Source organism: Taudactylus pleione, unplaced genomic scaffold (assembly GCF_031769625.1).
Source record: "Taudactylus pleione unplaced genomic scaffold, aTauple2 ptg000228l, whole genome shotgun sequence".
Lineage (NCBI taxonomy): Eukaryota > Metazoa > Chordata > Amphibia > Anura > Myobatrachidae > Taudactylus > Taudactylus pleione.
In genome coordinates, this window is record NW_028284630.1 from 2,526,309 (window position 1) to 2,670,487 (window position 144,179).

Consider the following 144,179-nt stretch of genomic DNA (forward strand, 5'->3'; position numbering starts at 1 on the left):
TAGTTGTTCACTTACCTCTGAACCTATGCAATGTGATACTGCTCATGTCCACCACAGGGGGGCTTTCTTTACACAGCCAGTACTCACTGTAGAAGGCAAATGACTAGAGGCTCTGTTAGATTCTGGTAGCCTGGTGACACTTATGAAAGCTGAGCTGGTGAACCCCTTGAAGCATAAGGGGAAAACTGTTGGTGTGACCTGTATACATGGGGATAATCTGTATTATATTACTGCAGAAGTGAACATTGAGACAACTTGTGGTTATGTGATAGTCTCTGTGGGTTTGGTACATGGCTTAATGTATGATGCAATATTGGGGAGAGACTTTGCTCACTTCTGGAAGTTGTGGGAAAGCCGATTTTGCACAGAGGTAAATCACCCTGACCCGTTTGAGAAGGTTACTGGTGTAGTAGCAGAGGAAATTTCTTTAGAGTCAGAGATGTTCCCTTTTTCTAGTATGATTGGTGAACTAGAGAATGCGGAGCGTGATGGTGGTTCGTCAAGTGATGTGCCTCCCACTAAGGAGGGAAGTGTTATTGAGCCAGTTGATCATCTGCCTGATTTAGAAATCAGAAGAGAGGGCTTTGCCATGGAGCAGTTAAATGACCCTACTCTGGTAAAAGCCAGGGAGAATGTCAAAGTGATCAATGGTAAACCCATAGACCCTGATAGTCCTTTGTCGTATCCTCATATGGCAGTATGTCAGATTTTTTGTATCAGGTGACTAAGAAAGGGGAAGATATTGTGGAACAATTAATAGTCCCCAAAGCATACAGAAGAAGAGTGTTAGATCTGGCTCATGGTCATATAATGGCAGGCCACCTGGGGGTAGAGTAAACCACTGGGCATATTTTGCAGAGGTTTTTCTGGCCCGGGGTCCATGAAGAGGTATCTGACTTTTGTGCGTCCTGCCCTGAATGTCAGTATCATGCTCCCAGACCACATTTTAAAAGTCCTCTAATCCCATTACCTATTATAGAGGTACCATTTGAAAGAAAAGTTATGGATTTGGTTGAACCCTTATTGAAGTCTGCCCGGGGCCATCAATAAATTCTGGTGATAATGGATTATGCTGCCAGGTACCCGGAAGCTATACCATTGCGCAATACGTCAACCAAGTCCATTGCTAGAGAGTTAGTCCATGTCTTTAGCAGGTTGATAATACCTAAAGAAATACTGACTGACCAGGGTACCCCATTTATGTCAAAAGTCATGAAAGAGTTATGCTGCCTGTTCAAAATTGAACAATTAAGAACTTCGGTCTATCACCCCCAAACCGATGGGTTGGTGGATAGGTTCAACAAGACATTAAAACATATGCTAAGAAAAGTAGTCGACAAGGATGGTAGAGATTGAGATTACTTGTTGCCTTATCTGTTGTTGGCCATAAAAGAGGTTCCCCAGTCCTCCACCAGGTTTTCACCTTTCGATTTGTTATATGGGAGACACCCAAGGGGGTTACTAGACATTGCCAAAGAGACATGGGTGGGTCTGTCCAGTCGTATAAAACAGTTATTGAGCATGTTCCCAAATGCAAGAAAGAATTGCTGCGGTGGTGCTGATAGTAATAGAGCATTGGAATAGGCCCAACAGGCACAGCAGAGGGTATACAACTGCAATGCTTGGTTACGCAACTTTGCTCCTGTGGACAGAGTCTTGGTGTTGGTTCCCACAGTAGAAAGTAAACTTTTGGCTAAATGGCAAGGACCCTTTGAAATCTTAGAAAAAGTGGGGCCGGTCAATTATAAAGTTTACCAGCCGGGTACAAGTAAGCCAGAACAGACATACCATGTAAATCTTATAAAACCCTGGAAGGATAGAGCAGCACTGTCAGCCATCCGAGTCACTCCAGTAAACCCAGGGCCCATGGTTTCCGAAGTGACAGTGGCAAAAACCCTGTCAGCCAGTCAACAGCAGGAAGTTTAGGAATTTCTGATCAGAAATAGGGTGCAATTTTCTGACATACCAGGAAAAACCATGTTCATTAAACATGACATAATCACTGACCCAGGGGTTAGGGTTAACCTAAAGCTCTATAGGTTACCAGTAGCCCAAAGAGAAACAGTATCGAAAGAAATTAAAAAAATGTTAGAGTTGGGTGTAATTGAGGAATCGCATAGTGAGTGGTCAAGTCCCATTGTGCTTATTCCAAAGCCTGACGGGAGTGTGCGTTTCTGCAATGACTTCAGGAAATTGAACAGTGTGTCAAAGTTCGATGCCTACCCAACGCCTAGGGTGGATGAACTAATTGAAAGGCTAGGGACAGCCAGATATTTAACCACTCATAACTTAACCAAAGGGTATTGGCAAGTGCCGTTAACTGAGAACGCCAAAGAAAAGACAGCTTTTTCTGCACCTGAGGGGTTGTTTCAATACAAGATGTTGCCCTTTGGGCTACATGGGGCACCTGCTACCTTTCAAAGAATGATGGATAGGATTCTAAGGCCCCATAGACAGTATGCTGCTGCTTATCTGGATGATGTGGTCATTCATAGTCCTGATTGGCAGTCTCACTTGCCCAGAGTACAACCAGTGTTGGACTCAATCTACTGTATAAGACAGGTTTGACAGGTAACCCAAAAAAGTGTTGTCTAGGGATGGAAGAAGTAAAGTATCTTATATACACCATTGGCAGATGTTTGATAAAGCCACAGCTCAATAAGATTGAGGCAATACAAAACTGGCCACAGCCTCTGAATAAGAAGCAGGTGAGAGCCTTATTAGGGATCACTGGGTATTATAAGATGTTTATACCCAATTTTGCCACCATTGCAGTCCCACTGACTGACCTTACCAAAGGCAAACAGAAAGTCATGGTGGAATGGAGTCCTGAAACAGAGAAGGCTTTTCAGGAGTTTAAAATAGCATTATGTAGCCAACCAGTTCTAATGACCCCTGATTTTGACAGACAGTTTGTTGTGCAAACTGATGCATCAGATGTAGGCATAGGAGTGATCCTGTCCCAAAGCAAAGAGGGTGAAGAACACCCAATTTTTTTCTTAAGCTGAAAATTAAATGTACATGAGAAACTATGCTACAGTCAAGAAAGAAGCATTGGCCATAAAGTGGGCGTTAGAAACTCTCAGGTACTACTTGGTGGGAAGGAAGTTCAGATTGATCACTGACCATGCCCCTTTGAAGTGGATGTCAGAAAACAAAGACTGCAATGCGAGAATAACAAGGTGGTTCTTGGCATTACAAACCTTTAAATTCACAGTAGAACACAGTCAAGGAAGCCAGCTGGCTAATTGAGATGCTTTGTCATGTGTCCATTGTTTGGGGGCTGCGTTTGTTCCGCCCCACAGGTCGAAACAAAGGGGGGGGATATGTGATAGAAGCACTGGAGAAGTGTGGAATGGCTTCTGTATCTGTCCCAGATTCCTGTCCTACTTGTTTTAAAACCCCCAGGAGAAGTCTGTTGGACAAAGCAGACTAGAAATGTCGGCTTTTGTGAAAAGCCGGAATGGTCCTGGAGGTGTGGATGTGAGGAGAGGGAGGGCTCCATCTACAGGCCACTCCGGTTGTTGGGCTTTTCAGCCTGGTAGCAGGTCATTAGGGCTTGCACCTGGAAATGGCTATGATAAGCTAGGTTTGCTTGTGGCTGAATTAGATAAATAAAAAGTACAGTGCACTACCACATAGCAGCCAGTAGGGGATTGTCAGTCCTTGAATATTCAGAAAGGATATATAAATTGGACTAGCACTAACCATATAATCTGACAAATAAATATAGCAGAGATACGGATGTGTAAAAAATTAGTACAATTTACTGTTAAACCATAAAATATGACCATAAAAATAGTATAAATTAATAGGCATATGACATCCTGTAGGTGGTATTGGACTTTTGGCGTGGAAGAATGATATTAGTACTTGCTCCCATTGACTGAATATGTGGACACAGCAATCATTTTTGGTTTGGATGTAGTGGTAGAACAGTCCTCTTGAGTGTACCAAGCGCAATATCCAGGGCTGTCAAAAAATCCAAAAGTCCAAAGTCCATGGGGGGGCTTGTTTGGGTCCAAAATCCACGGCACCTGCCACCATCTACCCCAGGAGCATTATATATATATATATAGAGAGAGAGAGAGAGAGAGAGAGAGATGTGCGCCAACCCTCATATTTTGGTTTTGGATCTCCCCTGGTTTTCGATCTGGATTGGTTTTGCCAAAACCTCACCACCATGTTTTGTTTTTGTTTTGGATCTAGATTTTTTCTTAAAAAATCATAAAAACAGCTAAAATCACATAAAATGGGCCTGTTTTTTGTTCCTACAATATTATTAACCTCAATAACATTTATTTCTACTTGTTTCCAGTCAATTTTGACCACATCACAGCTCACAATACTGATTTTTTCATCTAGTTAAGGACCAAAAGGTTACATCCAGCTAGCTGGCTCAAAACTGAGTGATCAATAGAGTTGAGGACTGTGCAAAGATGATGGTTGGGGTACCCTTTGAGGATTGAAGAATTGAAAGTTGATAGTTGGCGCAGCCACTAGCTGAAGTAAGAAGAGTTGATACTTGATGATTGGTGCAGCCAATGGCTGAATAATTGATAGTTGGCGCAGACACTTGCTGAAGTAAGAAGAGTTGATATTTGATAATTGGTGCAGCCACTGGCTGAAGTAAGAAGAGTTCATACTTGATAATTGGTGCCGCCACTGGCTGAAGAATTGATAGTTGATAGTTAATTGTTGATGCATCCTCCGGGCTGAGTAGTAGTGGAATACAGAGCTATGATTAGGAAGGAACCAGTCCTGCAACAGCCTTGATGGCTGGAACTCTTGGCAAGTTGCAGCCAGGACTGCCACTTGTGGCTGAAATGATTAGTTTGTTTGGACCCCCCACAAAACATGCTGCCAATGTGCAGTGGACATTGGTGGCAATGATCCCATACACAAAATGGCTTTACAATACATTAGATTAGATGTCGTCATCATCATCCCCATCAGTGTGTGCATCCTCCTCTTCTTCACACAATATTAATTCATCCCTGCTGGAATCCACCATTATAGATGCTTCTGTATTTTTTGGACGTAAGTGCTGGTAAAGTTCTTCCTCATGGAATTTGTAACTCATTTTGATGGACATCATCTTTTCCACAATTTGGGGAAGTAACCTCCTACGACGATCACAGACAAGGTTCCCGGCTGCGCAGAAAACTCTTTCAGAGTACACACTGGAGGGTGGGCAACTTAAGTACAGCAAAGCCAGTTTGTTTAAGGGACTCCAAATTGCCACTTTTTCCTGCCAGTAGTGAAATGGACTGAGTGACATGCCAGTTTGGATGTTATCCCTAAAATAATCATTCACTATTCTCTGAATGGTGACCATATCAGACAAAGTCACAGTAGACATGTCACTCATTGTAGCCAGTTCTTTCAGACCCAAACAGATGTCATGAGGTATTGCAGGCTGATCTGCAACACCACCAGCAGTGGGTTTCTTAGGAAAAGTTTGTTTTTTCCTGACAGCTGTAGAAAATGAAGGAGGAGATGCTGCCGTGTCACGTTCCGCTTGAGCTGACAATATTTTCATCACCAGCTCTTTGCATCTTTTCAGATTTATGTCCATCGGAAAGAAAGACAAATGGTATGACTTAAACCTAGGATCAAGTATGGTCGCCAAAATATAGTGATCTGATTTCAAGAGATTGACGACCCTTGGATCCTGTCAAAGCTAATAAAGGGCTTGATCTACAAGTCCAACATACTTAGCGGAATCACTCCATTTCAGCTCCACCTTCACTTTCTCTAGCTGTTTTTGCAAAAGTCTGATTAGAGGAATGACCTGACTCAAGCTGGCAGAGTCTGAACTAACTTCACACGTGGGAAATTCAAAGTGTTTAAGAACCTTGCACAACACGGAAATTATTCTCCACTGCGCTTGACTAAGGTGCATTTCCGCTCCTCTCCCTATGTCATAGGCCGCAGTCTAGCCATGGATGGCCTTTTTCTGCTCCTCCATCTGCTGAAAAATATAGAGGGTAGAATTCCACATAGTTACTTCCTCTTGCTTCAGCTGATAGCAGGGCAAATTCAACAGTTCTTGCTGGTGCTACAATCTTTGACACGCAGTTGCTGAATGTTGAAAATGTCCAGAAATCTTTTGGGCCAGTGAGAGCATGCCCCTGTCATTTATAAAAAAATGTTGCACCACCAAATTCATTGTGTGAGCAAAACATGGGATGTGTTTGAATTCGCCCAGATGTAATGCTTGCACAATATTGCTGGCATTGTCAGAAATTACAAATCCCAAGGAGAGTCCAAGTGGGGTAAGCCATTTTGCAATGATTTCCCTGAGTTTTTCTAAGAGGTTCTCAGCAGCATGCCTCTTAGTGAAACAGGTGATACACAGAGTAGCCTGCCCCTGAATGAGCTGGCATTTGTTAGATGCTGCTGCTGCTGTTTGCACTGTTGGAGGCAATACACCTACCCAGTGGGCTGTCACAGAACATGTAATCTTCAGTTTGCCCTCTCCCACTTGTGAACATATCTGTGGTTAAGTGGACAGTGGGCACAACGGTATATCGGAGGAGATTAATAAGGTTTTTTTTTTAACAGATTGGGAATTGCTATTCTAGAGAAGTGGAATCTAGAAAAGACACAGGACCTCCATTAACTGACTAAAACTCAATGCATTAATGGAGAATACTGGACGCACATCTAATACCAGCATAGCTGTTATAGTGTCAGCAATCCGCTGTGCAACTGGGTGTTTGCTGTCAAACTTGTTCACCAATGCAAAGGATTGTGTGACAGTCAATAGTTTGGTTGAACTTGAACTACTAAAAAGTAGTCTTCTTCCTGGTCCCCTTCTGGGATGAAAATACACTCATAGCAACAGTAGCAGCAGCAGGTGTAACACTCAAGGATCCTTCTGAGGAACAACAGATAGGAGAGGAGTCAGTCCTTATAATATTGGATGCAGGACTACTTTCGATCACGAATGAGGATGCTGATGATTATGCAGGTGTTGGTGGTGGAGATTGCAGGCACTTGGATCCAGATAGAAGGGAGCAACTGGACTGATTGTTGTTCGTTTTTTTGTCCACAAAGTTTCTATACCCTTTTAAATTTGATGAATGCGCTGCAAGTGATGTAACAGGAAGGAGGTTCCAAGATGGTTAAGGTCCTTACCTCTAATCAATGTTACATGGCAATGGTTACAAATGACTTGGCAAAGGTTGTCCGGATTTGGGTGGAAATGATTCCACACATGAGATGTGGATTTTTTGGTCCTTTGCCCAGGCATGGCAACAATGGGATTTTTCCCACCATGGGCATCAACTGTTGCCTGATTTACAGTTTTTACACGAACTTCCTTGCCATCAACATCCTCATCATCAACATCCTATCATTATCCTTGTTGTTATCGCCAACTACATAAATATCCTCCTCGTGCAATTCCACAGAAGCATCCTCGATTTCTATGTCAGCATGTTGACTTGTGCTGCTCATCCCCACATTTGCAGAAAGCACACAAATGGTGGAAGGAGGATCCTCTTCAAGTACAGTATTAGAAAGGTCAGGCTCACGCATGGCAACTGCTGACACACTTGGACTCTCCTCGGGATTTGTGATTTTTCAGAGCATACAGTTGGTTCCGGTGTCTTACTCAACTTAACAATTTACATTTTTTTTGTACCTCTGTACATGCAGAGGGGCTTAAATCATCACTAGAACCACCAGTCATAAATAATAAAGGCTAAGGTTTATCCTTTCCTTGCCACTTCGTGTAGTGAATGGCATATTGCCAATTTTTTGTTTCCCTAAAGATGACTTAGCTTTAGATTTTTTTTTCTTTAACGGTAAAAGTTGATTTTTTTTTAGCCTGACTTTTTGGCCTGACTTAAGCCCTGGTGCATCGGCCTTCATAGATGACGTTGACAGCCTTGCATCGTGACATCATGATTGCTGCCGGCAGCTGCAAGACTGGTATGTGGATCCTGCTCTCCTGTCATGTGACTGTCCACCATACTAACTGCAGTGTCACCAAGCAATTATAGCACAGCTAACGCACACAACCAACCACACACACCAAAAAAAATATTATTTTCACACTGGTGGTGTTTCAGGCTAACACGCACACACCAAAAAATAAGTTTTATTTTCACACTGGTGGTGTGGCAGGCTAACACACACGCACACCAAAGAATTGTTTTATTTTCACACTGGTGGTGTGGCAGACTAACATGCACACACCCAAAAAAAAAAAATTTCACACTGGTTGTGTGGCAGGCTAACATGCACACACCAAGAAATTGTTTTTATTTTCACACTGGTTGTGTGGCAGGCAAACATGCACACACCAAGAAATTGTTTTTATTTTCACACTGGTTGTGTGGCAGGCAAACATGCACACACCCAAAAAAAAAATTTCACACTGGTGGTGCGGCAGACTAACAAGCACACACAAAAAAATGTTTTTATTTTCACATTGGTGGTGTGGCAGGCTAAAACACACACACCAAAAATTTGTTTTTATTTTCACACTGGTGGTGTGGCTAATACGCACACACAAAAAATTGTTTTTATTTTTTCATTGGAGGTGTGGCTAACACGCACACACAAAAAATAGCTTTTATTTTTTTCTACACTGGGGGTGAAGAAGAGCACCCCTGATGGACAGAGCACCCCTGTACAACACAGCAGAACAGCCAACCAGCCCCTGTGGACAACAGCCAGCCAGCCCCTATGGACTACAGCCAGCGAGCCCCAATGGACAGGACTCCCTCAAAACAGCCAGCCCCTATGGACTACAGCCATCCAGCCCCTATGGACTACAGCCGACCAGCCCCTATGGAGAGGACAATAGCCAGCAACAGCCAGCCAGTTAACCCCAATGGATAATATCCAGCCTGCTCCTATGGACAGGACAACCTCAATTATGCAAAACTGCAGTGCAGCATAGCTCCCTGCACAACTCCACAAGTCACAATGCACAACAGCAACGCAGCACAGCTCCCAGCTCCCTCTTCACTCCCTACAGTGGATTGAAAAATGGCGGTGATTGGGGGACCTTTATAGAATCCAAAACCTGCGAGCATCCGACAGTGGGATGATGACATTTTGCCTTGTTTTGAGATCTGAGTCAAGGTGGCCACACACGATTTCCCTTGAAACTCTCCCCGCAGCTCTGCACACTATCTCCACATGATCTCCACACAATTTGGTGTCCAATCTTCAAACAATCTCTCCTGCATCCAGACTTTCACAGTGCATCATGTACTAGATTGTTAGATCTGCCCTACTGCATGGCAGATCTGAAGATGTGATGTGCGACCAGCGGGGATGCGTATAGCTTCATGATCGTGAGTGGGGACTCACGATTTACTGAGGATTTGTCCATATTTTACATGATCTGTGGTTGCAATGTGTCGGAATTGGCCATATCGGGTAAAATATCACTATGTGTGTGGCCAGCTTTAGGCCGGAAAACCGAGCCACTCGGATCTGACTCGGATCCCCTAAGTTTGGGTAGGTTCGGATCTCTGACATCCGAACCCGCTCATCTCTAATATATACGCGCACACACACACTACTGTATATATTAAAGCAGACACAATTGCAGGTATCAGTCTTATTGATTGTATCCTGTACTTCAGTGACAGTGCATGTGAAAGCATTATGGGGCCATTGCAGAGTTGAATGCAAGTTGGTAAGAATTGCATTACTGCAGCATTTCGCACATGGAACTAAGGCCCTCATTCAGAGCCGCTCGCTAGCGGCAGTACGCTCGTTCCGAGCGATGTTCGCACATCTGCGCATGCGTACGGTTTTTAGTACGCATGCGCGAACCAGTCAGTGCGGCCGAAAATCGTTTGTACGCTATATAGCGAGTGCCTGCTATTTTGAGTGACAGAATGAGGCGTATGTGGGTGGTAACAGGGGAAGGTGCTTGAAAACGGGGGAGTGGAATTCGAACGCAGGCGTGCTTAAAGGTCAAAACGGGCGTTTTAAGGGAGTGCATAATTAATACAGCAGCGTCATTGACCACGTCACTTGGTTTTTTTTAACTCAGAACTGCTCGCAAAATAGCGGTTGAAAAAAACCAACCACAAGAATAGCGAGCAGTTCATACGCTGTACGATGTACTCGATTAATCTAATAAATAGCGGACATGACGTATGGTGCGAGCGGCCAGGGGGCGTTTTTATCAAATAAACGACCGTATGTTTTGCTCGCTCGTTCAGACTTAGAGGTGTGAACAGACTGCAATGTGCGAACGGATCATTTGAATAGCCACCCCTTGTTTTTGAACGACGACCGCAAATAGCGAACAGCTCTGAATGAGGGCCTAAATGCAGATATTTTATCTCTATGGCCTCACCCTTCTTATCCATATGTCTGAGGCAATACCCATCACAGGGGCACCTTGGAGAGGGGTAAAATATACCAGAGACATTCTGTGGCCCTGAGAATGCAGGGTTGGCATAACCACTCCTGCAAGAAGGAGTGTCCATGCCACCGACAGCACGTGCCACCATTAAGCTGAATTCATATAGGGCCCCAAGTGGGGTACAACTCTTGAGGGCTGTTCGTGGAAATTGCACTAGCCCTATCTCTGGTGCAAATGTTTCATCTGTAAATAGGCATTACATGTAAGCACTCTCAGTATATTTTACAATTCCATGAACACAACATTGACATGTACCAGGTAAACTTTGTTTATGTGTGACTGTTCCCACCTAGTTTTGTACTTTCAGCTACAAATGGATTGGAGACAGAGTTGCATACAGGGAGATAACAAGGGTTTGGCGAGTGGTGCCACCACCTAAGGCACAGGGCATAGTTGTCATCACTGTTGTTGTCCTGTGGCTCCAGAATTTGGCTTGATGAGTGCCTTGTACAGCTATCTGCAACCTAGAGAGCTGCCAAAGTCCTTAGAACACTCTGGGGTCTATTTGCCAAGCAGTGTTAGGAGACAGAGTGAAAAGTGATAAGGTGCCAGCCAATCAGCTCCCAACTGTCATCTCACTGACTGTGTTTGAAAAATGACAGTTGGTAGCTGATTGGCTGACACCTTATCACTTTTCACTCTGTCTCCTAACACTGCTTAGTAAATAGACCCCTCTGGGTGCTAAGCTTCTTCCTGTCACAGCAGGCCCATCCCCTCATCATGACATCATGATGTTACCTGTTTGTGGGGTAGGGCTGCACAGGGGGGATTACTGCCCTCTTACAGCCCTGGTTGCATATGACGAAGCATCACACAGTGCAAGGATGTTCATGTAGCATGCACAGTGTTAAAACAGACAACATGCATCACCAAATTGACTGAATCAACTCTCCAGCTGATGTCTCTTTCATTTACCAGAAAATAGACTACAATTAACTTAGAGGATAGAGCCCATAATGTTTAGAGAGAGAGAGAAAGAGAGAGAGAACGAGAGAGAAAGTAATACAAGTAATAGAGATAGAGAGAGAAAGAGAGTGAGGGGTCTATTTACTAAGCAGTGTTAGGAGACAGAGTGAAAAGTGATAAGAAAGTGATAAGGTGCCAGCCAATCAGCTCCCAACTGTCATCTCACAGGCTGTGTTTGAAAAATTACAGTTGGGAGCTGATTGGCTGGCACCTTATCACTTTCTTATCACTTTTCATCTGTGTCCAAACACTGCTTAGTAAATAGACTCCTGAGAGAGAGAGGGAGAGGGAGAGAAAGAGGGAGAGGGAGACTTACTTAAAAGCAGGGCATAATATAACATACTGTAATGAAGTAATCTTCCTTAATAATAATATGTAACTTTGCCAGATTAAATTTGTTAAATATAATTGACAAGACTATAAATCTTTCAAATATACTGTACAGTGAGATCTTATTTTAGGAATAAAGTGGAATACAGACTTAAAAAAGATCATCCACACAGTCCTGCATTTATTTCAGATACTGAAATTTTGCAGAAATGTAGAGTATATTACAGAGAGAATCGTTAAAATGACAATTTAGCATGGAGCACATTGACTTTCCCTGTCACATTCTAACTGATATTTCACTTCTGCACCCAAGGTTTTTCCATACTCAGTATAGCATTAATCTTTGGCAGTTCAACAAAGCAATGAGTTCCAATAGCCATAGAGCTGCATTAAAAAGTCATCGAATTTAAAGGTACTGAAACTGGTTTGTGTTACCTAAGTAGGAGTAAAATGATGCATATAAAATTCCTATTTAGCTTTTTTTAATATACTTTATCTGTGCAATACTTGGGTGTGGTACTTTTTAAGTCTACTATAGGCATAATACTCTGAGGATGTAAGATGGATTAAAATAATTTTAGACTCCCGCCAACACAACAGTCAAAAGCAAGTTGTCAACAATATGCTAAAAGCTTTATCACATCAAAACTTCATTTTGTGCACCATTTCCTTTTCACTTTGCAGCATTTTTATATTTCTCTTATGCATTCATTAGAGTAAATGGACAAAGTTGATCACGCAAAACAAAATCTATTCAGAGCTGGATTTTGTTATTTTAATATGCATTTAGAAATGTTCTATTTGAAAAATACAGCAGTTGGCTTCAGTTTGCCTCAGTGTAATAAATAGTAGTGCAAAAAACTATTTCATGAAAAATTTCTTTATTGGAGCGATGGGGGGTTCCTACAAATTGCATTTAATAGAGTACATTAATTAAACTGTATTATTAAAAGTAATGGCTGTAATATTTTATTAGTGACCAAATTTTGGCCCTGATTCAGAGCCGGACGCTCTGACCAGAGCGCTCGCTCTGAATCAGGGCCCTCCTCCATTAATATGGAGCGTCCTCCTGGACGCTCATGTAGCTGTGGGTCACCACCCACAGCATATACGAGCGTGCAAAAAGATGGTCACGATGGTCTTGACCATCGCGACCATCGGACTTGCGAGGGAAACCCTGCGGTCGGGTTTCCCAGCCGCGAGGCCAGGAGTGATTTTGGCTCTATCAGAGCCAAAATCACTCCCACTGACATCACTAGTGATGTCAGTGGGGCCGGCTTGAGACAGAAGGCGTTCCCATGGGAACGCCTCCGTCTGGCAGGCACGCCCCCGGCACGCCCACCAAAGGGGGCGTGCTGTCAATCAACATCGACAGCACGCCCCCTTTGGTGCGAGACCCGGAGCGATGGAAAGTCCTTCGCTCGCCGGGTCTCGCCCATGCGCATGACGGAGCATGTAAGGATTGGCTTAATGCAATGCTCACAAGTAACACCAGTAGGACAGCTATGAAGCCAGGTTAGTCGTGTTCTTTGTCTGTTGTTGCCTCGTATTCTATAATGTGTTTACCGGTACTCACTGATACAATCAGATTATTATCGACATGTTGGTAAACACAGCTAGAAAATGACCATTTATTGACTTATGTTTGAGGTCATCTTCCAACTATTGTAATAGGTCTTTGTTATGCTCAAAGGGCCCAATTATTTGTCACACACAATTACAAATGCAGCATTCGGAAATTGTGAATGCGATTGGATTGCAAATGTAATGCCATTGCGACTAATGCATAAGCATCCATGCCATCACACTGCCCCACTTTTTAGCGACCATCATAATTTTCATCGGCATATACACCTTCCCCATTATAGGTGAAGGAGACCCATATGAATTTGGCATCCTGAATGTATACATACGAGTCAGAGTAGTGAGTAACTTTGGATACAGGCCCACAAAGCTCCCATAAGGTGGTTCTCTAGCATGTGTTTACACTGTTGCCAAACAGAAACACACATTTAATGTTGCAGAGAAAGGGCTGAGATCGGTATGGTATATATAATTGCAAAATTGTGCCTGCGCATTAAGCGATAAATCAATAGATGCACTGCATTAAAAAATGTATGTAAATTGGATCCAAAGAGACCCAGACAATCATCATGGGGACACAGGGGTGCAGCTAGAACTTTGTGGGCCCCATAGCAAAATACTGCTTTAAAAGAAACACTTCTCTATACAGCAGTTGTTCATTTTATGTCCTATAGTAGTTCCCTAATTAATGTTGTGCCCCATAGTAGTTCACATTATACCACATAGTGCCCCCTGTTCATAGTATGCCACTTATTAGAGCCCCGTTTCACATTATGCCACATTTTAGTGCTGCCAAATCACATTTTGCCACACAGTACCCCAGTTCACATTATAGTTTTAGTGTGCCCAGTACATACACCACATGTTTGTGCCACCAGGTCATATTATGATACATTGTAGTACCCTCAGTTCATATTATGCCCAGTTAATAATATGCCTCATTACAGTGCCCCCAGTTCATACTATGCCACACTATAGTGTCTCTAGTTCATATTGTGCCACATTACAGTTCCCTTCAGTTCATATTATGTCACATTTCCATGCCTCTAGTACATTATAACATTCACAACACACACCCCCCTTACCAGTATAACATTCTCTACACACACCACTCACTGAAAATGGATTGTCATTAGGCAGCCTTATCCTACTTGGAAGTCTGGTAGGATTCAGAGGTGGACAAAGTGCTGATATGAGTCCTGTTTTCAAATGATTTTTGTACTATGCATGCGTTCCGATTACAGGTGAGGGACGCAGTGAGAATTTAGAAGCTTAGAGAGTATTTGAATGGGCATTTCTGGGAGATAATGGGGGTGGCTATTCAGATGCAGAGTTGTCACTATCAGTGACTGTGGTTTCAGCAGCCATGTTTAGACAAACATGCTAAGCCACCATAGGGTTCTCTAATGTCTGATGGTGAGATGGATGTGTGACCAATGGTGCAACTTTTTACTCAAAGCATCAAATTAGAGACGCAGTTGGTGGGCGTCTCTGTGCGAATTCCATTGGCTGTGGCATTAGCATACATTTGTAGTTGAACTGCAAAAAAAAATAGTCATGTAGGGATTAGCGGCCACCTCTGCATCAAGCCCTATATCCCATTGACCTTTTATCTTATCTCACTTTAATTGCAATCTGCACATGCGTATGTATCACATGTGCGAACCACTGCGAAAGATCGGGAAGCGCTCACTCGCCCAGCATAGACAGCCCAGTTGAATGAGTGACAGGAAAGGCCATTTGTGGGTGGTAACAGAGGCAGGCCACTAGAAACGGGGGAGTGGAGGTACAAACGCAGGCGTGACTGAGTGTTTCAACACCGTTTCAGAGGCGTGCATAATTAACAGGAAGCATCATACTACACGTCACCTGGATGTACTGTATTTCACACTGAATTGATCACAGTGCTTGCAGCAAGGTATAGTCAACCTCAAGCGCTGCGAGCACATCCAAGGTGCTCAATGTACCAATGTTTTCATGTACTTCCAGGAGATGATGTGCACAGGTGGGCTGTCACAACGCGCCGGACTCCAGCTCCTGCTTACTGGGTCCGATGGTGCTGGGGGGGGGCAGCAGGGGGTGCGTCACCGGCATCCCCCGCTAGTCTCTGTCTCTCTTTCAGTCTGATGCAGGTGGCTGCGGTTCCCTACGGGCACGCGCGCCGACATGTGTTTAATTTAAAGGGCCATGCACACTAATTAAGTGACGTCACTGTAGGCGCCAAATTCTAGCTCTGCCTATTTAAGGAAGTTCCTGGCAGCAGTTCTGTGCCAGAGTATAGGCTCATTTAACATACTCCAGCGTGTCTGTGTTGTTCCATTACCTGTTTCTGACCTTGGCTTTGTTCTGTGACTCTGAGTTCGCCTGACCCCTGGTACTGCATCTGACATCTGGTTTTGACCTTGGCTATCCCCTGTGACCTGCTTACGTCTGCTCCCTGGTACCATCTAGTCAGTTTGGTTCTGATCTGGCCTGTCGACTAAGCAATATGTCTCCACCACTGCGTCCTGAGTTTACCAGCACCTGTATAAGGGAACCTATCCTGAGGGCCGCGACCTGTGTGTTGGATGCAGCAAAGTCCATACCTTCTTGTGAGGGTCCCTGGTGAATACCGCCGGCACATTAGACTCTGCGCCTCAGGCATAGATCTAGCCAACTCCCTAAATATGGGCTGCATCCATAATCCATCCGAGAGTTGTGACAGAATACTCTGGCCCAAAAAATGGATGCTACTGGTAATCCATTACCATGAGACCTGCTTGAGAATTTAGTTGCTAGAGTCGAGAAGCAAGAACAAGACCAGGCTCAGATTATGCAGTGTTTGCAGACCCTGATGCAGCAAGTTGGTGTCACTCAAGCACCTCCTGTACAACCGGGTCCATCTACTCCGGCACCATCCGCAGGGGCTTCCGCACCAATACAGATTCCGAATCCAACAAAGTATGATGGGGATCCGTCTGGCTGTCATGGATTCCTGAACCAGTGCTCGATCCAGTTTGAAGTCCATACAGCAAGTTTCCCTTCAGATAGGACAAAAGTGGCTTATATGATCTCACTGTTGTCAGGTCAAGCATTGGCTTGGGCATCTCCATTGTGGGAAAGGAATGATCCACTCATCAACAACATTGCCGAGTTCCTGAGAGCCTTTCAGAAGGTCTTTGATGAGCCTGGGTGAGTATCCTCCGCAGGTTCGGCCATCTTGCAGCTGAAGCAGGGAAACCAATCTGCGGGACAGTATGCTGTGCAGTTTTGAACCCTTGCTTCAGAGTTGGGGTGGAACAATGAAACCTTGATTGCCGCATTTATGCAGGGACTGTCGGATCAAATTAAATATGTCCTTGCATCTAGGGAGTTACCGACTTCCTTGGACAACTTGATTTCCTTGTGTATCTGAGTAGATCTGCACCACAGAGAAAGGGCACGAGAAAGGGAACAGTCTTGCCACTTCACTTTTAAGCTGGCTCCACGATTCACGGCATCTACTGAGTCTCCAAAAGAACCCATGCAGATTGGAAAATCTCAACTCCATGCCGCAGAAAGAGAAAGGAGGTTCAAAAATAAGCTCTGTCTGTACTGTGGTGAACTGGGTCATCTTCTTTCTGGCTGCCCAAAGCGTCCGGGAAACGGGAATGCCTAACTGATCAAGGGGTGGTCAGATTAGGTATGTTTCAACACACCCCAAAAGACTGTACTATTCCACAGTTTACCATCAATATATCTCTGGTACATGGGAATGCCTCCGAGATCTCTAAGGCTTTCTTAGATTCAGGTGCCGATGGTAACTTCATTTCCACTAAGAAGGTGCAAGAACTGGGAATTCTGAGTGTACCCCTGCAAACACCCTTATGCATCATTGGAGTGGAATAAACTTCCCACAGCTACCATCCATTCTCGAATGACAGAGATCTCCATGCAGGTGGGCACGATCCATCGAGAGCAGATTGCATTCTACATACTTCCATCAGCCGAGTATCTGGTCATTTTGGGTCTACCTTGGCTCCGCAAGCATTCTCCCATTCTGGACTGGAAAGAGCCTCAAATCCTGTCGTGGGGACCTCAATGCCATGGGTTATGTTTATCATCAGTCAAACTCCCACATCATGTTATCCTGAATTCAGTAACTTCTTCTGGAGATCCTCTTCCCATTCCATACAGGTCCTTGAGGGATGCATTCTGTAAGAAGGCTGCTGAAACGCTTCCTGCACACAGAGAGTGGGATTGTGCTATAGACTTCTTACCCGGGAAGATACCTCCTCGTGGAAGGGTCTTCCCTCTTTATCTTCCTGAGTCCCAAGCAATATCAGAATATGCCAGAGAGAATTTGGAACGAGGTTTTATCAGGGAGTCCAAATCATCCGCTGGAGCCGGTCTGTTCTTTGTCAAAAAGAAGGATGGTGGGTTAAGACCATGCATTGATTACAGGGGCCTGAATGCCATTACCATTAAAAACCGGTATCCTCTGCCCTTGATTTCTGAGCTCTTCGACTGAATCATAGGAGTGAGGATTTTCACTAAACTAGATCTTTGTGGGGGTCTACAATCTGATCAGAATCTGACCCGGGGACAAGTGGAAGACACTCATGATGACCACTATGAATATTTAGTCATGCCTTTTGGTTTAAGTAATGCCCCAGCTGTCTTTCAGAAATATATGAATCATATATTCTGGGACTTACTATACAAATGTGTGGTGGTATACTTGGATGACATCCTGATATTCTCTGAAGACAGAAAGACTCACCACCAACATGTATGTGAATTACTTTCCTGACTTAGGGCCAACCATCTTTTTTACAAGCTCGAGAAATAAGAACGTCAAGGCTGATGCACTATCACGAGCATTCAACACTGCTGAGGTAGAGGAGGTGAAAGAAGACAAACCAATTCTGGACCCTGCATGTTTTGTGGCGGTTACTAACCGGGTCAAAATCCCAAGGGGAAAGACTTTTATAGCTTCTGAGTTCCGGTCTAGGTTACTTCAGTGGGCGCATTCTTTGTGCTTCACAGGCCATGCAGGCGTAAGGAAAACTTTGGAGCTAATACTCAGGAATTATTGGTGGCTGACTGTCCCGCAGGATGTGAAGGACTTTGTGGCAGCTTGTCACATTTGTGCTCAGCATAAAGTTCCACCACACACGCCATCAGGACCCCTGCTTCCACTACCTCTGCCTGATCGTCCTTGGATCCACATTTCGGTGGACTTTGTGACAGATTTGCCTTCTTGTCAAGGATTTACTACCATCTGGGTAGTTGTGGACAGGTTTTCCAAAAGCTGCACATTTTGTTCCATTAAAAGGATTACATTCAGCTCCCAAGTTAGCAGAGACTTTTATAAGTGAGATTTTTCAATTGCATGGATTTCCAAAGGAATTTGTGTCAGATCGTGGGGTGCAATTTACTTCCAAATTTTGGAAAGCATTATGTAAAAGTTTTGGGGTCAAACTAAGCTTTTCATCAGCCTATCATACTCAGAGTAACAGTCAGACGGAACGAGTAAATCAAGATTTGGAAAAATTCATTTGCATGTATGTGTCGGCTAATCAGGATGATTGGGTTTCTTTACTTCCTTGGGCTGAATTTGCTCCTAACAACTTGTTTCATGAGTCAGTGGGTCATTCTCCATTCTTCATACAATATAGGTTACACCCTGCATTGCCAGAATTACCAGTCTTTTGGTCGATAGATCTTCCAGTTGTCCATGATACAGTTAAATGATTCCTCGATATCTAGAGGGACGTTAAGAAGAACTTGTGCATAGCATCTTTACAATACACGATGGTGGTGGACAGAAGGAGGAGGAAGGTTCCTTTACTGTGTGCGGGTGACAGAGTTTGGCTGTCAATGAAAAATTTATGTTTGTGGGTACCTACAAAGAAGTTTGCTCCCAGATTTATTGGGCCATTTCAGTTTCTCCAAGTGATAAATCCTATGGCTTATCATTTAAAACTTCCTGGCACGCTTAAAGTTCAGAATGTTTTTCACGCCTCCCTTTTGAAACCACTGGTTCTGAATAGATTTTCGAAATCCTGTGATCCTCCATCAGCTATTCAAGTAGATCATCAGGAGGAGTACGAGGTGAAGCAGATTTTAGACTCCAGGATGTCCCGTGGCATAGTCCAATTCTTGAGAAAAGAAGTGGTGATAGCGCAAGCTATATATAATGTTTGAAAAGGATGAAATAGACAGTGTATATAAAAATTTATGTTTTAAATAACCTATCACTAGGCAGATGTGTATAAAACATATATTTAATAGTAATATTAAATAAATCAACCTAATAAGCTCAGGATAATGGATAATAAATACATAACATGAACCTAAATCATGAATCGATATATGACTCATCATATAAAACATATAAGACAAATTACAGGTTTGAACATATGCAGACAATAAAATGAATAATAAACAATTATAAATCAGCATGAAATAATAAATAAATAAATGTATGAATGAATTGAGTGGATGGATCTCAATTTAAAAGAAAAAATAGAAAAAAAATAGAAAAAAGTATATGTGTGGAAATGCAGCAGCATGTCACTGTATGATAGTGGAGAATTAACCTAACCTGCAGGTTGGTATAGTTATGGATCCATGTCTCATGCTATATTAGAACTGTAATTTCTCCCCAGAATAAGCGGAGTGGCTGGACAGCAGGATGTAGTAATCCAAAGGAGGTCTGTGATCCTATGGATGATTTTGTCTACATTCCATGTCCCACGGATATGTGGAGATATTGTAAACAGGTGGTATCTCTCAATGGTGATAGCCGCTCAACACCGGGCAGTGTGGTGCATGGTACAGCAAGAGATCCTATATTCCTGTATGTGGGTATTGCCACAGTTCAGCTGAGTCGTCGGGAGTAAGCGGAGCAGGATGGTATCCAGTGAACAGTGTGTAAAATCTTAATCCAAAAATTGGTTAGTGGATTAAGATTTGGATTAAGATTTTGCAAATTAAAAACATGATGTGATGTATATAAAACATTAAATATATGTTTTATACACATCTGCCTAGTGATAGGTTATTTAAAATGTCAATTTTTATATAGACTGTCTATTTCATCCTTTTCAAACATTATATATAGCTTGCGCTTTCACCACTTCTTTTCTTTTGATACAATCACCAAGTGACCACCTGGTTATTGATAGCAGCACTCCTTTCCAGTTTATTTATAAACGTGCAGAATATATGACTTTACCAGCTTACGATCTTATCTAGACATTTACTCAGCGCAGTCTTTCTTGTTACATATAGTCCAGTTCTTGGTAGTCTGGATATGGTCCAGAAGAGCGCTGTTGGATTAAGGCCTCGGATATTCATGCACCCCGACTTCTTCAGAAATTCCATCAAAAGTTCCCGGGCAAACCATTTCAGGGGTGTTCGGTGCCCACCCCTAGAGGAGGGGGTAATGTCACAGCGCGCAGGACTCCGGCTCCTGCTTACCGGGTCCGACGGCGCTGGTCTGCGGGGCTGCAGCGGGGGGTGCGTCACTGGCATCCCCAGCTAGTCTCTGTCTCTCCTTCAGTCTGATGCAGGCAGCCTCGGCTCCCTACGGGTGCGCGCGCCGACCTGTGTTTAATTTAAAGGGCCATGCACACTAATTGGGTGACGTCACTATAGGCGCCAAATTCTAGCTCTGCCTAATTAAGGAAGTTCCTGACAGCAGTTCTGTGCCAGAGTATAGGCTCATTTAACATACTCCAGCATTCCTGTGTTGTTCCATTACCTATTTCTGACCTTGGCTTCGTTCTGTGACTCTGAGTTCGCCTGACCCCTGGTACTGCATCTGACATCTGGTTTTGACCTTGACTATCCCCTGTGACCTGCTTACGCCTGCTCCCTGGTACCGTCTAGTCCGTTCGGTTCTGATCCGGCCTGTCGACAAAACAATACGTCTCCTCCACTGCGTCCTGTGTTTACCAGCACCTGAATAAGGGAACCTATCCTGAGGGCCGCAACCTGTGTGTCGGACGCAGCCAAGTCCATTCCTTCTTGCGAGGGTCCCTGGTGAATACGGCCGGCACATTAGACTCCGCGCCTCAGGCATAGGTCTAGCCAACTCCCTAAATACGGGCCACATCCATAATCCATCCGAGAGTTGTGACATGGACGTCTGGTGGCCGTCTGCATACACAAAGACCTAGTGGGCGTGCTAATGCCTTGCCGTACGATCGCCTGCCTTGCTGGGCATGCGTTAGATTTGCATATGCTGGAAGCAAGCGAAAGCATCTAGCGAGCGGGTCTGACTGAGTTCCTTAATTCCCGCTCCAGAGCTCACTTCACAAAGGCTGTAATCAAAAAACCTACTCCCAAACTGTGCCAACTCACTGATTAGTTCAGCTATGAAAGAGAGGTTGAAACGGGAATGCAGGAGATGCATTTGTCAGGCTACAACGTAGATACCGTATGTGATGGCAGCAAAGATTACATGAAAATAGGGGATGCACTTGAAATTCCAGAATAAACGTCACAGGTGATTTTTTATAAAGTAATGTTAACATTGGAGAAGTCACTGTAATTCAGCCACCCAATTATGAACAATGAAAGGCAGTTTTTATATTGTAATGAGACAGAACTGCACCAGTGTAAAATGTATACAGAATATATGGAGATCACTGATCTTAATGCTGTTCAAATCAGGACAGAACAGGGGGTGTGGCTATGAAGCATTGATGCACTCCTGAGGCATACTTAATGATTAGAAAGCACTAGGCTCTCAACTGAATACACCAAATCATTGCTGGACACACCAGTAAGCATGGCACCCATTCATCAGTGCTCAGCTGTGTACAATTTTCACATTTGACAAAATAAGCCTCACCCCCCAATTTGCACAAACTCTGGACCTCATTCAGATGCGGTCGTTAGTTGCAAGCGGTCGCACTGAATCAGGGCGGCCGCTTGCATCCTGAACGGCCGTCTCCTTGTCGATCGTTAAGCTGTGGGTTACCACCCACAGCTTAACGACCGACCAGGTTGATTGTCATGATGGTGATCACCATCGCGACCATCGGGGCTTATGACCAGACCCTAAGGTTGGGTCTGGGCACTCGTAAGCCCCAGGGAGCTTTCTGCTCTGATGGAGCAGGAAGCTCCCTACTGACATCACTGATGATGTCAGTGCGGCTGCCCACAAAACGGTAGGCGTTCGTAAAGGAACGCCTCCGTTTTGGAAACCACACCCCCGGCCCGCCTACCAAATGGGGGCAGCTGTCGATCAACATCGACAGCCGCCCCTTTGGTAACGAGCTCCGGAGCGACAGAGTTTCTATGCGCTTGCGCAGGCCAAACCATTGAGTCGTTTACGAGCGAATCGGTGCTCACGACCGACTCTGAATGAGGTCCTCAGTGCCTCTCATTCCAGAAATGCACACTTTTGAAACCATGTATCAGAGGTACAGTTTGGCATCAGAAGTAGGATATGCTGTACGTGTGAGTCACATGCAGGGAAATAATGCTTCTGGGATGGATATTTATATCTTTTGACTATGCTCTATATTTTGCACAAAGTGGGTAATATAAACTATATTCTAGCTAACATAAATTACAGGTAGTAAACTACTGGAGGTAAATTATTGATAGGGAGGCAAATTTCATATTGTACAAGCACAGCCTGCCCTCTGATAATCAGGATGATCATTAGCTGGTATTTTTGGAGTGCTTTACACATATAGTACTTGGAAATGCAGCAGACGGCTTTAGGGGGTGGGGATGGACATTCACGTTATTATCCAATTCCTGTCATTTTAGTCCTGCTGAAATTACACAAATCTATGGACTGGCAGTTCCAGGTATTATCACCATATCCTGCCCATTTCACTAGGATGTGGGCAGGATGCAGGAGATTCGACCACTTTTCCGGCCAAAAAATTGGGAGTTCCCTGCACCTTCTAGCAGGATAGTCAAGTATAACTTTACACAACCCATCCTTTTAACTAATACCCCTTTTAAACCAGAGCTAAAACCCGGGTTATTGCAGGGTTAACCCAGGTAGCTCCTTGGTGTAAAAGGGTAAAGGGTTGGATTGCCAGGTCGAGTGATCCGGCAATCCAACCCAGTTAAGTTGCAGGGTTTAACATGGGAATAACCTGTGAAACCCTGCAGTGTGAACGGCGAGCTCCACTGCATGCTGGTCAATTGGTCCGGGTGCAGACCTAGCTCCGGTGTGAACGGCGCCAATTCAGGAATATCCTGGGTTGGCGCCGGGGAAATTCCAGGTTTGATCCGGGTTCCAACTCTGGGTCAGACCCAGAATTTTGGTGTAAAAGGGGTGAATTTACTAAGCCTTGGATGGAAATAATGTGGATGCAGATAAAGTACCAGCCAACTAGCTCCTAACTGTCATTTTTCAAACACAGCAAGTGACATGGCAGTTAGGAGATGATTGGCTGATACTTTATCTCTGTTCACTTTATAATCATCCAACACTTAGTAAATAGCATAGTATAGACTAGTTGTAATGAGATGACTGTAGACCAAAGCAGTGGTGACATGAGAGACAGCTCAAGATCAGACAATCAATCTAGTGCATTCACTAAAATGTTGGTGACATTATGCATCAGTAATGATTATGGGCCTGATTAACCCGCAATGCTGAATGATTATTCGCTACTGTGTGTGCACAAAAGTCTCAAAAATCTCACACGGGGCATGCGTCTGATGATGTGTATGCACAGAGGTGCAGTTGTGATTGAGATGCATAGTATAAACAATGTATTGGAAAGTGTTGGTAATTCCTGGGTGGTGACTGGGATGCGGGTATTCAGAGCCCTGAGATGGTGGATCTTATGGGTGTGTTATGGCAGTGTAGCTGGTGTGTTGTGTACTTAGATGTTTAGTTGCTCACATTGGAGACCATACTCGGACAGAAAATCTGCACCCACTATAGATCAGGTGCACGTTTCAATGGTGTGACTGATGGTGACAACAAAAGACACATTCAGTAGCATGTTTGTATAATATTAGTTTTCAGAAATCTATGATCTGAAAACTATCTTTGTTCTAGGGAATATAATTGCCACCTAGCAACAGCTGCTGGGTTAGGTACAAGCCTCCCAACTACACTGAGAAGGTAAAGTGAAAAACCTTCGCTTACCCTCTCAAACAGGCAGGGGGAGCACGCAGCGCTGGAGCCATGGGACGCATAAGCGCGGCAAATGCACATCACATGCACGGCTCTGACAGGTCGCGTGCGCAGGTCACATTAGCACTAAGCCTCGCCCCTGAATCAAATTTTTCGGAAGTTTACAGATGGCAATCCTGAGTAAAAATGAGACTGAGGTCAACCTGATTCCAGTACTGTACTAACTAAGGAGACAGGAGACTATGTATATGCAGAAAACCAATTTTACTCAAAACCTTTGTAAGTGCGAACATAGACATGATTAGGAGACCAACTGGGAATGGGTAGAAGGAGGGAACATCAGTTGCCTTGGACCAGGAATATAACTCAGGCCCCCATGAACTTGGGGGAACTTCGAAAAAGAAGGACTTGCTTATTTCTGTTCTTTAGGTGGTTGGGCCTTCTTCTTCTTCTGTCTTCTCAGAGTGCCTGAAACCAGAAATAGATCAGGTTAACAATACTGAAGCTTAGAGAAAACAGACAACAGACCTAGCAAGGTAAAAGGGATGTGTAGAGTGGGAGCCGTTGCTAGGTGACAATCCTATTCCCTAGAACAAAGAGAGTTTACAGATCTTAGATTCCTGCAAACTAGTGTTTGTTCATCTGGAAGCTTGCCACCTAGCTACAGCTGGTAGGCAGACTACCACATACCTGGTGGTTGCTCTAAGAAATTATAGAGTGTCTGAAGGCCTCCAATAATGTTTAACAAAAGTATGTGTGGAAGACCAATGTGCAGCCTACATTATGGAGTGCAAAGGAAGACCTCTAGTGGCAGCTGAATTAATGGGAGTAACCCTTGAAGAGAGAGGTGTGTACTCCTGAGCTCTAGATGGCAGAAACAATCCATCCCCTGATTATAGAAGGCCTAGCTGGGTATAAGGGCTTGTGGAATATGTAAGTTGATAGACACTTGACTATGCAGAGGTTAGGATCGGATTAGTCCTTGACAAGGTCGAATTCCACCAGGGGATTTTGAATAGAACTTGTCTTTGTGTGTCCTTTAAGAACAACATGAAAACCCTCTGAGGTGGGGGTCATCCATGGCTCTGAAGTGTGAATCAATATAAGCTGCGCGAATTTTGGCAGAGGAAGGGATAGTGGCTAAAAACTTTAGGAAAGGATTAATGTCCCACCTGGAAGAGTAGCAATGGCATGATGTCCTGGAAAGGAAAATGCCCTTGAGCAATCTAAGATATAGCTTATTTTCTGTAAACCCAGGGATTAAAACCATCAGGGCTGCACCGTATGAGAGTATCGTGGCAGAGGTTAGGCCTGTTTCAAATTTAGTGGTAAGAACATCTATTGCCAAGTTGAGTTCGGAATGAGAACCCAAGGTTGAAGCATGTGAGTTCTGCCAGGAAACAAACTTGTCTATTATAGACTTGTATCTAGACCCTTGTTCTTGGAGGGAAGCATTTATCAAAGCCGTGGAAGAGTCTGAGAGACTGGTGTGAGCTAGAAGCCGAGTAATGTTGCTATGCATTGAGGGAGCCCTTGCAGTAGATCTGGGGTCCCCTGAAAACAGTCCCTGGACAGTCCTAGGGGTTTGATTCCCTTATGGAGTTGGGTGACCAAAGGAAACCAGATTATGGAGGGCCAGACAGGATATACCAGAATGAGGTCAGACAATCTGTACACTTTGAACTTGTGGAGCACTTTGAGCAGCATGGCGGGAGGGGAAAAGGCATATGGAAGGATGAGATCGGTCCATGAAAAGGACATGGCATCCATATGAAGGGTTCTTTGAGTCCAAATTTTGGACACAAAGGCCAGGACCTGTGCGATGGATTGGGTTGCAAAGAGATCCACATCTGGTTGGCTGAATGCCTTTACTATACAAAGGAAGATCACTGGCCTGAGACTTATGCAATCCAATGTGAGTGTTTTCTGGACAAGGAATTGGCCAGCTCATTCAGCTCCCCTGGAACATATATGGTACACAGGAGTATGGATCAATGCACTGCACAGTTCCAGATGTCTACTGCCTCTTGACAAAGAGTGCGGGATCATGTGCCTCCCATTCTGTTGTGGTAAGAGACTGCAGTCCTGTATTCCAAGCAAAGCTGAACTGAGACCTCCCAAGTTTTTGGAGGAACTAGAAAGGATAGGGCTAATTTGGCAGCCTTTGACTCCAACAGGTTGATGTGGGCCATTGATTCCCATGCCAACCACCTTCCCCTTATTGCATTTTGATTTGTGAATGCTCCCCAGCCTGTGAGAGAAGCATCTGAGTTAATGACAATTCCCGGGGGAGGGGTTAAAAGAGGTTTGGGATGAGGTGGTGGAAGGGTTGACCAACTGAGAATCTCCCTGTGAACTGTGGGGGGTAGGGGGATGATGTCTGACCAAATGGACCCTTGTCAAAGGAGACAAGAAATAAAGTTTTGAAAGTGTCTGCATATGAGGGTTGTGTGGATAAACCCTGGATCCAGTGCTCTCATTTCCCTGTGACCTTGGCTAAATCTCTCAGAGAAGGCTGGTTGTGATGAACTTGGGTTACAAAGTTTTGAACATCTCTCTATTTGTCTGGAGGGACTGAAATTGAGAAAGAAGGGGAATCTATGAGGTACCTCAGAAAAATGATTGATTGGCAAGGTATCAATACTGAATTGTCTAGGTCATGGTGAAACCTAAATTCTGAAGGAGAGACAAAATGATGTCCCTGTGAGGAGGACTTCTCTGTCTGGGTGGACTACCAGGAGACTGTCCAAATAGATGACACAGCGGAATCCCCTCTGATGGAGGTGTGTCACTATGGCCCTCATGAGTTCGGTCAACATGTAAGGGGCATTGGACAGGCCAAACACCATCACTCTCCATTTATAGAAGGCATCATTCCAGTGGAATCTCAGGAGTTTTCTGTGATTTGGGTGGACTTGTATTGTATGAAAGGCCTCTTAGAGATCTATTTTGAAATAAAAAAGACACATCTGCAAGGCCCTCCATACATAAGGACCAAGGCTTTATATATAGGTTCAACCCCAACCCAACCCTTTTTGGACATGTCCGCTAGCTCGATCTTGCCTTGATGCAAGGCTAGGGATAGGTCCCTGTCAAGCAAAGTACTGGCATTTTTTGGGCAGGGAAATGTCTGTTGTGGAAACCGAAATAGGTAGAGGGACAGGGACAGGCCTTTTTCTATGATCTTTAGCAACTACCTGTCTGTGGTAATCTGCTTTCAGATATCTATTGCTAGAGAAAGTCAGGGAGAAGTGGTTGTACACAAGCGACTTACCGTATTCACTTTCTTTCCTGGAGGAGTTGGGGTTGCTAGATACTGCAACTCTTGCCACTCATGTCCAAGAGAAACCTCATCTTGGTGCTCTGGGGGCACTGCGCTGATCTCGGGTTGAACTGCTGGCTCTGTCAGAACAACCCTCCTGAAGAAAAGGCCATCTTGGAGGCTGGGGGCCCCGTAAATATGCAAAGAATTTAGGGGCTTTATAGTGGACCTTCACCTCATCTATAAAGTAAGGACCAAATAGGTCAGAGTCTGTCAGGCTGGGAATGTCCATATGCCTGGGATCTAGATTGGTCAGATCCGCACTAGCTAACCAGTGCATTCTGCGGGTATTGGATGTAAAGTCAAAAGTTTGGCAAATCATTAAAGTAGCCCTGCTAATAGCCTTTAACAGGACCATTTTAGAAGCTACCAGAGAATCTAGAATGCCACTAGAGACTCCTTCATTCTCCGCCTTGTCTAAGACAAATAAAAGTGGGCCGGTGGCATCTGAGACTTTAAATTGTATTTTCCTCAACTATTTATCTACAGTGTCACTCTGGGCCTTCTCCCCAACTAGTGATGCTAGAGCCGGATCGATATCTAAGCCGAAAAGGGCAGGAATGCCAGTATGGTTGCTGAGAACCATCTCGTCCTCCTTAATGAGGGCAGTTCTAAAGGACAGTTGGGAAAACTGATATACCTGGGAGCGCTCACTCAGAGCCCAATGGAACATATATAATTTAAAAGGTGGCATTCTGCCTGCTAAGGCTACTCGGGCCATCTGGAGGTCACTGTATTCACCTCTGCGAGAAGATGCACTGGTTCTCGTGACCTCCTCCGACTCCCAGTCCATGAAGCGGTGACTGTTATCTTTACATGAGTGAGCAGGGACAATGAACAGTGCTTACTAGCCCCCTTATGAGAATACTGTTGGCATAATACCTGTCAAAAGCAGGAAGGTGTGCCGGCCATGGGCAGGAGAAGGTGGTCTGCTGTGGACCTTAGAGGTATTCAAGCTATGGACAATAACTGGGAAAGAGATGTTTTTCCTGAACAGGCATATCTTGAAGAAACACTTATGTGCTTATTTATGGAAGTGCATTCTCTTACCACTCTGTGAGAAAAATGGGGAAGGGGAAGGAGACTCCACAACCTGACTGACTCCTTCCTCTTCAGAGGTATCCCTGCTCTCTTCCGACCTGACATGGTTTATAATCTTTCTTCTTTTAAACAATATCTCCTCCTCAGAAGAGTAGTCTGCTGCCTGAGCCAAGCCCTGAGAGGGCTGTCTCACTCTCATGCTGTGGGATGGAAGCTACACCAAAATGTCTGTGGTAGACACAGGCACTGTGTCCTCCATCTACCACGCTGAAGAAAAATCTGATTCAGGGGTGGGGCTTAGCGCTAATGTGACCTGCATGCATGACCTGTCTGAGCCATGCAAAGGATGTGCACATGACACCTGTGGCGGTGCCGCGCATGCACGTCCTGCGGCTACAACGCTACATGCTCTCCCAGCCTGTATGAGAAGGTAAGTGAAAGTTTTTTTCATTTAACCTTCTCAGCGTAGTTCCAAGTGATTGACAGGAAGTTAAATTTTTGTGGGAAGTGATGGGGAGTGATGGCTAAAACAGAGGCATGTTATGGTCATTATTGGGGCATGTTTTTGGCAGTGTCTATGATCCTGTATGCATAGAACATGGCTCTTGCATCTTAGATACGCTTTGCGGCCACAGACTCACTCATGTAGTCAATGTTTACCTAATCTGCCTCTGATGTTACATGCTGTAGGTATATGCAGATGTGGATAACCACGAAGGCTCTAGTGGTCGTCTCAATATAAGTTTCTGTGGCTGTTGCTTTAGCGTACTTTCACACACCCACAGCTGCAGCATCAATAGCATGCAACTCCAAATCAGGCCCATAGGTGTTTTGACAGCAATTTAAAGTAAGTATTGGGGTTAGGGGGAGGGTTAGAGTTAGATTGCAGGGAGGAGGGTTAGGTTTAGACTATGGGGGGATGGGTTTAGGCTGCGGGGAGGTAGGGTTAGGGGTAGAAGTAGGGAAAGGGCAGTATACTTAACCCCTACTGTTGGGATTGTAACCCACTCGGGATGCTGGTGTTGGGATTCTGACCGCCAGGATCCTGAGCGCTGGCATCCCGTACCCAACCCCTATACATATACTTAAAATATACACACAACCTATTACCAGTAGGATAAATAGACTATCATTACCCCATGTAACTATATCAATTAGGATTTATTTTTGATGTAAAAGCATAACAAAAGGTAGAAAAATTAAACACAATAAAAGCAAAATGTATTCACAATATAAAATAAAAAATCTGGTTACAGCACCTGGTATTTCCAGGTTGACTCCCATCCAAGTACTAATCAGACCAAATACTGCATAGCTTCCAAGATCATATGAGTTTGGGCTTGTCCAGTGTGGTATGGCTGTGTATAATATATATTAATCAGATATTTTGAGACAACCCATAGACACATTGTTTGTTCTGGTTCAATTATTTGAGTAGTTAAATTCATAGGCAGCTCCTGTCTTGATCACTTCGTGGTGTAAACCTACACGCAGCTGTGCTGAAAAGCTTAATAGTTGCGTGTGTCTCATATGGGTTATGAGTTTCAGTTTTTCTGTATAACTGTAACAAGATCACAAATGCAGTCTCTTAAGTGAGTGGCATGTCAGTATTTAAAGTATTTAAAGCAAGCGGTGACCTGCTTCTTAGTTACCTTACCGGTGCTCGATCCTCTTACCCTTTCTACACTCAGCAGATGATTTGCTGGTATTTCTGTGGCACTCATGCTGTTGGTTCCTCCTCTCTCCCATGAAGTATTGCCCAGCTGATTGGCTGGTTTGGTCTGATTGACTAAATCTATATTTGGCTCATTAAAATATTACCTACTTTTTCATTAGTATGGTGCAAAACAAAAACTAAACTACCTACACCAGTGGTTTCTCCTGAATAGTCACTTATCTAGTCTTACTTTATTCCATGTTCACAAAGTTTACCAAGAAGTGAAAATTGACTTTACTTCCAAAACGTTATATCAGAAAATGGGAGACTGCACTTTAGAAAAAAATATGGGATTTGATTCTACACATAATTTGATGTAAATTAAGCCTAATTTATTCTTATGTATATTTTCCAGAAATGTGGATTAATTTAATGAAATGTAAATGAACCACATTATCCATTATCAGCATACTTTAGCGTAATAATGCACACATATTTGTCTACTTAAATATAATACTAGACAAAATTGCTTAATTTACTTCACCTTTTATGCTGAGAAAACTATAATCATGGTTTTCTCTTCTTTACATACAATTGAGAGATAAAAAAAGTATAATAAAAACCCCCATTCTAAGGATTTGCATCTCATTGTCTTTTATAATTGGTTAATTCTGCCACCCAGCAGGAGAATCATCTAATTATTTTGACACTCAGCAAAAAATGTTAATAGAAATTTAAAAATGTTTTACAGTCATATTTTCACAATTTTAGTTACCACTACAGCTTTTCTGCACATATTGCAAAATTATATATTACAGAGGTCAGTATTTCATATGACCATAGAAGGACATTTCAATTTGCGTATATTTAAACACTTCATGTTGGACTTAAATTAGGCATACAGCAAGAAACATGCAGTAAAAGACAGTTTAAACTCCAGAGCCAATAAATAAATAAATATATAATAAATGGAAGAGCCATACATGCATTTCAATGTTTCATTGCATGGTTTATATGTGGAATCTGTATAATGCTGGGCATACACTATACAATTATCTGTCAGATATTTGTCCAATCTGGCTGGTTGGAGTGAAACCCTGGTAATGTATGGGAGCAAATAACAATAGAAATTTGCTCCCAAACAATAGAAAATGGACAAGATTTTCCTTCCCACCAGACAGATTGGACAGATATCTGACAGATAATTGTATAGTGTATGTCCAGCATATGGCTGGATACACACCTAAAGATTTTCTGTCCAACCATCCAATTAGTTGATTGGTTGGAATGAAAATCTGGTAACGTATGGGAGTAACTGATGATCAACAATTTGCTCCTAAATGCCAGAAAACAGATGAAAATGGCGTCAGACAAGTTTGTTAAATGTTTGATCTAAACAATTTGTTCAAACAACAGTTTTTGTCCATTTTCTGGCATTTGGGAGCAAATTGCTGATTGTCATTTGCTTTAATACCTTACCAGATTTTCATTCCAACCAATCAACTAGTTGGATGGTTGGACAGAAAATCTTTAGGTGTGTATGCAGCTTAAGGGTACAGTATTATTGGGAGATAATTGAGCTGCTCATTGTGCTTTGCTACATTCTACATGAGACTTAAGGGTCGATTTACTAAGCCTTGGATAGAGATAATGTGAATGAAGATAAAGTACCAGACGATCAGCTCCTAACTGCCATGTCACAGGCTGTGTTTGAAAAATGACAGCAGCTGGTTGGCTGGAATTATCTCCGTCCACTTTATCTCCATCCAAGGCTTAATAAATAGACCCCATAGAGCCTGTTTCAGAGATGTACGCAAAGCTGATGATTTAGGCACATCCCCAATGTTTTTAGATCTGCCATGCGTAGAAGTCGCACTGCGCATGTGCAGATCCAGGGCTGCGATACCGCTCGCAGTGCCCCAAATGCTGCAGCATGATTGATATGCAGATGGTGTTTGGGGGCAGCAACGGTGTGGCGACAGGCAGTATCTCAGAAAATGGACGCATGTTGGCCCTGTTTTCTGGGTGCGCTGAAGCCAGTGGTTGCGTCCTTGGATGCAGCTTTACTGGCTTCAGCAGGATCAATTTCCCAGCCATCCTGAGTAACCTGAGGGTAACTCAGATGACTGATGTTCACATAGATGATTTGATGCTGCGTCCTCAGATGCGTCCGCTTATCAGTGAAGCCAGCAGACAGTGTCTATTTACAGCAGCCGACTTTTGTGGTATTATCTCACAGCCGCTGCGTACATCTCTGAATCAAACCCAAAATGAATGATAACAATTTACTCATGGTACTGACATTAAACGCAGGACAGACCAATTATGCTAGATAGCAGGCTGACAAGCCAATATCAGTAAAAGCTTGTACCCATATCATGGATGGCCTATAGTGTAGTTTGTGACTATATAAAATGTATATTGAATATACAAGTGGCCAGAGGAATTTTTGAATCCATGACCACAGTATGGGATCCAATCTACAAATTCCATGGAAATGTGGGTCAGAAAGACCAACTTACAGTATAGATATAAAAATTGCTACATTTCTGTTTGACTTTTGCTTAAGTGAGAACAGTGATTGGGACTTCGGACCTCATTCAGAGTCGGTCGTTGTGGCCGCACGGTCGTAAGGGAAAAGGGGCCAGATATGCAAATGATGCACTCGCAAGTTGCGTCCTTAAGATCAGATCGTTAGCTGGCCGACCAAGGGGAGGATGCGGCCGTAAGACAAAAAATACGCCCCCTTCTCGTACGCAGTACACGTCATCTCCGGCCATATAAGGATTAATCGAGACCATCGGTAACCATCGGAGCTGGTCGTAGAGCTTAAGGTTGACCATACCCTCTCTTAAGCACTACGATCAGGTCAGTGTACAAACCACCCATGTCACGTGTGCCATGACGCTACTTTGTTAATTATGCACTCCCATAAAATGCCGTTCGCATAATTAGGCATGCCTGCTTTCGGATCTCCACTCCCCGTTTTCAAGCACCTTCCCCTGTTACCATCCACAAACGCCTCATTCTGTCACTCAAACTACCGACCTGGCTGTGTTCAAGGAGAGAGAAATTTCTGATCGTAGCAGCTAGTTTGCGCACGCCCATTGCGAACTTTACGCATGCGCAGTTTAGCGAACATCGGTGGTGTACGACCGTGCGGCCGCAGCGACCGACTCTGAATGAGGTCCTTAATACCGTGCTTAACCATTTAACTGGTTAATATTTTTTCAAAAAAATGCTTAGAAATTGTGGGTGTTTTTTATGATTGAATTAAGGGGGCGATTCAGACCCGGTCGCAAGCGGGCATTCGCTCGCTAGCCGCTGATGTTTAAGTACTGCGCATGCGTAAAGTACTTAGTGCGCATGCGCAAACCTATCACAGCGATCGAGAAGTGATCGCTTGTAGCACACCAAATGCCCGCCAGCTTGAGTGACATTAGATGCCATTAAGGGGAGTTGATAGGGGTGTGGTTGTGTGAATGTAGACTTGTGAGAGTGTCTGAACGCTATTTCGTGGACGTCCATAATTAACAGGAGTCATCAACATTCACATCACGGGGCTGGATTAAAGTCAGCAGCACTCGCAGTGCTTGCTGTAGCCTCAGGTCTACCTTAGCAGTGTGAATGGGACCAATGGTGCACGATGGTACCAATGTTCCCCTTATGTAGCGGCGTCTCACCGTTCGCTCGTGGACAGAAGTTGGTGGACTTTAGTAGCGGATGGGCATATGCATGTTTGTACAGCGAGTGCCTCTGCGATTGTATATTTGCATACACATGCTACGTCACGCACCGAGCAATCACTTGTTAGCGAGTGGGTCTGATTCGCCCCCTAAGTCAAGAACATCTGTTCAAAACCTTTCCAACCCGACTTTATTAAAAACATATTTTTTAAAAACACATAACATTAATTTATATTTTCATCGGAATATTGCGTCATCGCGACTAGATATTCCCGGCGGCTGCTCCTCTCTGCCGCTGCCGGGTATACACTGGTGTTCTGAGGGCTGGTTCATTTACTTTTCATTGGTGGCTGCTCCGCTCTGCAGTCGCCAGGTGGGTGGTACTGCCGGGCTGCCCAATCAGCAGTGATAGGCAGCATAGCAGACACTGGGTGGGGGTTCAGGGATGCAGAGTTCCATCTGTAATTGGCAGCTGATAGAAGATTACCTCTCAGCAGTGACCCAGTGGTTGTTTCTGACTGGTCACATTGTTTGCGACCATTTCAGGTAATGCACAGCCTGGCATGGTTGCAAACAATGCAACCATGTAAGGCAAGTGGTTAAACAAATCAATAAAACCCATGGCCACTAGCATCATATGTATGGAAGAACAGTACAGTGGGTAAACCACAGTGCATAGAGATACTGTATGACTTTACAATGTTGGCTATAAATGCAAATGTCATATGGCCCCATTCTTGTGCAGTATAATATGATAAAGTGTCGTACATACAAGAGAAAATAGTGTCTTGACAGTGTTGTTAATATATGCAAAGGTTGCATTTTACATATAAAATGTAATAAAGTACAAACACTCCTACATAAGTCAATTACTGCTTTAAAAAGACAATGGAATTTTTGCTTCCTGAGTAGTCTATATAGTAGGGAATAATAAATCCAGATAGATGGTATGAACATAATAGTTGGCAAGATAATGAATGAAGTCTTATAAGCTGGAAGGATTGGGTATGCAAAAGATTAAGCATAAGCAGTTCAATAGTGCTGCTAGCATTGACATTATTATTACATGCCTCCACATCAGACATCAAGGGGTCTATTTACTAAGCTTTGGTAGGAGATAAAGTGAACGGAGGGAAGGTACAAGCCAATCAGCTCCAAACTGTCATTTTTCAAAAACAAAGCCTATGAGATTGTATTTAGGAGTTGATTGGCTGGTAATTTATCTCACTTCACTTTTTATCCTAGCAAAGCTTAGTAAATAGATCGTCAGGTATCTTCAAAAGATATGCTTCCCTAAAGCAAGGTGCGTTTTATAGGCCAGGTGGCTGGAAAGGTTGGCCAGAGGTCCCCACAGGCTCACAATTTGTTATGGGCACCTAAGGAGACACATGTTTACTGACCAACAATGCTGCCTTCAGTGGGTCCCAGGCCCAGCAGCTTCACAGACAAAATATGATTAGGAAGCAATGATACCGTCATTGGGCACTGCAGGGAGGAGTGGACGGGCTGCTGATATAAGTTTGATTCAGGGGGCAGGACAGAGGGCAGGAAGAGGGTTCTGCTTAAAAGCACAATTTTTATTGGTGGAGATCCCCACAAGCTAGTTGCCCAGGTGCTACCAAACTCCGCAATCCCGCCTTGCCTAAAAACAGATTTGGGGATGTCTCATTACAGATGAGTCCTCATTCACCCTTTCTTTTTGTGCCTCCAAGTGCAAGACACATGGCATGACTTAGAAGCTCTGCCACAGGTAGCGATTCTCAGATATACCTATATTTTAATTTAGCATCTGTGACACATTGTAGCTGCATCCAAAGTCACTTAGAGTGCACTAGGTGCTTATAATTAGCATTTTTGTCACAGTGGAGTTGGTATAAAGATGCAGATTAATCCCAATGTTGTCTGGCGGGATGTGTGGCGTGGCACCCTTGTATGGGTCCTCTGTCTTTTGAAATCTTTCTCAGGTTAGAATCTGAGTCACACTCCGCTGTTGCAAGCAAAGCCAATGGCAGCTTCCAGGATACTCCTGCATTACATACATACCAACGTTCTACTACACTACTACAAGCCTGCTAAGCCATGCCCTTTGGTGTGTAACATTTTAGGGGTGTGCTCATGAGCAGGACTACAGGACAGTGTCTGAAAAGTGGGACTGTCATGGCAAAATCGGGATGGCTGGGTGGTATGCATTATACATTTGTTGCCTTAGTGATGTCACTAGGATATATTTGGTACAAAACTTTGTGGCGCGCCAAATGTATACACAAGTTTTGGTCCACACACGTTATGGTACACATGAGCAGTACGGAAATGCATATTTATTTTAGAGTTGTGCTCGGACCCCCGTGTTTTGATTTTGGCTCTAAATATTCATTGTGTTTTGGTATTAGTTATGGAAAAACCACCCTCAAATGTTTTGGTTGTCGATTTCTTTAAGAATTTATAAAAACAGCTAAAATCATGGAAATTGGAACTGTTTTTTTTTGTTCCTACAGTAGTCTTAATATCAATAACATTAATTTACAGTCAGTTTTGACCACCTCACAGCTCACAGTATTGTTTTTACCAATATTGGCCAAAGGCGGCAGCAAACTCGCTGGCTAAAATAGGCGTCAGAGCAGTGGCACAAATACATGGCAGTTTAAAAGAAAATAGAACATCCATGAAACATATTGGTACAGCAGTGGCAGACAGGATAGCAATTTAATAAACTATATGACCTTATGGAATGCTTTCATTAATCAATAACTAATAACCTAAAAGTAAAAAAAATATATAATATGTAACCAACATATTTCTCCAACCAGCAAATCAGAAATCACATGCCTCAGGCCAATACAGGTGAATCAAGCCAGATTAACAGCAGAGTAATAGGCTAGTACAAGAAATTGGTAATTAATTAATATTAATTATCAATTAAAATAAGCAACTGAACAAAGGCACAAACACATGGCAGTTTAAAAGTATATAGCACAGCTATGAAAGGATGGCAGTTTAATAAACTATAAAAAACCTATAGAATGTTTTCATTAATCAAGAGGTAATAGCCTGAAATTAAAAGTCTGGTAGAAAATGCAATATATTATTAACTAGAGATGAGCGGGTCCTGTTCTCTGAGAACCTGACCCACTCGAACATATCTGATCCGAGGGGAATCAGAGTCCGGCTCGGGGTTTCCCACCTAACTCCCAAAATTAGGCCAAACGTAATCAATCCTTGGTCAGATTCTTCCAGGTTTTGGATTGCATATAAGTCCCTTCCTGTGGTGATTGGCGTCATTTGCTTTACTTTGACTGTGCTGTACTCTGCTGTATGGCTGAACTGTGGGCTATGCTGAGTCCGTCCACGGGCTGTCCTATCCAGGGGTTGTGCTGTTTGTCCAGGGGTTGTGGTGTCCATCCAGGGGCTGTGCTAAGTCCATCCAGGGGCTGTGCTATGTCCATCCAGGGGCTTTGTTGTATCTCTCCAGGGGCTGTGCTGTCCATCCAGGGGCTGTGCTGTGTCCGTCCAGGGGCTGTGCTGTGCTCCGTCCATACACTCCAGTGGCTGCTCCTGTGCTCAGTGCTGTGCTGTGTCCATCCACTCCTGTGCTGCTGACGCACCTGTCCTGTGTCCATCTGCTCTGGTGTTGTCTGACGTACCTCTCTGGTGTCCATCCGCTCCAGTGGTGCCAACACACCTGTCTGATGTCCATCCACTCCAGTGCTGCGGACACACCTGTCTAGTGTCCATCCGCTCCAGTGCTGCCGATGCACCTTTCTAGTGTCCATATGCTCCAGGTGTTAAAAAAAGTAACAAAAAGTAAAAAATAATAAAATAAAAATGTTAAAAAAAGTAAGAAAAAAGTAAAAAAAAGTCAAGAAAAGTTTTTTAAAAAGTTAAAAATATAATAAGTTAAAAAATAATTGTTTTTTTGTGCTGTACCCCAGTGTATCCCTAACACAAGTACTGTGATGCTGCAGGCCATACCCCAGTGTATCCATATAAGTACTGTGATGCTGCAGGCTGTACCCCAGTGTATCCATATAAGTATTGTGACGCTGCAGGCCATACCCCAGTATATCCATACAAGTACTGTGAACACTGCAGGCCATACCCCAGTGTATCCATACAAGTACTGTGATGCCTCAAGCCATACTCTTAGTGTGTATCCATAACGCAAGTACTGTGACGCCTCAGGCCATACCCCAGTGTGTATCCATAAAACATGTACTGTGACGCTGCAGGCCATACCCTTAGTGTGTTTTAGTAGTTTATTAAATTTCCATACTGTCTGCCACTGCAGTACCTCTCTGTTTTCTAGATATGCCATTTTGGAAGCTGAACTGCCATATGTTTGTGACGCTAACTGCTGTCGCTTAGCTTAGTCAGCCAGCTAGCTCAGTGCAACCTTTTGGCCTAAACTGGATGAAATCAATATTGTAAGTGGTGAGATGGTCAAAACTAACTGAAAATGAATGCTGTTGAGGTTAATAATACCGTAGGAACAAAAACAGGCCCAAATTATGTGATTTAATTTTAATGATTTATTAGAAAAAAATTCAGATCCAAAACCAAAACACCCGAGGGCGGTTTTGGCCAAACTAAATCCAGATCCAAAACATAAAGGAGGTGCAGATCCAAAATCAAAACCAAAACATAAGGGTTGGCACACATCTCTATTATCAACAAAATTCTCCAAAGCCGCTAGTTTAGATGATGCTTATAGCAGCAAAATAGTTACATTTAAAAAAAAATAGTAATTAGTAACCAGTCTGGACCTCTCAGGCTGGTCTTGATTGGGAAATAGAGAAGAGGGGAAGGGGAAAATGGTTTTGGATTCTTCCAAGCAGCCCCTGGGCTTTGGGTACATGTGTAATAGTAAAATAATAGTTAATAATTTTGTTCTCTACAGGCAGACTACAAGTCCCAGTAAACCCAATATAGTGCCTTAACCGAAATAACTGGTCACTCTCATTGATGTGGATTTGGATGCACTGATTGCTTGAGAATGTGGGAGCACATCTCTCAGCCAATCTGTACTTCCTTATTCATGTCAATGGGAGTGACCAGTCATTTTGGTTTAAGCACTGTACAGAGTGCAGTGTGTGTCAGTGGGGATCTGGATAGCATTTTTTTTAATTTTACCAAGATCCATGGATGCGTACATGCACCAAATGGGCCATCCAAGGGTTTGGTAAGTATGTAATTGGTGTTTATTAAAAAAGACCACCTTTGTGGTCTGTGTACTGTGGTTAGTTTAATATTTTCTTCACAGGCTGGCATGCTGGGGCTTGCTTTCCAGGACCTGTAGTCCACCTATAAAGGAAAATATGAACTATTATTTTATCATTACCCATGTACTCAAAGCTCAGGTGGTGCATGGAAGAGCCCTGGGCTTTCAACCAAAGGCTGGTTGTTCAAAATAAGAAAGAGTCCATAAATAGTACTCTGTCCATAAATGATGTGCAGTTCTTGCATCTACTTGAAATTCAACACTGGATCCTTGCTTTTTTTAAAATCTGTTTTACTGAGGATTTGGGGGTCCTAACTTCCACGGATGGCTGCAAGAGTGATGGTTGCACCTTGGGCACAAATCATTGTTGTTTTTTAGGTTAAAGGCTGGTTGTTCTCCATGAGGGGGGCCCCATTTTATTTTTGGGATCCCCACTTTATGAGAGATTCCAGCCCTGGGTTGATCAGTTTGGGGCTGTTTGCTGTTATGCATGGGGACCCCATCCTGTGTGTCTCCCTGTTATAACATCAGCCCCATTGCTGTTTCATAAATACAATATATCAGGCGCCAAACAGTCACTTATCAGGTGAAAATATATAGGTGATATATGCTGCCACTTGCCACCTGGGAATAATTGCCAATCTTCCCAACAGTAAAAAAAAAAAAAATGTAGGTGGAAAGCGCTGCACAAACACACAAGGAATCAAAAGAAGTTTAATAAATCACTATTTAATAAACAGTAATACACAATAATATACCTCCAGTCTACTAATACTAAAAGGTTAATATCTGGAATAACGTGGTACACTGCTAGCATAAATACTTAATGTAACAATGCTAATGGATACAATAAAAGATATCAAATATGTCATGGATAAAATTGACTGAATAGTATCTCCTACATAAAAAGAAAGTCACTAGTGGGACCGTAATGTTTGCCCGTGGAAAGAAGATATTTTTATGCGCTTAGGAGCCACACTCTAAATAAAGCAGTGGTGGCTTTGCTAGATGAATGAGGCAGGAAAATGATGGCTGTTGTTAGCTGATGAAATGTCCACATATATTGCACATACCCACAGCGTTTCCTCAGGTAGACAGATCTGTCCCTGCCGCAATGGATATATCCTCCTGCAGCACAGTGGGATCGCTGTTCCTACCAGCTGTATAATAGCCCTGCGGTCAGTGCCAGGACCCGTCCCCTCCTGTGGATATGTCCGTGCTGCACCAGTGTGAGCTGCGTCCTCACAGCCAAAGTCTGCTGTGTTGTAGAGAGGAAGTCCTACACCGCACAGGGTGAGTGGATCACATCAGAAGTGTCAGCTAACCGACAATGTGGAGTAGCGATGCCGGTGTGAGCGGCTCCATGGGACAGCCAGCAACAGCTCTAGAAATGTGAGAGTGCACAAATTGAATGGACGTGTTCCCTTTAACGCGTTTCACCACTAGCAGCGGCTTTATCAAAAAAGCAGGATAACTTGTCCATGTCCACAATGGGGTTTAAATAGCCTTAAGTTGAGCTCAAACACTTGTCGTAGTTAATTAATTCCCAGGCTTAAAATAGCATACCAGGTGCAGCTAATTCCTAATCCACCATTAGCATCAATAGTTCCAGCAGCAAGCACATACTATATTTTATTATTCAAAAAATGATGGATAATAGAAACTAAAGTAAGAGGGAATACATAACAGAATATAAAAAAATATATATATATAAAAAATAAATATAAAAAACATTCACATTGAGATGACCATATGCATAAATACACATTCCCGTAAAATACAATATGTGTATAAATATGTATATACATATGTCAATTCCCAAAAACATATATCCAGATATAAAATAAATAGTAAATTAAATAATTTGACGTGTTATACTATAGTGAGAGAGTTTAGAATTATGAATTTATATTCAGGACCTAATCAACTACACTCATTTAATACAAACCAAATATATATTTAAATTATTGCAAAGATGATATGGAAATTATATTTGTAGGAGAGTGAGGAAACCACAAGGACAATAAATAAAAGGAATTATTAATTCCTCTCAAGCCATTTATATAGAGCAGAGAGATACAGATACAAGACTAGATCTATTAATGTTAAACGTATGTTTCTATAATACACATATAAGCGCATATAGACAATGCCCAACGATTAAATCTAGACTAAGAGATATTTAATAATGATCAAAATATCATAAAGAATAACACACACATTTATGCAAAAATATGAAGAAAACCAAAAAAGAATAATAATCTAGCTAGAGTTTTAGTTAAATAATGTAAATAAAAGTACATACATGGACATAAAAATAGAGAAAAAGGGTACATATATATACTAAAGCTAATCCACAAAGCAGATCTAAACATTACCCAGCAGTAGAGTCTGAATGGAAAATTAATAAATTGTACAAGCAGACCATATATATGGAAGAAAGTGAAGAGAGACTAGAGGAAAATAATAAGGAGAATAGCTAACCACCTTTCTGATCAATACTACATTAGATGGTAGATGTGGGTAGCTAGAATAAATTTAAGTATTCAGATTAGCTATCCCTAGAAAATCCACAACCCAAATGTATCTAGGGTGAACACCTTGAATTGCAGAAATGCGTATGACAGGAATAGTAGAGTATATATTTAGATGAATTCAAGATCTATTGTCTCATTAAGACCCTGCGGACTTAGTGTCTGCATTTTAAGGATCCATGCAGCCTCTTGTCTACATAAATGTCTAAACCTGTCACCGCCCCTTGGCATCTGTGGGATCTGCTCTACCCCCACCACCTTAAGGCCGTTAGGGTTACTGTAGTGATGTTCCAAAAAGTGTCTAGGTACACTATGGTTGACACATTTCTTAATAATATTCCGTCTGTGCTCAAGGTATCTTTGTTTAAGTGTCCTAATTGTACAACCAATGTAGTATAAATTACATGGGCATATTAGCAGATATATCACAAATTGTGAGTTACAGTTGATGAATGACCTAATCTCAAATTTAGTAGGAGCCACCGAAGCTGACACATATTTAGTTTTATTTAGAATATGAGAACTCGTGATACATTTGTTGTGGTTACATTTAAAACACCCAAGTACTTTAGGGCCCATAATAGTTTTCTGCACTGGAGCAACATTTGGATCATGTTTGCTACTAAAGAAACTAGGAGCTAAGATGTTTCTTAAATTAGTGGCGTTTTTGAATACTAGAGATGGTTTGTGTTCAAGGGTGATCTTCAGGATAGGATCTGTTAACAATAGTTTATAGTTGTTTCTCATGATACCACATATTTTATTTGCAGCTACATTGTATTTAGAGATAAATGTTGGTCTCAAGGTATTACGGTTATATTTATATATATCTATATTTTTCTTATTTTTCCAATCTTTCTTGATATTCTTATTGGTACCTTCCTTATCATGACCCAAAATATGTGCTCTCTCTAAGGATAGTGAAAAATCAAATGCTTCATCTAAAACTGCTTGTGGATATTCTTTCCTAGAGAAGTCTTTCATCATTTCATCTGCATGCTCACGGAATTTATTTACCGATGTACAATTTCTACAAATTCTGTAAAGCTGGCTTTTCGGAACATGGTTAAGCCATTTCTTTTTATGATTACTAGTATAAGGTATAAAGCTAGAAATATCTAATGTTTTTCTAAATGTAGAAACCGAAATCTTATTCTCAATCACTTCCAATGTGATGTCCAAAAATAATAATTAGTGAAGGATGACAAACATGTGTAAATGATAAACCAAAAGTATTAGTATTCAAATAACTAATAAAATTAGTGATAGAAGAAACATCCCCATCCCAAATAATAAACAAATCATCAATATATCGGCAGAAGAGGACCAGGTTCACGGCGAACTCCCCACCCACACAAGCTCATCCTCAAGGCGGCCCATGTATAGATTCGCGAAGCTCGGTGCGAACCTGGTCCCCATCGCTGTGCCGAGTGTCTGTAGATAGTGACGGTGATCAAACAAAAAATAATTGTGACTTAAAATAAATAAAATAGATGACAAAATGAATTTACGCTGTCCCTCTGAGATCCCACTATCACGACTCAAATACCAATCGGTTGCTTCTACTACCTTTCCATGGGGGATATTGGCGTACAGAGCTTGTACATCACAAGTCACAAACAGGTAATTAGATTTCCAGGGTTTCCCCTCCACCAAGTTAATGAATTGTGTGCTGTCACAGATGTAGGATCTCAGAGAGGCAGCATGTGGCTGAAGAAAATGGACAACAAAAAATGATGAATTGGATGTCAAACCCCCAATCCCTGAAATAATAGGTCGCCCCGGTGGATGGTGAAGGGATTTGTGAATTTTGGGGAGGTGATAATAGATAGGAGTGACAGGATGTGAGGGAAAAAGAAAGTGAAATTGTTCCTTTGCAATAACATTATCATCCATTGCAGAGGTGAGAAGAGATTTCAGTTCTTTTTGAAACTGTATTGTTGGATCTGAGGAAAGGCTCCTATAAAAAGATGTATCCAACAGCTGTCTATGGGCTTCCTTAACATAATCTATGGTATCCTGAATGACCACACCTCCACCCTTATCAGCCATTTTTTTTGTTATTGATGAGTCTTCAGTTAATACTTTAAGGGCACATCTTTCTTGAGCAGTAAGATTGTGACAGCTGGGGTGTATATTATTTTAACACAGTTTTCTAAATTGTTCAAGGGTGGTATAGTAAACGGTTTCAATAGCACTAGTTTTGTGTTGTATAGGAAAAAAATTAGATTTAGCTTTAAATTTATACTCAGTATGAGAAGTTATATCAAACAAGAAGATTTCCTCTGAGTTCCTGTCCGTACGCAACTCACTGCTCTCAAAAAGCAAGTCATTTAAGATCTCAACTCCAGTTTGATCTGTCTCATCTAGAACAATAATCTGGCCATCTTCTTTAATTCTATTCATCTTCTGAGGGGCAAAGTATCTGGCTCTGCAAAGGCTTCTAATATATCTATTAAGTTCTATGAAAAGTTCAAAAAAATTGGGTGATGATGTAGGTGCAAAATTGAGACCTCTTGCTAAAATCCGAGTCTCATCATCACTCAATACTTTTGAAGACAAATTGAATACTCCTTTGGTGTTTAGTGGGACCTGTAATTTTTCCTTTTTGTTGATCTTTCTCCCTCCTCTTCTACCTCTAGCTCTTGTTCTCTGTTTCTTTTGGGTGATTGATAGAGGGGTTCGAATCTGTTTCGGTTGTGAAACTGTTCTAAGTTGGGGTTCGGAGGATCCCATCTGTCCATCCTTTTTCTCTCTAAAAAATGTAGTTTAGGGGAAGTTCTCAGTGCCATACTAGACTCACCAGTCTTATTGTGATGATAATATTTAGTCACTACAGGTGATCTATTATTAAATCTCCCAAAATTCTCTCTGTCTATCCATATTTTAGGCTTAGAGATCCTAGATGGATTTCTGGATCTAAAGCGATCTGATGTATCATATATATCTCGGGGTTTCTCTGGATATCTCCTATTCTCTGATGATATCCTTCCCCGAAACCTCGGTTTTTTTTATGATACATTCTCACTGTATCTGTACTGTAGTCACCAAGATCCCTGTTGAACTTTTTCTCTTTTCTCTCTATTATTTCTTTTTCATATTTATCTAAACGAGTGTTTGTGAGTAATTTTCTCTCCTTATAGTGTGCTTCGTCTTTAAATTTTAAAAGTTGTTCCTGTATACTTTTAATCTCCATGTCTAGTTTTTTCAATTTATTCTATCTATAGTCAATTAGCAATTGCATTAATGCAAAAGAGCATTTATGTAAAATTAAGTCCCATTGCTTTTGTAAATTGGGGTCTTCATTAAACAAGCATTTTGAAAATCCTGAGGCCACGTGGGATTTTAGAATGTTCAATATATTTAAGTAAAGAAGTTTTATCCCACCAATGACGTGCCTCAGCTTTCAAAAGATTCTCTAACTGATTGAAACCATCAAAAATATCATCATGTTGACTTGGCTTCCCAACCAACTGATTGATTTCATAATTTTTCAAAACATCATGTCTCCTTTGTAATCTATCTGTATAACACGTCAAATTCATCTTTCATTTATTTAACATTTCTTGTTCCTTTTTTTGCCATATTGGGCAGCCGCCAGCACTTATCTTGGTAAAGATGAATTTGACGTGTTATACAGATAGATTACAAAGGAGACATGATGTTTTGAAAAATTATGAAATCAATCAGTTGGCAGGGAAGCCAAGTCAACATGATGATATTTTTGATGGTTTTTTAGAGAGAAAAAGGATGGACAGATGGGATCCTCCGAACCCCAACTTAGAACAGTTTCACAACCGAAACAGATTCGAACCCCTCTATCAATCACCCAAAAGAAACAGAGAACAAGAGCTAGAGGTAGAAGAGGAGGGAGAAAGATCAACAAAAAGGAAAAATTACAGGTCCTACTAAACACCAAAGGAGTATTCAATTTGTCTTCAAAAGTATTGAGTGATGATGAGACTCGGATTTTAGCAAGTGGTCTCAATTTTGCACCTACATCATCACCCTATTTTTTTGAACTATTCATAGAACTTAATAGATATATTAGAAAGCCTTTGCAGAGCCAGATACTTTGCCTCTCAGAAGATGAATAGAATTAAAGAAGATGGCCAGATTATTGTTCTAGATGAGACAGATCAAATTGGAGTTGAGATCTTAAATGACTTGCTTTTTGAGAGCAGTGAGTTGCGTATGGACAGGAACTCAGAGTAAATCTTCTTGTTTGATATAACTTCTCATACTGAGTATAAATTTAAAGCTAAATCTAATTTTTTTCCTATACAACACAAAACTAGTGCTATTGAAACCTTTTACTATACCACCCTTGAACAATTTAGAATACTGTGTGAAAATAAGATACACCCCAGCTGTCACAACCTTACTGCTCAAGAAAGATGTGCCCTTAAAGTATTAACTGAAGACTCATCAATAACAATAAAAATGGCTGAAAAGGGTGGAGGTGTGGTCATTCAGGATACCATAGATTATGTTAAGGAAGCCCATAGACAGCTGTCGGATACATCTTTTTATAGGAGCCTTTCCTCAGATCCAAAAATACAGTTTCAAAAAGAACTGAAATCTCTTCTCACCTCTGCAATGGATGATAATGTTATTGCAAAGGAACAATTTCACTTTCTTTTTCCTTCACATCCTGTCACTCCTATCCAACTTATCATTTTTTGTTGACCATTTTCTTCAGCCACATGCTGCCTCTCTGAGATCCTACATCTGTGACCGCACACAATTCACTAAATTGGGAAACCCTGGAGATCTAATTACCTGTTTGTGACTTGTGATGTACAAGCTCTATACACCAAAATATCCTCCATGGTAAGGGAGTAGAAGCAACTGATTGGTATTTGAGTCGTGATAGTGGGATCTCGGAGGGACAGCGTAAATTCATTTTGTCATCTATTTTATTTATTTTAAGTCACAATTATTTTTTGTTTGATCACCGTCACTATCTACAGACACTCGGCACAGCGATGGGGACCAGGTTCGCGCCGAGCTTCGCAAATCTATACATGGGCCACCTTGAGGATCAGCTTGTGCGGGGTGGGGAGTTCGCTGCGAACCTGGTCTTCTTCTGCCGATATATTGATGATTTGTTTATTATTTGGGATGGGGATGTTTCTTCTATCACGAATTTTATTAGTTATTTGAATACTAACACTTTCGGTTTATCATTTACACACGTTTGTCATCCTTCACTAATTAATTATTTGGACATCACATTGGAAGTGATTGAGAATAAGATTTCGGTTTCTACATTTAGAAAAACAGTAGATGTTTCTAGCTTTATTCCTTATACTAGTAATCATAAATGGAAATGGCTTAACATCGTTCCGAAAAGCCAGCTTTACAGAATTCGAAGAAATTGTACATTGGTAAATAAATTTCGTGAGCATGCGGATGAAATGATGAAAGACTTCTCCAGGAAAGAATATCCACAAGCAGTTTTAGATGAAGCATTTGATTTTTCACTATCCTTAGAGAGAGCACATATTTTGGGTCATGATAAGGAAGGTACCAATAAGAATATCAAGAAAGATAGGAAAAATAAGAAAAATATAGATACTAACCGTAATACCTTGAGACCAACATTTATCTCTAAATACAATGTAGCCGCAAATAAAATATGTGGTATCACGAGAAACAACTATAAACTATTGTTAACAGATCCTATCCTGAAGATCACCCTTGAACACAAACCATCTCTAGTAATCAAAAAAGCCACTAATTTAAGAAACATCTTAGCTCCTAGTTTCTTTAGTAGCAAACATGATCCAAATGTTGCTCCAGTGCAGAAAACTATTATGGGCCCTAAAGTACTTGGGTGTTTTAAATGTAACCACAACAAATGTATCACGAGTTCTCATATTCTAAATAAAACTAAATATGTGTCAGCTTCGGTGGCTCCTACTAAATTTGAGATTAGGTCATTCATCAACTGTAACTCACAATTTGTGATATATCTGCTAATATGCCCATGTAATTTATACTACATTGGTTGTACAATTATTACACTTAAACAAAGATTCCTTGTGCACAGATGGAATATTATTAAGAAATGTGTCAACCATAGTGTACCTAGACACTTTTTGGAACATCACTACAGTAACCCTAATGGCCTTAAAGTGGTGGGGGTAGAGCAGATTCCTCAGATGCCAAGGGGCGGTGACAGGTTCAGACATTTATGTAGACAAGAGGCTGCATGGATCCTTAAAATGCAGACACTAAGTCCGCAGGGTCTTAATGAGACAATAGATCTTGAATTCATCTAAATATATACTCTACTATTCCTGTCATACGCATTTCTGCAATTCAAGATGTTCACTCTAGATACATTTGGGTTGTGGATTTTCTAGGGATAGCTAATCTGAATACTTAAATTTATATTCTGTTATGTATTCCCTCTTACTTTAGTTTCTATTATCCATCATTTTTTGAATAATAAAATATAGTATGTGCTTGCTGCTGGAACTATTGATGCTAATGGTGGATTAGGAATTAGCTGCACCTGGTATGCTATTTTAAGTCTGGGAATTAATCAACTACCGACAGGTGTTTGAGCCCAGCTACAGGCTATTTAAACCCCATTGTGGACATGGACAAGTTATCCTGCTTTGTTGATAAAGCCGCTGCTAGCGGTGAAATGCGTTAAAGGGAACACGTCCATTCAATTTGTGCACTCCCACATTTCTGGAGCTGTTGCTAGCTGTCCCATGGAGCCGCTCACACCACCGCCACTACTCCGCATTGTCAGTTAGCTGACACTCCTGATGTGATCCACTCGCCCTGTGCGGTGTAGGACTTCCTCTCTACATCACAGCAGACTTTGGCTGTGAGGACGCAGCTCACACTGGTGCAGCACGGACGTATCCACAGGAGGGGACGGGTCCTGGCACTGACCGCAGGGCTATTATACAGCTGGTAGGAACAGCGATCCCACTGTGATGCAGGAGGATATATCCATTGTGGCAGGGACAGATCTGTCTACCTGAGGAAACGCTGTGGGTATGTGCAATATATGTGGACATTTCATCAGCTAACAACAGCCATCATTTTCCTGCCTCATTCATCTAGCAAAGCCACCACTGCTTTATTTAGAGTGTGGCTCCTAAGCATATAAAAATATCTACTTTCCATGGGCAAACATTACGGTCCTACTAGTGACTTTATTTTTATGTAGGAGGGACTATTCAGTCATTTTTATCCATGACATATTTGATATCTTTTATTGTATCCATTGGTATTGTTATATTGTGTATTTATGCTAGCAGTGTACCACGTTATTCCAGATATTAACCTTTTAGTATTAGTAGACTGGAGGTATATTATTGTGTATTACTGTTTATTAAATAGTGATTTATTAAACTTCTTTTGATTCCTTGTGTGTTTGTGCAGCGCTTTCCACCTATATTTATTCCATTGCTGTTTCAGCCTGTTGCTGTCTTTTGGAGAATCAGGTGAACTCTATGCCATTTCCTCCCTATTTTTGAATACCAGAACAGGCTCAGATGTCCAGGGCTATTTATTGATTTGGTGGGGGGAGGGACACACTTTTTTATTAAAATTAACCATTGAATCTATATTTTTGCACAAACCTAAGCCTGCACAAATCATACTGATCTGTGCAGTACTTTCAGCCCAACCACAAGGTTGATCTGCTTCCGGGAAGAATAGGAAGTAGGAACTAAACAGGGAGGGATTTATATGCAATCCAAAACACACACGGTATGACATTTCCAGGATTATGATGTTTTGCCTCAATTTGAGACCCAAATTTGACTGGGGGAACCATGGCCATGCCTTGTTTCAACTCAGAACCCCCAAGTATGTGTGAAATCGGTTTTCAACAAAACTTAACTGCTCATCTCTAATTTATTGATGCCCCACAAATGGACTTGTGCCTAACTCTAAATGAGGTAAATTGTTTGAACAAGCTCTAATATTTTATATAAGAGGCACATGGACATCAAATTTGCAAAGTATATATTAAATAAATGCAAATAAAACCTATGTATACATTGGTATGCCAATATGGTCTTGATTCTAATAAAAGCTAAATACATTTTTCTTTTCCAAAACAAATATACAGTATGTTCTTGAAACTCACGCAATCATTTCTGTTGAAAAAGAAACAGAAAATGGAACCCCACTGTACTTAAAAATGTATGAATCTAATTTGTAATTTCACATTTAGAAATAAATAATAAATTGCCTGCCTGTTGTTAAGCAAGTTCCAGGCTCATGATAATTGTAATAGTTGATAAATCAGGAGAATTTTGGAGAACCAAGCAGCAAGATGTGTTTGTTATTGCTTCCCTTGACAAACCATGCCCTTGGAGTATATTTTTTCACACAAGTTTCCATGGAGATTTCAATTTCTTTACATAAGAAGGATTTCCTGGGCTACCAACTGATGTCGCTTGAAGCCTTAGTCAATATAAATGAAGACTTGCCTTTGATTTTCACTTCCAATGCAATGCTAAATAATTTGGTGGTAACCTGGGATGGTAACATTTTATACTAATATTGAAAACCTGAGGAACACTTGTTTTTTCTTTCTTGCATACTGCACTTTTTTAATAAGAAGATTTTACATTGATAATATAAAAGAATAAATAAATTTAGATGCAAAATATATTTTGTAATTACAAGGGCATATTTAGGAACATTTAAAATTACTACTCAAATTCCTTTGCAAAAAAGGTGTATGAGAAAGAACAGTACTGGATGAAAAAAATTGCCTAAAACATGAAAATAAAATACAAAATATTAAGAGCAATAATTATTACTAGAGATGTGCAGTTTAGTTCTCCAGAAATCTGAATACACCCGAATTTCATGAATCCGGACAGATGCGAGTCGCGATTTTTAATATCCTGAAGATATCCAGATAAATCTGAGTTGCGGTTCTGATCTTCCAGCGGTTCGGAATTAGGATTTTAAATCCGAATTTTGGGTTTTGGATTGCAAAAATTACATGATTTTAGCTGTCTTTAACAATTTTTTATCATTTTGAAAAAACCAAAACACTAGAGGGTGGTTTTGCAATACAAAAGCCAGAACCAAAACACAAAGATTAATCCAGATCCAAAACCAAAGCACATATTTAGTTATTATAAATTATTACTTTTGCAAATGAAGTAAAAATTTAAAAATATATATTTTTCAAAAACATCAATCTAAGCGGCAGCTGTGTTCTGAAATAATTAAACTTTTCAATTTGACCTTCGCAAATTAGTTTGTAGCTGAGAAACACTGGTATTTGTGGAAACCTTTTCTCCCCTCTAGTAAGCACCATGTAGTCCTACGAGTCACAGGCATAGGACAGGAGGATTTAGATGAAGGAAGATAAATTGTTTTATGTTAATTTGTTTTTTCTCTTCTCATTTGCTCGTGCTGTTTACAAATGAGTGGATCTCCTGGGGTTCCATTCACGGAACAAATTATCAGTATTTAGCCAATAGCTCTACTTATGGTAAATAAATTCACAAATATGTTTAAATCTCTTAACGGCTGATGATGGCTTCAGGCTTCTATCATGCATACAATAAAACCCCTAGATACCTTAAAACTTAATTACAAAAAAATAAGGAGACCAGACAATAGAAATGCATCTGTAGCAGGTCAACTTTATTGATAAGAAAATATCTATCGATAGACAAAATATTATCTAAAGAAACAGTGACCAGAACCAGAGCTGATTGTAGGGAAATTGGGTATCAATGCATCTATTACATGCATTGCACTTTGAACCCCAAACGCAACTATCACATGAACTGGAGGAAAATAAATTAAATGGGGATTTAACTGAGGTGAAGAAACAGCTGTTACCCTATAGAGCTTATCTAACTATCACATACAAAAAATTGGGCGCAAAAAGGGTGGTTAAAAGGGTGAGGTAACAGTTAGCCCAAAGGTGCCAGTCATCATCAGGGTTTCAATTATGTCTTCATATCACACCTACTGTTGTCTATTGGAAAGGGTGATGTAACCGACTTGGCAGTGTGGTATGAGCCAATCCCTTGCTTGAAGGAGAGTGTATCCAATTATTGCACCAGTAAGCACTGGTCGGCCACTCTTTCCTGACCGAAGAACCTATAAATAAAAAGCAAAAAGAAAATCAACAGTATGGGGAAGGGAGGGTGAGATTATAAATAGCAAAATAGGCTGAAATACTGTAAGAATTAGGTATTAATAAAAAACTAAGTACTCCAATACAAGAAAACACATCATCCAAAAACAAATTCCCATAACCTAACAACAAATGGAACACTCCCTTGTAATGTCATCAGACCAAGCCCATTTCAGCCTCAGGGTTTAATCCCCTTCAGGGTTACTGTATGTACAGCCTTCTGACAGCAGTAACTGTTCAAATAAAAACTTTTATATTCAAATATCTTATATTTCTTTGTGTTTCCTGTTGTCACCAATCCACTGGGTACCCAAGGATGATTTAAAGAACATATTTGCCTAAAACAAATGGTATATTAGTATACTTTAAACTCTGCAGTATTCTGTGATGAGCTGTAATAAGTGTTGCTGAGAAAGAAATGGCCTTTGTTCATGAGTATTGAGATACTGGTACAAGGTCAAGCTCAAGTTAAAAAAATTGACTAATTAAGATAAATGACATTCCTGGCTTTAGATAAGGGGTAAGGTACCCCAGTGCTATTCTTGCCTCATTAACAAGACCAACACTGCAGCATATTAAGAATGTTCATCATTATTAGGCTTCATACCTTTGTAAACCGGTCCCTTAATTGTATCAAACTGATGTATTGCATCACAATTTAACAAATTGCAATGTAAGCTAGATATATTCCTTTTAGACTAAAACCTGCCAGTTTCAATATTTAACAAAAAATACAAATGCAGTTTAGGCTGTGATACAGATGAGATGCACAGTACTCCTTACAGTTTAAACTTACCAAAAGGCCATCTTTTTCGCCAGCATTTGAATACTGATGGTACAGTACTGTATGTTGCTTTTTATATATTGTTTTTCAAAAATTCTGTTACAAGACAATTACGAACAAATATGTGAAAAGGGATCAAAATGCAAAAAATTGCAGACAGCCATGTCTGTTTTAAATGGTATATTTTTACATATATTAAAGTTCTCTACTTCCCTTGATTCCCTGCTCATGATCTCCACTAGCAATACACTAGAGTAAAACACAGCTCATACAGGTGCATAGAATACATGAATACAGATACAGTGGGCCTTATTCAAAGTTGGACACGAACATAAAATGTGTCCAGGAAAAAAAAAGGTGCATTTTTCTATCTATTCTGAGTTAATAACAAACTTGATATGCAACTAGAGATGTGAGCGGACCCCTGTGTTTTAGTTTTTGGTTTTGGTTCTAATTCATTATCGTATTTTGGTTTTGACAAAACCATCCTCGAGTATTTTGGTTCATATTCAGTTTTGGTTTGGTTTTGGATTCCTTAAAAATCAATAAATAAAACTGATAAAAACAGTTAAAATCATGTCATTTGAACCTGTTTACATGCAAACCAAAACCCAAGTTCAGTCTTTAAATCCAAGTTCCGAACTGACAGCAGAGCCGAGCTTGGACTCTGTTTTACTCAGAACCCCAAAGTGATTCAGAACCGTGACTCGATTCCACTGGGGGCTCCTAAGTTTGGGTGTGTAAGTATTTCAGAAAAACCATACCGCACATCTCTATATGCGACCATACACACAGGGGAGCCCAGAGGGGGAGGAGTGGGTACTAATTACACAGGCCCAGGCTTGTTGGAGGGACCTGGTGGGGGCCCAGGGCCAGTGATGCCTCCCCTACCTCTTACCTCACAGCAGCCCAGCACACACTGCTTTGTGCTGGGCTGCTGTGGGAGACTGCTCGTGGCTGCCTGCAGCAGTCTCCTATGCCTGTGGGGGGAGCGATCACATTGATTACGCCCCCCACTGGCTTTGCGCCAGGCTGAGGGGCTTACACCACCCCCTCCTAGCTCTGCAAAAATTATTATTTTTTTTATCCTAAGGAAAATTCACTACATAGTAATCTACTGTAGCTTTTGAATTACAGCAGCAGCATATTATTTAGATGTGTCTTACATGTACTGGGCAAATCAGATGCAGCCTGTTGCTGACATTATCATCAGATCGCAACTTGCACCAGGTTCAAGTACTGGCGCATTTGTGCATTTTCAGCTGCCACTTTATTCGCAATTTACATCAATATGCTCTTACTGTAAGTTAGACATATCTACTACTGTTCCAGTCCCCTTGTCGTAGGATTTGCAAGTGCCCGATGACTTGAAAAAATGACGTGCATCTCAATAATAGGTGCAAGAGCAGTAAAAAAAGAGAGCAAGTTGTGGCCAAGTAAAGCCTCAACTTGTGTTTACTTACAACTCTGAATGAGGTCCCCTATGTACATTACTTTGCAAACAGCACTTTCTTGCTATTTATAATGTTACTGTAATCTATTAAAAAATATTTATTTTTCATTTATTACACTAAGAAGACCCATTTTTTCATGTTTATTTCACACCATAAGGCTCTTTCTTTTATTTATTTATTTTTGTTTCCATCAATTATACTCTATATAATATGGGCCTGATTCAGAGATGGGTGCAATGCCCATGTTTGCACAGTTGAGTGATTATTTGCTACAGGCCATGCATGGAAAGTATTGAAAACCCCTATGGTGCATGCATTACCCTGAGTGTATGCAGAGTCTGCTCTTGAGTATGTAGGTGTAAGCATTAGAACCAGCAAGGCAAAAAAGTGGGCGCTCCTTGCTGGTGACTGGAAGGTGACCTGAAGTGTGTGCAAAAAAAAGTCTGTCTAGTGAGTGTGTTATGGGAGTATGACAGGTATTTAATTGAATGCGGCTGTGTTCCTAAACGCAGAGCAGCACCCACAGAAGCCATGTTTAGAGCAATTTCAAAAGGAGACACTGCGCCAGCCATTGGCTAGTTAAAGGGTTGATAGTGAATGGGACAGTGTGCCATTGGTGGAGTGTTTTAAACCACCTTCATGCAGGTACTATGTGCACCTTTTCTAATTTGCTAGACTAGGTCTAAAAAACACCAAGTGTTATATATTTACTATTGTGTGGGTTTTTAGAAGTGGAGATGATGCCTACAGCAACCAATCAGATTCTACTTAATATTTATCTAGCACCATCTAGACGATTATAGCTATAATCTGATTAGTTGCTATGGGCAACAACTCCACTTCTAAAAACCTTCACTTTAGTAAATATACCCCCAAGTGAGATATACCAAAATAAATATAGTGAGAGCCCATATTTTACACATCACAAGATGTGCCCAGACCTGCACTATATAACAGGTGGCAGATATATGTTAGATGCACATCAGATATGGACTCAGTATGTAATGCCGGCTGTCAAGATGCCTCCTGTCACAATACCGACAGCGCCATCCCAATGGTTGGTATCCCAACAGGGGTCGGGTAAGTATACTTTCCCTCCCCCCCTTATCCCCCTAACCGTCCCTTCTTGTAGCCTAACCCTAACCCTCCCAACCTCGCACCCTATCCCTAACCCTCCCTGTTAGTGCCTACACCTAACCCTCCCCCTTTAGTGCCTAACCCTACCCCCCCAGTGGTGCCTAACCCTAACTCTCCCCCCTAGGGGTACCTAACCTTAACCTCCCCCCCAAAACCTAACGCTAACCCCGCTATGTAGCCTAAACCAAACCCTACCCCCTGCAGGCTTTCACTAAGGACGCTCTGGACTTACCTCTTTTGGGCAGGTGTCTTTCTGATTTCCGGCATTGGGATTAAGATAGGCGTCAGTATTTTGACGCCTATACTAAGTCCCATGTTGGGCTTCAGCCCATCAGATGCACTTACACCCAATCAAATGAAAGTCAAAATGAAAGTTTTTGATAACATTGATTTTTATAGTGAACAACGTATTTGCTAATAGGTTTGATTTCAATAAAAAATCTAATATTCTACAATGTAATATTCCTTACTATATACGAATTAAAGTAATAAAAATTTTATTTTATAATACACCCACAAAATAATATAATATAGGCTTTGTCAGCGAAGAAACCACCTCTCAGCTTCTTAGATCAATCCGCATTCAGCCAATCACAGGCAGCTAGTCAGTGGTGGCAACTGTCATCATCATCATCACCACCATCATCATCAGTGCATATTGGCACCATCCGTCAGGCACCCACAATGGCTACTAACAGGCATATCTGTGTCTCTGTACAGGGCTGCCTTTGTCTCATTTATTGTGCTCAGTCTGTGTTGGACCACCCCATGACTCTCCAAGCCTAAAGAGGCAAAGTATCAAATCTGCATACAGTCATACAGATACGCATTTGTTTGTGGCCATGCAGGGAACTCAGCATGAGCCCCAATACTGTTGGCTAACTAGACAAAAAGGATTTTTTTTTTTTAGTGTGGGTGCACTATCAATTGATTGTAGGTCTAGAGAGGACTCTGAAGTGAATTGATAAGCTACAAATAGACAACAGATGATCTGTTTTTTTTGTATGGTGAGTACTGTGTGTTTCCTTCTCCTATGAAAATCAAATGTTTTTCTTTGGATATCAAATTTAGTGCATCTAAAAGATGCAACATATGTTTCCATACTGTATATTATGTATCAGTTACACATTCCTGTGATCTGTTTTTACTGCTGCTATAAGATAAAGTAGACATATTAAAAAATTAGGTGATAATGCCATACAATCCTTACAGCTAATCGGTATTTGCACATATCCTATCCGATAGGCTTGTATCATGTTACATAGTACCCTTTCCTTGATTGAGATAACAAAGGGCCTTATTCAGAGATCTCCGCAATGCTGATATTTACAGATGGAGCGATTGCTTGCCATTGTACATGCGTATAAGCCGCACGGCGTATTTGCAGCGATCACTTTGCAATTACAGATGCACGGAGTAATTCATTGCAAAGTGAGTGACAGGTTGTCAGCATTTGGGAGTGGTAACAGGGGGCTGGTCAGAAAAACGCAGGCGTGTCTGACCGTTTAGAGGCCGTTTAATGGGTGTGTGTAAATTACATATGCAGCATATGCATATCAGGAGAGCTGCCGAGTCTGCTGCTGGTCAGTCCTGCCGCAAGGGCAAGATGGCTGCTCGATGTGCGTCAATGTTTCCGTTATTTACGCAGATAAGCAACATCATAAGCAGATAAGAAGGCAGCAGTGGACGTCCCTATGCTCGGGTGATCTTTGGGACCATTAGCATATTTTCGCTGCTGCGTTCCGTTTGAAATCGCAGCTGTGATCGCATTACCGTCCATCTCTGGATCTGACCCAAAGTCCACACAAAGCTATTTTTTTGTATGACCTATAAAAAATAAGGTGCAGGTTCACATTGCATTAAAACAGAATTCAAACTCCAAATAATGAATCATCTGGAAATCATCCTACTGGCACCTAATATTCATATAGATAAACACTTTTCCTATTCCAAGAATTCCTCTTTGCAGCTGCCAAGGAACAGATTTTTAACTGGGTGAGCCTTTAGCTTTAATCACCAATTATTTTATTTATTTAATGTATCATAGATACTATTAAAATTTAAGCTACAAGTAATAATTCAGACTTCAACTTATTATTAAGGACACTTTATAAAGTACAATATGCCTACTTCTATGTACTAATTATCTTCACCTGAGATTTATTAAGGTTCCTGTGCACTGCTGTCCCTGAACAGGCCTTATCCATTATGGATCGCAAATGCAATCGCTTCTGCAATTACGCACACAGGGCCTATTTCAGACCCGCTCGCAAGCGCTGAGCACTCGCAAGCGGGTCGATGTTGGGCCAGTGCACATGCGCGAGACCTGGATAGCGATGGGCAAGCAGTCGCTCCGGGTCTCGCTACAAAGGGGGCGTGCTGTCAATGGTGAGTGACAGCACACCCCCTTTGGTGGGCATGCTGGGGGCGTGGCTGCCCAGACGGAAGTGTTCCCATGGGAACGCCTACCGTCTGGGGCCGGCCCCACTGACATCACAAGTGATGTCAGTGGGAGTGCTCTCGGCTCTGATAGAGCCAAAAGAACTCCAGGGCTTGAGGCCACGAGACTGTACCACAAGGGTCTCATTGCAAGCCCGTTGGTCGCGATGGTCTTGACCATCGCGACCATCTTTTTTCCGCTCGCTATAGCTGTGGGTGGTCACTCACAGCTATGCGAGTGGCCAGGAGGCCGCTCTAAAAAAAGAGAAGGACAGCCCTGATTCAGAGCGAGCGCTCTGTCAGAGCGTCCGGCTCTGAATCAGCGCCACAGTCCCGCTGCAAAAATATGCTAATGTCTGTGCTTGCTCTGCCATTGCAGCCGAATATAAGGACACCCACTACCCCTTACTCACATCCATAATACCTTGCAAGTCTGTGAAACCTTCAGTAACATTGAGTAGCATCGGAGCCTAACGCACAATTACAACAGGTCTGACCTTATTCTGAATTTGCTAACCTCATTCCACACAGTGAAAGCTCAAGCTGCATATGCCATCGCAGTGACTAATTTATGCATGCCCCTGTAATGGCGTTCATACGCACTGGCATGCATGTGTTTCGCCAACCAACCCCTCCCCGTCACACAAATGGTAACATCCTGTCAATCATTCTGCCATGGGTCTGCGCAATCTCTATGAGCATAGTGCGATCGCAGTGGAGCCTTTGCGCACGCGCACTGCGATGTATAAGCATGCACTGTATGAAACAATCAGCCGTCTGTGCATGTAATCGCACTTGTGATCCATAATGAATCACGTCCATGGCACGCTGTGATGCTTTGGACTGAGAAGTAGAACCCTGTCCATGGTATTTGGACATGTATTTTGAGTGGATGTTAACTTATAGATTTAAAAAAATGAAGCTGTTCCGTGTTGGCATTCTGGAGAAGGTTAATCTAAGTATCCAAGTGTGTTGTTGCTTTGCTGACTGTGGGCCTGATGCAGAGTTGAACACATGTCAGCAGTAACTGCAGTAACTGCTCCAGTATGCATGCACAGAGGCCCTGATTCAGTGCCGGACGCTCTGACAGAATGCTCGCTCTGAATCAGGGCCATCCCTCCTACCTTTTGGAGCGGCCTCCTGACAGCCACGCCCCCAACACGCCCACCAAAGGGGGCATGCTGTCAATCACCATCGACAGCACGCCCCCTTTGGTGCGAGACCCTTAATGACAGCTTGGCCGTCGTTATTCGGGTCTCACGCATGCGCCCGACGGAGCTGCCTCCGTCGTGTGCATGCGCACTTGGTCACCGTCAACCCACTGGCAAGCGCTCTGCGCTCGCGAGTGGGTCTGAATCAGACCCAGAGTTAGATGTGTATATTCGCACATGTGCAGAGTTGTGTGGATGCACCTCCTTGAACCAAGCCTACACAGGTGTGGTATGACTGGTTCACAGTCTGAAGGTCAACATTCAGAAGGTCATCAGATTCTGAATGTCGACAGTCAAAAGGTCGACATGGTCATTAGATCAACCACTAATATGTAGGCATGTATTTATGTCTACAGTTAAATAGTTGACAAATTCAAAAGGTCGACATTTAACATGTCAACACAAACATGATTACATATGGTTTTTTTTGTTATTTAACCTAATCCTATTCCTTACCCTAAAAATCATCAAAAAACATACATTGACATTTTAGTGTTGATATGTTACCCTTTTGAATGTGTCAACCATTTAACCACAATGCCAAAAATACATGTCTACAAATTGGTGGTCGACCTAATGACCATATTAACCTTTTGACTGTCGACATTCAGACTGTGTCAACCTTCTGAATGTTGACATTTTTGTAGTTCACCAGTCGACCAGCAAGTAGGGATGCATCTGAGATGCATACAACTCTCCCTTTCCCATACAGTTGTTGTGTACGCTAGGATCAAGAGCATGCACAGAGTGAAAACACATAAGATATGCTTTGCAAATGGACTTGCATTCAACCCTGTATAGGCAACTCTGTGATCTTTTCTGAGTAGCATAGTTGTTGTCTCCACTGGACACCTACCAGAAAGAGATTGATAAAGAATCATTTCAGTGGCCCAGGGAAGGGAAGGGCCCAATGACTGTAAATATTTTAATGAGATGAATATATTTGCTGCTTTCACTTTATACACCATAATATACAGTAGCTGGTTGTCAAATATAACCACACTATCTGTATGTGACTATGTATTATCTAGTGAGCAATTTACCTACAATAACTTTTTAGTTATTCCAGCACTATTGCAGTATTCATCTCATCTGTATTGCAATGTGCTTAGCTGTCCCCCCAAACCATGAAAAAAATAGTTTCATTTTCCTGTACTTACATTTTTAATTGCCCTTTACACATCCTTATTACATTTTGCTGCATAACTTGGTAGGAGTGGGAGCAGACAGAGAGACCTTCCAGCACTTCTGGCTGTATCCCTTGTTCCATCTCCTTGCTCTTGCAGCCTATTAAGCACAATGAAAGATTTGTTTAACCCAGACTGTAAGTGCTCAGTGCTGTCTCAACATGCTGTGGGCCCTGAGGCAAACTCAAGATCTGAGGCAACCACAGTGCACTGAAATGATAAAATATAGGTCTGTGAGCAAACAGGATGCTTGTATTGTTTTTATTTTCTCTCTTATTTATTTTATTTTCTGTCTACATTTATATATACATACAGTAGTTGGGTTTGCCATCTCTCATCATCTGTGTGTGATGTAATAAAAGTGTGCATTTTACTGAGCCAATGTATGTGACTATACCAAGGTTGAATATGTTGACTTTGCCGGTCCCCATATGTTGTTCTAAGCTGCCAGTGAAACACCATAAAACAATAAGGTTTGTGACCAGTGGCGGCTCCAGAGGTGGGGCTGCAGTGAAGTCCAAACTTTAAATAGGGGAACCACACCAACTGTCCTTAAACACTGCCAAACATAGATGGCTGGGACTCACTGGAAGTCGGTGTGGCTCCCCTATTTGAATTTTGGTCTGCGCTGCAGCCCCACCTGGAGCCGTCACTGTTTGTGACTCAATCTCAGAATCTGAAATAGCGGAACTGCTGAATTTCTGACTTCACAGGAAACCTAGCTATTATACCCTACTTTATGTATTTATATTCACTACATTGTTGTGCCCTTTTTACTGTATTATTTTTGTCTTTAGTCTCTATGGTGTCACAAAGGAGGATTCCGTAGGACCATACATAGTGGAGGGACATGCAGGAAAATGACATGGGTGATCACACAAGACAGCTGAAAGCTACAGACAAGTATACTGTACATCTTTACAACAACAGAGGCAGAGAGGGATTTGCTTCCAAGAGCTTACATATTAGAAAGGCTATATGTGGAAACATAAAGGGATAATAGAGCAGAGCTGGGTACTACAGTGACTGGAGGAATTGTGGAAAGCTTGAGTAATTTGATTGGATTTGAATGTGTGTTTGAAAGCTAGGAGGCTGGTTGAGTGTCTGACAGATTGTGAAAGGGAAGTCCAGAGGATGAGAAGTACTGGAAGGAAGTGGTTAAGGAGGAAAATAGGTGGCAGGCTTTGGAAGAGAGGAAATTAGTGTGTTGGAATAAGGCTGGAGACGAAGGGAGAGGAGTAGTGGTTTTGGGCTTTAGAGATGGGTGAGAGGAGTTTGAAATTGATTCTAAAAAGGACAGGGAGTCATTCCAACAATTTTCAGAGGGGGGTCAGCAGAGCTGGATTGGTGAGAGACAGGAAAATGAGGTAGGCAGTAGAGTTAAAGACAGGCTCAGGGGGTGAGGTTTGAGATTGGCCAGTGAAGAGTAGATCATAATAATCAAGGTGAGAAATCATTGGGTAAACCTTGGATTTGGTAGAGGAGGCATTGATGCTCTTGGTAAGGACAGTTTTGGTTAAATTTAGAGGTTGAAAACCAGATTGTAGCGTAAAAAGTTAGGGGTGAGAGGAGAGGAAAGAGGCAAGCCAGTTGTAAACTACCTATTTAAGGAACTTAGAGGCATAGCAGGAAAGGGTGATGGGGCAGTACCCAGAGAATGAAGAAAGGTTAAGGGAAGTTGTCTTAGAAATGGTGGAGACCATGGCATGTTTGCAAGGAGGAGAATAAAGTACCTGACAAGAGGGATATATTGAGCAGGAGGGTAATGTGGGAGCATGCACCAATGATGCTGTGTACATCATTAAGTGGTCATCTGTACTATATGCAATATACAGTACATCGTTGCTGTGTACTCCATGCTGATACATATATAGTGGACAAATAAACTGCGGCATTCCAAGACTAGTCGCATAAAAGACAAGTTGTATTACAAATAGAATCCATGTAAAAAATTACATTTCAAAGCCTCCGGGCTTTTTTATCAAGGTTCATAGAAATAGTATACAAGATTACAAGAAAAAACCTTCTTACCTTAAGTAGGCAGTGAGGCACACTGATCTGCTGCAGACCGGGGAGTCCCATGATGACATCATCACAGCACTGCCAGGTTGTCAAGGCAACTTGCTGGTTGCCGGAAAAGTCTCCCCAGTCTGCAAAAGAAGAATGTAGGACTGGTTAATTACAAAATAATACAAAATATAGCTAAACACAGTGATAACTGTATCAGTAAATGTGATTAACGGTTCAAATCGTCACATGTTAAATAATAATATATGTTATATTCAACAAGGATACCATGAGTATATCAAGCACATAATTCAGGTCTAAGTGGGTGAGGGAAAAAGGAAAAAAAGACAGCCTGGAAAACTGACAAAACTTACAGAACTCAGGTTAACACCCAGGGTACATAAACCATGTTGTATAGATGACTAAGCAGGAATATGCACAATGGTTAAATTATATAGACATAAATCTTACTCAAATGCTAGGTGACCAAAGATGCCCCCTGGCACAAACTGATCAATACATATTTAAGAAATGAACGAGTTCTAATTGATTTTTTCATTCAATCCCTGAGGGGAAATCGTGCCAAGTTGGTGAATCCATCTAGTCTCACGAAGCAAAAGTCTCCCCGCTCGCTCTGCACCACGAAGGGTAGCCAGAATGTGGTCAATGACCATATGTCGCAATGAGGCAAGTGTGTGACCCTGTTCCAAAAGTGTCATTCTACCGGGTGGTCTGAAGATTTCTTCGATAGTGCCGATTTAATTGAGGATCGGTGTACTGCCATGCACTCTGTTATTGTACGTGTAGTTTGGCCCACGTAATACAGTTCACATGGGCAAATAATAATGTATATGACAAAAGATGACAGACAATTAAGGACATAGTTGATGTTAAAACACTTGTCCTTATGAGGGTGTTTAAAGGAGTCTCCGATGATCATATGAAAACAAGTGGTACAGTGGAGACATTTATAACATCCAGGAGCCCTACTTAAAAAAGATGATACAGATTATGATTTTTGAGCAAGTTCAGTTATATCAGTACGAACTACAAGGTCACGGATGTTCCGGCCCCCGGTATAGCATGCCCTATAGGGACTTTGTTTTTCAAACACGAGAGATCTTTATCCATTTTGATTATAGGCCACAAGGCCTTGGTAACTCTTTGAACCACAGGACTAGTAGATTGGAACTCCATTTTCCAAGGAATTATGTTCTTCTTATCCTTGGTTACAGGACACAATAACATGTCTCTGGACACTGTCAAAACTTCTTCTTTAGCTTTTTTGAGAGAAGCCAAATCCTACCCCCTCACAAGAAACTTGTCGATAATTTTGTCCACCTCTGTAGCAGTTTGATTCAGATCACTCGTAATATGGGCTACCCGCATCATTTAAGATTTGTGTAACCCATTCTTAAGGGGTTTAGGGAGGTGGCTTCTGGCAAGGAGAAGGGTATTTTTATCTGTTGGTTTACAAAACACCCCCGTGGAGGTTTTACCGTCAATAATCGACACTTGGCAAGGAGAATGGTATTTAGCAGACAAAGCTGGAGCGATTGTGTGTACAAGGCCTAGACCAATATCGCCAAGAACTGGAGAGACATATTACGAGTGATCTGAATCAAACTGCTACAGAGGTGGACAAAATTATCGACAAGTTTCTTGTGAGGGGGTATGATTTGGTTTCTCTCAAAAAGCTAAAGAAGAAGTTTTGACAGTGTCCAGAGACATGTTATTGCGTCCTGTAACCAAGGACAAGAAGAACATAATTCCTTGGAAAATGGAGTTCCAAAATACTAGTCCTATGGTTCAAAGAGCTACCAAGGCCTTGTGGCCTATAATCAAAACGGATAAAGATCTCTCATGTTTGAAAAACAAAGTCCCTATAGGGCATGATATACCAGGGGCTGGAACATCTGTGACCTTGTAGTTCCTACTGATATAACTGAACTTGCTCAAAAATCACCATCTGTATCATCTTTTTTAAGTAGGGCTCCTGGATGTTATAAATGTCTCCACTGTACCACTTGTTCTCATATGATCATCAGAGACTCCTTTAAACACCCTCATAAGGACAAGTGTTTTAACATCAATTATGTCCTTAATTGTCTGTCATCTTTTGTCATATACATTATTATTTGCCAATGTGGACTTTATTACATGGGCCAAACTACACGTACAATAAGAGAGCGGATGGCAGTACACCGATCCTCAATTAAATCGGCACTATCAAAGAAATCTTCAGACCAGCCGGTTGCGCGACACTTTTTGGAACAGGGTCACACACTTGTCTCATTGCGACATATGGTCATTGACCACATTCTGGCTACCCTTCATGGTGGAGACCGAGCGGGGAGACTTTTGCATTGTGAGACTAGATGGATTCACTAACTTGGCAAGATTTCCCCTCAGGGATTGAATGAAAAAATCAATTGGAACTCGTTAATTTCTGAAATATGTATTGATCAGTTTGTGCCACGCGGTGTCTTTGGTCACCTAGGATTTATGTTACATTTATGTCTATATAATTTAACCATTGTGCATATTCCTGCTTAGTCATCTATACAACATGGTTTATGTACCCTGGGTGTTAACCTGAGTTCTGTAAGTTTTGTCAGTTTTCCAGGCTGTCTTTTTTTCCTTTTTCCCTCACCCACTTAGACCTGCATTATGTGCTTGATATACTCATGGTATCCTTGATGAATAAAGCATATATTATTGTTTAACATGTGATGATTTGAACTGTTAATCACATTTACTGATACAGTTATCACAGTGTTTAGCTATATTTTGTATTCTTTTGCAATTAACCAGTCCTACATTCTGCTTTTGCAGACCGGGGAGACTTTTCCGGTAACCAGCCGGTTGCCTTGACAACCTGGCAGCGCTGTGATGATGTCATCATGGGACAACCCGGAGCTCGTGGTGCGTCCCCTCTCCCCGGTCTGCAGCAGATCAGTGTGCCTCACTGCCTACTTAAGGTAAGAAGGTTTTTTCTTGTATTCTTGTATGCTATTTCTGTGAACCTTGATAAAAAAGCCTGGAGACTTTGAAACGTCAGTTTTTATATGGATTCTATTTGTAATACAACTTGTCTTTTATGCAACTAGTCTTGGAGTGCCGCAGTGTATTTGTCCACTATCCTTACATTACTGAAGGCAACCAAGCAGCTGTTTATTTATTTGAAGTGCCAGTCAATATTGCTATTGTATGTATGTATGTGTATATATATATATATATATATATATATATATTTGACCATATGGACTCAACAATAAAAGTTTTAATTTATTTTTATTTTATTTTTTAAATACTTGTAGTAAAACAAAATATTTTTATAGTCATTTTGGATAAAAATGGGTTTTGTGCCAAACCCTTATTGTAGCTCAGGTCTCAGGTGTTGGTAGATATCCACAAAAGTTGCTATTGCTTGGGTAGTTCTTGTCTTTAGAAACTTTGTGAAGGTAAGGACCAATCCAGTTAAAAAGTATTGAAAAATGCGTAATATGTAGTGAAGGTATGGACAAAGTTTAGTTTTACATTAATTTGGTGGACATTTTATTAGGTAAACTTGTACACCAGTTTGTTAGTGCAAATATAAGTCAATAATATGGCAGCAACTCAATTCATAAGAGCATGCAAGCATGGTCAATAAGTTTAGTTGTTGTCCTGCTCAAATACCAAAATAAATATGATCTGCGGTAATTGATTTTGACCATGGAATTATTATTGGTGCCATGCAGGAAGGTTCTAGTATCTCAGAAGCAGCTACTCCCTTCTGATTTTCATACACAACAGTCTCTAGAGTTTACAGAGAATGGTGAACTATACAAAAAAACAATTGCGCAAGCTGCTGTTCTATGACCAAAAGCATCTTGCAAATAATGAGAAGGGTCAGAGCAGGATGGTGAGATTGATTCAAGTTGACAGTAATGCAAAACTTACTTTAATAACTTCGAATTACAACAATGGTATGTAAAAGAGCACCCCTGACCACACATTGAAGTATATTTACTAAAGTGTTTTTGGAAGTGGAGATTTTTCCAATAGCAACCGATTAGATTCCAGCTATGATCTTTTAGAAGGTGCTAGATAAATGTTAAGTAGAATCTGATTGGTTGCTATGGGCAACATCTCCACTTTTAAAAACCTGCACTTTAGTAAATAATAATATACCCCAATGTCTCAAATTGGATCAGCTACAGCATCAAAAGACCACATCAGGTTTCACTCCTGTCAGCTACAAACAGGATATTCAGGCTACAGTGGGTACAAGCTCTGTAAAACTGGACAGTTAGCGATTGGAAAAAGTCTGTCTGATCTCACAAATCTCAATTTTCCACTTTAATATGCAAATGCTCAAGTTAGAATTTTTGTTTATAATTTAGGATTGATCCCAATCCTATTGCACACCAGTTTTCATTTATTTTGTTTCCATTTCTTGAAATACATATGGCAGCATACAATATTACATAGATTTAGAATTGCATATACTTTTATTTTTATACTTTTCCCAAAATATCAGTAAACTATATATTTGGGACATAAATTATAGTGCATATCATGGTTAGAACATTGGAAGACAGTACTTTATTTTACTTTCTTTGTCTGATTTTATTTATGCATTGAAAAAATTAAGAGACTACGGTATTTGACAACTTTACCATAAATATAAAATTCACTTAGATGTCAAAAAGTTGAGTTCCTTATTTTCTGAAGCTACGTAGTTAAACTCCAGGGTGGATGATAAAGAAAGGTAAAGGATCTTCCCATGTTATGCGCTTTTGATTTGTTATTGTGCATAAACATTTTAGCAGCAAGTTGCCGTAAGTTTACATAAGCACGATACTTATATACCATGATACCATGAGCCACAAAAAGAAAAAAAAATCTTTCTTTACAGGGCACCTTCCACAATTCTTAGTATTTAGTTAATGCACCAGCCTTACCTGTAAGTTGTTGATGCTTAAAGAGGGAGGATTGCTTGAAATTGGAAGAAATGTACTAAATTCCTATATTCCTAAAATTAATATTAACTTTACTTATTCACTGGTCCATACCAGCTTGCAGCCTAAATTATTTTTGTCCAATGCCAATTACTGTAGCATTAAAATTAACATATTGGAAACTGGAGCATCTGGATGAACCCATGGGTATACAGGGAGAACATACACAACCAGTGATATAAGACAGCAATGCTTACTATTGTGTCACCATGCCACCTTTACTAGTTCCCTTTTTGCCTAATCATTTAAAAAATATTGCTTTTATTCAGAGAATCCAAATGGCTGAATTTTGTAGACTCCATAAAATTACTGTAATGAAGTTATCATAATGTAATGTATTCTACACAAAACCCTTTTAAACAACTTCTAGTACATTTTCTTAACCATATACAGTATAAGCTTCAAAACATACCTCTCAAGCCACAATTGGCTTATAAGGCATATAAAGTTATGAAAGAATCAATTGAACATGTTTTTTTTATTTTTATTTTTTACCAAAATACATTATACCTTCAATGATCTGTAAGTTTTTCTTTTTTTATTACAGTTCATTTTATGTTATATCAGCAAGGTCTGCCAGTTAAAGCTCTACTCATTGCTGACCTACTAGCCCGGAATGTCTTCCTGTGTAGCTGGAATATATATTGAATACTTTACCTTGTTCTAAAAAAATATGTGGATATCAAAGGTCAATAAGGCATTCTGTTACCTTAAATTGTACAAGGCTTGTGTATATTTCAAATATTCTTTTTCAATCACAGTGTGTAGAGGATGTATTGTATTCTTTAAAATATTATGTGTAAAATGCTATCATTATACAGGATACCATTTGGGCACATCTGTAAAATTTGATTTACATACAAGAAAGCGGGACAGTTACACACAGCAGCCAATCAGATGTTACTTTCATTTTTACATTCAAAATGGCAATATCTGGTTAGTTACTATTAGCTACAGCATCTTATTCATGTATATCATCTTTTATAGTTGTTTCCTATTACTTCAATGTGACTTGTCGCTTGTTTATCAACTTAATATAATGACACCGTTTTTTTTTCAGCATCATCTTTTAATTTTAATCTTATTTAATAATTGTTATATGTCAATTGATATTTATCTTGAAATAAATGACAGTTCTGTCATTTACATTAATTTTAAATAGTATTTAATAAATCATTACTGAAATGACATTCATGTGTTTAGTTTTGCATGATTAATATTTTAGCTGAACACAGTTCTCATTTAGGGGCATCTTTTTTATTATTAGGACTTGGTCCCGATAATTTTAATTTCTTATTGCCGCTTATCATGACAATAACAAAATTAAGTATAGTATCGCAGGCATACATGCAGGGAATGAGGCATTGGACCTGATTCAGAGCCGTTCGCTATTTGCGGTCGTTCGTTCAAAAACAAGGGGTGGCTATTCAAATGATCCGTTCGCAAATTGCAGTCTGTTCACACCTCTAAGTCTGAATGAGCGAGCAAAACATACGCTCGTTTATTTGATAAAAACGCCCCCTGGCCGCTCGCACCATACGTCATGTCCGCTATTTATTAGATTAATCGAGTACATCGTACAGCGTATGAACTGCTCGCTATTCTTGTGGTTGGTTTTTTCAACCGCTATTTTGCGAGCAGTTCTGAGTTAAAAAAAAACAAGTGACGTGGTCAATGACGCTGCTGTATTAATTATGCACTCCCTTAAAACGCCCGTTTTGACCTTTAAGCACGCCTGCGTTCGAATTCCACTCCCCCGTTTTCAAACACCTTCCCCTGTTACCACCCACATACGCCTCATTCTGTCACTCAAAATAGCAGGCACTCGCTATATAGCGTACAAACGATTTTCGGCCGCACTGACTGGTTCGCGCATGCGTACTAAAAACCGTACGCATGGGCAGATGTGCGAACATCGCTCAGAACGAGCGTACGGCCGCTAGCGAGCGGCTCTGAATGAGGGCCATTGATAGGTAAATTTGGATTATTTGCCATTTTTACAGTCCCTATAGAAGCCTATGGGTACTGCTTTTGGAATAAAAAAATGGGGGACTGTAGATCTCTCTGATACTGTATCTGTCTTGGTCCCCGATACATAAATTCAGAAGAGACTTAATATTTTCAGATATCTCCTGAAAACATGTTTTTTGGGAATATCCCACAATATTTTTTTTTTACAAATGTGTCCCTTAGACTACTACTACTACTACTACTACTACTACTACTACTACTACTAATAATAATAATAATAATAATAAGTGAATAATAAATGAGTTGGTGGTAAGGGGTCAAACAAGTAGCAATGACTCCATAAGAGAAAAGTATTTCAAATGACAAAATTATAATTATAATGATATCATGCCTCCTGCATGAAAATGGCTATTATTTTTAATTACTAGTGATACATTTAAAATAAGGATTTTGATAGCACTAATCATTATGTAGCCATACTGATGAACTGATGAGGTCAAAATATAATATAAGACTATGTATAAACAATTTCCCTTTTTTATTTAACCAAAAATGTTATATATTCTAACTAACATACCTAAACCAAGTCATCAAAACAGCTTACTCAGTACATGCCAGGAATAGAGTCCCTCCTTTTCAATAATCAGCAATCATGATGTACAGTGTTACAGGATGTCATGATAGAGATTGAGGTAATGAGCTGTCTGTGGGATTAAACCATACTGATTATGTCAATCTAAACCATGCATAGAATCATGCACTGGGAATTATTTTCCCTAACTAGTATTAATTTAAGATCCATATCTTCAGTTATTAGCAGTAATCAGAAAGTGTACATGTGGTAATAATTCTCATCAGAGATTTGTTTCATGGCCTGATTAATCCACACTATTATCCTGCCCACACATGAACAGTCAGAAATACAATAATAAAATCTGCTACCATCTGTGTAATTTCACTTGTACAGTACCAACACTTTTATTTAATAGAAAATGATTAACATGCATTAAATGTATGCGAACACAGCATGGAAAAGTGTTTTAAAACTGAAATCTATCAATTATGTGACCCTTTAAATGTTAGTGAAGTAATGCAGGAAGGTATTTAGTATGATCAGTTTGCCACAGTTTTACAAATTACTACTTTATATTAGGGATGTGCGCCGACCCCCATGTTTTGGTTTTGGATCTGGATTTGGTTTTGCAAAACCGCCCTTGCATGTTTTGGCTAGCTGGCTGGTTAAGCTAAGCGGCAGCAGTGGGTGGCACAAATATGTGGCAGTTCAACCCCCAATATGGCACATAAGGAAACATATGTTTTCATTAATCAAGAGGCCTGAGGGAGATGGAGTATGTATGTAATTAGAGGAAGAGAATGGAAGGGTTGATTCATAGTAAATTTAATTTAATTTTTTAATTCCGAAGCAAATATATGAGGGAGGAGAGGAGAGCATGGGTGAACAATATGTCCCATGTTTTACTCACAAAATCAACTTGGTGGCTCAGAATATTTTTTAAACTTAAAGGGGCATGCAGGAAATGCTATCTATGGCCATAAACATTTCGTTATTCAGCAACCGCATGTCAAAGATTGCTGCAGCTGTGGCAGTTCAACTTCCAACATGGCACATCAAGAAACAAATATTTTTATTATTAAAGAGACCTGATGGAGTTGGAGAATGTATGTAGTTGAAGGCAGGGAAAGGAAGGGTTGATTAGTAGTAAATTTTATTTAATTTTTTGATTCCAAAGCAAATTTATGAGGGAGGAAGGAGGCATTTACAAAAAATATTTTACTCATTCACATCATTCCTTGCCCCAGTGGAGCTTCAAGGTGGTTCCAAATTTTTAAAAAGAATCAAAGGGGCATGCAGGAGATGATGTCTGTGGCAGCTCACAAAATGGAAGCTCTGAACAGGAAGGGGGCAGAGGGATTTTAAAGTCTGGTATTAAACATCTCTTATCATTGTGCTTCTGGGATTATGTATGGGAAGGCTGGGAGGAGAGGATGGAGAACATCTCCAGATACCATCACATAATAGCCTCTCCAATTGGTGTTTGAGTTGCATCTGACCAAACATAGATGTTATGATCAAGGAAAGCCAAGCCCACCAGGTTGGTATCTAAAATCAAGGTTGAAAAATGGCATAAGAGTATTCTACAAGTATGCCTATTTGTGATTTATTTTAGTTGAAATAAATACAGTATGAAACTTTTTAAAAAAAGAAGCATCAGAGTAGCGGTACAAAACTACGGCAGTTTAAAAAAATATAGGACATCTATGAAACATTTGCCACACAGCAGTGGCAGACAGGATGGCAGTTTAATAAACTATAAAAACTATAAAATTAAAAATGTCCGGCAGCAATGCCCCAAACAGCACATAATGCAAAGAAAGGAGGTGCAAGATGGAATTGTCCTTGGGCCCTTCCACCCACTCTTATGTTGTAATAATAATAAACAGGACATGCACAGTTTAACATACCAACCACTTCAGTGACAGGGACTGCCAATTTTGGCTGAAACGATTGGTTAGTTTGGTCCCCCACAAAACAAGCTACCAACATGCAGCTGACATTGCAGGTAATGATATCTTCATGCACAAACTGGCTTTACAGAGGCAAGATGTTGTCGCTATCATCATCCGATTATTCACCCTCATCAGTATGTACATCATCTCCATACAATATTAATTTGTCCCTGCTGGAATCCACCGTTACTGCCTCAGGTGCCTCTGTAATTTTTGGATGTAATTAGCGGTAAATATCTTCCTCGTGAAATTTGTAGTTCAATTTGATGAACATCATCTTTTCCACATTTTGAGGAAGTAGCATCCTATGCAAATTGCTGACAAGGTTCCCCGCTGTGCTGAAAACTCTTTCTGAGTACACACTGGAGGGGGGGGGGCAGCTCAAGTAAAGCAATGCCAGTTTGTGCAAGGGCCTCCAAATTGCCTTTTTTTCTGCCAGTAGTGTAATGAACTATCTGGCATGTCTATTTGGATGCTATCATTAAAAAAGTCCTCAACAATTATTTGAATGATGACCATATCAGATGGAATCACTGTAGAGGTCCCATTATTTGTAGGCAATTCTTTTAGGCCCAACCAGATGTCAAAACCTGGTTGTGTTGACTCATCTGCATCACCAGTGGGTCTTTGTTTGTTAAAGTTTAGTTTTTTCCTGGTAGCAGTACTTGCTGGAGAAAATGAAGTTCTTTTTAACGTCCCTATACAGGCTTGGAATTGCTTTTCTAGTGAGGGTGGAACCTAGATGGGATTTGGTAGTGGGCACACAGGACATCAATTAACTGTCTAAAACCCATAGCACTAATGGAGGATATCGGACGCACATCTAATACCAGCATAGATGTTATGGCGTCAGTGATCCACTGTGCAACTGGGTGACTGCTGTCATTCTTTCTCCTGCTTGCAATGGATTGTTTAACAGTCAATTGTTTTTTAGAACTACTACTAGTAGTCTTCCTGGTCCCCTTCTGGGATAAAGATCCACTCCCAGCAGCAGCAGGCATAGCACTCAAGGATTCTTCTGAGAAATCCAGGATAGGGGAGGGCTGAGTTAGCCTTCTCAAAGTGGATGCAGGACTATTTCTGATTATTATTGAGGATATTGTTGATGAAGGTGTTGGTGGTGAAGATGTCAGGTGCTTGGATCTAGCAGAGAGAAGGGAGCTAGCTGATGCTGGACTGCTTGTTGTTACTTTTTTAGCCAAAGTTTCTGAATTTTGCACACACTTTTGATAGATTCACTGTAGATGATGAAACAGGGAGGAGGTTCCTAGATGGTTAGGGTCCCTACCTCTACTTACTCTGGCATGACAAGGGGTACAGATGGCTTGACAATTGTTGTTCAGATTTGAGTAGAAATGATTCCACACATAAGAAGTGGATTTTTTTGTTTTATGCCCAGGCATGACAATGGGCTTTTCCTTATCATGGTCAACAACTTTTTCCACTGGGGCCTGATTTACATAAACAACATCCTCATCAGCAACATCCTTATCATCAGCATCCTCATCATCAACATCCTTATTAGCATCAGCTAAACAAACATCCTCCTCATCCTGGTGCACTTCCACAGAAGCATCCTCAATTTCTATGTCAGCATCTTGATTTGCACTGCTCATCTTCACATTTGCAGAAGATGCACAAGTTGTGGAAGGAGCTCCTCTTCGAGTAGAGTTTTGGAAAGGTCAGGCTCACACATCACACCCGCCGACACACTTAGACTTTCCTTGGGGATTTGTGACATTTCTTAGCGCACAGTTGATTCCTGTGCCTTAACAATTTTCAAATGTCTACAGGGAGGGCTTACATCATCATAAGAGGCAGAGCCACTAGTCATAAATAAAGGCCAAGGCCAAGGCCTTTCCTTGCCACTTCGTGTGGTGAAAGGCATATTGCCAATTTTATGTATTTCTGCAGCTAACTTTCCCTTTGATGTTTTTTTCTTTACCAATCCACAGTAAAAGATTGGTTCTTTGATTTTAGTTACCCTAACTTAAGCCCTGTATGCCCTTAGGCATTGGATTTAGTAGATGCCATAGATGGACCTGTATTGTCATGACTGGTGGCACTGGCAGCATCTCCAGCCCTAGTATGTGGTTCCTGCTCTCCTCTCAACTGATCATTCTCAATATCAAGAAACACGAATGAAGTGGGTTACACGCATGTCAATTTGTTCCAATTTTAAATATTACACTGTGGTATCAATGACCTATAGTGTCACAATATTTGTTATGAACAAGAAAATAATAACACATTTCGCTACCACTTACAGTGTCAGAAGATTTTTTATGAGTAAAACACTGCACTACCACTTACAGTGTCACAAGATTTTATAAGAGTGAAACAGCACTACCACTTGCAGTGTCACAATAATTTTTATGAATAAGAAAAGAATAACACACTGCGCTACCACTTAGTGTCAAAAGATTTTTTATGAGCAAAACACTGCGCTATCACTTACAGTGTCACAAGCTTTTTATGAATGAGAAAAGAATAACACACTGCGCTACCACTTACACTGTCACAAGATTTTTTACGAATAAGAAAAGAATAATACACTGCACTGCCACTTACAGTGATGTCATTATGTTTTATATATTACGCATGTTATTTAGCACTTTGTTGTGGTCTAGTAGTCAGTGTTTAGACTAATCATTTATTCACAATTGAGGAAAGAATTGAATAGTTGAATATTGCACTGCGCTACCACTTACAGTGTCACAAGATTTTTATGAGTAAACACTGCACTACCACGTACAGTGTCTCAAGATGTTTTATGAATAAGAATAACACACTGCACTACAACTTATAGTGTCACAATATGTGGATGAAAATACTGCGGTCTGGCTGGCAGTTTCACTGAACAATAACAGCGCACCTAAGTTGCTAACACACACAAAAAAGATCTTTTTTTTTTTTGAGCAATGATAATTTTGTTTCACTTTAAAACTTTTAAAACTGGGGAAAAGCACCCCTGGACAAGACAGCAGCCCCTTGATGAACAATACAGCACCCCTTTATGGACAACAAAGCACCACTACAGAGTGTGGATGGACCACCTGCAGAGTCACAAATACATGGATGATAAACTGTGGTCTGCCCGGTAGTGTCACCGAACAATAAGAGCATAACTAGTTACTCACTAGTGACTACCTAGCACACACAAAAAAAGAAACAAAAAAGAAAAAAACAGATTTTAATTTTAACTTTTATTTTTTTTTACACTGGGGAAGAGCACCCCTGGATTGACAGAGCACCCATGGACGACACAGCAACCCTTTAAGTACAGCATCCCTATCCCCTTGATGTATAAGACAACACAGCAGCACCCTTTTATGTACTGCGGCCCTCCTTTATGTACTGCAGCCCCAGCCGCTTTATGGACAACAGAGCAGCATCCCTTTATATACTGCAGCCCATCTTTATGTACTGCATCCCCAGACCAACAAAACTGCACCCTTGAACAACAGCAGCACAGACTCCCAGCCCAACAGTGCACCCTTGTACAATAGCAGCACAGACCCCAACCCAACAACACTGCACCTTTGAACAACAGCAGCACAGACAGAGCACATCTGTTCTGCACACTCTCCACAACCGGAAAGAAAATGGCGCCAATCACCGGGACCTTTATAGAATCCAACACCTGCGAAAATCCAACAGGAGGATGACATTTTACCTCTTTTCGGATCTGAGTTAGGCGGGAAAACCCGGGCCATGCTCGGATCTCAGCTCGGATAACGAAGTTCGGGTGGTGTCGGTTCTCGGAGAACCGGACCAACTTATCTCTACTTTATATTACCCACATATGCTAATATTACTCATATATGTGTACAAAATGCAGTATTTGAGACATTATCCAAGTATGCTTTATAAAGCTAATGCTTCGAGTTTAAATTTAATGTTTTTGATTTTTTCTTTTTAGTCTCAGATCTGCACTGAACCATTATAACCAATCAAACATTTGCTTTCATAATCTAATTTGCTTCTAACAAAAAATGACTACTAATAGTTTATATATAGTGCTAAAATAATAATAATAATAATAATAATAATAATAATAATAATAATAATAATAATAATAATAATAAGTAATATAATGCTCTTAAGATTTTATTTCCAACCTGTCATATAAAGTATACCGGTAAAGTTTGTTTTCCTCATACAAAATATCTATAAACATTGCTTTCTGATTGGTTACTCAATAAATTCTTCTTCCTCATTTTACCAATATTTCACATTTTGAAGTTCCACAAAAAGGTTTTTATTTGTGAGCGCCGCCTTTTTTGTGTTTTATTGTTTGGATCAATTATCACAGGAGGGCAACTGAGCAAATACCTTTTCAATGTGCAGTACCAGTCTTTATATATAATACTTTGGCTGGCGTTAACAGCCATTTTTTTAAAATGATTGAATATTTTTATTTTATTTTTTAACAACTACATCATTCATCATCATTGATGGCGTTCATATCAAATTGATGATCATGATGAATGGTGTCTCAAATATGCCATTCAATTATGGTACGCATGTACTCGTGCAAATGTATTTATGTGTTTACCTTAAGTTGCACAGATAAGATTTGTGCATATCAAAATATATATGGAAATTTTCTTTTTTTATGCCTCTGCTTTTGACTCATATGAGTCCAACTCTAAATGAGCCTCCATGTTTGTGCATATAGTTGGAAGGATCAGCTTAATTTTAGGCAATGAATATCCCCATTTTTCTTATGTTATTTCTACACAAGAAAAGAAAAAATACCAGAAGATGAATGAAACAATAAATTGTGTGGATTTAAAGCATGGAAATTTTTTCATTTGATATTGAGAGAACTACATACAGTATGAAATATTACTTAACTGAAAAAGGATAGCATCAATACATTTTACATTTAGACAGGACTGCCAGTTTGAGTGCCTAGTGAATGGTTTACAACTTTGGGTCACCAAATTTTCAGGTCAAGATGCATCATTCATTGCACTTGCCCCCTTTCTGTATGCTTAGTTTGAAACTCATCATCATCATCATTATTAATAAACACTTCCACAAGCTCTATACTAAGTGCAAAATAGAGGTCAGAAAACAGGGTTGGGTACGGGATGCCGGTGCTCGGTATCCCAGTGGTTAGAATCCTGATTTAACCGGCATGCCAACAGGTTTAGTATCCTGACCCTCCCCCTTCCCTTCCCTAACCCTCTCCGGTGCCTAAACCTAACCTCTTCCCTAGTGCCTAAGCCTAACCTCCCCGCACCATAAATCTAACCCTTCCCCCTTAGTGCATAACTCTAATACTCCCACTAGTGCCTAACCCTAACGCTCCCCCTAAGCCCAGTACCGGCAGTGGCATTCTGACAGGTGTCAGGATTCTGGTGCAGGCATTCTAAGCGCCTGCATCATGACTGTCTGGATATTGACCAGATCCAAGGGAACATGTGTATTGATGCTTATGTATGACACTGCATAGTCCGAGTTGCGTTAATACTGCATCCTTGCTGAACTTTGCCCACGTGCAGTTACTGTTCAGTTACGCCTCTTCATTCATAAGATGTGACTTCAATTTTATACATATGTTTCTGTATCTCCACTACTTGCATACTTTCATTGCTAAACATGAGTATAAGATAATGTACAAGATACACTCTGCAGACAAGCACACAGTTTAGCCTCCTTGTATTGGTTTTTGCTAAGAGACTCAAACTAACAAAGTATCTTTTAAAAGACTCTTTTACCAACATTTTAAGGAACAAAACCTCACAGCATCCACTCATATATTACAGATATTTTTTATTCTATTTTAATGAAGATAACAGCTTGGGCCATCATAAAATGTGAGGAAGTGCTATCCATATTTCATTTACATAAGATCAGTTTGTTTTTAATCTAAAATGAATACCAATTTTTAGGTCTAGAAAATGCAACCAATGATTTAATAAAGTAAACAAAAAATACCAGATGGGATGATAATTAGCTCTGTAGGTGTTAAGATTATGTAACATTGTATCTTTATAGTGGTTAAAATATTTCTCCAGAATAAAGCTTAATAAATCCTTCCAATTACAACTTAACTTACAATCAAAATTCCATGAGCTGAAATTAATTTGCTCTATGACTACTGAGTATTTGATGTTAGCATCAATTATAATCAGAGAATCCTGGAAGTTAGCCTTCCTGGTTTAAAGGAAAAGCAATTGTTCAGAGATCCGAAGGAGGCGATATTGATACTGAGGCATATTGTCTGCATTTAAACATCGAACAAGAAACCTGCTGTGGTGGACAATGTAGTGCCAATGTGGGCAGATATTTTGTTACCTGGCACTCAGTTCATGTGGCAGTTTTAGAACAGGGCCAGATTGAGAATAGTGCAGATTCAATAAGGCACTATAATCAGAGAACTATAGTACCTGCATTGTGCAGAGTGTAATCTCTCTCTCTCTCTCTCTCTCTCTCTCTCTCTCTTTCTCTGTCTATCTTATTGTGGCTATGTATGTAGATTTCTCCTAGTAACCTCATTCAAAATCCAAATAATAAAATTCCTGACCCAGCACCCAACATATAACATAAAAGGCAAAAAATAAAAATTGTATCTAAATATTACAAACGGTTTCCCAAGATGACAAAGAAGAGGATAGTGTCAATACAGGAAACTGTTAATTAGTATATGGTCACGCAAGCTCAAGGGGCTAACCGTTTGAAGCTTGTGTATCCATTTTGCCTCCTTTTGTAGGAGAAAATCTCCCTCTGTCTTCTCCTATCCAAGGACGAGAAATATGATCTATAATGGTATATTTCAGACTTGCCAATTTGTGATCCCATTGTGCAAAATGTCTTGCTAAGGTTTATCTAAAGTTCCAGCTGTTAGTGCTGCTCTGATGGATGATCTGTGGTTGGCAATGAGTTATCCATAGGATGCTTCAGATGGTCACACCACTGTCCTTACAGCTCCCTTGAGCATCCTCAGGATGCTGTTGGCATTGCTGTAACCACAGGCGATTGAGATCCTGCCTCCATGTGACATCACACAGAGTAGGCGTGACCTGGACTGGGCCCGCTAATAATGTTATATATATCAAAATGGCCCTCGCCAGAAAAAAGGTTCCCCACCCCTGGATTAAAGCCTATTGTTTATAACAAATGTTTGTGGTCACACTTCCTCTTGCACACATTTTCCTATATGTAATCCAATTCTTACCAGCACCACATATGACAATAATCTGCAGTCACGTTCACACATATCTAACTCACAACCAATACTCTACATGCACCACACAACACCTCAAACACCATCCCAATCAACATAACCCACAGTAACCTAACTTGCACCAATGTCTCCCAGCTCACCCTTGTCAGCAGCCACATCCATAAACCCCCTGCCCATCCTATACACATATTGTTTATTTACACACAAACACCTCAAAACTAACTTCACCGAAATAAACCTCAGGACCAACCCTTGGCTCCCTATACTTGCTGTTCCTATCCTATGCCCAGGTTTGAGAGCCACTCCCTTTGGCCATGGCACCAACAATTTAAATACAAGACACATGGATCCGCACTACACACCTTCTTGAAAAAGGCTCTCCAGAGCCGAAATGCATTGGACGCATACACACCTGTCGACAGCACATGCCCCCACCTCTGCAATAAATCATCCCCACCAGGGGATGATGTTTATTGCAACACCTGATTTACCCAATATTTACTGACTGTCACCTGTTAGCACCACCGGTTAGCACCACCAGCCACTGGGTGAGCCAATCAATCATATGGGAAACCTTTTTACTGCCAAGAGTAAGGTGAGGATGCCCCCAGAGGAGGAGCTATACTCAAAGCAAGGAAGCTCTGGGAGCACTATAGAACCTAGCAGCAGCTGCAACCACACCAACGCTCACCAACCGGTAGGATTTTTTCTTTTGTTAATTTAACCCAGATGCTGCTACTCTTTCAATTTACCTTGAAGTCCTTGACACACATTTACTGCATGCTACAGACCACAGGTATTGTATGATTGGGTACATGTGCCGGTCATTGAACAGCACCCACATCTGGGATTTAGTAACTACACCTTCACATGTCACATACCAATCCTGTACACCACCAACATTTACACTGAACCTGCGTTCACATCACACACCTGTCACACGCAATTTCTGTTCACCACCACAACATACCAGCATACAGAAGACATACAGAAGTACCCCCACTATCCCCAACACCCCCCACAACACACTCATATACTGTAACACACACCACAACATTTCCCATTGCATCACTCACACAATAGCCCACTTATCATATACATATTCCCTTGACCACACCTCACCAATACTTGCCTTCCACCTTTCATTGTTCCCGGCCCTATTTTCCTCGATTCTCTCCCAATCACTTCACTAACACCGCACCACACCCACCAACACAGGTGAGTGCTTTGTACATTTTTTATCTTGAAAGGCAATACTGAAATGCATTGTCAATTTGTGTTTTGATCAGCTACTTTTATTATTATTACTGTTAATATTATTAGTAGTAAGAATAGTAGTGGTAACAGTAGTGATATGGTTATCATCTAATTATTTACATAAAATGGAGACATTGGCATGCTATTACATCCTTTATAAAAATGTTATTATTTAAAAACAGAAAAGCAAAAATCTTCAATATAATCTAATAAATCTGGCAACAATAAATGTGTCTTTTATGGCTTGGGGATTAAAGAGAAGAAAATATATTTTCTAAAAAATAAAATGGAAATTGAAATATTTCTTTTGTAAATTAGAATACAGGATTGTAAATTGTCTTTTGAAGATTTTTGTAATCTGAAGCTTAAGCAAGTCTTATGGAAATTTAGTTATATAACTCAAAAGTACAAAACAGATCTACAATTTTCAGCTTTCCACATACAGTACATCTAAAAATGCTGATAAAATATGAATTTCCCTTTTTTCACACTGAAAATACTGTAAAAGGGAAGAGCCGGTGTCAGATAACAAATGTGTCTCCCTTTTTATAAATCAAGATTTATGTTGGAAAGTGTAAATAATATTTAAACTAATTAGTATACTGTATTTTATTTTAATATGTAGTATTGTTAACAATGACTGCTTTAGTGTCGGTTGTGATAATTTATGTTATGTAATAAATACCCTTTCTAGCCTTGTATCACTGTATTTCTAATGGTCATTGTTGTTAACAGCATGAAAACTGTAATCTTTTAGTACAATAGGTTGATGATGTAAAGAGATTTGGAACCAATCAGCACACAATTTTCCATGTGTCAATATAATGAGTCTAAGCTTAGTGTCAAAGTTAGTGGACTACATACACTAAACCTGTTTAAAGAGCCGGAACTAGACTTTTTGGTGCCCTGTGCCAGAAAGAGCATTGACACCCCCCTACATTTCAAATAGGAACATAAATCACCCGAAAAATGGGCATAGCCTCATTGGGAAGGACCAGGGAAGAGACAGGGGAAGCCAGAAGATGCTGGGGATAAAATAAGAGGAAGCTACAAATGAGAATGACAATAAATAGAAAATTGACAAGTCCAAACAGCGCCCCATGTCCTGCGGTGCCCTGTGCCATTGCACAGGACGCACTACCCTAGTTAAGGCCTTGCCTGTTTATTCATTGTTGCATGAAGTATGTGCCTTATACTTTCATGAAAATAAATTAGATGAATTTAATAATTATCACTTTTTAATATTAGGCTATGGGCATTGGAGAGAAATTTAGACATCCTCCTCAATGAATGGCTTGTCTGCTCTAAATATGTGCCACATTGTGAAAAGCAACACACCTTGTTCAACAAATCTGCCTTTATGAATCTGGTTGCAGAAGAACTTGCATTAAAATTCTAAATATGTGAAAGTGGAATATATTAGGCAGCATATGAACAGTCAGTTCGTGAAATTGATTTGTTGTAAGCAGGAAAAACGGGTAAGCATAAAGACCTAAGTGACTTTGATAAGGGCCAAATTGTGATGGGTAGACAACTGCAGTGGCAAACGCAGGATTTCTAGAGGGGGGTTTCCAAATGCTTGATTTTAGAGCGAATGTCGCCAGTCCATGAAGAGGGCAGAATTAGAACTTATCCATTTTATTATGCGTCATGCAAAGTGTATTGTGTGTCATAATTCCAACATATACAGGACCAGCGATCACAATTATTATTATCCTTTATTTATATGGCGCCACAAGTGTTCCGCAGCGCCTTCCAGAGTTCATAGAACTAATAAGTGAACAAGAAACAAGTAACTTACAGTACATTACAGTGCAGGACAAGGACACGATTTATATACATTGCTGCAAAAGCGATTAACAATCAGCCATTAGATGCAGCAGCAGGACCATCCTTCCTGAGCTGGATGTTTTTATTTTAGATGTGGGCACCATTCCAGAGTACTGGAGCAAGCCCGGGAGCCTGGAGGAGCAGCAGAAGAACCTAGCACTGCCCTGGACATATATGTACATATTGGGCTCTATAGCAGTGCATCCCTAATAGTGCATGTTTTCCAGATCTCCTAGTTGGTGCACAGGTTATTTGTTACTGTCTGATACATGTTAAAAGATCCACAGGTTGTGCAAATTGTTTAATTTGTGATACAGAGAAGAACATGCAACACTAGCAGAATTCTATTCTATTACTATTTCTACTGTGGTCATGTGTGTGCTGGGGAGGGGGGTTTCCAGGCAGACGGAAAACCCCCCTGCGTTTGCCTATGGACTGGGTCAGAGCATCTCAGGTCTTGTGGGGTGTACCTGGCATGCAGTGGTTAGTACCTACCAAAATTCATCCATAGAAGGACTATCAGTTGACCGGCATCAGAGTCATGGACGCCCAAGGGATTGAAGGCTAGCCCATCTGGTCCAATCCCACAGAAGAGAAGAGCTACTGTAGCGCAAGTTCCTGAAAAAGTTAATGCTGACTATGATAGAAAGATATCAGAACACACAAAGCATTGCAGCTTGCTGTGTATGGGGCTGCATAGCAGCAGACCAGTCAGAGTCACCATGCTAACTCCTGTCCACTGTTGAAAGTGCCTACAATGAGCATGTGAGCATCAGAACTGGATCATGGAGCAATGGAAGAAAGTGGCCTGGTCTGATGACTCATGATTTATTTTGCATTATGTGGACAGCTGGGTGCATTTGTATTGTTTACTTAGGGAAGAGCTGGCACCAGAAAGCATTATGGGAAGAAGGAAAGCCGGCAGAGGCAATGTTCTGCTGGAAAACCTTGGATTCTGGCATTCATGTGGATTTTACTTTGACACATACCACCTACCTAAACATTGTTGCAGACCAATTACACCCCTTCATGGCAATGGTATTGTGGAGAGCTGTTTTGGCAACCTGAGGGGGACCTACATAATATTAGGCAGGTGGTTTTAATATTATGCTGATTGCTGAGTATAAGGCCTGATCTACTTCCCAATGTTATCAAAACCTCATCACAAAGCCAAAGCTCTATCACTCCACAAGTGTAACATCTCTCACAGAGACACTGCTCACAGAAAAGCAGCACATCACTGCCTCAATGAAATGCACATTTCTGATGGAAAAATTTTAACAAATGCAAAAATTACTTCATAACTCAAAGGATCTTACACCAATCCTCACCAAAGATTGGCTGATACAAATTGTTTTATTCAATTAACTTGAACAGGACTTATCTGAACAGCTACTTCAGAATCCAGCACAACAAACAGTGAGTAGACATACCAGCCTTGACCCTGAAGCATGGTCGGATTGGCCCACAGGGAGTAAAGGGGAAATCCCCAGTGGGCCCCAGTGCCTGAGGGCCCCACCTCCTCTTCTAATGTCAGGTTTTAGACAGTGCACTTGAATTATACATAGTAATCCTATTACAGAGGCAGTTACCTGGCAGAGCAGGAACATGGATGATTGCAGGCTATGTCCTCTATAATTGTTAGCCAAGCCTCTGTGGTGGCTGGCCACACCCCTATGGAGGTTGGTCATACCCTTTCAGCATGGGACCCTACCACTGCCTTCCTCCGGTGGGCCCTTCATGCCCCAGTCTGACACTGCCCTGAAGAAGCATTTAGTACTTCCTGTCAGTACAATTCACTGTTCAACACGTTTTCTTTCCACAATGAACCACTCTTAAAGTGACAGTAGTCATTAATGTTCAACTGTTCAAGCAGCCTATTCTGAATGTTCAACTGATTTATTCACTTACAATGTTATCCATACAATTGTTTATTCATTAAAAATAATTCAAATTAAACAGACTATTCTGAACCATTTTCTATCTCCTATTCTGTTTCACCCTTCATCATTCTCTATGTAGAACTATTTTGTCACAACAGGGAACATTTTATAAGATAGATGTACCACTCCTGGGTGTGTGGTCCTGCTCTGATATATGCACGCCATAACAGGGCGTAACTGGTCTCCTGTTTACATTTTTGCAATGAGTGCCACCCGTTCTGCTGTTACATATCGTAATTCATCCTTTTGGAAGGTTCATGTGAAGGCACCTGCACTTTTGAGTTTATTGACTGGAGAGGAGTGCTGCTAGAGTGACTTGTTTATATATATATATATATATATATATATATATATATATATATATAGATATATATATATATATAGATATATATATATATATATATATATATATGCACACACACACATAAAAGGGCCTGATTCCAATATTTGCGCAAAAGCCATTGCAATTGAAAACTCTCATAGTTCGCAATAGCAAAATTATGCTAAAGTCTTCCAAAGCTTACCAGAGCATAGGGATACCTACTTCTCATATCCGTCCGACAACGTGCAACAGCGTAAACATATTGAACCTCAACGCAAGACCAGGCAGCCACACAGCCTCTAAGTCAAGACTGACCTGTCTCAAATATTGTGTCTCGTCTGACACGCTGGGAGCTCTCATGCTGTGAAGGAGATCGCAATGGCCTATTTCTGTATGCCTATGAAATGGCGTAAATGGTCAGACTTGCCTGCATTTCCTAATCCACCCCCTGTTAATTTCCCTAAACGCTGACTACCTGTCACTTACTTTGTGAGTATATCCTATGTGCAAGTGTAATCGCAAACCATTTGCTGTGCGTGTGCAGCACGGCTTTCGTGCATGCAAAATGACTACAAATCGCTCAATCTTCGTAAATATCAGCATTGCGTAAATGTTAGAATTAGGCCCAAGTACTTAACTCTATTGCACAGCCAAATTATTTTAATAACTATTCTTGCTACGCAGAATATGACACTCATGGGTGTTGTAAAAGAATGTAAAATGGTTGTGAGAGAACGTAAAATGGTTGTAAAAGAATGTAAAAAGGTTGTGAGAGAATGTACAATGGTTGTGTGAGAATGTAAAAAGGTTTTAAAAGAATGTAAAAGGTTGTGAGAGAATGTATAATGGTTGTGTGAGAATGTAAAAAGGTTTTAAAAGAATGTAAAAAGGTTGTGAGAGAATGTACAATGGTTGTGTGAGAATGTAAAATGGTTATGAGAGAATGTAAAATGGTTGTAAAAGAATGTAAAATGGTTGTGAGAGAATGTACAATGGTTGTGTGAGAATGTAAAATGGTTGTGAGAGAATGTACAACGGTTGTGTGAGAATGTTAAAAGGTTGTAAAAGAATGTAAAAAGGTTGTGAGAGAATGTACAATGGTTGTGTGAGAATGTAAAAAGGTTGTAAAAGAATGTAAAAAGGTTGTGAGAGAATGTACAATGGTTGTGTGAGAATGTACAATGGTTGTGTGAGAATGTAAAATGGTTGTGTGAGAATGTAAAATGGTTGTGTGAGAATGTAAAATGGTTGTGAGAGAATGTAAAATGGTTGTAATAGAAAGTAAAAAGGAAAGTTTTGCTTCTCCATAGAACCTTTTTCAAGACCTTGAAAGAAACAATAATGGTGTTAAATCAAACCTTTTATGTAAATATTTTGTACACATTTGCATAAGTGCTAAACATACAATGGTTCAGCTCTCAAAGAGTAATATAGTGGGCATGTGTACTGTACATTTTGCTCACCTCTCCCTGCTTTACAGTTGTCCCTTCCTTCCTTAGTCTCCCTCTGAGGAAAAAGACTGAAGCTTGGCATTGACTGTCATTGAGTTATTTGTATTCATTAACCTCTGCACTTAATGCTTTTCCCTTGCTCACTGTGCTTCACTTGCTGTCACCCTTTTCAGAGACGTGCACAAACTATACTGTAAAATTCAGATTGCTGCTTTGTACAGCAATCATTGGGAGAAGTTTGAAAGGGGAGGGAATATTCACTGCAGTATGTGATTAATTGTAAGAAGCCCTCTAGGGCACTAAACACCCCACGTAATCCATGTTCTCTCGCCAATCACTGTCACTAGTTATAGCGACATAGTGTTTAGTCATCAAATAAATTCCCCATATTCTATACCTTAATACGTATTATTTAATTACATAAACTTGTTTACTTTTAATATGGTGAAAGAGATGCTATTTATTGCAACATTCAAAAACGTTTAGAGTTGACTGTTGTTTAAAGAAATGTGAGTTATTAATCTAAAAACAGAATTTACAGAAATAAGTTGTATTATATTTTTCTTAACTTCAGTTGCCTATTGTTTTATATTATAAATTACATTTAGGAAAAATTAGTTTTGTTGAAAAACATTTGTCTTCATTCTGTCATGTCATTTAGAAGAAAGTGAGTATAGAACAAAGGACCTGATTCAGAGACGCATGCAAAACCCCTTTGGGCTGCGATTCCGTACACATCGGTTATTCTAATGTTGCAGCTGCAGGAATTTGTACTGGGATGCCCACTAGTGTCATCTCACATCCACCACCTGCGCGCAAAGACACACCATAGATTGCGCATCGGTTTTGCCATCGATCTTCTGAGCAATCCTATGGTCTCTCAGAATATCTGTCGCAAGTAAGTTGCTGGAGTCTTTACCACTGCATACAAATTTGCATTCACATGCTAAGACAAGCCTCTAAAACATCTTGACATGCCTGCATTTTCTGCGCCCAAGTCCTCACTGCAACCACCATCGGTAATCTAACTTGGCGCATCCACAGTGCGACTCATACGCATGTGCAATAGAAAGGAAACTCTCTGATCTGCAAACATCGGCTTTGTGTGCACTTTTGAATCAGACCCAAAGTGTGTAGTGTGTCATTATAACAATCATAATTGACATCTGGAGTGTTTTGGAGGTGCCCTGTCAGAAAACGGGGGAGGCACAATTAACTAAATTATCGGAGCTATACCTAATTTTGGATAATCCCCAGATGGATGCAGCTGCAGGGTATATGTGCCCCTAGGGTCTATTTACTAAGCAGTGTTAGGAGACAGTGAAAATATAATAAGGTGCCAGCCAATCAGCTACCAACTGTCATCTCACAGGCTGTGCTTGAAAAATGACAGTTGGGAGCTGATTTGCTGGCACCTTATCACTTTCTTATCACTTTTCACTCTGTCTCCTAACACTGCTTAGTAAATAGACCCCTCAGTATGGATTGTAGGTATAAAAATAAAGGGCTTTTAGTCACTTTCTGATGTAAAGTCTAAAATGAGATGCTCTTCCAAATAAGATACCTAAGTGTGGTCATATTTCAGCAAATGAGCTATTGTTGAGCTATTGTTGAGCTATTGTTATGTTATATTATATACATAATATGTCTGGCTCAAACTTAAATAAAATATATTAAATCTATATTTATCAATTGTGTTAATTGATACATGTGTATACAATGGTAAAAAATTTATACTTTATTAGAGTACGTTAAAAATGTTGCTTATGTTTTATATGAATGCATGCTAGAACTTGTGTTCTAAGATAATCATTTTGGTTAGCTAGGGACACATAACAATTTTTATTTCATATAAACAAGCATTTACTGTAACACTATACGTTTCCAGAATCAGTTTGACAGGAGCCTCACATCACTAATCTGTGCTGTTAGAGGATCCTGTTCCTTTCCTTCAGCTTTCAGTGTGTTTCATGATTAGCTCCAGATCTCCCTCTTCACACCATGACACTGACCCTGTCATCTACAACCCTATCCTGAATAATCACACAAGCAGATAAGTCGCAAGATCATCACTTTCCATTCCTGAAATTATCTATGCTACTATGAGCATTCTGATTATCAGAGACAACATAACCCTAATAATTGTCAAAATACATAAAAACATTCAAAAGAACTATAGACAAAGGTGCAATTGTTGCATTTCAAAAAGTCTTTTTTCCAGCAAGATGCCATTTTTTATACGTCATTGATTAGTGTATATGATCAGGTACACTTATGTTTGGCCCAATTTGTTATTTCAGGAACCAATTACCATAAATCTACATTTTATAACTCAGTTGTATTCCCAAAAATCATGCTTTGTCTTTTATTTAAAACTTTTTTAGATCTATAAGGAAATACTTACTAAAGGTCGATATTAATTGATTTAGATCAATTTTAATTTTTAATCAATTTTTAATCAATCACATTTACTAACACTTAAAAAAAAAATTATGTTAGCCAATGCGTGATTTAGCCCCAGAAACACAACATTGATTTAGGGCCTGATTCAGAGATGATTATAAGAAAGAGCCTGACGCTAATGATGTATTAAAATAAAAGATTAAATCATCATAAGAGTAAAACAATCAAGTGAGCAGCAAAGGATCAGTGTGCTTGTGGTTGCACATAGACAAACACCTATAGACCAGGTGTTATACAATAACAACAGAAAGACCACCATTGCGCTAAATTAAAAAGTATAAGCTAGTATAGGAAATATCATAGATTCAAAATTATAAACACATTTATTTTCACATGTACATTAAAATATATTTAATTGACCGGTCAACAAACAGCAAAATTTAGTACTAAAATAGCACATACAAAACCATCTCTAAATAGTATCGCTAACAATTAATATGTTAGAAAACAACTTAAACTCTGGATCCAAATGTTATTAATATAGTTGTAGGAGGTGGATAATTATAAAAAAATTGATTAAATAAAATAATAATAATAACGGATGTTTGCTGTGTCCTCACTGAAAAACTTGTGGCAATTTATAGAAAGTGTCCTTCTCTTTGATTGGTATAGAGAATATTTTATCTTCATTCTAAATAGACTATAGCCACAATCAATTGAGGACAAGTGTCTGGTATATATTTCCGAGCAGTCCGTATTAAGGGACCTGTGCCGATATGTTAGTAGGTCTCCTCTTTGAGGGATCCGCTTATTCCCTCTGAGTTAATCGAAGGAAAAAAAGGATGGGGGAGGGAGATGTAGTTACTTCAGACAGGTCTTCCAAGCTCGTACCTGTCAGGTCAGAGTGTCCTTATTAGGCAGCAGTGTTGTCTCTGCCTCAACCCCGCTTTTGGCAGATCCCGTTAAGCAGTAGAGTGAGCGTCCTTAACTCCAGAGCTCCCAGCACCAGCGGCACACAAGTAGCTGTCACAGACTTAGTCCTAGGGTCCACAGAAAACCCAGACGCGTTTTGCACCATCAGTGGGGGCTTTTTCAATTGATTGCGGCTATAGTCTGTTTAGACTGAAGATAAAATACTCTCTATACCATTCACAGAGAAGGACACTTTCTATAAATTGCCACAAGTTTTTCAAGTGGACACAGCAAACATCCGTTATTATTATTGTTTTATTTATACCATTTTTTTATAATTATCCACCTCCTACAACTATATTGACCACTCGCCTGGCATAGACGTAAGCTTCTGTCCACACCAGGCCGTTCTTTATCTATACTGGACGTAAAATTTTGTCCAGACAGATAAACATGAGGGCGGCTGCAGGAAGAGAATCTTCACGAAGCTGCTGCTCTCAGAAGGACCTTCCGGTCCCTCTGCTTGCCAGAACCCTCTCCCCCTCTGTCTGCTGTGCTTCCGATCACTGCTGATTGGTCAGCAAAGCAGTACCCCCTACCCAGCGCCTGCAAAACTGAGAAGCCGCTGGGAAAAGGTAAATTAACTTCACCCCTCACTTCCCTTACGTACCTGACTACCTGGTGCCTGGATCTGGCCTCAAATTGAATGTCATGATGGTCACGATGTTTCTGATATTTCCGATGTTCTGATGGTGGTTCCGATGTTCTGGTATTTGAAAAAAAACATTTTTTTTTTTAAATCTTAAAAAAAATAATCTTTTTTTTTTTTGATGAAACCATTTTGGATAAGTTAAAATGGATGTTCCTCACCTAATGCACTAAAAAATAAAACCCGACAATATTGGAGCGGTTTTTAGAAAAAAAAATTGTCAGTTAAGTGGTTAACAACATTTGGATCCAGAGTATAAATTGGTTTTCTAACATATTAATTGCTATCCATACTATTTAGAGATGGTTTTGTATGTGCTATTTTAGTACTAAATTTTGTTGTTTGTTAACCGGCCAATGAAATATATTTTAATGTACATATGATAATAAATGTGTTTATAATTTTGAATCTATGATATTTCCTATACTAGCTTATATTTTTTTATTTAGTGCAAGGGTGTTCTTTCTGATTCAGAGATGGACAGAATTGCAGAGCTGCACACAAGCAGCTGTGCTATCCCGTCCATCTCACATGCAAATGCAGCAGGAGGTGTCTTTAGGAAACAGACAACTCCTTGAGGTCGCAGCCTGGGACCACCATTGGATGAATTGTGACCATCAGTCGTGATTGCTGTCCCTTTGGCCAGGCTGTAGTAGCTGAAGCTTGCTGCAGCATGACCGGGTTCTGGTGGCTTGTGAGGCCAGGAAGTCTACATCCATGGCTGTAGACCATGGCCTTAACATTCCCAGAAAACAGGGGCGACATGACCCCGCCCCCACACTGCCCCCCAAACATGACTGCCTGTCAGTCAGACAGATGCTTGCGGGAACTCCATGTAGTAATGCAGGACCTATTCTGTACATAAACAGAATGGGTCCTGCGCACGGGCACAGTAGAAAACATTGGAGATGTGTGCTAACCATCGGCTTAGCATACATCTCTGAATCAGGCCCCTAGATCTATTTGAAATCGATAAAAATCGTCTGACATCAAAATTTAGCAAATTAACCACTTGGTTTTTGATCCATTAGGAAAAAGTATGTACTACTCACAATATGAATAGACAATTAACAAAAAACAACTGCTCTCTAACCTACACTGGGCCTGATTCAGAGATGCATGCTATGCCGATATTTATGTAAATTGAGCGATTGTTTGCCAATGTGCATGCATGTAATTTGCACTGAGCATGTGCTACTATTGTTTTGCGAATATGCTCCCATAGAGGATTCATCTGCAAAGTGAGTGACAGGTAGCCAGTGTTCATGGGAGGTAACATCGGGTGGTAAGGCAAACTCAGACATGTCTGACTGTTTAAACACCATTTCATGAGCGGCCACAAATTACGATCTCCTTCGCAGCATGAGAGCTCTCTGCGTGTAGAGAGAGACGCTCTGTTACTCCCCAATCTGCATTGATGTTACCTATGTTTATGCTGGTGCGTGACATCGGACAAATATGAGAAGGCAGCAGTGAGAGTTTATATGCTCGGGTAAGCTTTGGAGACATTAGCATATTTTTACAGATTAGCGTATGTCTCTGAAGCAGGGCCACTGTCTAGTTTATACCTTCAGCTCACAGGCCCCAATGATACCTTAAGGGCCACAAGCCCAATCCACAGCTTATCATCTTCCTTCCACGGTCACTAGTTTCCATGCTCTTTCTACAACAAAACACTCACTTCAGCACTAGACAATGAAGCACTGACCACCACATATACTGAAGCTTATTCAACACTTAACAGTTGTACATTACACAGACCTGTCGCAAAAAAAAGTGCTCCCATAGTTTTGAGTTCCACTGTAGAAAGTTTATTTCCAATGCAGACTTTGGCCCTCATTCAGAGCCACTCGCTAGCGGCAGTACGCTCGTTCCGAGCGATGTTCGCACATCTGCGCATGCGTACGGTTTTTAGTACGCATGCGCGAACCAGTCAGTGCGGCCGAAAATCATTTGTATGCAATATAGCGAGTGCCTGCTATTTTGAGTGACAGAATGAGGCGTATGTGGGTGGTAACAGGGGAAGGTGCTTGAAAACGGGGAGTGGAGATCCGTTCGCAGGCGTGCTTAAAGGTCAAAACGGGCGTTTTAAGGGAGTGCATAATTAATACAGCAGCGTCATTGACCACGTCACTTGTTTTTTTTTAACTCAGAACTGCTCGCAAAATAGCGGTTGAAAACACCAACCACAAGAATAGCGAGCAGTTCATACGCTGTACGATGTACTCGATTAATCTAATAAATAGCGGACATGACGTATGGTGCGTGCGGCCAGGGGGCGTTTTTATCAAATAAACGAGCGTATGTTTTGCTCGCTCGTTCAGACTTAGAGGTGTGAACAGACTGCAATTTGCGAACGGATCATTTGAATAGCCACCCCTTGTTTTTGAACGAACGACCGCAAATAGCGAACGGCTCTGAATCAGGCCCTTTCTCCACTATAAATTCATCCTTTCATCTTACAATACTGCCACTTCACTTCTCTAATATCCACACTGTCTTCTACCCCCAAACCTCTATGTCACCTTCAGCTCACAGGCCCCAATGATACCTTGAGGGCCACATGTCCAATCCACAGCTTATCATCTTCCTTCCAAGGTCACTAGTTTCCTCATTTCTAACACCACTATTTTCTTAGGCTCTTAAACCCAGTGCCCTGGTAACACACTTGACTCTGCCCTCCGCCTAATTCTTTAAACACTTTTATTAGTCCGCCATCACTAGAAATATATCTACAATTTGCCCTCTTATCTCCAAAAATGCTACAAAAACTCTTATCCATTCTCTCTTAGATGTCTATGTGTTAAGCCTTGGATAGAGATAAAGTCAACGAAGATAAATTGACAGCCAATCAGCTCCTAACTGCTATGTCACAGGCTGTGTTTTAAAAATGATAGTTAGCAGTTGGTTGGCTGGTACCTTATCTCTGTTGACTTTATCTCCATCCAAGGCTTAGTAAATAGACCCCATAATCTCCAGCCTTGACTACTGCAACCTTCTTCTATCTAGTATTCCCGGCACTCACAAACCCCCCTTTATTTCATGTTATATGCTGCTGTAGTAAACTTTCTCTCTTGTTGCTCCACATCTGGTACACCAATCTGCAAATCCCTGCTTTCACTCCATGGCTTTCCAAAATCCATTTGAATTTATTCACTGCTATTTACAAAGTCTTCGATAACACTGACACTTCATCCTTTTAAAATCTCATCTGATTCTCACCTTGTTAGATCTACCTCTCACCAGTGCCTCCCTTCATCTCTGGTATCCAACTTTCCCTCCTGCCTATGACAGTTATCCTGTGACACTACTTCAAACCTTTCAACTGTCTCTGAAAAACAATCTCTGTATTAAAGCTTAACCTCCTCCCACCTTTACTACTGACACGAATGCACTGATACAATTGTCCTAATCTCCCCTGTGAGCTATACTTGCTCCTCTTGTTTCAGCGTTCCAAAAAGAATGAAAGCTCTCTCATAAAATTGACCCTTTCTTTTCATATCTGCATTGATTTTGTCTACCTTTGTATGTCTCTATTTTAGGTATATACTGTTTTCCACACAGTCCGGTAGAGTGGAGCACTGGGTTATCTTATAACAAAAAATTAAAATAATAATGATACATTTTTCTCCCTCTCTACATTATGGTGTTTTACTAGATCCATAGGCAAATACATGGGGGGGGGGGGTTCTGGTTGCCTGGATCCCCCCCTCCCCAGCCCACACCATGACCACAATAGAAATAGTAATATAATAGAATTTTACTAGTGATGCATGTTCTTCTCAGTATCATAAATGAAATGATTAGCACCACCTGTGGATCTTTTAACACGTGTCAGCCAGTCAGAAAATACACCTGTGCACCAACCAAATAGGAGATCTGAAAAACATGCACTGTTAGGGGTGCACTGCTATAGACCATCAATAGGGTTAATTATTAATACTGTATAAGAATACACTATACAGTGCATTAGGAGACTAATATGTACATATATGTCCAGAGCAGTGCTAGGTTCTTCTGCTGCTCTCCCGGACATGCTCCAATGCTCTGGAATGGAGCCCACATCTGAAATAAAGAACCTTCATCTCAGACAAGATGGCCCTACTGCTGCATCTACTGGCTTACTGTGATCACTGGTCCTGTATATGCTGGAATTATGACACACAATACACTCTTCATGATGCATATTAAAGCTGGATAAGTGCTAATTATGCCCTCTTCATGAACTGGCCACACTCACTGTAAAAGCAAGAATTTGGAAACCCCCCTCTAGAAATCCTGTGTTTGCCACTGAGATCAACCATAATCCTTCAGGAACAGCAGTGCACCTCTTGCTGGAGTATTATTATTCAGTGACCATTTATCTTGTTGTTGGTGAGAATCCATCTACTAACAGTAAAAGCAAAGTATACAATAATTGACTATATTTCGAACTCTGTATTGCTCTATTTGTGACATTATGGACAGGATGCACTATTCTCAAAAATGCAGTCAAACCTCAGAATCATGCAGTTTTCATTCTCAATATACCTAAAACTGGTGCAGAGCGCATATCAGAATTATCAGATGTGGCCCAACAGTATTGCAGTCTCCATAGAATGCTATGGGGCTGCGATGGTCGCAGTACTTCACCAGGTCGTAAACCAGGACAAGAAAATATTGTCAGGACAGCTGGGTTTTGCAGAGCTGTCCTGACAAGAAGAAAATGGTGCATACCAGCGGAAGATCTCTCAGGTAAGTAGGCGATGATGTCCATTAATGATTGCATTATAAATGCGATCATTAATAATACATCTCGTTCTAAGTCTTTTTCCGTATCGCCCTATACTACAGAATACTCATATCTATTTTTGTTATTTTTTACCACTACTCCTTTTTTAATTGGCATATCTGACAGATGTGTCCTCACTTCCTGGGTGTCCATACTCCAAATGGCGCAAGATGCCAAGAGCAACAGAGACTCTCCGAGAGGAGTGGTGTAGCAGATTTTTCTTTAAATTCTGCACCTTATATGCTTTGTAGATGTAACAAAAAGCCAATCACAGTGCACTAGAGATACTAGTCTGCACAGGCATTGTTTTTTTTCACGTACAAAGTTGTAGATGAAGCACAAAGGAACCTATTGTGAGGAAAAGCCACAAATGCTGACATTAACCCTTGTTACACAGATTCAAATTCAGTCGCACAGATGTGCAAATGTTGCACACTCCATTGATCAGTGTACTCTAGCAATGTAGTTTTGTTGCTTCTATGTATTTTAAATATGCAGAAAAGAAAGATGCACATCTTCAGCAAAAAAGACGTTTGCCAGGGCTGAGTCACAAGGGGCCCTGGTACGCCAAGAGGGACTATTTGGTGCTACTGAAGCAACAGTGACAAAGGACACATCAGACCCAGCTGTGATTCCAGTAAATGAATAGAGGAGACAGGCTCATCAGGCATTCTAGCACACCTGCTAACATTTTGGTTTGAAAACTGGGAAAAATTAGTCCATGTCCCAGATTCAAGCAAACCATGTCCAATAAGCCCACACCAAGCTCTAATCAGCTCTTGGATGTTGAGTGAGGTCATGACCATTTTCTAATAGACAACAACCCTTTAGTAGTATTCTAATATCGTGAGAAAAATATATAACCACATAACCTCAACGAAAGAGGAATTAAAGAAAAGTAATGACAGTTACATTGTACATGTAACACCCAAGTGGTCATTAACCATATTAAACTGCAGTAAAAATTACACATATGTTACTTAGCAACCAGAGGTAGGCTATACAGGTTTTTTGTTTCACTAAAAAAAGGCAGGATAATTGATTGACTGGATATTCTGCAGGCAAAACCTGCATTTTCCTTCATGTTGACTATAGTACCAAAACAAATTGGAACTTCTGCACATAATTTTATTTAAAAAGGGTATATGACTTAGCAGGTACTGGAATACCCTGAGAAGAGATGGTGACATTTGTCAATTTATTAAAAAAAAAAAACAGATTCATTTATCATCGGGCCAACAATATAAAAAGTTCAATATTAAGGAATGTTACATCTTGCCTTAACAAAATCACTCAAAGCTCCATGACCTCAAAAGGGTTTTATAAGTGTGGGATTTGTCAATTGTGTAAAAACTGTAGAACTAGTCAGCCTAAACTTACAGAATGTGCTTAACATGCCAATGGAAAGAGACATAAAATCAAACATTTCATTACATGTAATAGCAAGAATGTGGTTTACGTATTACAATGCTGTTGCAATAAGCAGTACATAGGTAGAACCTCCCGTAACCTAAAGGACAGTCTGAGTGAACAAGTCCGAAATATCAGGAAGGGCCTTTTAACACACAGTGATTCTGCTAATTTTAACACTTTCCATAATAATGATCCGACACAGATTATTTCTTTTTGTGGTATTCTGCAAGTTCTTCCAGGATGGCGAAGAAATGATGAGGAAGAAAGACTAGCCAAAGCTGAGATGAAATCCATTTTTGAGTTAAGGACTCTTGAACCCATTAAATTTTGAAATGAAGTGGTTTCTACCTTAAATATTTCTTTATTATTTTATCCAGTATCTATATACTAACTTAATGTGAGCCTTTTTTATGTGACATAGAAGTTTTTAGACCTTTTCCATTTATTGCTGTTCATCTATAATTTATTTATGGATTATTTTTTTTTACTTATTTTTAGATATTATATTATACTCTATCTTCTTATATGAGATACTGTATATAGGGAATTTCCCCTTTTTTATGAATTTATTTATATTATACAAATCACATTTTTATAGTATCATATATTTATAGATTTAAATTATTAATTTAGTCCATCATAGACTATATACGCGATATCAAATTATCTACTTATTAAATAGCTAATTATATACAATATATGCAATATTGAGAACTCGCATAGAAATAGACCACCAATTTCCCTCTATATTTTAACTTATACTAACGAGACACGTGTCAAAAATTAGACACTAGATTATCCACACGTCTCTCTCATCACTATTGCCAGAAGAGTTTTGCGTTCCAGCTGGTGGAACGCAAACACATATGCTTTCCCATCTAAAGACCGGTTAATTCCACCACAAGTGTTTGCATTCCAGCTCGTGGAACGCAAACCAACGCTGATCTATTTCATCTATCCGCAAGTATTTTATACATTATTATTAGTATATTTGAAAAGATAAGCCCATAAACACTGCAATATACTCACAGATTTATAAGTTGTCCTTTTTTTTGGTTAGTTTTACAGGCTAATTATTATAGTCTCCACCCCCACCAATAGGAGAAACCCTAAGGGTTTATAAGACAGAGCAGGGGGAATTTGTAGCATGTCTTGACAAAGACCACTTTTTGGTTGAAATGCGTTGGCTAGCTTTGGGGATTAATAGTATTTCCTATGGACTATATCTTATGACCACAAGGATCCCCTCATAAGGTAGATACTGAACTTTTCTCAACCACTTGTCTGGAAAAGTTGTTGAACTTTGTAACATCTTGTATCCACCTTTTTGTTTGGGGAGCCAGGAACCATAAGGTTTTTAAAAATAAGATTGGATTTTGCTTGATTTTTTTATTGAATAAATATCAACTTTTGAATTTATATTGGACGTTGCTGAGGAACTTTTGTTTAAAGATACCGCGATAGGAGAATATATATACGTTCTGTGAATATGGTATGCTTGCCGATAAAGATACCTTTGCATATTTGATTGCATCAATGCCAGAGTGAGTGGGGTACACCCCTTTTACCACTCTATTGCACTGGGCGGTATGATTTATATAATTAATAACATACACCGGACCACATTCAAGGATGTATATTATTTTGAGCCTACATCTCATCTCCCGTTCTCTTCTCATTTTGGTGGTGTGGGACTAAGGAAGTGTCTATTCACCAAAACTTACTGGACTAATACCACACAAATATTGTTCTTTCATCCTTTGTTTTCTATATGATCCATGTCTTGGAGTGAGAGAAGGAGCCTTTGGAGATTTAAAGATCATTCCGAGTCCCGAGATCTATACTATCCCAGTGGATTCAAGTACTGTATCACATTGCACTTACATACTGTAGTCCAGAGTTTTTTGAGAGCAAATAAGCTGTACAGTATTTATACGATTATTTGGGGGTTGTGTATAAGTGCAGTTCAACATGTGAAACAAGCACTCCATAGTATGATGTAATATGTGCAACAGTATTGTAATGAAGGAAACTATTTACCAAGACCCTGTGTTGGATATTTATAGTTATTAGAAAATGCTTTTTCAGGGAATAAGTAATGGGTTAAGAATATACAGCTGTTCTGCAGCAATGAAAAAAGAGACTTGTCTGGGCCATGAAGCACAGCCAGTGGACTACTGAAGCTGGAAGAAGGTTGTATGGACCAATGAGTCAAAATTTAAAATTGCAGGGTTTTTATAGGCCTTAGAGTAGCCAAAAGGATGGTTCCTCAGTGTGAGGGGATAATTTACAATTTGCCACCTCCCAGCATGTTTAACCCCAAATTTTGAAATGGCAATGTTTTTATTAAAAGCACTGTCCTTTTATATTTCAGGGTTAAATATGCAGAGAAGAGATGGCTTTTACAAGTAACTGCTTTTATAAATAAACACCTGTGACACAAACTGTCAAAGATGGCGGAAGAAATTAAATGGTCTGGGGCTCTTTTGCATATGGTGACTGTCCAAAAGGGAAATTAAATGGTCTGGGGCTCTTTTGCATAGGGTGACTGGCCAAAAGGGATACCACAGCATATCACTGCACCATGCAATACCCTCTAATGTACTCCTATATGGACAAGTCTCCAGGATATGTCAGAACTATCTTCAATGAACAATCTGGTAGACTTTAAATAATGGAATGGCCAGCACAGACCTAAACCCCCTTCAAGCTGGTTTCGGATGAGCTGGACATAAGTGTCTAAGTAAAGCATGGAAAAAAAACCTCAGGCGCTTCTTATAAAATGTTCAATTTAGACCAGCTGCTGCTCTCGCACAATTTATGGGACACTGAATCCCAAAAGGCAAAGTACAAACATAAGAAGAGCAAAGAGAGTGAGTGTAAATGGAATGAATATTTAAATCAATAAAACACCAAAGAGAAATTAATATAAATGTAATATGCATAAAAATGACATATGCACATAAGTTGGCCAAATACACAAATTGTTTAAATTAAAAACTATAATAAAAAGGCAAGCACGTGAATATCTTAGTCCATAAATAAATGGGTAATTATTTGTTAGTCCCAAAAAGCCATGCAGTGTTAAGACCAATAGTATGGCAACTTGAATAATGTCTTTAAAGGAAGACGCAATGTAGCTTTCGAATATGTGTAATATGTGCCATCATGTGGAAGTGATTGCAGTTTTGAAACAATATTTGTAAATTCTCCATAATAAATACAATATAACTGGCATGTCTCAAGAGAGACACTCCGTATAATGAGGCTTAGATGCGCAAATCAAGCCTTGATTACCCTGTCCTGATACTATGTAAAGGAATCAAGGACAGGACAGTACACACACATTGTGAAGTTCGTCCAACTTTGGGATCATTGAATGCCTGCATATCTCTGCTGATCAGAAAAGGAGCAGTACAAATTGTGAGTTACACCAAACTGAATAAAATCCTATATGAACAATTTTTCAACTGGATTGAGTTATTTGGTGTCTAAAGCTTTGCACATACAGATAGTGATAAATCATTCACTGTGTGTAGATTTTGTGGGTACTTTCAATGTATTGCCAAAGCTCAAATAAATTATGGTTTATTGAATTCTTTGGAGAACACACACTTATTCATTGGGAATACTGGGTGGTCTATATATACAAGGCAATGAGACTTGAAGACATGTACATGTGGACAAGACAATTATATTTTATATAAATACTAGCTGATATACCCGGTTTCACCAAGGTAGACCTTAGATATTTTCATTTCCTTTATACAATCTTAACTTAACTTATATTTTTAGTTTTGCAATGGTCCCTAGATAGGTCCTTTGTAAATCATAGCCTCCTCACGGGGTGATGTTCAGCACCAAGACTCTCCTAGAGCTCACCATTGTGGTAAACCTCAAAGGCGAGCTCGAACAGCTGCCCAGTCACTACCAGATTGCATAACCCACCATAAGTAAAGGGACATGTCAAGGAGGTACTCAGCGGAGCTGGTATATTTGTCCTCCTTGCTATCATGGGACATGATGGGGATCTCCCACTTGTCTACCATGTGCCTCACAATTAGTTTACGCACCTCCCTAACCATTAGCTGAGTATCATACATGAGATAGGAGAGGGACTGAAAAATGCAGGCTCTGTCTCCTGTGATTGGGACAATGGTGTGAGACACCATCTCCCCTTTAACATTCAAAATCTCAATTGCCATGTTCAAGAAAATGAAAATCCAAATACAATGCAAGTGAAGTATCCAAATGGAAAAAACCTAGTCAAAGAGTTAAGTCCTCAGCAGGGGTCACTCCAGAGGTGGGGCTGCAACGCAGTCCATTATTCAAATCGGGGAGCCACAACTGTCACCCAAAATGCTGACAAACATCACTGACAGTTGGTGTGGCTCCCCTATTTGAATATTGGACTGTGCTGCAGAACCACCTCTCAGGCCTCCACTTGACCCAGACAATGAGCTTACAGTCCCACAGTACTTGGGACATGTTGTTTTGTCATATAATTACCTCGGTCAAAAGGAAACATTTTACCACTTTTCACCCCCTTAATGGGTCACATTTCTAGAAAGCCCTGCTTAGTGGGTGCTTACATCATGGAACGAATATCCTCCCCAAATTTCATGTTTCTAGGTCAAGGGGTTTGGGCAGGGTGTTGATGAGTCAGTCAGGACGTTGCACAGGGGGAGTAAACATTTTAGCTCTTTTCACACTCTTTAAGGGTCGAATTTTGAAAAATATCTGCTTAGTGGGTGCTTACATCATGGAAGGTATATTCTCCCAAAATTACATGTTTCTAGGTTGCAGGGTTTGGGCTGGGCATTGACGAGTCAGTAAGTCAGTCAGTCAGGACACTTATTTATATATATATGTGTATATATATATATATATATATATATATATAGTTATATATATATATTTATTTAATTATATATATATATATTTATATTTAATATTCATTTGCAGAGCCTTAACAATGGGAGTGTGAGCCAGGCCTGGAGTATTGCACCCTCACTGCCCCAGTAGCACCTGTACATGGCTTGCAGGGTGGTTGGAATTACACCCTCAGGCCTGGAAAACCACCAAAGAGCTGGCTAGTGCGTCCTTACAATGCTACGGGCACTCAGCTTCTTCCTGGTGTATTGTCTCCCTGCTATGTTCCTGTCCATATATAAGATACATGTCTATTTAGATAGATAGATAGATAGATAGATAGATAGATAGATAGATAGATAGATAGATAGATAGATAGATAGATAGATAGATAGATAGATATGTGTATTACAGTATATATGGACAGGGTCACAGCAGGGTGTTAATTTCTCATCTATTATTTGGGTACTAGGCAATATGTTGTTTGTATAGCTGATGAATGATATATTGTTCAGTCCATTTGGCAGTGTGTATAAACAATATATCTGTGAAAGAGATCTTTCACAATCTTATTGCGTCAGCCGTGCTGAATGGCAGATGCGATATATTGTATATCTGAAAAATATATATTTCACAGCTAACATGGACCGACTGATCCATATGCTTGACACAGGCAGTGGAAATAATAATGACAACGTAGCTTGTTCTTCAGGCCAGACATATCGGGTGGCCGATTGGTACAGTGAAAGTGAAAATAAAACAGAAACTACACATTTATAACTTGCGAAAAGGAGTTAATCTGGCAACTTTGTAACAGTATATATGTTCATATTGTTTGGGTTGCAGGGAACAGCAATGGAAATGAAAGACAAAATAAATAGGAAATGGAAAAAAACTAGATTAACACTGGTGGGTTTATAAGGTATAAAGGGGAAATTTCTCTATACAATGGAGATGCAGACATTTGTAGGAATGAACTAATATTTATGCAGCCTATCAAATCACTAGAAACATCACTGAGGCACTTCATGACAAATATTCATGAGCTATCGATTCTAAGTGAATTGATTGGCTGAATTTACTGTGTGTTAGGTGTACTATAATTCATGCTGTAGAGTTCCATTGAATTTTGTGCAGATGGGTCAATTAAACCATAGGAGTTCTGGTTACAGCTTCTCACTCCAGCTTAAATGCTTAATCACATAAACGTTTGATCCGACATACAGGGTACAATTTTAGGCACTTTAAAAAAATAAAATAACAAAATAAATGCGAATGAGCCCATAAATATATTTTTAGTGCAGAAAAAACACTTACAGTGAATCAATTTCTAAACCCACACACCAAATGGAAGTGCAACCAGTTGGAGAGATAATAAGGGCACCTAGTGGACATTAGTTCACATTTTGAGGGCCTTCTGTGTTGTAATTAATTCACAAATCTATATACTGCATAGTGCCCAACATATTGAAATGTTTGGGAATATTACTTTACTCCTTGCCCATATCATAGACATAGTTAGTGGCAACACACATATTGGTGTTGCTCAGAGCAACCCTATATTTGTGTTGCCACTAACTATGTCTATGGTATCTCATGCACACTTGGACCTGTTTGTCTGAAATACAGTACTGTACAGCATTACTATGCAGCTGAACGCATGACTAAATTCCTTGTTATTTCACAATTAGCAAACCTGTCAACATTTTCTTTGATAGGTTTATGTGCAGGCTCGGTTTTACTCGGATTTACTCGGTTCTTATCGCCACTTTACCGCAAATTCGGATTTATTATATTGGCTATCCAAAACACATGATAGGCGATAGCCAATAAAATGCCGTTTAAAGATCCGAGTAAATCCGAGTAAAACCGAACCCGCTCACCCCTAGTTTAAACACAAGAAGTCTAATGTGCATAGGAAAACACCCATTCTAACCTGCTTTATCTCGGATATGTGTGGTGATTGTGAGTATGTGTGTGTATATTTTATGTTTAGATGTTGTTTTAAAAAATAAACATCCTATTGCTGAGTTATAAATACCCTATTGCTGCGTTAGGACGTGTCATTTTGGCCGCTGTCTGTAATAGGCATGGCAGCTACAGTATTCCATTTTAATGGGCCATCATGAGAAATATCATGCTTAAAAATGGAGGCAGGAAGCCTTGGAATCTCTGTAAAGCATCTGAAAAGAACTCTCATGCCAGTATATTAAAATGTACCTCCAGCTGCAAAATAATCAATTATTCAAGCTGCAAGCAATGTAAAACCTCTTTCACACTGTGCTACAATTCTGCAACAATATAATGTTATATGTTTTCATAAGATGCCGCTTCCTCTTCATCTGGTGCTCTTCTATCCATTATTTACATATGTATAAAATAATCGTTAGTTATGTCTGAATGTGTACACATTTTATAGTGGCAGACATTTAGCAATAAAGAACATAGTTTATTTAACTTGTTGATTAGGAAGCCTGTGAAAAAGGATGAAACTGGCTGCTAACTTTGGATTCTAGTGCATTCATACTGTACTGTACAGTACATTGCAATGTGCATTGCTGTTAAGGTTACTTGTTACTTGTACACACAATTAAAATGCACGATATGAACAATAATAAAATCTATCATATCGTTATCATTCATATTGTGCATTTTTTGGTGCCTCCAACCCATCAATGACCTGCGATTTGTGGGTACGTATAGATGATAACGATATCGTCCATCGCCTGTGCATACAGGCCAACCTGGTCGATATCGACCAGGTTACTATAGGGACCCGTGATCATTGATCGTGGCTTGTTGGCCATCGTTGGTGGGTTGGTGGGAGATCGTTAAATTATATCGCTATCGTTGGCGATCGTTCCGTGTGTATGCACCATTAAACTGGTCTGACCTTATGAGGAAATACAATGTGCTCTGCTTACAGACCTTGAGGAAACCATTTGCTCTGTGATGTCAAAAATAAATAAATCCTTACAGACGCTAAAATAACACAGCAATCAGTAGCAGTCATTTAATTCATTGCTACTGTACCAATGCAGCCAACATTATCCCAAAGGAATCCATGTTATTTTGAGCTGTCTTCATCTAATCACGTCTAATAATGCAGCCTCTCAAATTGTTCCAGGGATAACTATCATGTATAGAATGAGATATCACTTTGAATCACTCTGGCTATGGCAATGATTTCTGCTTAGATGTACTGTACTGTACTGTACATGTAACCTGTCAAGCTTGTGTTCTCAGTCAAGAGCATAACTACAGCATACCTGCCCTGAAAACAACCTCGTAACATCCTATTCCTTTTTCATGTTACTGGTTAATGGAAGAGAGCTAATAAAGACAAGGCAAACAAAAGTTCTTGAAGCACTTCCCCACCACCAATAACTCCTGTACACCTTTGCAGTGTCTATATCTGCCTTTATTATCAAATATCATTCATTCTACATAGGAGCTCAGGGGTATCTGCACTTTTCTGCCACTCACACACTTACGAAATATTGTAGAGAAACACACATGTTTCATAGCTATGCACACTGGGTCAATAATGAATGCAAGAGTACTGTATCAACCTGCTGGCAGAATTGTTTACACTGCAAAGGGCCTTTTTTTCCTCCTTTATAGTGTTCACTTTTCAGACTTCATGTGTTTATTGTGAATATTCAATTTTAATGCTGTTATTATTATTGTTGTTATTGTTTAGTAGTTTTTTGAGTTTAATGTAAACCGCTCATACAAGAGCAAATTATTGGAAAATAAAATAGTTTACAAAAAAAATAAAAAATGTTACTATATTAACGTCAATATATTTACGCGCACACATATAATTGTAGAAGGCTTGTCCCATCTCCAACATGCGCATACAGTAGGAGCCCAATGAGACAAACCAAGCTTCGCAGAAGAGGAGGACTCAGCTAGCCCCCAGGAATGGGGTACGTTTTTGAAGACAGGTCGAATCAGGGGAGTGAAGGAACGGACAGAGGGGCAGAGGCAGATGGAATGGAGAGGATTGGGTGTGTATTGAAATGAAGCAGTGCACAGAGAGAGGAATGGGACAAGAAGGCAGCAGTCAGAGTGGGTGGTGGAGTAGCAAAAATAGTTTAATTACTAGTATGTGAATATAGATAGTGGTTTGCTTGTTTAACTGTAAAACAACTTATTGCATGACTTCACAGTCCTGTAAGAGAAGGCAGCAGCTGTGGGTGGGCGAGGCCACTGTGTGGGTGTGACACTTGACTCCCCAATCACTGTGGACAGCAGTGATCGAGACACACTGAGAGAGAAGCTGTGAGCCACAGCTGCTCTGTTTACTTTGCACTGCAGTCAAGCTGCTCCACAGGCACTGGGTGGGGGTGCTGCTGGGCTGCCCAAACACTGTAGGCCACAATGATCATAACATACTGGGAGAGAAGCAGGGACGGACTGGGGCTGTAGATCAGCCCTGGCAGCCCACCCTTTGCACGCGCCTTAAGCACGCATGCTCGCAAAGGGTGCGTGGTTACATTTCAAGGAGACGCGCTGTGAGTCACGAGGGCCTTGCTTCACAGGAAAGCCCCGTCTCTTCCCGGCTGAGCAGAGCACATCGGCCCATCACTGTTGCCACCCCTTCCCTACCCCTGAGCCCATTCCGTGAACTCCAGCAGGGGGGTGGAGGGTGGGGACACCTCCGAAGTTCGGAAGGTGACTTCCGCCCTGTGCAGTTGCAGCTGCACTCCTCGAACTGGCCCTGAGGCCATCAGCCCTTCTGGCATTTGCCAGACGTGCCAGATGGCCAGTCCGGCCCTGGAGAGATGCCACAGCTACCGTGAGCTGTGGCTGCTCTGTTTACTTTGCATCACAGTCCAGCTGCTCTGTAGCTACCAGGTGGGGGTTATGTCGGGCTGCCCATTCATTGCAGGCCACAATGATTAAGACATACGGGGAGAGAAGCTGCATTTACCGTGAGCACAGCAGCTTTGATTACATTGCAGCCTCTGGGTTGGGGTACCACTGGATTGCCCGATCACTCTAGCCCGCAGTGATTGGGACACACTGGGAGTGGAGCCATGAGTGATAGAGTTGGAGATCCCTCTGAGGATGGCAGCTGCTGTAAGATTGTCTTCCGGCAGCTGACCAGTAGGCCTTTCTGACTAGTTGCATCAGATATGACCATGTCAGGGCAAGCCCAGCCTGTCATGGTCGCAATTGATGCAATCATGCCAGGCAAGTGGCTAATTTGCAAACTTTGGCACAAATGCAGTGTGAGGAGCATATATAAAAAACAGTGCAAGAGATTCAAGTGCATTTCTTTTTTGGCATGCAAGGAACATAAGGCTGCTTTTTAATGTAGCAAATAAATTCTCGTCAGCTTTGTTTTTACAATGAGATTTAGAATTATGCTAGGACAACTCCCTCCTCAACTTTAAGGGTAAAGCTGGGCATCCAGTACACAATTTTCTATGAGATATCTGTCCAATCTGGCTGGTTGGAATGAAAACCTGGTAATGTATGGAAGCAAATGACAGTCGATCATATGGTTTTAAACACTGAAAAAAGGACCAAAACAATTGTTCAAATTGGTTACATTTGTGTGTTTTAACCAATTTGTCTGAACAACCATTTGTGGCTATTTTCCAGTGTTAGTAAGCAAATGGACGATTGTCATTTGCTCCCATACATTACCAGGTTTTCATTCCAACCAGCCAGATTGTACAGATATCTGACAGAAAATTGTATAGTGGATGCCAAGCTTTAGATTTACTTAGCAGCAGCTTTGACCCCAAAAAGTTAACACAACAACAATATTAAATGCAAAAACAGGAGTTTTTCAAATGTAAAATTATTGGCATTTTAAAATCTGGGGTCAAAAGCAACGGCTTAGTCAATTTAGTCCTAAATCTTTCTGCACAATTTAAATCTGCCAAACCTGCAGTGCATATGGGAAAGGAGGGCCTTGGACTGCATACCCTAATTCTAAACATAGCGAGAGGTGCTACCATGCTAAGACTTGTAGTTCCACACAGAGGAAAGAAAAATTGCAAGTACACACTCCAAAAACTAAACACTGCCAATCAGAATATTTATAATAAACTCTGCAATATAACATAGAGTAAATTTGAGGTGCTTAGTATAATTTTGGCAAAAAATATGGGCTAACCCCCTGCATCAAGGTGACCTCATCATCAGGTGGGTCCCTAACACTAAGAGTCAAGTCCAGGGCACTGGACCCCCAGGCCAGCACAAGCCAACCACTCCAAGGCATCATGTTGGTGAGAGGTTTAAGTGTTAAAAAGTGTTCAATTAATAAGAAGCAGCAGCTATGTCTTGAGATTGTTACATAGGTGAGAGGTAATAATTAAAGTGTAATAAAAAAATAAAAAAAAAGTGTGACATTGGTAAAAAAAAAAGATTGGGTGCTAAACAGGTGCTAGATTAAATGTTGTAACCTGATTTGCAACATGGTTTTGGCCACGTGCAAATTTGCTCCTTTTTTGCTATTTTTTTTTGCTCACTTTTTATTTGCTCCTAACTACTCGCAAGCCCAATGAGGATATTTAAATTTAAACAATTACGTTTAAAAATAAGTGTATGTGTATGCTTACTACAATTTGCATTTGTTTTTATCTCTAGATGACTGCAAGGTGTACAATCAAATAATTATTTTTAAAAAATGGTATTACAATGGGTTGATAATAGCACTGGTCACAAATTCAGTTCAGCCAATTGACTGAAAATATATCTGTTAGCTCTGTGCTTTGTGGGGAATATTTAGTTACACATAGGGGCCTATTTATCATTGTGGGCAGTGGGGCCTAGTACACTATTATGGATGGGATGCATCAATGCCAAGAATACGGTCTCCAAATGCACTAAGCTCCGTAAAGCTAAACTTTTTCTGGAGCTGGGACCCGATGGGCAACACCCTCTAAAGACAGTGTTGCATAATAGAAGCCTATGGGCTTCTTTTCAGAGCTTTCCCAGAGAGGAATCCAATAGGATCCCTCCCAGGGTCCCCCATAGCCAACAGCCGCACATGCACAGTGGGACTCCTGGGTCATAAACCCAGAATTCCAAACACCGGAAATGACATCTCTTGTTGGGAGAGCTGTCCTTTGTGATTTTAACCACAACTGTGCAAGCATATGGTGTTATTAAACTCTACTATGCTTGATCAGTGGTGGGATGCATCACATGCAAGATGCAATGCTTGATACATCATGTCCTTTATGTGATTTGTTAAAAAAATTCTCTTGCCAGTAGCTTTGATAAGAGCCCTCACTGATGAAGACCGAAAAGTAGAGGGATAGTTATCACTTTACTGACTTTCTCAAACCAAGCTTTCATTCTATTCATACACAGCTATTAGCCCATCATGTATAAGTACAGGCTGTTGGGGAAGGATATGAAAACTGAAAATCTAGTGAAAGGATAACCTGTAGGTTACAATGACTAATGTCATCTAAAGATGGTGTTTGCTATTGGAGAACAAGCTCTGAAAAACTTGATTATCAGAGCTGAAAATAGAATTATGGGGACTGTGGTAGTTATCATTTGTTAAATAGCTCCAATACTAAAAAGGTGCTCTAATTATCCAGAGTAATGCTTAGACTTGTAGTTTAACAACACTTTAGAGCCTACAGATAGTCCAAGCCTGTGACAGAGATTAAACTAGTAAAATAGAATATTGGGTGGTCCATGCCCTCAAAAGTCTTCAAATGTAGACTTCTCCTCTAAGAGAAACCTACTTTAAATGTATTTTAGAGGCGCTAAGACTGCCCACACATGGTACAATCCTGAATGATGCAGAGTTGGCTTTGCATAACCAGATTTGTAAATTATTGACTACATATTTGCAGAACCATATAGCATAGACAACTGGAAGAATAGCTGAATTGCATTATAAATGCTGCACTGAACATTTTCCTAATGCAGTGCACTATGGAAATTTTATATTAAAGAGTATCACACATAGGAAAAGTAATGCAGACAGAGCATGAGTGAGATTGGAAAGTCAGGACCCAGCATCTCCATGAAATGGAAAAAACCCACAGTGGATAGCTGGTCTTGCTTAAGGTATTGTGGTCATTACAGGGATTTCTGGAAATGGTCTTTCTAGGACACACTATGGAATGTATTGTTATTTATACTGGGATCTAATGAAGAAGAATGTAATGCCCAGCATGTGTTGTGAAAAAGATGCTTTTAAAGCAAGCATTAAGGCACCAGTTCAAAAAAAGTCACCAATTATTAATTTACATATACACATAATACTGCATTAATGTCTTTAAAATATCAAAATGATTTTTCTAAATGAAGGAAAACATCCCTTCTTTCAATCTAATACAATACTTCTGAGTCTATTATGTGCTATCGGTAACATTTTGGATCTGTGGTTAAATTTGCTGTCTCACAGCAGACGGGTCATGGGTTCAATCCCACCAGGACTGTGTTGTATTTCTATGTTTGAATGGGTTTCTTCCCACAGTCCCAATAGATTACTGGCTGCTGACCAAAATGCATCCTAGTTCGTGTTTGTGTGATAGAAAATTTAGGAGACAGGGACAGATGTGAATATTATATTTTCTCTGTACAGCATTGTTTAATACGCATTATGTCATACAGAGCAGACATGTTTGTCCACGGTACAATATTGTGGTTAAAGTAGAGTACAAAAAAAGTGTATATTTTAATTTTTCAAATTCAGATTAGCGATATTTCAAATTGGTTTGAACAAATTTTCTGCATGTACAGTAACTATTAGGCAATTCTGCCAAATTAAGGGAAAAAAAATCATACAATCTAAAATGTTAAAATCTTTTACCAGTCTATAACTGCGTATGAGCAAAAAAGCTAAATGTTTGCATATTAAAGATCAATATATTCTTCAGATTACTAAAAATGTTTGCATACTGCCTGTTTAGACATGAATATGTAATATATAACATTTGGTATAAAATAGTTTGCAGTGAGGATTATTTCTATGTCTTACGGTATAAAAATGAAATCACTTAAGAGTTTTATGATACAAAGGCACAAGATACCATGCTCCTTTATAAACATCACAGAATTTGAAGATGACTTGCAATACACTTAGGGGAATATTAAATTAGCCCCAATAATTTTTTGTGAAAAATTAGACTTTTCCCCATTTTTTACTTCGGTCAATTCAATTAGAGCCCTTTTTTTTCCCCCAGAAAAATTATCTGTTTTTGGACCAAAACACATAGAATCCGTGATATGTTCACGGTCCTATATGATTTTGCTGGTGGGCTTCCTGAAAACAGGCTAATTATCATGGATTTTATTTTGGATCCTGCTGAGGTCCCGAAAAAAATCCCTGATGCGGCCATGCTTTGGGGATAAGCCCCGGGGGATCAATTGGCACATGGTAATTTACCGCAGCTAATTGAATTCCCCCTTAGAATCCAAACAGAATAGGGTAAATTATCCATATAAAAAATCAATACTACAATTGTATGTTTAAAAGACTAGTAGCAATTAGTCAATTGAATACATTGGTTATTGTAAATTTTGATGAAATCACATTATTTCACAATAATGTGATTGCAAAATATGAGAAAGCAACATAAGGCATATTAAAAATAATATCTGAGTAAATGAAACTAACATTTTTTAATAGAGAAGAGTGGGTGATGTATCAACCAATAAGCTTCTAGCTAACATTTATCTAGTACATACTATAAAATGATAGGTAGAATTTGATTGGTTGCTATGGGAATCTTCTCCACTTCCACCCTTTAGATGTTTGATACTGTACATCTCACCTTGAGCTCTTAGAAGGAGTGAAGCTAGAAATAAAGAAATACTGTATGGCTGGTGTTAATAAAATTTCATTTTTGCTACTTTTTATAGTCTTCATTATAAATTCTGTTAAGCCTCTTCTTCAGTGCAACAGATTGTACAAACTATTAGTGAAAGCAAAACACATCTAGAGATGAGGAATATTTTAGCAGCTGGATAGTGAAGAGTTCCATTTGCAAAATATATTTATTATCAGTAAATAGACAGAACAATTCCTAGATTATAAAGTTATTTTACAAATATATAATATTGTTTAAGAAAAACTGTACCCTGAATAAGGCACATGTAGTGTAATTTAAACATGGCGGTTGTCCCGTGGTTAATTATTAACAAAGTGAAAATATTTTGATGTACAGTCCCTTATAGCATTAAATCAACAATTAAAATCCATTAATGGTTGAGTAATGAAAGCAACTTTCTGATTGGTCACTGTAAGCTGCACTCAAACACTTCAATGCATGAATTTAGGCACAAGTGTAAAAATAAATAAATCATAATTTATCATTTATGTGCTAGTAATATTAACAAAATCATAAAAACTATGCCATTTAATAATATATTAATGTCTTTAACATATCAAAATGATTTATCAAAATGGCTGGAATTATCTCTTGTTTCATTCTAATAGAGAACACTCCTGAGTCTATAAAGAGCTATAGGCAACATGGTGGCTCTATGGTTAGAATTGCTGCCTCACAGCACTGGGCTTGTTAGTATATGCACAACTGTGTTAGGTCTAAGAAATAATACAGATATATCCTATATGATCTCTTCATATATTCAAATTAATGAAAAGGTCTAGACTTAACTTGACTGTACTGTATCCCTTATATTGCTACAAAACACAATGTAAGTACCTCGTTGCATATATACATAATAATGAGGGCTAGATTGATTCATACATACGAAGTTTCAAAAAGCTAACAATTAGTTTATTGTACTTGACTGTAGACCAGAGGTTCCTATCCTTGTTTGATATTACTTAGGGCATTCTTGAAAAGTAACTCTTAATGTCATTCTTCCTACCTAAATATTTCCCAAAGTTAGGGTTAAATGAGGTTAATGACCTTCTTATAGATATACTAATAAAGATGGAACAATGGTTATATTGACTATCAGCATAATTAAGCCTTGGAATGTACCAAGTAGTCACCACAAATTAGAGTTAGTAATATAGCCCTTGTAGTGTGCCACAGTGACTGGAATGTGGGCTTGGACTAGACATGACAAGACATGAATGTATACTGTATAATGTCTACATGTGTACATACAGTAATCTATTCCCAGTACAGATATGTTAAGCATTGTATTCCTTGAAAACTACCCTTAGCACTTTTTTGGAAACCCTATACATATAATACCTATTAAGTAGTTTGTTCTTAGATTCACTTCTAGAAACTTGAAGTAATTGCTTGACCCAATGGTGGACAGAATGGTCAGCAACTTCTGGTGAGACAAGACTAGCAGATGCAAACCCATCTCTAAACACACTAACCTTATATACTGATAGTAGCAGGATAATTGTATCTTTATTGCAAGGTCACCACTTGATCACAAGCAGGGAAGAGTCCCTGTTTTCTTTATTAGATCCATTAGCTAGAACACACATAAAATGCAAAGCATTACTGTGCACCAAGCATGTGATCACACCATATGGATGTAGCTACTGTATGTGTCATTATCTGGGGGGCTAAAAAAATAGTTTGAACCTGCTTGGAGTCTGAATGTCTTCAAATATTCCATTCAATGAAGATGTTTTTGTGGACACGATTATTTATTTGTTCTTATGGAGCCTATGTTTTGTATATGGTCTGTAAGCCAACCATGTAAAGTGTGGTATACATTGCTGGGATTATGTAAATTAATGATATAGAGTATCTGCCAACTTTGTTTCACTATATATTAACTATACATTCAGAGACTAAAATCTTAGGTTCAGCTGCTGGCAAATTTTATGATTATTATTCACTAATACCTTCATTGTAATGCTTTACATTGATTATGCAGGCCTCAGTATATTCCAGTCTTGGTGGACTATTATTTTGCATAATATACCTTTCAAAGTCTATGCAATATGTATAGATCATTGGATAATTCATAAAATTTGAATATATTTGAATATAATACCATTTTATGATATAACCTTATTTCTCAGGAATTGTCTGCCTTTTAATGTTCTAGTCTACTTACACCAAAGACACGTTTGATACTGAAAACTATTTTTTTAAATACTTTATTTCCCTAAATACAAATAAATTAATAACTTATTTTGATTTTACAAAATGTTGTTGTAAATTATGGTTGCATTGAGGCCCATTGCAAATGTAACAGCAGTACTGCTCCCAATGTAGTCTACCATAAAATGGAGTTGTGTAAGAAAATCCAATAACTGTTATAAAGTTCTAAAATAATAATGATGGTAGTTACATACTTCAGTTCTTATGACTGAAAAAATCACCTTTTTATGTTGTTATGATGAGATAGTAATTTGTACCAATTGTAACAAAAATTCCCTATACTCTAATTATCTTGTTGTCTATAATCTTTTATGAATCAAGAATAATATTAAAATAAATTGAGATACACATGTATTATGTACGCTCAACATGTGCATGTAATGTGATTGTTCTGTGTGTATTTATTCAAAATAATAGTGACATATTTTCTGAAATATACTTTTTAATATAAACAACTATGGTAAAGTATAAGAAAGAACTTCAAATAAAAAAGCAGGTATAATAAATGTAAAATACAGAATGTTGTATAACAAGGCCTCAAAGTAACGTCATGTATTGCACTTTTAGTAACAGTATTTTATTTATTAGCAATACAATTTAATCTATCAATATGTTTACTTCATCAACATATTCTGGTAGTTTAGATAAAAATCATAAATAGATTTTTTTTTTTTAATCAGGATAGTCACTGAAACCTGCAGACGTTTTTCATCCATTTTAATAGAATGTTTCCATTGCTGCGAAATCATTAATCATAAAGAGATTTACTGAGAACCAGAAGACGAAGCAGAATCTAAATGGAACAATTTGTAACATTATAAGCTGCATCTATATATAATGAGAATGTGACGTTATTGCATAATTCATTGGCATTAGGCCCTTAAGTGGCAATTTTGTCTTAGCAGATGGCTTTTCCAATGTTCCAATTGTGTTAGGCTTTCACATTTTTGCTTTCTAAAATCAAAACTCATCTTTTTTATACCAGTGTACCAGTTATTTCATTATTATAAAAAAAAAATTCCCAAATGTATAATTTATTTGAAATCATAATTTTGTTGAAAAACATTTCATGTTAAATCTAGAGAAATATTAATGTTTATTTGACTGTCAAATCATAAACAAAGTGTACCGGTATAATTTTTTGTAATCAACGTCATGATTAAATAACGACCATTTACAACTTCCATTTTTACGCTCTTATGTAACATATTGGCAAAATTATTTAGCTGTAAACTAAAACTGTACTATACTCTGCTGGTCACAGTTATAAAGGGCATTTCACTTTTCTCTGTAGAATACTAAGGTTGAGGCCTTTCATGGGCACTTACACTTAACTTTTGTACTTCTGATAGATAAAATGACACAAGTCTTAATTTTTTTTAGTATTTGGTTAATAAATGAATATTATGAAGTGTCCATCCACAAAATCAGAACCCGGCAGAAGTTGAAGGTAATATATTCTGATGGATGTGGAAATGAGAGGCCACTGCAAAGGTTAGCTCTGTTAATTAAAGCAATCTTTTATCAGTCTATGTTAAAAGATGAAGAATATTTCTATTTTCCCTATAGTGGAAATACAGCTGTTTCTACTATGTGGCGCAGATTAGATAACTGCATTCAGTCTAATGCCCTAAAATGTTCCAAATATAAGAGTTATTATGTATTTTAAGCATCAAAATACAATAAATATGTATATATACCATGATCAAATAAATGTAATTGAAGATAATTGGAATGCTTGTTTTGTCAAACCTGAATAAAATAAGTTAGAATGTTTTTTTACATCTTATTTTGCATTAGTTGTCCAAAGAACTTTTAAATTAACTAATTCAGTCTAAATTTTAGTGCAATGTGTACTTAGTATAAAGCTGATTTTGTTCAGGATTCAAAATCTAGAAATGCAATAAGCAATTATGATTGTGAAGGCAATGTCTTTATTTCTTTGTATATTCCTGGACACTGTTTTTTACATTACCATACCAGAATAGTCCCTATAATTGACAGAACATATTTTATTCAATTCTTGATAATTAGACATAGATTACAATTTACTCTTCTCATAAGTGATACATTTCTAACTGTAGCATATTTTTCAAGTGTTATTTTGCTTATCTATCATGCATAATCATTTAGCTCAATAATATATATATGTATAAGACCAAGAAAGTATTTACAGAAGCAAGATAACACGCAGCTGGCAATTCTCAATCGTATCAAACCGTTTATTGTGCTACCCGTAGTGAAATTAATGGGTTACAATGTACTCACAAAGATTTCCAATCGTTTTTAGTAGACTGATTTGCAATCCATGGTTAAAACAACAGAAACAACATAGCAGTGCTCATTAACCCTCGCTTTTCTACTTGGAGTTCAAAATGGAGTTCTGCAGCACTTATTGCAGAACTGACACTTCCAAGGGAACATTTACTACATGTCAGGGAGAATGGAAGATTGGAATGACTGAGTGCTAAGGCAAAGGGTAATAAACGTAGTGCAGAGATTAGGCCCAAGGCAAAGATACAGGCCTCAGAGCAGGGATCACTTTATTTCAGTGAAGTCCCAAAGGATCCGGGCTGAAAGAATTTTAAGGCGTTGCCTTGGTGTATAACTGAGCCCATATATAATTCATCCACAATATCAGACTAGCACAAGAAACCTCAAAGCTCTTTTTTTAATAGTTATTTGAAGAGAAACATTTGGCAAACACAAATCAATAACCACACCAAAGCTAAAATAATGAAAAATAATAAAAAATATATATATACATCTATTTATCATTCAGCTGTAGTTTAAAGGGGAGAATACAACACACTGCCCATTTAATGGATCTATCAGCTGAAATAATAAGTTCAGTAAGCATTTTGCAAGCAAGCATCTTAAATGCATGGAAAATAGATGAAATTGTGCTACCTTGGCAAAGACAGCAGTCAGTTGTTGCCACATGGTGCGTTGCAGCGTGCTTGTTGTAGATACTCTCCTCAACTACGCGTATTCTTAAGCAATAACAACGTAATCCGTATTATCCACCCAAGAATACCCGTCACCGAAGAGAGCCACAAAGCAGCAGCCGGCTGGACAATAAATCCATAGGCAGGGAAGAATCCAAACAGGTCCATAAACCAAGTCCAAAATGTCCTAGTCCCAGTCCTGAAAAAATAGCAGAGAGCCATGAAGTGTAATGTAATGAAGATGTGCATCTATACACATACACACACCACAAGAGAGTTACGTGCAATGTACCTTGTCTCTCCTCATGTCTTCCTCTGTACTTGCAAAATAACCCTGTGTTGTACGCCCCCCCTGCTCCAAACTGTTCAATTGGTTGTCCAATGGACCTATAGATTCCTGCAAGAGAAATGCATGCATACTTAAGTATAGACATACTGTGAAGGGTCCAACAGAGTACTGAATATACATTCTATATATTAAGCCACACATTGTGTGATTATGCATAAGAACTATTAATTTCTTCTATTATTATATCAGTAGTAATACATGTCTTTCCCTTATGCTGTTTTATCCACATTTAAACTTTGTACTATTTTAGCTCATTCATTTTTCTATGCATTGTGCACTTAAATCTATAACTATGAATTATGAAATACATGTACATATGCCATGTGGAAAGGTACATGATGTACAATATGGCATAGCATTGTCTGTAGTTTCACATCAAAATGATAATTTTTGAAAAGGTCAGGATTACTGTAGCTGTGCTGAATGCAGAAGTGGATTATAGGATATGTGAAAGAGTGTTATAAACCCAGATCATCGCTAGAAATGTGGATTTTCTTGATCAGCTTTGTTTTAAGATATAAAGATAGTGGAGCTGTAGGAAGTGTGTATAGAACATCAGTCAGATTCCTTTGCAATCCATGCATTTTAAAGAAAGAGTGTAGAATCATGTGTCCATTTTCTCTTATTCTACTTCATAAATGTGTATTTATGCAGCACGCATGCTGAGTAGTGAGTGATCAGTGTGAGATAATATACATCTGGGATATATTTATGCAAGTGATTATATGTATACATGCATATTACTATTTGACCACCATGGCCAGCATATACAAAGATACATATTTATAAATGTATACATACTGTATTGATGTCTGAAACTATATATATTTATATATCACTTTTGAAATGGTCCCATTTATTAACTAAACTAAATAATCAAATACCCAGTAAGGGAGTTCTAAATGTAGGTGTTAAAATAATATCCTTCTCTAAATGTGTGCTACTGTATGCTGTGTTTCTCATGCAAGTACAGTTCAAATAATCAGTACATCCTTAAGACAAAGGAAAAGTGCAAATGAATATCACAAAGGTTTTGAAACAGAAAATAAAAATACACTTAATCTACAGTGACACAAGTGTAAAATCACAGGATAGAAAGTCTACAATACCAATATGGTTGAAACTGTTCAGCACCGATCTGTGGACAGCTCCCTTTTTGGTAACGTCAGCCAAATGTTACAGCTGTTGGTGGGTGAGACATACATCCACTCCTTCATGCAAGAAGCATAATGTGGGGGCTAGGAAAATATTCTCCCTTTGCAATTACTGCTCCCTGAAAATTGTTCTTGACATACTAACACAATTTTGGATCAGATCCCCTTGGCTTTGTAGAGTTTCACACCCTTCGTCTTCTTCCAGAAATCGTGAAGTGTGCCTTAGGGAAAGTCACTATATCTTATGGGCAGTCGCTCGGTTAGAACTAGTGGTATGTATGATCTCAATTCCCCAGTCCTATGGCAAAGGAACATGCAACCGGCCAACAATCCAGACTTATGAAAGTAACGCTAAGAGAAAAATATGACATAGGTGCCCCACCTTCTCAAAGGTTCTCAGTATTCACAGAGAGAGCTCACTTCAGTATAAATATAAATAAAAGAAAATGACTCCAATCTAAGGTATCACCTATCTCTACACCCCCTATGTAGCATTAATGCCTTAATGTATTCCCATGAACAACTTCCAACTAATAGATACATATATGGTGTTTCTTCTGTTGTAGGAGCAGAGAGGCAGTTGTAAAGCTGGCTTCATTGTTATCTGAGGAAGACGTGTGTTGTCTGTACATGATATCAGATACCATTGGGTTGTTCTGTTACTTTACTTGAAGAAATAATCTTCAAGGATGTGTTTCAGAAAAGCCTGTGAGATGTTGTGCAGCACAGCAAGATCGTTTAAAATCCGCAAAATACACAACAAATGGAAATCATCTTTGTGTGCACAGAGAAAGTCATCTCAGCTACAGCAGGTTTGCAAAAAGAGAGGAGGAAAAAAAATATTGATCTTCTTTGGTGACACATACAGTAATGAGCCATCTTGGAAATATACATTATATAGGAATATAGTACTAACATATGATGAGCAATTATAGTTCATCCCTGTATGAAACCCATTGCTTACCGTGTAGTTTCCAAGACTGTATGAGAGCTCCGGCTGACTCTGAAGATGTACAGTAGCTGATCCTTGGGCTGTGCGTTTGGAAGCTGATTTCTGCTTTAGGAACCGGAGCTGGTGGTGCAAGCTGCTTTTTCCTCGTTCGTGATAAACCTGAAAGTCACTGATGGGGGGATATCCTGCAGAAAGTCCCCAGACAGGTTCACTCCTTACTCGGTTACTGCTTTCAGCCAGCGCCCTCTGCTTCAGTAACCAGAGGGAAAGGGAAAAAAAGCAGCAATAGGGATCACATCGATCTGATCTGCACCATCTGCCTGCTGCCACTACACCCCAACCTCCACAGCTCAGCATGTAAAAGCCTGACAGCTCCCAGCACAGGGCTGCAAAGAGTTCATTTTTTAGCAGCTCCTAATTGGTTCTGGGCAGCATACAGTTACACAAGCTTATGTTAACCATTCAGTAGTGGATCCCGAACATGCTAATGGTGGATTAATTGAGGAAGATCTGACGTGCAAGCTTCCTAGCCTCTTATTCATTACTTCCCAATGGGAAAGAGCCAATGCCTTGTGGGACTATAGGAACATGCAGTTTAAAGGGGAGAGGGAGAGAAAGAGAGAGAGAGAGAGAGAGAGAGAGAGAGAGACTGACTCTCAGTACACTGATGTCGACCAGAACCGTTTAGTAGAATGAAAGACTGACAGTTATATCCCGAAGGCTAGTCTGATGCCATCACATATGATACAAGATACATTTGACCAATAATAACAAAAATGCTAGAAATGATTATAAAAATGACTATAAGATACAATTTGATTTGCATTATAATGCATTCCCGCACACCCACTATTCAAGAATTACTACACTTTGCAAGTGCAGCAAAACCATTATATGTGTGTGTGTTTTACATTGAACGTTTCTCAGCATTAAACTGTGAACATGTTTTTATTACACGTAGCTTTAAATGATAGCTCTCAGATTTTTTTCTAGTCTTATTGGAATACATTGAAGATCTTAAACAAAATTAGTTTTAAAATTACAAAATTACATATGTTTGAAATAAGTGGAAACTTAATCGTTAAAAGAAATCAGTAACTTCCTGGGTAATTAAGAAAAAAAAACAATAAAAGTGATGAATTTTCTGTAGTCGATATACTGTATTCACTAAAGTACAGTACAGCCAGAAGAACTTTTCAATAGCGAGTTATATAGAACATCAACTACTGTACAGTATATTCTAGGAGCTATGAGCTGTCCATAGCTGTGGTGCTGAAATATTTGGATCATGTAGTAGCGGATCTTTCCAAAAGAAGCTTTTATTGCAACACTCATAAATTCAGCGGTAAAACCTATAATTTGCTTTACCTTCCTTTTGTTTTTCCTTTGTAGCCTTTACAAACGCCGAACAGTTATGATACAACGCCTATAATCTAGTTTGATCATTTCTGATTAATTAATTACATTTCAAGGAATTGTGCCACTCTCATCTGAATAAACCCACCAATTCGTGGAGTATTAACAATCTGGAAACATAGCCTGAGGATAAATCAAACAGTTTATCAGATCTTTTGTTTCAATATACAGTAATTAGGAGCCTTTGCTTTTACCTACAGAAAATTGCATTCCTGGGTTGGAGGCAAACGTCTCAAGAAGCTACGGTGTGATTTAATGTATTATGTGTTAAACTATTGCCCTCTTCAGGCCAGAATAATAGTAAAGATTCCAGGTTTACCCTATTATATGAATTAACAAACAATACTAAAAAAAATAACGTTACAGTGCACTGGTGTCTAACAAATACATATTTTCTATTTTGTCCAATTTAAATGACAAATGATTGTGCATCCCACATTTAATCCCTGCTTTATTCTAAATGTAAATGTGTGTAACAGATCAATACCAGCCTTTTGGCTTAATCCTTGTATATTCCTTTGATGCGTTAGTAAACTCAATGCTGCAGGAAATGTATCGTGATTGTTGGAAGTCCAAGATTTAAAAATAAAGAAATAAATAAACAAATAAATTCCTATTACATAAAGTTGCATCATTGATCTAGCAATGGCCTTTTGTACTTGCACCCACTTATACAACCTAAGTTGGTATCAGCAGATGCTATATTTCCATAGGCTTCTGTTTTTGGGCCTTTATTGATAGGGTCGATGGAACACTGACACTTATTGAACTGTGTTACACTCTGAATATAGTGTATATAAATGTAGCCACAATGAAATTACGTCTCCACAATACTGACACAGTTGTTTCATCGCCTATTTGTCATTATTTCAGCGAGTAAGTTATTAGCTGTTTACTGCGTTGGGACATTTAACTATGAGCAAATGTTTTGCAGGGTTCAGGGGTGTACTCTGCAGCAACGTGATGTATTTGCCTTTACAATAGATCCCGCATTGTCAATCTCAGTTGTTAAGGTGTTGCAATGTGAAAACAGCCTATTCTATTCACTTTAGCACAATCGAAAGCTGCTTTGCTCTGTGTCATATGTAAATAGAAAGTTAAAAGCCATTTTGCTTCCAGAGATAATGCAGCTTACCACCCACACACTTCTATCTTTATATAATCATCAGCAGTGATTTAAATCAATCACTCGACTTATTGTTATCTTTACTTTCCTCGGAGATTTTTTTTTTACCGTTATTTAAACATAAAAAGTGAAGCCTGTAAAATGTAACCCATTCCCTACTAGCATACCTGTGTTTACCTAAGTGAAGGGCTGTTATTTGGTATGCAGATCAAAGCTACTATAACTGCAATCAATTATAATACGATTTCAGAATGACCATTAGCAGCAAATCCTTATCTTTTTGAGGTCACATCGTGTGGCCTAAATGTCTGTGCTGTGCCATATATGTACAGCTGGATTAAATCCACCTGGGCCCTCCCTGAGATCTGTCTAGTGTACAGTATATTAGTATATTAAGTCAGAAATGTGCAGGAGGGAAAATATCAATCAGTTATGACTATGGGATTGATTACATTTATGAGATTTACATTATTATGTGCAGCAGGAGTTGATAATCTCTGACTTTCCAGTTGGGGGTGAAACTAAAAGTCCCAGCAAGCCCTGACACAAACTGATAAGGTAAATTAGAGAGGGACAGTTTGCCTAAATAGCAAGCAAAGCCATGACTAATTGATTGATCCATTGACAAGTGCCCGACAGACATGTTAGTGTATAAGGTCTTTCTTGTTTATAAAGTGATCGTTTACTATGGCACCAGAACACAGCACTGCCCATCCTTACTGAGATGGCACCAGAACACAGCACTGCCCATCCTTACTGAGATGGCACCAGAAAACAGCACTGCCCATCCTTACTGAGATGACACCAGAAAACATCACTGCCCATCCTTACTGAGATGGCACCAGAAAACAGCACAGCCCATCCTTACTGAGATGGCACCAGGAAACAGAACTGCCCATCCTTACTGAGATGGCACCAGAAAACAGCACTGCCCATCCTTACTGAGATGGCACCAGAAAACAGCACTGCCCATCCTTACTGAGATGGCACCAGAAAACAGCACTGCCCATCCTTACTGAGATGACACCAGAAAACAGCACTGCCCATCCTTACTGAGATGGCACCAGAAAACAGCACTGCCCATCCTTACTGAGATGGCACCAGAAAACAGCACTGTCCATCCTTTCTGAGATGGCACCAGAAAACAGCACTGCCCATCCTTACTAAGATGGCACCAGAAAACAGCACTGCGCATCCTTACTGAGATGGCACCAGAAAACAGCACTGCCCATCCTTACTGAGATGGCACCAGAAAACAGCACTGCACATCCTTACTGAGATGGCACCAGAAAACAGGACTGTCCATCCTTACTGAGATGGCACCAGAAAACAGCACTGCCCATCCTTACTGAGATGGCACCAGAAAACAGCACTACCCATCCTTACTGAGATGGCACCAGAAAACAGCACTGCCCATCCTTACTGAGATGGCACCAGAAAACAGCACTGCCCATCCTTACTGAGATGGCACCAGAAAACAGGACTGTCCATCCTTACTGAGATGGCACCAAAAAACAGCACTGCCCATCCTTACTGAGATGACACCAAAAAACAGCACTTTTATAATTTAATGTGCCATGGAAAGCTACGGATTACCCTTAGAACAATGCGGGGTTTTTTGCATGCATTTTTATTGATATTTCCAAATTATTTTCGTTTATTTGCAACATTCCCTAAATGCTTAACTCCTGTGTGTGCTGAAAGAGCAAAGTTCTATGCTCTTGCATAAGGGATGTGTGACTGTGGTCATTGATATTCCGATCACATAGTAACGGGGAGAAAGGAAAGGGCATATATATATTTAATGGGAACACATTTTCAAAAACAAAAGCTCTCTTAAAGTAATTATAGCAATAAATAATAACAACGAAGAGGCATCAGCAGTTTCATATAGTTTATCAAGCACCAAGTTAGCAAATATAAATGTATATATATATAGGGTTCATGTGTCAGTTATGCTTCTGCCACACATTTTTGCATTAAGAGTGCGCTGGGCTTTTCAAATGTTTCTTCAAATCACATATTACATAAAACAGACTTTGAATCCTACATTCCTCTAACCATTTAGCAATCCAAATAATACATAAGACTCATTTCACATTGCATGTCAAATGTACTTTATTTCAGATTTTTAAGTACATATCTCTCATAAGATCTGGGTGTTGCAGGTAGTGCAGTTTGCAAAGGGTTGATTTCTTTTTGAGGAGAATCTCTGCGTTGCATTTCCTTTTTACACGGAGCGAAGGCGCCCCCTGCTGGCCGTACTGTCAGAAATACAATTTAAAAACTCTTGAAGGCACAGAGCATCTGAGGCTGGGGAAGAGTGGCCTTTTCCACCTGTTTGATTAGAGAAAGAAAATACATGATGACAGAAATGCAAGTCAATGAATATCTTTTATGCCTGTATAATGCAGTTGTGTTTCTGTATTGTTTTATGTCAGTCCTATCTGTTGGAGTTCTAGGTAAAGATTAACTACAGTCTATGAGGATATCATTTTATGCACACATTATTCTATTCGAACTACAAGCAAGGAGAGTCCCTTATTCTATGACCACATGAATATGAGCAAGCATATGTTTTATCATTCATCTTGGCTATGTAGCCAAATAGCTTTGTACTGAGAATAAACTGTCCAAGAGCTGGACAAAGGGAAATAATTTTGCCTTTTTACACAAACCTATTTATGGCAACCTCTCCTCTCCTACATTGTTTCCAGTGGCAGCTAGAAGGGGTAATTACTCCTTGATTATATTCCAACAACCCTATTCATGGCCATCAATAAAAAAAAAAAATGATACAGTCTGTCTTCTATCTGAAAATGAGCTTAACCTTGACAGGCAGCATCTCATTAGATTTGCTTTTGAATAAAGGATAGTTAAAGCTGCTTTTTAGAATCTACCTTTTAACAACCTTGAATCACAGATTCTATGGAAATGTGCACATGCAATGATGTATTCAATACTATTTACAAGAAGCTCACCATAAATAACAGTTGCACAAATATAAGAACGGGAAAATATAAGCAAAACAACAAAAACACATATATTAATGCACACACATACATCTATATTGTTATATATATTTATAGCCATTAACACTACACTAGACAGTTGCAATTTTAATACACATCCCATAGGCAGAGTTTGAACTGTTCTTTGGTTGCTGTGTGAATTTTAACTGTTAAAAGGGCTACTCCTCTTGATTTTAGGTATAAACAGAATCATGAACAATGCGATGTCATTGGCAGCCAATATTGAAACATTAGAACTATGAAACCCAGATTCTCCCAGTACTTTTGTGGCTGTCCTCATACAGTTACTTCCTATCAATAACTAAGCAAATAGAGTTACAGTTTGAACAGCAGTTTAATGTATAGTACTATGTTGGAGAACAGCACAGACCACATACAGAGGGAGAGGATATCAAACTGTAGTTAAACCTGCAGCTTGCTGTGCTTGCTTCAGTGGAGCAAGTTGTAAGAAGACAGCCAGGGTAATACATAAAGGTATTGGTTGTTCACTGGCATGAGGGAGGACAGTAATATTGAGACCTGTTATATTTCACTGTGTTTTAAAAGGCACTGAACCCTCTCTGTGTTCTGGTAAAGATGATCAAACGTTATATTGTAGCTGTTAAGTGATTCATTCTGAAGATACTGTAAAGTGTGTTTTATTTTTGCAGAATATTGTCAATGCAGATTCAATGTAAAAAAGTCATGCACTTTGTCCAAAGTCTGCTGTAAACAGCATCAGCTCTGTAAAATGAATTATTTTTGCATGGCATAGCACAAACCAGGGCTAACGAGACCTGAATGGGGCCAGAGTATGACAGGGTGGGACATGACCAAATCCAGGAGGCATGGCTATGCTCCGTATTCCCTACAAAAAACAAAAAGAAAAAGTACTATGCGCGGCACCATCACTACAAAAGGTGTCATTTGTCCCCACTGCAGTACTGCAAAGGCAGACATTTGCCCCCTCAGCAGCACTGCATAGGTGGACATTTGCCCCGTCAGCAGTACTGCAAAGGCGGACATTTGTCCCCCTCAGTAGCACTGCATAGGTGGACATTTGCCCCATCAGCAGTACTGCAAAGGCGGACATTTGCCCCCTAAGAAGCACTGTATAGGTGGACATTTGTCATCCTCAGTAGCTGACCCGGGTCCACGCCAAGCACCTCCAACAAGCCAAACACGGGTAATCAGTACCCACCATCACCCCTGGCACAAACAGCGATAGCATGCAATGCTCAGACAGGTTAGATAGGGATACTTCTCCCAATACTTATGTGTAACTATTGTTTAGTGCCACTCTTACACTCAATACATGTTCTACCTTCACTGTCTATAAGACATTACCATAGCACCAGTATTAATTATGTTGATCGCTAGAATATTAAATTATGGTATTACTATTTTTATTATATCACATTATAGGGTGCAATAAAGGGTCAGTCTTTCTGTTAGCATCACACCACTGAAAACAAAAATACTACAAACATTGAAGCTTTGTATAGACTTCACAATGAATTTGTGTGGGGGGTGATGAGATGTAGTGGGTGCAAGCTTACAAAATGACAGATGGCATCTCTTCAGCATAATGATTGTGTACCCTTTTGTCATACAAAAATATATTTTTCCTGAATACGACTAGAATTCCCATCGACTTGAATACAAATAAACCATATCAGCAGTGTATCTAAGGTCAAACCAGTCGTACCATATACAACGTTGTCACTCGTCATCGGGTGTTCCTTCTTGCTGAAAAATGCTGTGACAGCGGGGGAAAAAAAACAGAAAAGTTTCCGTCTTGGTGTTGAATTAACTGTCTTATGCAACATGACAAAAGACTCAATTGGTTTCTGCAGTTTTACTGGAGAGCAAATGTTAGATTATCTAAAACACTCATCTCAGCAAAAGCTTTATTTCCACTTATAGGAATAATTTAACATTCACTTTTCACTGGGTTTTGCATTTAGTTGAAAGACATTTGTTCAGTGCCAGTCTGGGGTGATTCAAGGTAACAGATTCAAAACAGATAGTATAGCACTATCTGGTAATATGATATTATCTGGCACAAATTGATATTTATAATTGTTGGTAGTAATTTAAATGAGAAATTGGAGGTTGACATTTCATATTAGATTTTGAAAATGCATTTTGTCCAGAAAAAGTGAATTTTTTTAGTCACAGCACTGTAAAAGATAGACAAGCTGTTTTAAGCCAGCTGTTGTAGACTATTCGTCCTAGAATGCCATTTTAGCCAGCCACAGCTGCCATATCATTTGGACACACACAGGTTGCCTGTCAATGCTATCTAGGCTTCTAAGTAAATGAGTTGGAAGGAAGTACTGTGACCTACTGTATATCAGTGTTTCCCAAATGCAGAACCTGGGGATGTTTTCCAGGTCTCCTCACAGACTCACAAGTCAAATAATTAATACCATCTGTGGATCTTATAAATGTGTCTGTCAGTAATGAATATACCTGTGCTCCAGCAGGATATGAAACACATGCACTATTAGGATGGAGATGTGGTCAATATCCTGACTGTGGGGATTTCAGTGGTCAGAATGCTGATGCTGGAATCCCGACACTAGTTAATATACCGGTGTCAGCATCCTGACCGCCGGAATCCCTAAGGTAAGTATCGGAGTTGGGGGCAGGGTTAGAGTTTGAGTTAGGGGTTATGGTTAGGCACTAGGGGAAGGTTTAGGGTGCAGGGAGGGGGTGGTTAGGTTTAGGCACTAGGGGGAGAGGTTAGGGTCAGTCACCAGGGAGGGAGGGTTAGGGTAGGGAGAGGGGGAGGGTTAGGACACTGACTGACAAGAGTTGATATTCTAACACTGTTGGGATGCCGGGTGGGATTCTGACCGCCGGGATCCTGTACCCATCCCGTACTCCATATGTGTCCATTCTTACATGGCTGAACCACTGAAATGCTGCAATGCTGTAAAAATGTTGTAAAATAATCTGCTTCAATATTTAAAAATTTTTGATATAATCTTTTTTAAAATATAGCTTGCAGTTCACTACAATAAATATGTCTCAAAAACATGCATGCATATTATATATGGATTATTCTGGAGATCGATCACTTATTCTCTATCCAGTATATAAAATGTTTGCATAGTCCATGCATTAAGTCTATATTGAACTTCTATAATAAGGACATTAGAGAACTTTTGAGGGAATTTATTATAAAACCTTGTCTAAAAAGGGGGTAAAAGGGGTGTTTACACAGCTAGTCAAAGTGGGTTTGAATTGTTTGGGGGGACAAAATGGTTTCTTAACGATGACCAAACAAACCATTGATACATATATTTGTCATACCAAGCATTGTGAAAAGGTTCTACTGTGATTTGTGGAAAGCCAGTCTTACAATTAATATAGAAATAGGATTTTCACAATATAGTCCAGTACATACAATATAGTAATGTGCCTGTAATTTCATTATATTTCTATGATGCCTGCACATCGCCTCTTTGCTGAATAATGCCCCTCTGATCCAGTTGATTTATACTGAAAAGGGAATATTTTGACTCCTGTGAGGTTATATTGGCATCTGCTTCTCCTAAAGTTTTCTATTGCCTTCCCTTGGATCAACACAGTCACATTTCAGTAGAGGTTGAACTTAATGATATTCTTTGTCTTGTTTTTTTTCTAACTGTAACTATGAAACACTTTTATTTCCTCATTGTATTTAAAAAGCCATTGTGTTCACTAGGCCATTACCTTGACACCTACAATTGTATTTTTAGAATTGCCTGCTATTATCTCAACTTATGTTGCACCTGCTATTGCTTTAATCTAAGTATATAATATACACAGCACAATATACACTCCAGAACTCTATGCAAAAGTGTCCATGTAACTTTAGTGCAATTTTTATTTTACTTTTAGACAATTACAACTAAATGTGATATGCAGTACATTATTCTCTTGCTCATGTTATGGAGAAACTATGTTGATGTTACAATGTTACATTTCAATGTTATGTTATTTTCAAATGTCTCAATGCAGTTCTAGGCTATGCCAAGTAAACATAGAAAATACACCTTAGAGTTACCATTCCCAAGATACCTATACAAATATAGAAAAAAGTATTACATATCGGAAATACTGCATGCTTTTACAGTATACAGTGACTATGCTCTGAAAGAATATTACAGTATATAGGATATGCTAATGACAAATGATTTGACATATGTTTAACAGGTTCAAAAGGGAATGATGGTATCAATTCTAATTTGAAACAAATTGAAAAAAAAAACACTCCTTGGTATTGTGGCAGCATCTGGTGTCTATGGTATTGTACTGCTTAAGATTGACTAACCAACTGTTGCAAGACTCAGGAGAATTATCAAACCTTCTAAAGAAGACAAGCAGCATTGTTGCCCATAGGACCTAGATTCTATCTATCATTTATCTAGTACATTCTATGAAATGATAGGTATAATCTGATTGGTTGCTATCAGCAACACTTCCACTTGTCCTCTTTAGAAGGTTTGATAAATGCACACCTATATCATATGTTTTTTGAAAATTGGTACATGAAAAAATCTATTGTAAACCAAGCAACAGGAAGTTCTAAATTGCTCTAGAAAAAAATAGCATCGGATTGGTTGCAATAGTTTACAACACCTTTGTCCTGTGTAGTTATTTTCATAAATATCCCTGAGCTGGTCTGAAACCTTAAAAAGAACTACAGAGAAATCCCCATCATAAGGAAACATCACTCAAATCTAAATGTAATTACTTGTGGCAGCAAAGGCTACTGTGTATTCCAGCCACGCCAAAGTGTAGACATATTTATATTACAGCCTATATAGCCATTTAGATAGAAAAAGGAAATTATCACACTATACCTCTGGCATTTGAATAGCTATTTCCCCTACATTTGTTGTAGGAATTAAGGAAACTGTAGGAGATAAGCATATCTGCAATATGCCTACAAGGCGAATTATGAATGACATTTACCTCTAAATTAAAGGCAGGAACTTGGAAATGAAATACATGCTTGTGCACTTTAAAAGTTAGTTAACATCTTATTTGCATTATTCTGTATAACTGAGCAGTGTAGGTTTTTTTTAATGCAAAGTAGCCTCGCTCCACCTCAACATAAATTACAATAAATCAGATGATAGAATCGCCTTGCAACTGACCTTCCATTCACTAGTCTTGATATTTAAATGTAAAGGTGTCTTGAGGTCTGGGATCTTCTCCCAATTGGTTTCAGGTAAATACTATCTGACATATGTCTTGTTATTTTTACAATGACCCTGACAGTGATTGCCAGATCACCTTAAAAGGATATACCATTCTGATAAAGGTTGTACTTCTCCCCTTTACAAAAAATGCAGAATACAGTAGGTGCACAGCTCTCATTCCATTCATATCAGTAAATTGACATTTAAGACACACTGTACAGTTAAGCTTCTGCAATTTTTCTCAGTTCGTTCACATCAATGTCTTAACTAATTGCGATATTAATCTGAGCTGTGGACAAATTTGTCATCTGCTTAATGTCACCCAAAAGCCTCATGTCAGCCATACATTCCATATCTGACTATAAGCAGAGTGCATAATACCTGGCCAAATGTCTACGGGAGTCAGGGAAAGCTGCATACATACCTCTTTGGCTCCTCAGCTGATGATCAGCAGTTTTAGCGCTGTAAGCAGACTCTGTTTTCAAACACAGTGCATAATATTAGAAATAGAAAGAAATACAGAATAACTAAACTAATACATATAAGAATAGTAAAATGAGTAATATTGTATTGCTAGATCTATCTATCTATCTATCTATCTAGATAAAAGTACATACACTACATACATAGTTGTTGAGTAATTAAGCTATAAAGTAACATAACTATGATAGAATATATACTGTAGATTTGCAAAATACCTAGTGAAACTGTGCCAAGCATCACACCCACAGAACTACACACAGAGGAACATACTTCATAATGTACTCCAATTAGTATAGTTATATATATCTATCTATATATATATATATATATATATATATAGATTGATAGATAGATAGAAAGAAATGTCTTAGTAGATATAATGTACTCCGCTCATAATATAGTTACATATATATCTATCATAGTATAGTTACATATATATCTATATATATTTATATACACCTCTGTCTTAGTAGATATAATGCTCACCATTACCAGAACCATATAAAAGCAACACAACGACAGCAAGCAGGCTAGTTTTCATTGCTGCAAGATTGGTTGTCCAAGCCTATTTGGTGGCAAGTCAGTGCTGAATTGGAGGGTCATTTATCCATTTATCAACAATTTATCTACTTGGCTCTGAGTATATCATAGACCTACACTTCATAGAATGAATGTTTGATGTTAAGATGAAGTGAACATAAATATGTTTAGTAACACGTTTCACAGTTATTGGCCTGAACTTGAAATTATGTGTTAAATATATCATTACCTTACACTTATTTTTGGCCTTTTTTATAAGTTGAAATTGATTTTTTGTTTCCTCATGCTTTACTGAGCCCATTCTGCAGAGTATATCATTATTCATTTAATACATGAAGCAATAAAAAAAAATATTTGCTGTGGTACAGTAATGTTAAAGATAATGGTAACATTTTCTAGGATATTTGGTAACGTAAACAGATTCTTATTAGTGTGTGTGGAAAAAAGGTAGATATTCAAAATGATAAATGTACTATTATGCATCACTTTGATCCATGTTCTCTTTCATTGATGTGAATACTTTGTCAGGTCATCTATCAAAGTCATCTGTTTGCAATTCACTGCCCATGGACATGAATTACCTCTGTTAATAAGACCTAACACTTGTGAGTGCTGCACAGCTTGTGAGACAAAACATAACCAAAAATATATCAAGAATATCTTTCACTTTATAATTTAAAGTGTATTTATGTTTCATGATGGTTATTTTCTGCCATCAAATTCTATGTTTCTATGATTTAATATAACACAAAATAAGAGTAGGTAGATTTAGAATTGTATTAAGGTCCACCATGGGGAATGTGTCAGATGGAGAAAATCAGCATCTCACCTATTCAGGAATAAAACATATCCACACCTGCAAACGTCTGTTCACGTTACATATTTTAGAGAGAGTAGATATTTTACCTCTTAGTAATTAACTAAATAATATTTTAAGAGGTGCCATGGAGCTGGGCTCCACCAGCTTCTACTCTTTAGCCATCAGGAAATTTGCTGCTTCAAGGAATAAAGAGATAATTTTATCTGAGGACCCATGACTTTCACTGTTATCCAAAAGAAGGGAAGAGAAAACAGTGTAGGTTCAAAAAAAAAGTTCCCTCCAGCACACTGCAAAAAACAGGGACAAACTATTAAGTTGAACTGAGCAATCGCTATTTTGTATTGCCTTTCTGAGAGGTATGGATGGACCAGCATTGGGCGTGCTGGTGTCATGCCTGAGGGTTGGCGTTGGTTGGAACATGCATTGGAGGCTAAAGTGGAGCCTAGGAAGGTGTGATTAAATCTGGGTGGCTTGCTCTAGGAATTCCTCATGCAATTAGGGAACATAGGAGGCAGTGGAACTGCTGGAGGTGATGAGTCTGAAGGCAAGGACAGTAGAAAACAACTTTTTTAGACAGGAAATTTATTTGGAAGTGTAGTGGTAGAATCGGATAGCAACCGATGTAGTAGACTATGGAATTGATGAAGGAGGATCAGATTGGAACCAATGTTGTAGAATCGATGAAATAGAATCGATATTATGAAATTGATGAAGCAGGATCAGATAGGAACTGATGTTTGGAGACAGTCAGGTTGGAACTGATGTTAGTGAATTAATTAACTGGATCTGTTTGAGACCAATGTTGATGAATTGAAGAACTGGATAGGTTTGAGACTGATGTTGATGAACTGAAGAACTGGATTGGTTTGAGACCAATGTTGATAAATTGAAGTACTGGATTGGTTTGAGATTGATGATTAACAGAAGTACTGGATTGGTTTGAGACCAATGATGATAAATTGAAGTACTGGATCGGTTTGAGTCCGATGATGATGACTTGAAGTAATGGATCGGTTTGAGACCAACGTTTGGATATATCGGCCAGGACCAATGACTGGAGATATCATCTGGGTTCAATGATGGAAAATATCGGCTGGGACCAATGATTGGAGATATTGGCTGGGGCTGATGGAGTTAGGTATGAACAAGTCTCTGTGGCAAAACCAGACTGGAGTACTAGATGGAATTGGAGACTTGAAGGGAAATTTACTAAAGGTCGATTTGGCATTTTGAGTGATTTGAGGTGCAATTTGCATGCACTTTGCATGCAATTTGGCTTTTGAGTATTTACTAAAGCCTAAATTGAATGGTAATTCGCACACCAAACCGAATTTCACAACAAACCGACTCTAGGTCGAACATCGACAAAACATTGGTACTTTCTCATTGAACAACACAGACCAACCTTATTTACTATTAGTCAAATTCAATTTGCAGACCAAATCGACTATGAAATCGAATTACAAACCACCAAAATAATAGACTCACTCTATAGTGTTGATTTGAGTTTGGAAACCTAATTGTATTGGTTATTTTTTAATTGGCCTCTTTATAAAAGTATACCCAAGCATCTGCTGAACTGTGGCAGTTGTTATAATGGTGAATCCTGGCTATGCAATGTTGGGAGCTTACCTGCGGTATGCCAATCACCACCTGACTGAGAGGTCACAGGAGCCTGAAGCAGAGGTACTTGCAGAGCCTACGCAGGCCTAGGTTCTTCCGTGGGTGTTTAAATCTCAATGCATTGTCTGCTGGCGAGGTTATCCAGATGTTTCGTCTGACACGTACAAACCTTATGATGCTGATGACCTCGTCAAGACTCAGCTTGAGCCAGACACTGCACGGTCTCGTACCGTATCAGGCCTGCACAAGCTGCTGTGTGCTCTGCATTTTTTTGCTACTGGCTCCTTTCAGTCAGTCTCTGGGCGAGTGTTAGGTATTTCCCAGCCTACATTTAGTAGGCACCTTGGCCAAGTCATGGCTGCAATGATCCCCCTCTATTCCACCTACATCTGCTTTCCTAGCCATGAATCACAGTGGCATGAACTTAGGGTAGCCTCCTATAGTCTTGCAGGCATGCCTAATGTCCTTGGAGCTATAGATTGCACACACATTGGGCTGAGACCACCCAAGAATACTGCACACCTTTACATCAATCGGCATCATACCTATTCTATGAATGTGCAGGTGGTCTCTGATGCAAAACTTAAAATCATGAGTGTTGTAACTGGCTATCCTGGTTCCTGTCATGATGCCTACAACTCAGAATGTCATCCCTCTATGACAAATTTGAGGCTGGTGAAATGGCAGAGGGCTGGCTGATGGATAAGTTCTCATGATTTTTTTGTACCAAAAATAGACACTCTATTTTTTTTTTTTTATGTATTTTTTTATTTTGTTTTCCAGGTGATTTAGGCTATCCCTGTACTTCATGGCTTCTGACTCCACTGTCATAACCGCATACTCCTGCTGAGTGTAATTATAGTAAGGCACATATATCTACTCGATCTGTGATAGAACGCACCTTTGGACTATTAAAAACTAGGTTCAGGTGTCTTGATAAATTGGGAGGCATTTTATTATATCATCCAGCTAAAGTCTCAGATATTGTGCTCTGCTGCTGCTTATTGCATAATTTGTGTTTAAATCAACCACTACCCCAAGATTATGCAATAGACAGTGAGCAAGCAGGTGTGTTGTTACCGTCAAATGACTCTATTTCAGGTGTAAGTATGTTTCACTTTGATTTTTGATACAATTAAACATAGTATATAATCAATAATATCTGTGTCTGTTTAAACACAAGAGTTGATTTCAATAGTTTAATGTGTAAACATAGAGCCACATTTAACTACATCAAAGGTCTGGTTTATTTGAGATCATTAACTAAGCCTTAGTGAACATATGAATTGTGTTTTTTTTATTTTTATTTATTGTTAAATTTGGGGTTAAACAAATGTTCTAAACCTGTTTGTATTTGTTGCTAATTTGGTTTTATTTTTTTTCAGTTGTGTTTAATACTTTTTGGTTTTTAAATTGCAAAACACACAAGACACTATTACATTATACTTTTGTATCCACCTACACAGCGAAAAGAGTTTTCGTTTTAGCGAAAAGAGTGAATGCGTGATAGTTTATCGCCTACATGGAAACAACCATTAAACAGAGTTTCCGCTTAGGCAAAAAGAGTGTAGGCGCGATACTTTTTTGCCTACATGGAAACTTACCGAAGAAAAAACTTAGAATACAAGTTTACAGATTTAACAAACAAACAAAAGCTGAATTATTATTTTTATTAAGCAATTACTTTGCAAAACACTTTATAGAAATGATCCAACACAAAAAAAGTACACAATAACTGTATACTTGTTTAATAAACAAACACACTAGAAACATTTTCCTAACCAAACTAGATTCATAAACAAATGCACATGAAACTTTGAAACATTACTAGTATAAATAAGTAAAGATAGTCTAAACAAACTTTAGTGTGGCTTGAAATGAGAAATGACATACAATGAAAACATTGCCATAATATATTGACTACACAACCAAAGTACAAGTGAATTAACACAAATACAACAATAAAAATCCAAAAAATTATCTTTCTTTTAGGATATTTAACAGAGGGTGGAAACTCCACATTCCTGCCTGTTATCCCTCCTCTGGTTCTAAGGCCAGACCTGGGTTGGGCAATTGTTTCTTCACTTGTTGTTGGAGTACTGCAAATGGATGTAGAAGGTAATGTTTCTGGAAATCTAGTTACAATGCGGTCAGCTAGTGTACTGATATTTTGGCTTAAAGCAACTATAGCATTAGTGTGACCTACTGAATGTCACTAATATTATTAAATAATGTTTGTTGTGTTGAGAGGGACCCACTGACTAATGCCTGGTGTTGTTTGTTGATTTCTGCTGTTTGACTTTGAATGGCTGAGGCCATATTGTACATATTTGAATTTATTTTGTCTAAGGTAACATTAATATTGTTTAATGCATTGCTTACTTTCCAAAGTAGTTTATTATTAACTGCATTCTGCCTCATTTGTGTACTCATAAATTCTACTTGTGTTTGCGCAAATGCTGAATTTGCTGTTAGAAAATCTCTTTCAATTTGTCCTTCAGGTGGTGGTGTTGTTTGCACGGGTTGTGTTAATTGTGATTCCTCTTGTGGTGCTGTTGGTGAAATTGGCTGCAAAACCAGCGTAAAAGTTTCCAAACTTATATTTTGTGCACTTGGCTGAGCCGTGGTGCATTCATCCAACAGTGAAATGTAAAATTTTATAGCAATTTGAAAAAGGTAAACATAAGCACAAATGTTGCCAAATGCAAACATTACTACTTTTCAGAAAAACACACAAAAAAAATCAAAATAAAATAAAGACTGTATTCTACATGTAATATATATATGTTTAATAAGCCATACCACAATCAGCTCCAGGATCTTGAGTTGCTTCCAAATGAGGTGTTGCGCAAAGATCAACATCAGCTGGATATTTTTCGTCCATTTCCGAAACAGAGCACACCTGACTCCATGCAGAAGATGTACCTTTAATCAGTTGGGTTTAAAATGGTTTTGTTAATTATAAAAACACTTGTCCTGATGTCTGACAAATTGCAACACATGTAAGAAAATAATTTTGTAACATTACAAAAACCAAAAAGAAACACTTCTATTGCAAGCCAACAAAAAAAAATACAGTTCATGGCAAATAAAAATACATAAATCAACAATGACAGAGAGTGTTTAATTACATAAAAATAGCAAAATAAACTCACATTTCAAGTATGCGAAGTGGATAGCAAAGGAGTGTTAGCTGATTTGTTAATAGTAAACCAATTAATACAACCACAATTACCTGGCAAATCATCCTGAATTTGTGGGTCAGGTGAAGGGACAGGTGTAGTTTTCCTTTGTGCTGCAAACAAGCAGTCACAAAAAAATAATTAGGGACACATAACATACAATTACATATGGTTGTTGCAATTTTAAAGGTTAAATGTGTCTCAAAAATAAATTTAAAGGTAAAACAAACAAACATTTTACAACAAAGCAATGAATATTGATCCAAAATAAATGTGGGTGTATGTTTTAAAAATTAAAGGTATTCACCAGGCACATGCCGATGTGGTGGTGCATCAGAGTCATTCACATTCACCCCTGCAACAAGTACTATAGGGATTAAGGATTTCACTTTTTCCTCATACTCGTTAAATTTGATTTCTTGGGGTGAACCACCACCAGTGGCACTGGCACTATTCCTTTCTTCTGCCATTTTTTGCTTCACTAAGCATTTAATGTCAGAAATTCTTTTAAACCAATTGTTTTTGGCTCTTTTAAAAATGCCAACAGCATTTACAGCATCAACAGCCATTTGCCACATGGTATGCATCCGTGATGCCGAAGTTTTTCTGGTTCTCCTCTCTAATAAACAATTAAAATTTGGAATCAAAGCATCCACTAATGCACAATTCTCCGCAAAACTAAACCTACCATTTCTGCCAAATCTCATTTTGCCAGGTTGCAGAACAAGCACAGCATCTGACTCCTGGCCACCACCATCCCCTGTAAAAGAGACAGAAAATGCACCTTCAGTTTCATCTACAAAAGGACCTCTGTGTAAATCACCACTCTCCTCTACTACCCTCTCTATTTGCCTTTCTTGCCCTGGAACCTTAATGTAGTAACAGTACGGTTAATGAAATTCCAGATTACTGCCAAATAGCTCTCTGTGCTCTGTATCTGGAGATTGGGGAACTAAATGCAGAACATGATCCTCTTTAACGTATGTGTGTCAGGTGCCTTAACCACTTGCCTGGCACGGTCGTATCAGATACGACCGCACCAGGCTGGGCTTTCCCTGACATGGTCATATCTGATACGACCAGTCAGAAATGCCCACTAGGCGGCTGTGGGAAGCTAATTTTCCCGCAGCTGCCTACATCAGAGGGACCTTCTGGTCCCTCTGCAAGCATGGCTGCCTTGTCAGCATGTCCCGATCACTGCTGGCCACAGTGATCGGGCACCATCGGCAACCCCCTCCTGGCGCACTGCCATTGAAGCAGCAGCCACAGCTCATGTAGCCGCAGCTGTTGCTGTGACCCAATCACTGTGGCCAGCAGTGATTGGGCAGCTGGCCCCTCCAGCCGTGGCTCTGGTAGCTGCCGCTGCTGCTCTGTACCCAGGCCGCCAGCGGGAGACCCTCCTGCTGTGGCTCCGGCACTACAATGATCACTATGTGATCACTGTGTGGTGGAGGAGCAGCAGCAGTGGCTCTGGTAGCCGCTGCCGCTGCTGCTATGTATCCGTGCCACCAGCGGGACACGCTCCCGCTGTGGCTCCGGAACTACAATGTACAGGAAGCAGCAGCCGCGACTCTGGCTGCTGCTTCTATGTACCTAGGCAGCCCTCCGCACACTCCCACACCGGCCTCAGCTCCTCCTCCTCGTCCCCCATGAAGTGTGTGTGTATATATTTATATATATATATATATATATGCATATATGCATATAAGTATATATATATATATATACGTATTTATATATATATATATATATATATATATTCCAGAATGTCCCGCACTCACAACCATACAGTGTACAACGTTGGGGTGCTTCCAAGGATCAAACAAAGATGATCCCAAAATAGTCCTGTATATCCACCAAAGGAAGGAGGCACTCACCACTATATTTCTTTAAGTAGTTTTATTCATTCATGGGCTTTACACTTGCTTGGATGTAACAAATTCTGGTCGACGTTTCGGAAAGCTGAACCTTTCTCAAGACCTCATCCAATAATTGGTAATTACAACAAATGATACAGAAACACCATCTCAATAATACAGCGCTGTATATAGAGCGCATAGTTCAATGCAACCCCTCAAGGTCCTAAACCTTGTAACTTAAGGGTGGCTTGTAATCATCTATATCAGGGGTCTTCAAACTTGGCCCTCCAGCTGCTGTGGAACTACACATCCCAGCATGCACTGCCACCTTTTTGATATAACAGCATGCTAAAACTATGTGCAGTGCATGCTGGGATGTGTAGTTCCACAGCATCTGGAGGGCCAAGTTTGAAGACCCCTAATCTATATCATCTGTCTCAGACAGTGTGCACCAGAAGGAGAACTGACATGCGGCACACTAAGGGATGAACCAGCGATGATTACAAGCCACCCTTAAGTTACAAGGTTTAGGACCTTGAGGGGTTGCATTGAACTATGCGCTCTATATACAGCGCTGTATTATTGAGATGATGTTTCTGTATCATTTGTTGTGATAACCAATTATTGGATGAGGTCTTGAGAAAGGTTCAGTTTGGAACCGAAACGTCGACCAGAATTTGTTACATCCAAGCAAGTGTAAAGCCCATGAATGAATAAAACTACTTAAAGAAATATAGTGGCGAGTGCCACCTTCCTTTGGTGAATATACAGGACTATATACATATATATATATATATATATATATATATATACACATATATATATATATATGCGTATATATATATATATAAATGTGTATATATATATAGAGCCTGCACATCCCTAATATATATATGTGTATATATATATCTATATAGAGATATATATATATAAATGTGTATATATATATAGAGCCTGCACATCCCTAATATATATGTATATATATATATATATATATATATATATATAGAAATATATATATATATATATATCTATATATATATGTGTATATATATCTATATAGAGATATATATATATATATATATATATATATATATAATTTATAGCAGAGCATCTGATTAGGGATAGCAAATGACCATCGATGGTTTACAAACCATCGATGGTCTGACTGAAAACAAGTGATTTGCCATTGCTGGTGGCCATCAATGTTGCACCATCGATGGCAACCCTCAATCGATGTTTTTGAAACATCGGCAAGATGTGGTCTACACAGATCTCCTCGACCAATCGCTAAACAATTGATGGTTTCTAACGATGGTTGAACCATCGATGGTAAAGTTGTCAATGGCCATCACTACAGTATAACATAAAAGTCTCTATTTTTATGGTATACTGTGTTTTAAAAAAAAAATTTTGCAAATAAAATAGTGATGGATAAGTTTAAAATTATGTTCTTGACGTAATTCAATCATAAAAGAAACCGACAATTTGTCAGTTAAGTGGTTAATCATTGCTAATTAGCAATTCTAGGGATAGTAGTCTATTAAGAGTATGTGAAATTAATCAAAGTGTAACATTTTCGATTTGTAGCACGATTTGATGAGTGATTTTGAATTCGGATTGCAGTTTTCAAGGCAAAACCGACTACCAAATCACTCTTACAAATCGACCTAAATCGACTTTGAAAATCAAATCGTACTACAAATCGAACAATAGTAAATGTGGTAAAATAAAGAGTTTGCTCAATTCGATTTGAGGTGAGCTAAATCACACTTCAAATTGACCATCAAATCAACCTTTAGTGAATTTAACCCTTGATAACTAGACTTGGAATTGGAATGATACGAACTTGAAACCGTTCAGATTCAAAGTACCTGTGAGCTCAGAACAGAGCAGTAACTTCAGCATAAGTGACGTTGTACTGGAAATGTGGGTCAGTCAGGAAATAGATATTACAGGGGTGGAACCCCAGGGATTGGATCCTGTGATCAGCTGGTCTGGGAGCAGCGCTCTGAGTGGTGGAGGAGAGTCAGGTGACTGAATCCAACATGGCTGCGCCCATGTTGATTTTTGTAGGGAAGTCTGGAGTGCAGCCTGAGTGCTAGTATGCTGATTAAACACACTAAGAGCTCAGAGCAGGAACAGTATAGACAGACCTCATAGCCAGCTGGATGCGATGCGCAGTGCAGGCAGACCTCTGCATCATCTGGGATTGATGTGTGGTCACATCGTGAGCGGACTTCAGCGCTAGCTGGAAGAAAACACCACAGAGGTACTGTCAGGACTTTGACTATTTCAGTACATAAAGATAAACTAAACTTGCCGAGGTTCCATTGTGTGTCGTCAGGTTGTTGGATTCCTTGATTGCTTATTATTCCAAACCTGATTCTATTTGGGTCACATGTTCTGAACTTCTATGGATCACAGACCTCTAGTATAAAGCCTGTTACTAACTATGCCTCAATGTCTGTGCAACGTTACTTTCAAGTCTACCTTGGACTTCTGCCAGATCCCCGCTGTGTCTGGTGTATGCTGTGGTCCACGCTACATTCCTGCTCATGTTCCCGTTCAAGTTCTGATACAGGTTATCAGCTGCACTACAGAGCTCAGCATTGTCATTGTCTTTCCATTGTTATCCTGCTCTATTACTGCTATTCCATTCTACACCACACCATTTGGTTTACTTGTTATTATTGACTCATACGGACACTGGGGTTACTTCTTCTACAGTTGTCAACTGCACCGTTACAGTCTATCCTCATCAGAACCCCATCACATCGCAGGGCTCAACCCTGCTTCGGACCTTCATCCTGCTGGAGGGCTCAACCCTGCTCCAGACCTTCATTACGCCTCAGGGCTCAACCCTGCTCCGGACCTTCATTACACCGCAGGGCTCAACCCTGTTCCAGACCTTCATTACGCCGCAGGGCTCAACCCTGCTCCAGACCTTCATTACACTGCAGGGCTCAACCCTGCTCCGGACCTTCATTACGCTGCAGGGCTCAACCCTGCTCCGGACCTTCATCACATCGCAGGGCTCAACCAAGTTCCGGACCCTCATCACGTCTCAGTGTTCAACCCTGTTCCGGATCCTCATCATGTGTCAGAGCTCAATCCAGTTCCGGACCCTCATCACGTCTCATGGCTCAAACCTGTTCCAGATCTTGTTACATCTCAGGGCTCAACCCTGTTGCAGACCTCCATCACGATACAGGGCTCAACCCTGTTATTGACCTCCATTCTATCCTGAGGCCCTAGCCTCATGTCGGACTTGGGGTTTCCCCCCACACCAGTTCAGTGTGTACTTCGAACTTTGTTTCTCACAGGGGCATACCCCTGCACCTGTTAGTGCATGTCATGAACTTTGTGTTATTGAGATTTAATGTGGAATTTTGCCATAGAGTTTTTGTTCTTGAATAAATTCTATTTACTTTTATTTTGTGCTAGTGATATTTCATGAAAAGGTCATTCCTAAAACCACCTCAGTTCATACTACCTAGTAAGCCTGACTCTTCCCAGGAGTCTCAAGTGTCTGTAGCCGTGACAGGTACAGCTTAGGAGAATATGGGAAAAATTAGTCAGGATTGTGACATCTGGTTCCTTTAGTGCTATTTGGTGTTCTCTGGGGTACCTTCAGGTGAGTTGGCTCTCAACTTAGATATATTTGTGTATGTGCTGTTATCATGTGGCATAACAGTATGCAATTATATGATCCAGAGTGGGTGCTATTATCATGTAGCGTTAGGGATGCCGGTATAGACGAACCTTGATGTATTTGCAAATATATGCAACAAAGATATCTGAATTTCTATTATCATGTAGTATTTAAGTCTTTTTGCTGGAGGGAACATTTTTTTCTAGTCTAGATAAACCCCTCTCTTTATAAGCACCTGTGAAAAACTATTAAGTTGATCTGAGCAACCACTATTTTATATAACAGTGTAGGTCCACCACACATTTATTTGATACCAGGAGGTGATGCCCACTTTATTTCTTCAAAAACCTTTTGGAAGATTTCCTAGAAAAGTGAAACTCAAACCAGTAATATATATATATATATATATATATATATATATATATATATATTCCATTTAAAATATAACTCAATTTAATATTACAATTGTTAGCCAAAGGCTGTTCATATCACTTGGGCAGAATGGGCAAGAAAACTTCTGATTAGTAGCAATTGTTTCTGTATTAGAATAGATTATTGTAGGCAGTGTGACGTTCTGCTGTAGTTTGCTTAGTGCAGTTGCCAGTGGGGCAGTATTTGGATGCACAAATAAAGGTCAAGATACAGCTTGTGCAGGTTAAAACAAATAAAATGATGCTTTATTATCATCAGCATACAGCTACATAAAATAAGAAACATCCTAGCCCCCAGTCAGGGGACTTCCTCACTTCTTTTGACCTAATTATTAAGGGCAGCTAGTCTGTCCACAACTTCACACACAGGGGTAAATTTACTAAAGTGAGAGTTTTAAGAAGTGAGCTTTAGAAGAGATGTTGCCCATAGCAACCAATCAGATTCTAGCTATTATCTTCTAGAAGGTGCTAGTTAAATGTTAAGTAGAATCTGATTGGTTGCTATGGGCAACATCTCTTCTAAAACTCACTTCTAAAAACACTCACTTTAGTAAATTTACCCCAAAGTGTCAGTACTGACTGCTTCTTGTTGATATGGCCAGAAGCCTCCTGGCCTGGTTTAGTTGCCACAGCCCCACCTGGGCTTTATCTTCTAGATAGCAGATAGGTGTGGTTACACCCCTTTTAAAATTTGTTTGGGTGGATCCCACCATTCCAACACAAATTTAGTGGCTCAAAAATGCCACCTAACTTTATTATACCAAAGCTGCCAGAATCTCAAATAGGTTGGTAAAAGAAGGGGCAGGGGAGGAAAAGATAAGGTGAATGCTACCTGCAAACTTGAGAGTATATACTGATAAGCTCTCACCACAATACCACAAACTTCCCCACAGACACAGATAGTTGCCACAGTGGGATTTATAACCATAGCCAATATAGGTGGTCAAGAGGGCATCATTAACATTATTAAAAACCCCAGAGGAGGCACCATTGATTACTACTGTAGCCAAAAGAAAGTCATAAAGAGAAAAGTGCATGAGCAGCAAAAAGGCCACAAAATTCTGTTAAATGACTTCTCATCCTCAAGAGGAGAATTAAGAATATTTTCTATCAGTGGCAAAATCTATGATATTAATAATGCACCTTTTTTTGTTCCTGGCTTGTTTTCAAAGTATGAATCCAACATATAGAGGGTGATTTAGATGTGGACCCAGGTGAAGCATTGTGTACATGTGTCCAATTTTTCTTCTGCAAATGCATCTGAGGTGCATTGCACATGCAGCCTAAAGTAAATATCTTAATTGCCAATCATATGGCAGTAACTCAATGCATAAAAGATTCAGTTGCTGTTCAAACATCGGAATGGGAAAGAAATGTCATCTAAATGACTTTGATTCTAGAGTAATTGTTTGAATATCTTAGAAAGTACTGATTTCTTGAAAAGTCTCACACACAACAATCTCTAAAGTTTACAGAGAATGGTGTGCAAACCATAAAATGATCAGGGAGTAACAGCCAGCATCATATCAAGCTGATTCCTCAAGCATGAATATTATTCCAGTGTACTCCAACGGCCTCCATTGTTATCAGATCTCAATCCTATAGAGTACATTTTGGGATGTGGTGGAACAATTTGCAGCATGATTGTGCAGCCAACAAATCATTAGCAATTGCATGATGCTATCATGTCAACATTGACCAGAATCTCTAAAGAATGTTTCCAGTGCTTTGTTGAATCCAAGACACAAATAATTCAGGCTGGATCTAATAAGGTTGACATTTAATAACATAACTTCATTTGGAATGGTATCCACTTTGCTTTCTCTTGGGATTTTTTTTTCATATAATTTTGTGTTAGAGACAGTCATGATGGACAGTTATAGGGCCATATTCAATTTGGAGCGAAAAGCTGTTCTTGGCAAAACTTTTTCGCTGATGATGTCATTTTCGCCGATTTCACTTATCCCCGTATTCAATCTTAGCATCTTTTCGCCAATGGGAAAATGGAATGCAATGTAATAGGCGATAAAGCTTCGCCAATGAATACCCGGCAGAAAAAAGTGCAGATTTGGGGTTTTGGGGTGCAGAGGTGTGGAAACACTCTGCAACCTTTGTACACCCCATTGACGCTAACTGCGTCAAAAAATGCTAAAAAACCTCACAAAGGACACCCCAAAAAAGCACTTTGAAAAAATGGGCAAAAAATTTCAAAGTGGGGGTACAATTTAAAAAACTAGCTAAATAGCCTTTGGGGGGGTCTGCAAGTATGGGGGAGGTTTTTTTATTGCAGGTGCTTGCTGAAGGTGCATTTTTTTGGTGCACTTTAAAGCTTGATTTTAGTGATTTTGAACTATGCTTGCACTCATTTTCATGTACCCCAAATTTGATGAGAATACTTTGCTAAAATTTGCTTAATGCTATTCTTCACCACTGTCCCAAAGACGCTAAATTGCTCCTATTGACACCATTTAAAGAACCCAAATACCTTTAGCAGGGCTAATCTGGGGTATCCATAGTGAACTCCCATGTCAGAGCATCTTTAGGTGGGTGGCAGGCTGATTTCCCCAAAAACGACAGGACTTTTTGCTGATTTCATTTTCGCCGGGTCCCGTTTT

At 39.7% G+C, this 144,179-nt stretch overlaps 1 protein-coding gene across 6 annotated transcripts; it reads right to left on the bottom strand.

Moving 5' to 3' along the window:
* Positions 1–51,518: 51,518 nt before the first annotated feature.
* On the bottom strand, positions 51,519–118,718 carry LOC148517060 (uncharacterized). 6 transcript variants are annotated; one of them, XR_015879328.1, is made up of 6 exons: positions 118,233–118,718; positions 116,058–116,162; positions 115,728–115,964; positions 62,217–62,335; positions 60,159–60,285; positions 51,519–51,936 (listed from the first exon to the last, which is right to left on the bottom strand). XR_015879328.1 is itself a non-coding variant. In XM_088479171.1 (3 exons), the coding sequence occupies exons 1-3, from the start codon at positions 118,575–118,577 to the stop codon at positions 115,953–115,955; spliced, it is 462 nt and encodes a 153-aa protein (XP_088335297.1). In that variant the 5' UTR covers positions 118,578–118,718; the 3' UTR covers positions 114,531–115,952. The 6 variants fall into 6 exon arrangements, 1 of the variants encoding a protein (XP_088335297.1); XR_015879330.1 differs by lacking the exon at positions 62,217–62,335 and adding an exon at positions 112,076–112,176; XR_015879329.1 differs by lacking the exon at positions 62,217–62,335.
* Between the last annotated feature and the right edge of the window lie 25,461 nt (positions 118,719–144,179).

What these genes read in the sequence shown, in the direction of transcription:
- LOC148517060 (XM_088479171.1), bottom strand. Translation starts at nt 118,577, where the DNA reads ATGCTGAGCTGTGGAGGTTGGGGTGTAGTGGCAGCAGGCAGATGGTGC. An exon ending in ACAGTCTTGGAAACTACACG is followed by an intron (nt 116,163 to 118,232) that starts GTAAGCAATGGG and finishes TTTCTCTTGCAG; the next exon opens with GAATCTATAGGTCCATTGGA.